The sequence below is a fragment of the Astatotilapia calliptera genome, chromosome 2 (assembly GCF_964374335.1).
Source record: "Astatotilapia calliptera chromosome 2, fAstCal68.1, whole genome shotgun sequence".
Lineage (NCBI taxonomy): Eukaryota > Metazoa > Chordata > Actinopteri > Cichliformes > Cichlidae > Astatotilapia > Astatotilapia calliptera.
The window spans coordinates 29,934,849-30,079,027 of record NC_137423.1 but is presented as its reverse complement, the minus strand read 5'-3'; the positions used below and the strand labels follow the sequence as shown (position 1 = coordinate 30,079,027).

At 38.9% G+C, this 144,179-nt stretch overlaps 1 protein-coding gene across 2 annotated transcripts; it reads left to right on the top strand.

Moving 5' to 3' along the window:
* Positions 1-27,937: 27,937 nt before the first annotated feature.
* On the top strand, positions 27,938-140,463 carry spock1 (SPARC (osteonectin), cwcv and kazal like domains proteoglycan 1). Of its 2 annotated transcripts, none has more exons than XM_080288424.1 (12): positions 27,938-28,097; positions 28,601-28,732; positions 89,298-89,343; positions 98,833-98,913; positions 107,751-107,865; positions 113,438-113,570; positions 117,345-117,465; positions 133,931-134,050; positions 135,709-135,930; positions 136,364-136,426; positions 137,010-137,147; positions 139,024-140,463. In XM_080288424.1, the coding sequence occupies exons 2-12, from the start codon at positions 28,601-28,603 to the stop codon at positions 139,218-139,220; spliced, it is 1,368 nt and encodes a 455-aa protein (XP_080144550.1). In that variant the 5' UTR covers positions 27,938-28,097; the 3' UTR covers positions 139,221-140,463. The 2 variants fall into 2 exon arrangements, with proteins under 2 accessions (XP_080144550.1, XP_080144549.1); XM_080288423.1 differs by having other exon boundaries at positions 28,598-28,732.
* Positions 140,464-144,179: the final 3,716 nt, after the last annotated feature.

The following is a 144,179-nucleotide window of genomic DNA, read 5'->3' as shown; positions in this document are numbered from 1 at the left end:
GTTGTTTGGCTAAGAACCACATTGTTTGGTATCCAGATTAACTGTGATTTATTCTTCTGTTTAGCTTGATTTGTACCTGCCCAGAAATGTGATTACTTTCACACCTCGACACCCATAATATGTCCACTTGATAGCAATATGCCCTGTTTGCACATAGATAATGGTTCTGTAATTGCATCTGGCTTAATGCAAACACAGTAGTAAATATTCTTTCAATGTAATCCTGTGCCATTTTCTCATTTTTATGGCTCCAGCTGTGTATTGGCGCCATTGGTTCCGGCATTCCTCAAGTCTATGTTGCAGTCATTTCAATAAAAGTACCTACTGTTAAATATTTATTAGCTTCAACTGTAATGTGCTCAGTTTTGGTCCCCACTGTTTAAAGTACACGAAGATGCACATGTACTCTCCCAGCACAGTGGAGTGAAACCCACTATTTGTGTAATTACCAGTATAAATATAGTATAAATGTAGTAGCACTGTATGCAGTACTGAAGTTTTGTTAGGAAAAAACTGGCCAGGTGTCGTTTACAGTTGGTGTTACAGATGGGACTGGTCTTACTTTCACATTCAGGATCTCTTTGTGTTACATGTAAACACATTGTGTTCATCAACTGTCATTTGTGCAAGGTAAAATGATATACTTCTAAAGTAGCACAAAGAGTTTTTGTGTCTAAAACCTGAAGGGAAACTTAAGGAAACCATGAGTAAATGCAATATTAAAAGCATGTTAATGTCATTTATGCAAAAGCTACCCCTCCTGACTCCTAATGCAGTGTTGTTCTTTCTTCCAGCACCTTTACCTCGCAGCATACAATATTGCTTCTCTCGGTTGTATAATCTTTAGCAGAATCAGAAGTGAAAGGCCACAAATAGGCAAGGACTCAGATATTAAAAGATTTAGACTTTAAGGATTTATTTACTTTAGATCTTTGTAGGTGGCAATTTTCTTAATTTATTTAAATTTAGCAGTCAGCACAGAACAGTCACATAAATATTGGGTTATGCTGTGACACATATCGGCTTTGGTAATTCTGTTAGAGCATGTGTACTGGTTTGCAAAGGCAGTAGCTGAGGTTTATCACTTCCTTTTAATGTAACATCCAAGGTCTAACCCTTGGACATTTTTAGAGTTCTGTTTTGAAATTGCATCCTTTCCAGGTTTCTGCACCTGTCACCAACCAAAACTATAAAGGGTTTGTTGAGTTTTGGTTTTTTGAATCATATGATTTAATTATAACAAAGATTTTTTTTAAAAATGGATATTGGAAGAGGTATGAACAAATTCTGTACTCAACTTGCGTCCTTATTTTGTCTTTTTTTTCTTCATTTTTACTTGACCTTCTACATTTGAAACACAATACACAGTAGAATCATACTTTCTGTGTTGACTTTTACTATTCCTTTTAATTTTTATCCTGATTCTCTATCACTCCATTACCTTTAATTATTTTGCTTTTAATGCTCTGATCTTTTATCAACCACTCAGTTATCATGTATTTTATTTCCTCCACTGAAACTTTTAATATTTTAACAAAGATTGGAGGAAAAGTGTTAAAAAATAAGAAAAGTCACATGATGCAGTGGCTAAGATTATCTTATTGAGCATATATTATCCTGCATCATTTAACTAGTTTGAGAGGGCTTACAATAAAATTATACAGTGCTGAATTCACTTCAATTCAATGCAGTGATATTTATATAGAACCAAATTGCAAGAACAGTCGTCTCAAGGTGCTTTACATTGTAAGGTTGGCTCTATAATAATACAACAGAGAAAACCCCAACAATCACATGACTTCCTTTGAGCAAGTGCTTGGTAACAGTGTCAAAGAAAAACTCCCTTTTAATGGAAGAAACCTCGGGAAGAACCAGGCTCAGGGCGGCTGCTATGACGGGTTGGGGTGCTTAACAAAGGTATTAGACCAAAATGTCATTAAAAAAGAAAAAGAAAAAAGATATTTTAAAAATCTACCAAGAGCTTGTTTAAAACTGACACACTGGACTTCTCTGACAAATTAAACATTAATCAAAATTCATTAGCCACTGAAATGATTTTTTCTGTTCAGTAATGCAAGTAAATAACTGTAATCTGGCATCTTAATGAAAAGGTAATAATGTGCTTCACTATTTTTCTGCTTTTTTGTAAAAGAGCAAATTTAAAAATTCATTTAAAACTCAAATTATATTTTAACATTAAAAATCTAACTTTGACTAAAGAGCATAAAAAACATTAGAGAAGCATTACAGAAGTTTAAAAAGGTTGGAAGGCATCAGAGTTAGTACTGAGAATCAGTGGTAATAGAAAGAACAACAAATTTCTGGTATTTAGGCACAACCTGCTCTAGCCAGCCCCTCCAAGTAACTGCTTTTCATTTCTCTCTTTTTAAAAAAAGAAATTAAAAAAATAAGTTGTATGTTGTCCCCAGTTCGTGCCATTACTGTCTGCTACTGCCATTGTGTTAAGGTGAGAAATGAATATCAGTTTGGCTATTAAAAATAAATCCTTTATACACAGATCCAAACACATGACCTCATTCATTCTGTAAAGTGAAAGGAAAGGCAAACCATGGAAGTATTAAGGACCATTATGGTTTTAAAAAAAGCAAGGCGCAGGACTGAATCATGGTGATATTAAACTTCCTCCATAGAGGGATTAGGAAAGAAAAAGGAGAATAAATATCAAGGCAAGGTCAGAAAGTCTTCCAGTGGAATCAGTGATGACAGTCCACATCAATGATTGGCCAAACGAGTCCCCCTGGTCCTAGATAAAATCACTAGTGGGCTCACTAGCGAGCTGTTCTTCATGAAGAAGACACAGACAGATTTAGATTTATTTTGTCAGTTTGATTATGTAGACCTGCAAGCTTGACCCTTCATACCCAGATCCTGTTAATAAGAAAATGCTTTAATCTCAAGAGTGTTCACACACCCAGTCCAATGAATTCCTTCTCCTCGTTACACATCATTCTTCTCCTCTTCTCATGCCTTTTCCCCCCCAATAGTTCTTTTTTATTTCAAGTCATGGCTCTTTTTCCAAACCATTTACCCCCAAGTCTTTCCCTGGCACTTTCCCCTAAACTTCATGCCTCGCTCTCCCCTTTTTGTGGTTGCTATCACTCACATCCTCCCCTCATATTTCATTCTGATTCTGCCACTCATTAGCTCCTATATCTCTCTTATCCCTCCAACTGTCTTTGTTTTCCTTTAGCCTACCTTTCTTACTCTTCCCTGCTCCTCATCCTCTGCTTTTTTCCATTCTTCATCTACCGCTTATCCACAGTGCAATTCTTTTCCTTAATCTTCCCCCACATTCTTTCTCTTCCTTCTCTTTTTTTCCACTCCTATTTTTATGCTACATTAAGTCAGTGAGGAGTGTATTGAAGCCATTTAACCTGATGGTGGGGGAGGCAGGGGATTCTCCTGCATTCTCTGTGTGCTAACAGTGACTGGGGGGATCATCTATCTCCTGGGTTTTTTCTCTCAGCTCCTCTGACTCAAGACAGCGGCGCTGAATGCAGGACAGAGCGTAGTTCCTTTGTCAACATATTTCATTAGGCAACATTAGCAGCACTATCAAAGAACTGACACGGAGGAAATGATGGATTCAAATGAAAATATGGAAAGTGTTGGAAAAGCAAAATGGCTAATGTATGTGTGGGTGAGTGCACAATCTCTTGCTTGCCACACTTGTCCCCTGCTACTTAACAGTCAAAATTTACATAACCCATTTGAATTTTCATTATTTCTCTAGGAAGGATTGTGTAATTGGATTTTTTTCCCCGCAAAATTTCTTGGACCACATTTATCAGAAAATAAAAGGAATCTTTCTGTCTTTTAAAGTAAAGCTGGGTGTGGTTTGCAAATTTTCTGTCCTGATAATGTTATTACTAAAAAAGGGAGACATTTTGGTATTACTTTCCATTCTCACATATTTGTGTGTGTAATTTGCTGTAACATTTGCCAAATTATCACTTGGTGAGATTACAGAGCAATGCTAAAATATAGTTCTTATTCCATTAAACAGACTGTGGCTGAAGGAAAACAGTGGGACAGATAGCATGTTGAACAGTGCTGAAGTCCATTACTATAAACTAACCTGTATTTTATTTTATAAAATGCACCCTAAAATGCATCCACCTCAAGTCACTTTGTAGGCGATTGAAGCTTTTAACCAGAAGATGTCATCAGGTGGTGTCCAACTATCATTGGGCATTTTCAGCGCTGAATCACAACACCCTCATGTTGGCGGGTTGGAAATGATGGCCAGTCACTGCCCATCTTCTCCTCATCCCCAGCTACTCTGCTCCCTCCTACTCCAAAGCTAGATGCATAGCATTGGTCTTCCTCAAACTTGATGTCTTCTCTGCCTCTTCTGCTTCAAAATGTCGGTCAGTACCCTAAGGACCTTATCTTGGCACCTGTAATTTCCCTGGCTGAGAGTAGTCTTGCATCCTGCTAGAATGTGCGCCATTGTCCCTGTCTCCCCACATAACCTGTATATCCTCACTCATTCCCCACCTATACAAGTTTGTTTGTGATGGAAGTGTGTCATAATCTGAGCAGAGCAAGAATGAGATGCAGAAAGGCTCCGATCTCCAAAGTAAGGCAAAGTAATCGTTTGCTCCCGCAGGTCCCATTTTGTCCAAGTTCTTTGTGAACCCAGTTCCGTGGCTCTGAACACTCTACCTTCCTCCTCAAACTCCTGGACTTCAGCTTGGACCATTTCTCTCCTCTGTCTTGGATAAGCTTTTACCAATTGTCAAAAGTGGGTGGATCCATATCCCTGACGCTCCATGCAAGGATTGCCAATAATGTCTCGCAACTTGAGCATGCTTTCTGCTTGCGTCACTGATGCGTCTGCAGCCCATTTGCTTCCAGCTCTTGTGGTGACTCCTGCATCTCTCACCTTTTTGTCATTGGAGCCTCTAAAGAGCATTACAATCCTGCACGTTGAATTTGCCTGGTAGGCCTGAGCCATCGATCTTGGTAAACCTGTATGGGTCGTTGATCAACTGAGTTCGCTGAGCCTCCTCCTTTTTTAGCCTTTGAGACCTCTGAGCCCTCAGTCTGCACAGTTGTCCCCATAGTTTAGTCGTCGGGTCTTTTATCCCCTCCTTCTTATTGGTGCCACCCTGTTTGCACTTCTTGTTGAGGGTCCTGATTTCCATTCTTAGCTGCAAGATCTGTTTTACTCTCCTGTTGGGCAGTTGACAGTTTCTTAACACCCAAGTGGTATGGTTCCACTATAATTGTGTGTGTGTGTGTGTGTCTGTCCCTCTCTTTCTTGTAGGTTGGGTGTCTGGGGTAGTGCTGTGGGTACCGCATAGCTGAGGGGTGGAGCAATTGCTAGGGGTCTCCGATACTGAGGGGTGCTTCCTGACAAGAATCTTCGAGCATTTTACTGCATGTTTCCACCATGCGCGCCAACTGTTTCTCGCTTCTTTTACAGGTGATCTTGGATTGATGTATCTTATCTTTCCGCAGTGGTGCTTAACATCCAGCAGTCCCCTGGTTAGTGTGGTTTGGGTCAGTGTACTTCCTGTAGCTGTTACTGTTATAATGTTACCATTGTAGTTTTCCCATTGAGTCTCTCACCTCCCCCCAGTCAGGAGACTCGGGGGGCATTGCTCATTGTTCTGTTATGCAACAATGGTCGGTACTGTGAGTGAAGCCTTACCCACCTTTATTTAACAGTGGCTTGGGTTTCAGTCATGGTTCAGTTGTGGGATTTGCATTTTATTTTCCTTTTGTTTTTTTTGTTTTTTTAGTCAATTGGCAAATATAATCAGAAGAGGGAGGAGAAAAGATAACTTTAGAAAACTTAGCTTTTTGCACACTCTCTTCAACACTGATATCATGCTGCAAATTTTTCTGAAAGTGAAAAGAGATAAATAATAAACTTTGTTATGTCTGAAAGAGAAAGAGCCCAGACTAAAGTCCCTTTCCATTCCAAAATGTGATTTGGTAACAGTTTACTTATTCACATCCTTGGTCCTTTTATATTTTGCTAGGACAATAGACATAGAAGAAGTAAGTGCAGCAATTTATTGAAACATGCAAACTTCAGTGGAAACACTGTGTAATACAAAAAGTGTCAAGGACAGCTGTCTAGCAGGCAGGGTTGGACTCAAATACAGGACTTAGAAAACCAAACATAAAACTCAAAAGTGGCGTTATTGCTGACAGAATTTAAAATATTTTAAAGATGTTCAGACATGCCAAGTTTTAGGCTAATAGCTCTTTGAGAATCATCTTGTTGGTGCAAACATATTGTTTTATGGCCTTCCTAGATTTAACTAAAGAGATGGAAACAAATGATGTGTTTGCGACAACCTGCCAGTAATAAAATGCCTAAAGACAGAATTATATATTGATTCTTTGCTAAGTAGACATAACACTATTCACCCTTTGAGTGAGCGGCCTTTTTATGCTTGAATGAGTCTTAGATTGGTGCCAAGCAGATTATTAAAAAGAAAAAAAAACGACTTCCTCTGAAAATGGTTAGGTACAAGGCTTGGACTGAAAATAGGGAAAAAAGCAGCCAATGTCCAAAGATCAGCTTTGAAAAACCTCCAAAAAGCCTTAAGAACTAGTTTCCAAGGCCAAACATGGCTCCTTGCAAGCAAAATATGAAGAAATTAGGAGTGACTCAAGACTTTTGCACAGCACTGTACATATAACACCAAATAACACACAAAGCCAAACTTTTCGCTGCGTAATAATTTGACTGAATGCATTATCTTGTCTTGTATTGCGTAATAATCACTACAACAAAGTGGGAGTTTACAAAATAGACTGTATAAACACATTACACTACACATTCACGCAACATCTGATACACTAATAATGATTGGAAGCCCCCAGCTGTTTTTAACACTTCACATCTGTCCACTTGAAGCTCAATGTGTCATTTACAGATACAGGCATAAAAAGACAGAGAGAGTTGATATTGCATGCGAGGACATTCTGGTAACTGTGCCTCATTATTCCTATTGTTCTATCTATGGATAAGCAAAAATAGTGACAACAGTTCCTTTCACATTATTATCAATATTCATCTTTAATGTTTTCATTTGGCCATTTGTAAGTGTAAAGCTATGGACCTGCAAAGATATTGTAACTAGCTAGTTTCCTTCCCAAGTACAAGCTGCCATCTTCATTATGCAGTGGATGATCTGTGATCAGGTTTTATTTCTGACTGTTGCAGTTTACTGAAGTGGTTTAGATTCTCTTCATGCAGATGTAATGGGAGTTGGCTGCATAATAGTTAAATGTATCGCCAGGCTTGTTTTTAAAAATAAAAAATCTGAATAGGCCTGGATGAAGGAATTATTAGCACCTTACCTTCTGTACTCTTTTTTAATTGCACCATCAATATCACCCTTTTTCATGACTGTCATTCACTGAACGCTGAGTGGCATGTTCAACACCTATATATTTCATGCCTAAAGACTGGAAAGCAGGATACACAATACCAAACATAATTGCAGATTCTGGTAACCGTTCAAATTCTAATGGTTTCCATCCTTTTTGTCACATCCCCCACCCTGTGCCTTTCTCTTCCTCCCCTCTCCTCCTCCTCCATCTGGCTCTCTGGCACTAGTGATGGAGTGAGTCTGCGTGTCTTATTGTTTGTCATGAAAATCAGGTTTCGGCAGATTAATGGAGAGATTCTGGAAAAGAAATACAATCTCAAAGAAAGTATACACAGAAAGAAAGAATGATTATGGTTATGGTTTCTCAAACATGGTGGGGGGTTAACAGACTTGAATGTTCTTTTGTCAGTCTTTGTCTGCGTGTGTGTATACATGAGTGTATGACCCAGCACTTGTGTGGTATCTGTGATATGTGCTGGCATGTATCCTAATATTATTTGAATTCTTGTGTGTGTTTGACATTTGGCTCATGTGGGAGGAAAATGGCGAAAGCAGATATTTTCTACAAAAGAAAGGAACACCCTGTAGATATAGATAGAAAAGGAAATGAGCCTCAACATGATATTTGCAATCACAAGTAAATATTGCTACCTACACACTGACAGGGATAGATTATCTTATTTGGTGGATGCATAACTGATTACTTTTGATAAAGTGGAAAGCAGAGGATGAAAGGATACATATTTCCCAGCGCTGCTCTCCTTTGCCTCCCTCTGAGATGCTGGGTGAGGCAGAGATGATGAGCAAATTTTCCCAAGGGGTTTATAAACTATTCATGTTGTTTGATCCATATTAATATCATTTCATCTTTTTAGATTTTCATCGTATTAGTCCATGAACAGGGATTCTCTTTAGATAGGATGTTCTCTACATTTTAAGAATGACAAAAATGATTTTCCACAAATGTATCAATGTTCACTGGTCCATCTATGTATTGTTTTGTGGTGGTTTTGGTGAGACTTCACTAATTCAAGGAATGGACGTATTTTATTCTATGTATTAAATGATTTGTCATTTGGTCATTTCATTTCAAAAAGTCAATTACAATCTGCTAATGCATCTATCCTCCTTTTTTGTATGGAATAGTCTAGATTTAGTTTTAATTTGATTAATTTTACAATGCAAATATAAAAACAACTCATAGCTTTAATTAGTTATGTCTGCTGTTTTGCTCTCTCAGACCTTCGCTGTTGCTTTTAATCTGGTATAATGCAGGTTAACTGGGACTGGACTAAGATCAGGTCATTGACTCAAGCCACTAATGGTTATATTACATTTTGTTGCAGTAAAGCTCATTGGTAGCTGTTATCTTGCTAAATGATGAAATCTTGCCCAGTGAGTTGTGATGCATTTTGAACACACTGTCTCCTCCTGTGCATTCTCCTGTTTCTGCTTTCAGCACTGCAGCGCTCACTGAATGCCAGGGTGACTATTCTACTGAGAGTCCAGGTCATAACAGCAGCTCCACCATTGTTGGCAGATGAGAAGGTTTCCTTTGGGTCATAAGCTGTTCTGTATTTCTCCACACTGTCCACTTGTCATCATTTTTGATGGATTTTGAGTGGTTTTTCATTACTCTGTTCTTCCCCAACTCAGTTTCTTTTTTTTGGATATGTCTCATGAACCGCATACTCAAGAGAGTTCTTGACTTCCTGTGCAGTTACAAAGGGACTTCTCTTGACCACATAGTCATCCACGAGTCCTGTGCTTCTCAAACACGTGGGGCCAGATGTGTTCATGGTATATATGACTTTTGCCAGACATTAACTAGTACTGGGATCATTTGTTCTGACTATATTTTCACACTTTTTAAACCAAGCCTGTGAGAGAATTTAGCATAAAGCATGCCAGTTTCAAGGTTCTTTATCATTCAAACCTATATTAATAGTTTACAAACTTGTGTATGACGATTTACTAAATTTTCTTGAGTGTCTGGAAATTAATTTGATTGATTCATTAATTCTTTGTTGTCAGTGTGCATTTTTTACAATAAAAACAGCAAAACTCTTTAACAGCAGCCTTTTTCACAAAGGCAAGTATAATAAATAAAAAAGAGAGCACAAAAGCTACTAAATTGGCTATTGCTGAATTACTGAAAACTATTACTTTTATAGAAAACTAGAACTTACTGATTACATGAGCAAACTGGGCGCCCATGCTTGCAAAATGGGTACAGCAATGACAAGACAAAGAATCAGGGGAAACGACACAGCTGGGGAACATAAGGCACAGGTGAACAGAATCAATTAACAAGCAAGAGGGAAGCAAAACTGAACACAACACACACAGGATGAGAGACTGTCAAAATAAAACTGGAAACTAACACTGAGACTGCTGCTAAAACACATTAACTTGAAAATCCAAAGTAAACAAAAACAAAACTGACTAAACACGGAAGATATAACAGAAACACAGACTAGGTATGGGTAACATAGAACAAAGAAAACAATGAATACAAAATCAGAATGAAAACCTAACGTAAGCAACGGGAATATTTAAACTGAAAACTAAAACAAAGTCAAATAGAAAAGTCTCAAACAGAAAACGCTGGGTACGAAACCCAGGATCATGACATACTGAGCCGTAACATTTTTTTTCTAGTCATTCTCTAATAAGAAAGAATTAATACACACACTTATTACAAAAAAAAAAATAATCTGCCAATTAATGATGGCTTTCTCTTTATGCAATCCTCTCGTTCATTAGTTTAGGGCTAAATGATGCACAGAAGTATTTTGGAAACTTGACTGCTGCCTAATTAATTCCACCCCTTATTTGTGCAGTAGAAAAGATAATTATGTGTTTGTTTTGCTGAAACCTTGGCTATGGGAGTTAAGGGAGTGGAAGAGTCTGAATGTAGAGTAACAAAATCTATTGTCATATATTGGACTGCATTTGCGGCATTACACTGATTTACAGTGTTAGCCTTTGTTTCTCTCTTTATTTTTCAGATTCTATTGTATGTAAATCGATTTTTCTTAGCTGAACTGAGTCTGATGAATAAGTCATTGTTTTCCATTCATCCTCCCACTTTTAAAAACTTTTTTTTGCATAAATTATTGGTGCTGCTGATTAGAAGAAGATAAAAATGTTTGTAACATTCTGTGCTACTTTTCAGAGTTGAAGCAGTGCCTACAAAACCTTATCGCTCTTCCTTATTCAGAGAGCTATCTTCTTTTCATCTCTCATCTCATTCACTGCAGGGGAATAATGATATGTTGATAATGAAAAGATGGACAGTGTACAGATGATGATTTATGCTACGGAAATAATTTTGGGATCATGACTTCTTCAGAATTTGACTTTTGAAATGAAACACTGATAGAAAGATGGCAAGTATACAGAAGATGAGGGACAGATTAGGGCGACTGAAAAAAAAAGAATCTCAAAAGACAAAAGATTTTTAAAAAATAGAAGCACTGTTTGGTATGGAAGCCCGTTTCCGCCACTAAAAAAAAAAAAGCTAGTATCCATAACTCGAAATTTCGAGTTACTTTTCTCAAAATTTCGAGTTAGCTCTGCCAATCAAAAATATACGTGAATGAGGTCGCTTTCTTGTTACCCGGAAGCATATGGCGCAGGACCGCGCACTCAAAAACGGATCCCAACAAATTAAAGTATGTTTGCTGATAGTAACACCATGTGATTCAGCTAATAACACAGGGATTTCATCATTTGTGAAGCCAGGCTGAAAACATTCACGACTGGATGTAATACCGGTAGCTTAGCTGTAGCATTTGTAGCTGAGGGCTTCAGCTTCCGGGTAACATGGAAATGACGTCATTCACGTAGATTACTGATTGGCAGCGCTAACTCGAAATTTCGAGTTGCTTTTCTCAAAATTTTGAGTTAATATGTCGAAATTTCGAGATAATAACTCGAAATTTTGAGAAAATAACTCGAAATTTCGAGAAAATAACTCGAAATTTTGAGTTATGGATCCTTTTTTTTTTTTTAGTGGCGGAAACGGGCTTCCATAGTTTGGTATCCAAAAAATGTACTTTTGTTTTGTATATTTGTTTGGTTGGATGTTTTTATTTGGGGGTTGTTGTTGTTTTTTGGTTGGTTGATTTGTTTGTCACTTGCTTGCTTTCGAATTCTGAGAAAATGTTCAGAATCAGAAAATTTTGAACTCAGTAAAAAAAGATTTTTAAAAAGTTAGAACTCTGAGGTTTTTTTCCTCAGAATTCTGAATTTAATCTCATAATTTTGCCTTTTTCCCCTTAGAAGTCTAAATTCTGACTCCTTTTTCTTTTATCAAGACTGAATTGAAATAAACAATCAGTGGGGGGAAAAGCCAAATTCCAGAATTTTGAATTCTGTCACTTTTTTTTTTTTTTTTTGCTGAACCATAAAAAAGATTCTCAGCTTAAAATCATAATCCTGAGTTTTTTGTCTTAGAATTCAGAATTTATTCTCAAAATTCTGACTTTGTCCCAAAATTCAGAATTTTGACCTTTTTCCTCAGAATTATGGAAAACTTCAGAATTCTGTGATTACTGTCAAAATTCTTCCAGTTTTCTCAGAATTCTAACTTTAAATTACATAGTTCAGACATGTTTTTTCCCCTCTGACTTTTGACTTCTTTTTTTTTAAAGCATATAATTTCTGGCAGACGTCTGGGGACAAATATCACATTTGGGGGGAAACTCAGCTGTAATCCTCTTTTATTGAGTCCAGATTGAAAATGTTATATTTAGGTGACCACAGGATGAAGGATACATACAAGCCAATATGTCTTGCTGGAATGTTATAACCTTGTTTTAATTTCACTTAGAAAATGTATTTTTTTAATGCTCTTGATGTTGTGGCTATTTATACTTTTATTGAAAATATATATTAAACTTCAGGTTAAAAATCAAAATATTTCGACCAGGCTAATGTCTACAGAACAAGCTTTGCATGCTGCATGAGGTTCTCTCAGGGGAGAGTTGACGCTGTCAAATTGCATGCATATTCTTGCCTCATGCTTGCTGGAAACACCCACTGTGTGTGGACGTGTTAGTCAGTCAAATTTCCCAGACTTGTGTTTCAGATTCCTCTCTCTATCTCATCCTTTCATTTGCTGTCAGCAGCTTCTGCCATTTTTTCTGCTACCTTTTAATGACCGATCAGGGGAATGTTCCAAAGAAAATACACCAAATGTATGATTTTACATACTTGTAGCACAGTTCTGGTTACATTTCAGCTAGCTTTGTAGTGCAGCAAAGTTTGTTTGTTAACTTGATCCCTGAAGAACCCATCCCTAGCCCCAACTCTAACTCTAAGATTTTTTTTCTCCAGTTATGAGGACTAAGTAAATCCAAAATTGTGAATTTCGTACTGTAAGTTTTAGTTAAGACACATGATACCATGCTAACATTAGACTGTGATATGAGTGCTTTATTTTGAATGAATTATATGCTGCGATGTTTAAGAAATAAAAACAGAAAGGCAAGCACTGCTACTATAGTTTTTAATACTTTTAGTCTTTAGGCAAAACATTAAAGAAATCAAGATAGTAAAATATCTCTGCTCCCTTTATAACAGCAAAAACCACTGGAAAGAAAAAAGGTTACCAGGTCAACAACTCAGTGCTCATAAGCCCTGCTGCTACTTTTTTCTCTACAAACAAGACATTTTGGCTGATTTCCAGTGAAACACTTGTTTAAAATTTTAAATGTAGCATTAAGTAACAGGTAAAACTATAAACATAGATGATTGAATTTGGAACAAATTAAATTCATGTAAGGCAGTATTGACTGTGGTGTCCAAAACATATAAATCCAAATACTGGGAGCCAGAGACTACAGAAGGGGCTCGATAGCACATCCAGGGCACTCTAACAGGCTAATCTAGCATTGGCTGTTGGAACTCCCAGGCACACCAACTCCAGTCCAGAGTGTCTGAGAAAAAAAATGGATTGCTTGTTTGTTTGTATTTCACATTTGATCTGAGTTTAATTTAATCCAGTATTTGAGATTTGACCTTTGGCTCAGATCAATAGATTCTCGTGACCCACTCCTTCTTGCTACACTTGACAAAAGAGAGCAAATACATCAACTCTTAAGATTCAACATTGCCTTTTCATGTGTAGACTACCAGGGGCCGCATTAAGGGAGAGAAAAGTGATGACGATTCTAAGGGAACATGACTGACAGCGGCCCCAGAAAGCAGTAGAACAGTCGTTTTTGTTTTTTTGTTTTTTTATGAAAATTATTAACCTATCACCTTAAAATAATGTTTGCTTTCACATGGTTCTCATAAACGTGTTTGTTTGTTTTTGGCAACAAAGAATTAAATCCACCCAGCCTCTACTCTGCCCCCCTTCCTCCCCCTCCTTATATCGCGATTTGGTTTGGCCCAGTGCGTGCACTCCTAGCTGATGCTGAACGCTAGTGCGGTAAGACAGTTGGATAGCCCCATTAAAAGTCCATGTTTCAAAAGACAGATGAGCAACAGCTGTAAATTAAAGTCATAGCAAAGTCCACATGAAAAAAAGAAACTCCTTGTCTTTCCTAGACTTACCTGTCCCATAACCATCTCCTCATACTGAAACACCTAACACTGGACCAGCCTGGCTGATATCTGAAGAAGTATGGGGGGTGTTTTTGTGTCAAAAATTGGGTCTAAATGAAGGAGAAGGTTATAATGATAATACATTATCATTATAGCTCACATAAACAGAGCATTTGTGAGGAAGTGTGTATTGCTCTGGATACATTTTTCACAATGCCTTTGACTGTTCAGGTGGTGAAAGCTAAAACAGATTAAAGCCTATCTGAGTTCCACTGGGTCTAAGGACAGAGACATATTTTAGTTAGCTATACTTTGTTTTAAAAATGTATATCCAAAGGATTATTTAAGTTATATTTGCCAATGCCAATACTTAATATTAAAAAAATTAAGCAGTAGAAAACACTTTTACACCATTTTATAGATGTGAATTTAATTATTATTATTATTATTTGATGTGTGTGTCTTCTGCACTGCTGCTGTTCCTGTGTTCCATGCTTGTGTATTGGCAGATATGTGTGGGTGTGTGCGTGTGTGGATGCAGGTGTATCTGGGAGCACCTGTTTACAGGCATCTTCAGGCCTGGTGGGTGTGCCCTGCCAGGTGGCTGGCCACACCTAAGGAAATGATCACACACCTGCAGCTGATCAAGCATCGTTGGGGAGCTACAAAACAGTGTGGCTAAGAGCTCCTCAACTCTGGATTGTTGAGTGACTTTCTATCAGTTCTCAGTATAAATGTGCGAAGTAAGTGCCAGTCTGCCGTTATGTAAAGGTACTCACGGCTGACTTTGTATGTGTGTTTCCCCAGGAGGATTTGTGGAAACAAGGAAGCAGCAGACAGACTGTACACAAGGAACGGAGACAGAGCACAGAGCACGGGAGAAAGGAGAAGACACGGAACAGGAGTCGGGATCGCATTGGGGATTTATTGTTGTTTGGATTGTTACATCACTGTAAATAAACGCACTGCCTTCATCAGTGAGTCCTGCGTTTTGGGTCCTCCATATTCCTCCACATCCCCGCAGTCTGCCACGCGGACCGTGACAGAAAATAAAATCTAATAATGTTATCATTAAAAACATCACTCAGGGGGGGTTTGTTTTTTTTGGGGGGGGGGTCACGTGGCCCCAAATCCCTGGTGGCACCCCTGCAGACTACCACACGATGGAAGCATGAATTCAGGATTTAATCTCCAAATCTAATTATACAGACTTTTTGTATACCAAACAACAGATTTGTTAAGAGTTTTGCAAAGAACACATTGGTCAGAGATAATTTTTCAAGCTTTAATCCACATCAACGGCCCTGAGTTTCCCACCAGCTCTTATAGACAAACCTGTCAAAAAGTTTCGAGGTTTCTGCAGCACCTTCCCCTGATATTACGGTGGACAGATATAACTTGACCCTCCTCCCCTTACATCCTCATAAGAGTAGCAGCAACCTCCGAGTCTGAAGCTTGGGGGATTTTTTTCTTTGCCCTTCATGCAACTTGCTGTTTATTACTTGCTGTTACAGCCAGTCCCTTTATAGACAGAGTCATTATTTCATTTGAGTCACAGAAGCAATCTTTTCTTCTTTTTTTTTTCAAAAGCAAGAGAGAGGCTGGTAACTGAAGCTGGATTACTGCTTTAGCCTTTATAATTTTCGATGCTTTATTGTAGCTTCATTTGCTTCAGTTAAAGTGTAAATCTCTTAAGAGGTGTGCTGTGGTCTGATTTATACCATCTTGACCTTTATTAAAATCCTTCACTTGAATAAAAGCACCAGTACAGCAATGTGAAAATACTTTGGTTCAACTTAATTCCCCACATTGAAATACCACTTTAGTAAAATAACTTTCAACACATTTAATTGCTATTTTAGTGTTTTAGCTGTTTGTGGAACTTGTTTTAGTTCATTTATACACTTAACGCTTTTGGTTAGTGTAGTATAGAGGTCCTCAGCTTTAGGGTCAGCCTCTATCAAAGGTTCACAAAATAATCTGCCAGATTATTAAATGTTGCAGAGAAGTAGTGTGAAAATAACACAAAAAGGATGTAAAGAACAGTGTGTATAGTATTTGAGTTTCACGTTCTGCTGTGGCCTTATGTGAACTACTGCTACACTGTTAAAAAGTCAGTTGTTTATTGTTGTTTTAACAGTTGCTTTACTGTCCTAGGTATTATCTTGTGTCTTTTTCAGGCCTCGTGCGTTGTTTTGAAGTTACTACATGCTGATAAGCTGCCAACCTGGCACCCCTGGCTGTGTTTCATTTGTTTTCCGTGTTTTTCTCCTTTTCGCTCTTCTACCCTCACCTGGGATTCATTTGTTTTTCTGTAGAAAGCAATGAGGGCAAGAGGAAGCCATCACAGGTGGCTGCTGTGGTAACAGAAGGCTGGGATTAGACTTCACACCCCATGTGTATGTTTGTGCGTGTACAGAAAGTTATTTCTTAGTGTGATAAGAGAATAGAGAACATCCAAGTGAGTGCCTCGGGTAGAGTTTATTGCTTCCCCTAAATCTGAATAAAACATAGGTTATTCATAGTGTATAGTGGAGTCCACTTCTCATCTGGTCATGTCTTTTTTTCCTTCTCTCTCTCCATGGAGCAATGGGCATTGTGTTGTTTAAGAGGAGATGTCATGTTTAACGTTCTCGTGAGACTAGTCTGTTGCAAATTTCCAAATAATCTTCTAAAGAGTTCAACTTTTTGTCAACAGTGATGCTGTCTCTGCTGAGCAGCTGTAATTTCTGCTGTGACTGTATAATCGCTCCTCTAGCTTGGAAAGGATTTGATGATGCTCACAAGGCCAACAATTGACTCACCCTGCTATGGAGCACAAAAAAGGCTGTGTTGTCTCTCTGACTATTTGTGTGTGTTTCAGTGCATGAATGTTTACAGCTTTCTGAATCATTGCCCAACAAAAGGACCTCTGGCACCAGTAGCCATGTCGTGCCTCTCCAAAACAATTTGGGTCACACCCAGAGAAACAGATACGAGGGAGTTCTGAGAATTATTGGGAGCCATTATCCTCTATTTGATGTCTACAGAGAATTAGGTGGAAGAGATTGAAATGTGGGGATGTAATGTAAAGTTAGAGGGTGGAAAGTACATGAAATAAACTTGAGATATTGTTATGTGTTTACACGGGTGAAAGGCGGACAGGAAAAGGAAAAAAATTAAATACTCTGACAGAGACAAAGAATGGGCCAAAGAGGGTAATTAAAGCAAAAGATGAGTAAGAGGGAAGATGACATGGTTGTGTGATCGCCCACTTGAAAGAAGTGCAGGAATATAACTGAAGTGGGAGAAAAGCTCAAGTGAATCCAAGGCTATCGACAAAAAGTGAGAATATACTGTAAAGTAAAATCACTGCAGTCAAAGGAGGAAGGAAACATAAAAAAGAGAGAGGAAAAAGAAAAAATAAGTTTATTATAACATGATTCATAAAGTGAGAAAGGTAGCTGACTTATTTTAGATACAGTGTTGTCACGGGGCAGCAGCATCACCAAGGGTGTGCTCTAATATACAGTAAGACATGAAGTCATTTAAAATACCCAAAGGGCTGTGTATTTCATTCATTCATTTTTCATTTTCCACAAATGAGATGAGACTGCGCAAAAACAAGACTATAAGCTGATTTTATGTGCCCTGTGGGCCCATTTTCTGATAACACAGATTTACAAGTCAAACCATTATAGAAACGTAAACCAAACGTTAACATGGCTCCACATAAATGCTCCACTTGCACTGGAGTAAAATCTGATTCCTCTTCCATAGTGATTACTGCAAGTTTTAATGCAAGATCCACAGGTTTTTTTTTCTGGATTTCCCATGTAGTTCAGCTGCAAAAAAGCAAAAGACAAACAAAAGATCCACGCCCCTGTGCAACAAGCATCGTCACACAACTAAGGTAGGAGTTACAAGTGCAGCTACTTTAGAAATACTGCAAATATAGCATTAGGATGAGATAAGAGACATGGTTTCTCTACTTACTTTTTCTGTTAAATAGTTTTATTTCAAAAATCGAATGATCTTTTTTTATGCATATCTACAATTTTATCACTTGTCTCGCATAAGTGATCAGTGTGTCAGGCTGCACTTGAACTTTGCCGGTCGGTTCTCAGATGCCTCCTTTTGGAATATTAATACGTTTTCCATCAGGCGTGACAAAATGTTGTCTTTTAGATTGACTGCAAAATGCTAAGAGTGCTCTGCTGGAATTATTTTGACCTGAACAAAAGGAAAATGAAGGGAAATACATGTAGAGATGGACTGAAAGACAGAGAAAGAGAAAAGTCTTTTTAATTGGTAGTCAATCATTGTCAATGTCAAACGTTTGAAGGAATGACTGATTTATTCAGTGGTGAAAGAGACAGCTTAGAGCAAGTTCACACATATTAGACAGATTTGAACGTGTCAGGAGAACTGTTTCTGAAAATTAATTGGATGATAATTAACTAGTTCTCTGCAGGGATGGTGTGTGGACAAAAGACTAAAGATCACGTGGGTCTGAAAAGTAAATCCAGTGTGCAAGTACCTCTAAGCTGCATTGCTTCTACTGGCTGGAAGAGTCCCCTGGATCCCTACCCACCTCCTGATGGATACAAAAAACAAAAAAAGATGGTTAAAATCTTCAACTTTCATTACTATTATACTGGAACCTTGGTAAACCATTTTCCAATAAGTTTATAATCTCAATTTCTAATTTCACATCATGTGTAGAAAAAAAATTACATTCATTTTCAAATTTATGGTCAATTGGGGTTAAATAGATGAAAAAGCGAGCTACACTGTAACTAACAGTTCGCTACCGCGTACGACTTCAGCATCCACATCATGAACGCAAGGTTTCAAAACATTAGTCAGCAATGTATAGATGGCTGCATCCAGATTTTATATACAGTCTCTGGTTCAGATAAACTTTTTGCTCATGTCTTCCTTGTGGACCATCCTTCTTCCCTACAATCTCTATTTCCTTTCTTTTCTTCTTTGTTTTGTTTATCTCTTTTAAATATTGGCAGCAGCCCAGTAGATCCATAATAAGGACGCCAAATCCTGTGCCTGCAGTGAAGATTTGCAGTGAAAGCACACTGCACATGCTATCACACATAAAGTAATGTAACTACATATGAAATATGACCATGAGTAGCACTTTGTGCACATAATCCTGTCAGCAAAGCTTAGAGATAATAAAATGTAGGAAATCAGTAGATCCTGTAGTTGTTCCCTGTGGAGCCACAGTGTAATTAGCTTTCATGGCTGCAACTTTCCTTTGAGAAAACTTTGATAAGGGTAATCTATTTCCTCCCACTCTGAGGCAGCTCTGAGCCCACCACTATAGCCAGCTGCAGAATTTCCTCTATCACTGTAGGTAGAGGAAGCAGTGGCCACTTTCATGAGTAAATCATATAAGCCTTATATGATTCACTATATGAAGTAGGCCACATCTTATGCAAGTCTTTTATAAGTTTTTACTATTTCTTTTCCATATGGGATCCCCCATAACAGAAACTTACAAATTTCCCACGTGTGGGACTAATAAAGATTATCTTATCTTACGCATCTCATGTTGTCTTGTTATAAAAGTTTTAATGCAATAAGCCTGAACACATTAATAACTGAAGTCTGTCATCCTTCATCAGAAGTAGCACCAATTTTATTTTATTTTATTTTTTGAAAGAGTATTTTTGTGAAATGTACTCAAGAACATTTACACATCTAACTTTTTAAGCACAGTTGGAAGAAAGAAAACGAGACATTAAAAGTATCTTGTTAACAGTAAGGATGAATCTTTACCAACATTACCTGGCAAGTCTGACACATAGTTTAGTTTATCTCTTAAGTCTATATCACACCATATTTTATACTTTTGCGAGCGCTCGCAATACTTTTGCGAGATCTCGCAATACTTTTGCGAGATCTCGCAAAAGTCCGTCTTAATTTTTTTTTTCCTCCCTAATTTTTTTTTTTCCCATGTCCCCTGGGGGGCTCCGTAGCATAGCAATAAACTAAAAGTATAACTTTTCTATTACCTGAACTCAAACTCGTGATGAGAGGAAACTTCTCTAAAAGTTGTGTGAAGAGGGATAGAAAATGCACTGCTTTCATCCAGTGCAGTGAATGGTGTCAAAGATGCCTCTCTAGGGTGCTGCTGTTTCTCTGGAGAGTAACCCCTCCTGAGAAAGACTCTTCTAACTGCCCGAGTCAAGAAACCTTGGTCACCTTGTGTGTTGCCTCTTCACAGCTACCCTGGAGGGAGGCCCAGTAGTTTTCGATGCTGTGCTGCATTGCAGTGCATCTCTCTTTTTGTTGTGTCCGAACAGAGGGCTGCAGTGGGAAGATAACTTCTCTCTTCCATGACTTATTGGTAACACTATACTGTTTTCTCCTTTGTTGTGTCCTCCTCGTGGAATATCAGCTCAACCATTTGGGGATCTTTGAACCCTGAATAGCAGACAGACTGCAGTGCTATTAAAGCTTGTTAAGTATTTTCTGTATTTTTACTGAATGCCATTAAGGTGGCTCTTTACCTATTCACTACTAGCCTTCTTGTCCTTGACCAGCCATGCTGTCTGCCTTACTGTCTGTGGCTCGTCTTGCTTGCTAGTGTTCTATATTATGCCGTACTTAGGTTAAAATTGAGCAAAAGTGTATTTCTGTTTACTTATCAGAATCAGAATCAGAATCAGAATCAGAATCAGAATACTTTATTGATCCCTGGGGGAAATTATTTTTTGTTACAGTGCTCCATTTTAAACCTCCATTTTATCCTTTTTGTTTTGCTTTTCTCTCATACCTGATTTGTTTTCTTATCATCTACATTTGTCACTGCCAGACTTAGTATAATATGTCAAGCTAGAAATGTAAGACAGTAATGATGATGACATGCCTTTTTCAGGAATCCAAGTTTCTTTTTAATAGTAAGCCATCAGTAATCTGGTGTCACGTTGTGAGCTCCTTTGCTGGGCTCCCACACAGGTCTACAATATCTTTTCAGATAGTGTCGCTGGATAAATAGTACCGACAAATTTTGAAATGTAGTTCAATATTTCAGGTCATCATTGTTCTTCCACTGAATGTCAATCAATAGTCCTCTGATTCACTGGCCTGCAGCACCATGGAAAGCAGTCCTCTGCCTGCAGTTCCCTGCTCACTGAGAAAGTTAAACATGCAGCTACCTCTAGCAGCAAATGAACTTAAATTAGCACAAAGTGTGGAAGATCAGAGAGCCAACTTAGCTCTGTGCAAAGGTAAATAAAATCCACCTCCCAGCATCTCTAAAACTGAATGATCAATGTGTAATCCTTGTTTAATTGTTTAGTTTAAGTAGATGATTGGGGAGCTGCCTTACATGCAGCGTTTACCTGTCACACAGTTCTTCTGTGAGGTTGTGATTTAAATATTGTGAAAGTAACATAACAGATGTCTTCATCTAGAAATGTAAAACCAGTTCAATCAAAACCGGTTGGTTAAAATCCAATAACTTGGTTTCTAAAATCCAATAACTTGGTTTTTTTTTTCCACAGTTGCCTTGACAATCCAACATCTGTATTGTTTGCTGGGACCAAACAAAGTTCACAACTCTTTTCCCTTAATTTCTTAAATTTTCCCTTATTATTTCTGAGGCCAAAACTACTTTTCATCTCCACAAAGAAATGTGCTTTTCTAATGTTTGTTTGTCAAGGCGTTTTCAAGCCTTGACAAACCTACTTTTCCACTCAGATTCTGAGGGAAGTGACAACAAGAGACATCCATAATTTTGCTTTGAAAAAGATAACATGCAATTGCAATAGTGCCTGCATGACAGAGAAAAATATGAGAGCTGACTGGAGGTTGTTTCTAAAAGAGTCTATGGTAATTTCATGTACTTACATGCTGAACATTATCTCATTATTATTTGGATGCTAAATTACTTGTGTTCTCATTGGGCATGTCAACAGCATGCACATTGTACTGGCGCTGAAGTCTTGATGAGGAACTGATTAGGATATCTATATAGCATATAAAAATATCTATTGGGATGCTGAGACATTTATACTCTCATCCAATTTGCTGGTATGTTTCATGCTCTGAGTTTTCTCTTTTCATCCTATGTGGAACGTCAGAGGTGTAATTGGATTTATAAATGCCCCCAAGAGCCCCGAGCAGAGATGTGAATTGTTGTGTGATGGAAATGCCATATTTGCTAACATTTTTCACCTCGCACAGTGGGACAACCCAGGCAGGTAGGATCTCAGAAGCTGATAGGGTTTATGATTACGGTCTGTGCTCAGGCAGACTGACAGAGCCTTTCTCTGGAGTCATTCGAGTGAAACTGAGTTTCCCTGCCAATGTTACAGACACGAAGCTCATTAAGAAACACACCACACTGCCTACTTTTAAACATCTTCTGCACGCCTCCCCTTCTCATCTCTTTCCCACTTGCCTCTAACATACCTATGCGCACACACGCACGTACACACAGAAGCTTAATTTTGTTTCATCATTCTTGTTTTCCTTTTCTACACCATCTTTCTTTTTCTTTCACCATCTGCAACTACTGTGTGGGAGCTGCGTGACTATAAACTTACTGCTGGGACACCCTGCTTCCCTTTGCTTTGTTTCATATTTTTTGATCTTTATTATTCAAAATTGGCTCTCCTACTGCCACACTTGTACTTTATCTCCCAGCTGCTCCTGCCTCTCGCACAATGGGGTTTGGGTCAGAATATCTGACTCAAGTGAGCCTGGACTGTATCTTTTAAAAACAGAGAGGGGTGACATGACTAATCTGGTATAACAACTCAATAACAATGAACAACTGTCAAAACAGTGAATATGTCACCATGGCTTTTATTTCCAAGCATGTGTTTGAGCAAAGGGTTGGTAAAAGCCTTTTCACATCTCTTGCCCATTCATCCATTCAACCATGTTTCTTTTGCATCATTCAGATATTCTTTTAGTATTTTTTAACATACCTACAATGTGCAATCATTGACATCAGTATTTTTAATGAAAAATGTTACAATGTATTGCAAAATCCAACCTTAATGTAAACAATTAACTTTGGTGAAAATGTATCTTTATTGGTGTTTATTGTTGTGTACCTTGTAGAGTCTCTCTCAGTGTACGTTACAAGGCTAAAGAAATGGCATTTGGCAGCTGAAGGACAAATGCTTAATCTAATTTCCAAGTCTTGCTCCAACTTTACCCGGTATTACTATAAATGTCAGAGTACCATTTAACACAAGCTACATAACTATTAATTTATATTGCATATAAATGTCTTGTATGAGCTCCTAAATGTCAAACTCAAGTGTTTCATAATCATTTAGCTCATAAGCTGCTTATTGGACTTTTCAATTCAGCTTTCACAGTACACAATACAAGAGTAAGAAATATGTTTTGAAAGAAGATCCTATTATTAATAAAGTTAACTAAAACTTAAGACTTCAAGTTACACCAGAAAAATGAGCCATCGTTTTTTCCATTTTCTAATCTGGGTCTGGGTTGTAAAGCCACTAATCTAAGCAGAGACACCAAGAACCAAGCCAGCTGAGAGACTAAATCTCTCCTGCGTGTCCTGGATCTGTTTCAGGCCCTCCACGCAGTGGGACATCCCCAGAAAATCTCACCTAGAAGATTAGCAGGCATCCTTGTCAGATACCTGAACCGCCTTAATTTGCTCCTTTCAGTGTGGAGGAATAGCAGCTCCACAACGAGCCAATTCAAAACTCTAAGCCAGCCACTCTGTAGAGAAAGCTCATTTTCACCATTTGTATCCCTGGTCACATTCTTTTGGTCACTACTCAGAGTTTGTGACCAAGGTGAAGGCAAGAGATTAAATCAACCAGTAAACTGCCAGCTTTGCTTTGACCTCCTCTCTTCATCGGGGGTAGTAACTCATTCCCAATCTGAAGTGGGCACTAAACCCTTTTGCAACTGAGGACCATGGTGTCAAACTTTGAGGTGCTACTTTCCTCCCAGCCCTTTCACACTTGGCTGAAAGCTGCCCCAGTGTATTGGAGATTATTCTTTAATGAAGCCAGAAAACCACATCATTCTTTAAAAGCAGAGACGAGATCTTAAGACCAATTAACCAGATACCATCTGCCCATCACTGTCACGGTTCTGGGTCATTTTGACCCAGAATTTTCAGTTTCTTGTATTTTGGTATTTTTCTGTATTATGGTTTATTTTCTGATTCTTTAGTTTTCCTGTTTTGAATATTTTAATCCTAAATTTCAGCGTTATTCTGGTTAAAAGTTTGTTCTTAGGTTAGTTCAGTGTCTAGTCTGTGCCTGTCATGTTTCCTGTTTTACTTTGATGGTCCCTGTCTCATGTTAGTGTGTCGAGTGTTACTCGCCCCTGTGTTTCATTATGTTCATTCAACTCAGCTGTGTCCTCATGTGTCGCCAGTTCTCCTGATCACCTCATGTGTGTATTTAAGTCCTCGGTCTTCCTGTGTTCATAGTTCCTCGGTATCGTCTCTGTTGGCGCAGTTATCTTAGTTTTCCCAGTGTAGGTTTTCAGTTAGCTCTCACCCATGTTTGTCTTCGTTTGAGTTGTATTGATGTTTTCAGCCACAATAAAGGCTCGCTTTTGGTTTGCAACTCAAGTTCCGCCTCCTCACTTCTGTCTGCTCCACTTGGTCCACCCCATGCACCGTGGCAATCACTGTGCCTAGAAATCCTGTCTATGAAAATTATGAACAGAATTAGTGACCAATAGCTGCACTGGCAGAGTCCAACACCCACCAAAGAATGAATATCACTTGTGGAGTAATGCAGACCAAGCTCTTTATGTTATTGTACAGGGTTCAGATAGCCATATTGTACAACAGAACAGGACATGGATACAGACATGGCTGTGCCTTCACCAAGTCAACAAAACTGGGTGGGCAAGCTCCCAGACACCTTTGAGTATCCTTGAACAGATAAAGAATTGGTCCAGCTTTCCACAACTGCATTGTTCCTCCAGAATCTGAGGTTGGACCAACAGATATACTCTATTCTCCAGTAAAGAGCAAAGATATTTCCAACAAAGGCTGAAGAGCATGATTCACGTTTTCTGGAAACTACTTAAAGAAATTACCAGCATACCTGTCAAGGAGAGTTCAGGATGTGTTGAAAAATAAAATCGCATAACAAATACTGCTTGTTAGAATTTACAAATTCATTTTTTACTTTAAATATAGTATTTCCATTTTTGTATGTGTTTAAATAAATTGCTGCACCGTATTTCCTTTTTCTTTTCTTTTCTTTTTTTAGCAAACTATAAAGAAATGTGGAGTGGCTTGAGACTTTTGAAAATGCACTATATATAAAAAATGTGAATCCACAAGAGAATGTACTGATGACTATGTTTTTTTTTTCACAAAGTTCTTGTATTGTTTGAACAAGTCTAAAGTTTTATATATCACATCTGACAAAACTAAAATAATATAATAAAGAACCAGTGTTACATATATCTTCACCTTTGTCCTGTCATACACAGAGACAATTTTGAATATTTATAACGTTCCCAAACAAAAAGATCTTAGACACAAGTATTCAAAATGTATGTCTCTTGAACCTCCATAAGAGGTCATATGATGCAGAATGGCATGCTTGGATTTTCGAGAGGGGCTTGCTTTTCATAATAAAGAACAGAAAAACTCAAACTTAAATGTCAGCAGCTTTACATATAAAAAAGCAATATTTTTTGGATTCTAATATGATTCTTCTGCTCCTACTTTTTGCATTCTTTGTTTTGATTGTTTATGCTTTACAATGACTTCATTTTGGAAAATATTTGCAATGATCCCCAAAACATAGCTGGGTCTTCTAAGAAAATATATTTCCTTAGTTTAGTTTAATTATGACTGGATAATAGAGGTGGGCAGTTCAGTCCGAGTACCAGTAGTATCAGTATCAACGCTGATATTGATATTGGATCGATACTAGCATAATAAGATTGATGCTTTGGTTTGTTTGCCTCTTCTAAGTTTAGTCATTCATTACACAGGAGATATGTCTGTGCAAATAAAGCTCCTCTCATGCAAGCACACTTTGCTCCACCCCCTGCTCCCTTCACTACTGTTTAGATGTCCTGCAGTCATGTAACTCAGTAGCACTGAGCAGCAACATGTTGGTTACAGTGACTGAGAAAGTGGAGCATCGTGTAGAGGCACTTTACAACAGTAAATGAAAATCCTTTAAAAAAGTGGTGCGTGTTGGAAGAAAATTCTTTACTGTGGCAACAACCCTGACTTATATAAATAAATGAAAGACCAAAACGAGGGCTTTGTCCTGGAATAAGCAGCAAAAGAAATGAAGAGAGGAGGAAGGAAATCCTTCAGACAGACCCAGACACCCAGCACAGAGACAGAGGTCACTGTCACTGTCCTTTCAGAGAGGCAAAGACTATCCAGGTAGCTCAGACAGTGGTGAAAGTCATGTTTCACTCAGGAGTGTTAAAGTGTCACTGGTCTTCGTAATTGTTACTTTAGCAGACTGATTGCCTATAGACTATATTCAGGTATTCAAATAAAATATTCAGTCTATGAAACTGTGTGAAATAAATGTTTTTATTCATATTTTACTAATTAACACAAATGTGAAAAATGCCTTAATCTAATAAACATGTGTTTTTATCAAGTCTGTTTTATTCATGTAACACACTTAAACAACAGAGCTTGCCCCAAAGTGCTTTCAAGACGGGCACATTTACATTCCAGGTCTAAAAAAAAAGGTTTCAAAATACATGAAAAGCTGAGAGATGTTTTTTTCTGTGTTACTTAATTATTGTACTGTCAGTTATTAAATGGTCCTGAAAATGGATTCAGAATGTGACACAGAATATGATTCTTCCCTACATGATCTGCCTTTAGAGCTTAAAAGTTTCAGTGTTGGTATTGGTATCAGAACTACTGGTTCTGTATTTACTTTACTTATCAGATTGATACCGATATTTACAGTATTAAACACCACTGAGATGGTGAACTAATTTTGGGGTGGGGTGTGCTATAGTAAACCAATGATATCTCCCCTATATAAGCTGCCTTTATTAGTTAAAAGTATCGGTATTGGTATCGTCAATCCTGTCTCTGTATTTACTTGGTAACAGATCATAACAAAATTTACAGCATGGCACATTGCTACTGGATAACTGCCTTTAAAAATATAGCATATGTAACATATGTAATGATATAACATTTCTTCTAAATTCCACATTTTTAACACTAGTAAGTGAAATACAGGAATCTCCGACTTTATTAGCTTTGGGGGGGGGGAGGGAGCACCTGAAACACCTAACCCAAACAGACTGTTCGAGAAAGAACTGCAAAATAAAGGAACAGTTTCTCTACTGACTACTGCTTGACAACCTTATTAATCCTCGTAGCAGCCTATTTCGTGAAAACGACTGCAGCATCAGCAAGAGTACACGAATTTGCGGAGATAAAAGATATGTTCTAAACCTTTCATTGGTTTTATCTGCGCCAAAACAGAACAGAACACACAGAGAGGAGTGTATTTCTGTTACTCACATCAGCATAGGTACAGAACCCGACAGTAACTTTTCACTGAACCAAACACATTCACACAGACACCAGAGGCCTACAAAGAGAGGCACAACAGAGTAGTCGATTAATAATTTACAGATACACTGTCACATACCCGGGAAAATAAAGCCCTGGTTATGCGCCCTATTTATGAAGTGTACTTTCATTTAAAAAGAGGGCCCTGCGTCTGTCCGTCTGTGCGCATCCTCCATAGGAAATGAAGCCGTTAAACGCTCAGACACACATAGCACTGCTCAGTTGTGGCTTATGTAATATAATTGTATTAACTACGGGGACACGAGTTCGAATTCCACAACAAATGCGCGCGACTGACAAGAAATTTGTGTTTGTAATGTACACCCAAACAGCGCTTTGACGTGCCTCCCAAATCCTGCCTGCGCTCTACTGTGAACACAGAAAAAAATCCCCTGATGAAAATCAATGACACTGTTAGTGGGAGAGAGGGAGAGGGAGAGAGAGAGAGAGGAGGCGGTGTCTCCTGACAGAGGAGGAGGAGAAAGCGCCCGGTCCTCTAGTCCTCGCTGCTCGCTTTTGCCGTCAATCCCACAAGCAGTCGGGTTCTACCGGAGTGTGCCCGGGGCTGTGGACTTATTTTACCCCGGGAATCAGAAGTGGACACCAACGAACTATTCCAGGTGGGCAGTTCACTGCGTCGCGTCGCTGGTGTGAATTTGAAAAGAAATCTAAATTTGAAGTGATATTGAGAGAAAGCAGCTGAAAGCCAAGACAAAGGTCCGTGAGGGCAGCAATTGTGTTGACGCCGATAATTGCTTTTTTTTTTTCCTTTTCTGTTTTTTAATTAGCGGATGGGAAGCTCGCGAGCTAATGTTACGCTGTGCCCAATCTGCCGCGGTAACAACTCTCCAGTGTTTATAATCCGATTAGATGGAGCCTCAGCAGTTTGATGAAATGATCACTCTGCACCCCGTGCAGTCTTTTAGTGGGGGTCCGTTTGTTGCTTCATTGTGACATTCTGACCCATGATGCGTCACAGCGTGAGAGTTGTGTGTTCTCTAAAGTGCTCCATCTCACTTCATCTACACTTTGCAGCATCCTCCGCTCCCCATGTGTTTTCTCACTCTTTTCTTACCCCCGCCTCTCTCCTCTCTCTCTTCTCTTCTGTGTTTCCTTTCAGAAGATGTTCTTCTTTCTGCTACCTGTCGTGGCTCTCTTGCTGAGCAGAGAAACGGTGGTCTCCGCTAACAATAATGAGAAATGGCTGGGAACCGTGGCTCAGTATAAGGACAGATCCTGGAACAGATTCAGAGATGTGAGTTGCTCTGAGAAACACAACATCTAGCCAAAAGCGGCGTTTTAATTAGCTTCAATGCGAATCTTTTCATGTGTTTGTGTTTATCTGTTTGGATTTGTGTGTGTGTGAGAGAGAGAGAGCACACTGCACCCTTGATACACCCTGTGAGTACTTGAGCACTTGCCAGCAGGCATAATCCACCTTGTAGAAACTCAGCAGGTTCAAACCCCGGCTGAAAGCCAATCAGACTTATCGACAGACATTGCACTTCTGTACATGACGGGGAAGAATTCTTGCCAGCTTTTGCTTTGATTGATTGAACGATATTGCTACTGAACTGCCTTTTTTCTTCTTCTGGTAATGCTGTCACAAACTCATAGGGTGTCATTCTGTTATATAGGGCTTTCATTAACAATAATTAATCTCAGTTTTCATTGGGATCAGAAGACATGGGCGTGTGCTATGTGATTTTAACATACAAAACACCTTTGCAGTTAATGTTTATTTATTTATTTTTTATCCATAAGCCTTTTCTGTTTAACCTAAAACAATATTAATGTTTAATGCAAACTTTATGTAGCAGCTATTATATGCAGAGGTATGTGTGTTCTTAAGCTGTGCACATAAACGGTGAACCGAAGGGGCATGTTTCCTGAAGGGTAAGGTGAAAATCCTGGATAGTATTCTCATTTCATGGAAGACAAAGCCATAAAAATGTGCAGTCTTTGGTTCGAATCACATCTTCAACACAGACCTGAAAATAAATGTTTGCAGTGTTTTCTGACAGCATGAATTTACCAGCTTTAAAGCTGCTAAAACAGATATTAAAGTGTATCCAATGCACCTTAACTATAACCTGCCGTGTTCCTACTGTATTGGGACTCTGTCTTGATCTTCTATCAACTCTGCATGATCAAACAGTTCTAAAGCGTCCTATTATTGGAAAATGCTTGGCCTCCATCTCTATGTGTGTAACACAGCTGTCTGCTGGGGGAGCCCTAAATGGGTTAAGATACCTCTCAAGCAATCTTTAATAATTTAAGTGAGAATAAATCTGGATACCCAGACGTCTTGATGCATGACACGTGTTCTTCAAATAATTAGGAAAAGCCTGTGCTCTTCTTTAAGTATTTTGAGATGCAAACTCTTCCACCAATGTTTTAGGTTTGGCCTAATGTGAACTAACACACATCACCAGACCAATAGTAACAGCAGTGTTGCCATACTCTTAACATCATGATGCGCTTTTCTGCAATCCCCAGAGATTTCAGCAGACAGAGGGGTAACTTTGGCCTTATTAGAGCTGGCCTTCCCCACATAGTACTGTTACCGTGATGTGAGAGGTGGTCATTGCAGTATACATTCAGTTTGAGCTCTACTACCTGCAGTGTGTGTGTGTGTGTCCACTTTATTCCACTCTCTGGTCTCCTGTGCAAATGAGAGTCATTAACAGGAAACTGTCAGTGGAGAGCTGAGGACAGGAGACGAAAAGGAGGAAAAGGAGGGGAAATGAGGAGCAAATATATAGGGGGGAAAGGCTGCGACATTTACTGTACGTTTAATATTTCAAGCAGTGCAACTAACCAAATGAGGGAGCTGCTGTAGTGTTTACATGTGTCTTTGTGTCCCTGTGTGTGAGTGTACTGTCACACCTATCATGTTGGGAAACCTGCTGGTTGCGATTTGTCCAACTGTGTCTTCTTTCCTTCACAATTTATTCCTAGTGATTTCTCTCCTCCTGTGTCTGGCACCAAACTCTTTAATATCACCGCCAGTAAGAAGACTGCTCTGTATGAATCAGTTTCAAACTATAAAACAACTGTCTAAATTTGATGACTGCGGAAATTGTGATCTTCAGGGACAGTACTAGGGTTGGGCAATAAATCAGATTTTATTTTCAGCTATATGTTTGAGCTTCAATAGGTCCTAGCAACTATGAAAACAAAATAACATAGATGACATTGTGCCACAATCCATTTTGCTATGATGCTCTAGTTTTGTCTTGTGTTATAAATGAGCACATCACTCTTTTTACAGCAGTGGCTTTTACAGCGCCTTTACAGCATAACGTTCCCAGTCAGGCTCAAATGTTTTATCTAGCTTTTATTTTTCTAGTTATTTTATACTGTTACCAGCAACTTTATTAGGTACACGTGTTTAGCTAATATTTCAAATATCTAATCACCCAATTATATTGCAGCAACTCAGTTCATTTAGGGATGTAAGCATTGTTAAGATAACTTTTTGAAGCTCAAACCAAGCATCAAAATGGGGAAGAAAAGTGATTTAAGTGGCTTTGAATGTGACATGGTTGTTGAAGCCAGATGGGTTGGTCTGAGTATTTCAAAAACTGCTAATCTGCTGGGATTTTCCCATGCAAACATTATTAGGGTTCACAGAGAAAGGTCCAAAAAAGAGAAAATATTGAGTGAGAGGTAGTTCTCTGAGCAAAAATGCCTTGTTGATGTTAGAGGCCAGAAGAGCATGGCCAGATGCTTTTAGGCTCATGGGAAGGCAAGAGTACCTCAAATAACCACTCATTACAACCGAGGCATATGCAGAAGACTATGCAGAGTAGTCTGTAGTATTACTGAGCTACAGCAGCAGTCAGCTAAGAACTGGAAACCCAGGCTGCAATTCTTCCGGCCGTACCACCTGGAGTAGGGCTGCTCAATTAATCGAATTTTAATCACGATTACGATCTGGGCTTTCAACGATCATTAAAAATGACTGAGCCGATTATTAGCCCCTCCCTCATTTATCTGCGACACCTTAAAGGCCGGTCCGTGAAAATATTGTCGGGCATAAACCGGTCCGTGGCGCAAAAAAGGTTGGAGACCGCTGATTAAGAGGACCTGAGGGAAGCTCGGAAAGCTAAGCAGAAGTTATTTGGAGAGGAGAGTGACTGCTGTTGGTTGAAAAGAGAGGTAAAAAAAAACTTCAGTGGTGTTGCACACTATTTTATATTATTTTTTAAAGTCATTATTCAATACATTGTTATTGTTAACCCTTTAAAGCCGGTGTTGTGCCAAAAAGTGATTGTCTGCCAAAAACTGATTTCCAGTGTTTCTGTGTATTTTTTATGTGTAATATCTTTACGTATGTTCGTAAATAGACTTCGGTGAACAGGGGATACAAAGGGGTTACATAAAGAATTAAAAAATTATCTGTTTTTTAAGTATCTTTACAACTTGTACTTACATTATAACCAATCCGGTCCTTTATCCCCACTTAAAATATTTTTACAGAACTATTGTAATATTTGCTGCCATTTCTGCTGTGCTCTTGGCCAACTTACTCTTACAAAATACATTTTTAATGTTAATGAGATTTTTTTTACTGCATAAATAAAGGTTATATAAAAGTCGCTGCCAAAAACTGATTGCGGCTTGTATCTTGCTACACGAATGTTGTTTGTGGCTCAAGATGACTTTATGTCATCCATAAGGGATGCATTTGACATATGTTTCACATATTATAGCCCAACAAGTTACTTATAGCACTTTAAATATGAGCAATCGCTTTTTGGCAAATACCGGAAATCAGTTTTTGGCAGACAATCACTTTTTGGCACAACACCGGTCAGAGCAGCACGCTCCGTTTTGTGTAACTATTTTTAAATCCCTGTAGAACCTGAACCGTGTAAGCTAGCGCAATAATTTATTTTGCATATGAAACCGGAGGAGTTGTACTTACATCTGATGCCATCAGCTTGTCCTCGGTCACGGTTTTCTTCCACATATAGCTTTGCAAAAATTGCATAAAAAGCGCTTGCAGGAACAAAAACATAATATTCCAGAAACACGCTTTGCCGATCCGATCAGCTGTTCGTAACACTTCCCACAGTGAAACAGACGTCAGCGCGAACTATCGCATGTCTGCCATTTCCTGCCCGAAACCGGAAGTGACATCATTTTCGCGGAAAATGTAGTTTTTTACTTGTAGGCCTTAAAAGCCTATACTGGTCATGTTTGACTTTTCTGAATAGTTTCTGGGATGCTTAGAACTCGAATTGCACAGCTGGAAATAGTTTATTTTGATGCACCAGCTGTTTTCTTTGCAAATTTGCATCATAGGATTGTTTTTTCGTTTTTCCTGCAGTACATAAAAATTGGTGTATCTCCAAAATAAAACTATGAAGACACTCAAAATAAATTTCCTGTTGTTGTAAACTATTTTTTGCAACTTTTTTGTATTTAAAGTTTTGAGGGATAAACCTCTTAAATTTCTCCAAGTAGAAATATATGTAAAAAACAAAACAAAAACGATTTTCAATTTTTTTGTAGTTTATTGCACTTTTTTGCAATTAATGTAGTTACTATGGACTTAATGCATACATATTATTAAAATATGGGCTATAACAGTTGTATAGCAACTTGAAATGCTCCCACAAATGGCACTACAAGATGTAAAAAAATAATATAAGCTCTGGTGGACTTGGTTCTATAGTAGGTCTTAAAGGGTTAAATAAATATCGTCAAATAATCGAGATCTCAATTTCAGTGAAAATAATCGTGATTATCATTTTTGCCATAATCGAGCAGTCCTAACCTGGAGTATGCCTGATCTCATCTGATCTCGGAAGTTTAATAGGGTCAGTCCTAGTTAGTGCTTGAATGAGAGACTGCCTGGGAATACCAGGTGTTCTAAGCTTGTGGTGGCTCAGGAGGCAGAGCAGTTCAAATACTAATCAGAAGGTTGGTAGTTTAACTGAGTATTGTTGCCGACCATGGTCACCCCTTCATGACCACAGTGCACCACCATCTTCTGATGGCTGCTCAAAGCTCAAATCATCTCAAACTTTACCCAAAATGGCCCCGACAGTCACTAGAACTTTGGGATGTGGTGGAGTGGGAGATTCACATCATGGGCGGACATCTGACAAATCTGCAGCAACTGTGTAATGCCAGAAAGTCAATATGGACCAGAATCTCTGATGAATGCTTCCAGCATCTTGTTGAATCAATTCAAAGACATTTTTTTAAAGTTTGAAAAATTCACATTTTTCCCAAATCAATGAACAATCACGTTGCACAATCTTAATTTCATCAGAGTAATTGTGATTGTGATTAATTTTACCATAACTACTTGGTCCTAGACAACAATTAAGTGATCTAAGGAGACTTAACACTGTGAAAAAATGTTTGGCATAATCATCAGTCTTAAATGATAGTCTTAAATTAAACTGTGTGTCATGTATGTAATTATTTTATTTAAGTCTTTAGTAAGAACAAGGACCCCAGCCATAGCACTGCAATCCCACAGTGTGACTGCTGCTATGAATCATGTTTACAACCCAGGTAATTAAAACACAGATTGATATGATTCCAGTTCACTCCCCCCCCCCTCCTTTTCTTCTCAACCATGACTCCATGGTTTCTCCATTTTCCCCTCATGGTTTTTTTAATTTGGGGTGGGGTGGACGCAGTATGTCAACAACATGTTGAATGTTAAGCTGATGATCTGGCGCTGTCTTAATCATCTGACATTCCTCAGAGCTGATATAGTGTGGAAGGAAGATGATGTGCAGATTGTAACATGAAAAAAAACCCCTGCCTGTCCTTGTAGTGAGTAATATAACAAATATTTTACATTATTTAAAAACATAATTATTAAAAACAAAAGATGATTATTCTCTACAGGATGGCACTTGGAAAATTATCATATCACAGTGAAAGCAGATGGTAAGCGAAGTATATAAAGAATAATTACTTTATTGTGAACAGTAGAACCCAACAGTACTGGATTTTGGGGAGTTGATGCTCATACTGAAAATATATTGCTATAATGACCAATATTCTTCTACTGTTCGTCTGACATACACTCTGGTACATTTGCTGCAGTCATTAATGACAGTATTGGAGTCGCTCTGCAGGGAAAACTATGATGATGGTGATGGTGACACCGTTTATAATTTAACCCAAGCACCTTTTCTGTAAAACATCTCTACCAGACAGCATAGCTGCCAATACCAATATATCTCTAATAGGCTGATATCAGCTAACAGATGTATTAGCTGCACTCTGAAAATATATCTCAAGGTTTAATAGCCTTGCTGGAAAAAGTTTAGTGTATAACAATGAGTATCAGCTATAAATTATCCCGATCCTTATATTTTCCAATTTAATTTTATCACCACTTATTAATCTTGTGAACAATTTCTTTTTATAGCAGTACGTCAGTCTCTCTATCAGTTCTTTGCTCTTTCATCAATTCTTATTGAGTGATGAAGTCAACATTTTTCTTCCAAGCTTCTCCATTTCTGTCATTTTCTCCCTCTGTCTGCAGAGCAGCGAATGACCCTGTGCTTCCTCAACCATAGCCCTTCCTATCTCCCCCTTTCTCTTCCCCTGGCCTTACCCATGACTCCTCCTCTCTTCTGTTCTCCTCTGCCTGCCATGTTTCACTCTGCATCCCTGTTGATGAGCCACTTGCTCCTTCTGCATAATGCATGAGTGTCCATTTCTTGGCAGAGCTGGTGCAATAGTTAAATAGTCAATGTCCAGGTGGCTTATCTTAAAAAAAAAAAAAAGGAACACGGGATTTGATTTATTCAATTGCTTAGTCACATTACTAACTGAGGTCTAACGTGTAGGGAGATAAGTGTGCTGCAGATTAATCTAGTCCTCCTTTTGTTAAATGACATGCGGTAGAAAAATAATTGTGTTTCTTACCAGCACAGTTTGACATTTTAATAGCATTTTTCTCAATCAATAGTAGCTCCAGTGTCTTTGTTCCTTAGTTGCATTCATGATGCAAACGTTAATTTATGCTGTTTATGCAGACAACAGAACATGTTTGTGGAATAAATGGCATGCAATGTTCAGAATGAAGTCTGTAGAAAGACTTGCTGCCAGAGCTAGTTCAAATACTCACAATATTGTGATTAGCTGTCTTGTGAAAAATTGCTTTAATTTGTTGAAGATGTGGTTCAGCTTGCTAGAGGACACCTAAATGTTCTCGACCAATTAAATTGTTTATTAATCCTTAAATTTGCTAAACCTCCTTTGTTGCACTTTTGCCAAACGACTTGTTGTTGTTGTTTATGCCAACAGTAGCCTTTTTGAGTTGTCCTGAGGTTGCAATCACCATTTTAATTTTCATAAGCTCTTATGCAAATAAACTATAGCTGCAGAGAATATACACACATTTGTATGCAGCACAGGGTTCAACTGTGTTTCTGTTTCAGACAGGGTCAACTTTGTTGTAAGCCTGCAGCTGCCTTCTGTTGTTGGCTACATCAAAGTATTCTGGTCAGGACAAAAGTGAATATGAGAGGTCCAGCTGGAGCAGTGGTAGAATTAGTAGCAGCAAAAACTGCAAACCTTACTAACCAATCCAAACCTAGTGACAGAGATGATGCCACAGAGCATCAAAGAGCAACCCCGCTGATTTCCTGGAGCGGAGGCACCAATATTCACACTTCCATCACACTGGTGGCACATATTCATCCACTCTATCTCTCCTCAGACGCTTATCTCAAGTGTTGTCAATAGACACATTTTTAGCAGATAATTATGGTCCTTCATTTTTTTCTAAATCATTTGGCTAATTACAGCAGCGTTCACCTTGTTGACCACAATCTTAGATGCCCTCTGCAGGGAATAGAGGTAATAATGTAGGATAATCTATTTATAACATTTCATAAAATAGTGCAATTGGAGATATACAATGCAACTGAAAAGATCCGTTTATAATCAAATTTTATAGAATATTGAAAGCTATCAACAAACAGTGTGTACATTGTTGGGCTGGCTGGTTTGGGTCAGTTCTGCTATTCTGGATTAAGACAGTCTATCACAGGTGGATTTTATTGGTTATTGGTTAGTTTATATTGAAATAAATGTACTCTAAGCATTACAGCTGAAGAGCCTTTTTATATTGTGAGCATGAGCTTAGTTGATCTGAAATGAAACATCAGTGCATGAGCGTAGAGATCCCCAGATGGCAGAATGAGAGATTGTTGAAAGAACTGGAAAAAATAAGGCATTCTGCAGCAAAAACTCAACAGCTGCTTAGTTTACTCATATGTCATCTTCTGCTGATGGGTGACTTGCAAGACCTTATGGCTTATTAGCAGAAAGCATTAAGTTGAGTGCAACAAAAAAATGGTTAGATGGCTGTGTTGACGTCACAGTTTACGTGAGCAAAGACTATCATGGCAAGCATACCTGTGGCATTAGTCATCTCTGACAGCACACCACAGACTTTTCTGCACTGTCACTAGGAAACAAAGACACCAACTGCAACTGTGTCCTCCAAGCAGACTAGAAAATAACATCTGAAAGAACACATGTTCAGAGTGCCTATAGTTGCCTGCATTCATGGCCACAAGTCACTATAGACACTTATAGTGGAAAGTAAAAAAGCCCCTTAGCTTTCAATACAACCCCTGCTAGCATGCTATAGGTAATGTACAACAACTTTTTGACTGACAAAAAGTTCTGGTTATAGATTTAAAAATGCCATCTTGTACAGGAAGTATGTTGACATAGACTTCTTAACTTTTAGACTTGTGGGACAAACCTGGGGAATGCATACTGATCTGAAAATTTGGTTCATGCATGAATATACTTGGAGTTACATCTTAACCGTGTCATCTTCTCTCACCATTTCTTCTGGCTTTTTTTCCTGACAGAATAAAAGCTGTCATTTCTATTCTGGAATCTTTTATACTAAAGAGGTAAAAAGAAAAAAGTTTTCAATTTTCTGAGCCTGTTGTTTCTTTCTTTTCTAAAGGAGGCTTTTTTACTAGCTGTCCACTTCCACTATTTTCATTCCTTTCAGAGTGAGATCCTGTCTACCACCCTGCAGGGTGTGCTGTCAGGTTTACAGAAATCCAATAAGTCGAATTTATGAGGGACATTGGATGTCTGCTGTGTATTACCTCATGTATTTGTGTAAATGCATTCCGTCTTCAGACTGTCTATTCATTAGTCGGTGTATGGAGAGACATGATGAACACCTGTGTATGTGCTTGTGTAGGTGCCCTGTAATTTAAACATGAGAGCCACCTGTCTCAGCTCATTCTCACAATGAGAATTAAATGCCATCCGTATTCTGTTTTCCAAGATGCCAGCATTTTCGGGACTGTCAGTCAAAGATCCCGCCTGTGGCGTAGTTTTGTCTGCAACAGAAGCACCTGAAGAGTTATTATCATTTATTAAATTCACAAATGGTTTGTTTGGTAGCTTGTTTTACATGTTTTGTCCTTTGGCATTTATGGAGGAAAGGATTTTGCTGAGCATGCATTTTTTTTTTGTTCCACACACTGCTTCACAGTCAACACATTTATACCTGGATGCACCCCTCTGAATCCAAATTAAATGGTATTGGTCGGTGTGTCTGGGTTTGTGCAGGCCTGTATATGCATGTGCTCTGATTGGTCGGTTGCACAGCCAAGGGGGAGGGGTAGGGAGGTTTAGAGAGGTAGCTTAGAAAAGACGAACCCCTGGAGTCACCTTCACCTTCCCCCCCTCTCTCTCTCTCTGACACACACACACACACACACACACACACACACACACACACACACACACACACACACACACACACACACACACACACACACACACACAGACAGACATACATAAATCCTGAGTGTATTCTCCCCAGCAGACATACAGTATTTCTGTCAATTAAGCAAAGACTTGCCTGAACACCTGTCATTCTTTCTTATCTCCCCCTCTGCTCTGCCCTCCATTTCTCTTTCTCCTACTCAGCTGCTTCTATACCTTCTCTTCATGCATTTCATTATCCTCTCTTCTCTCTCTCTCTCCTGGCTCATCCCATTTTCTTTTTTACATTCCACTAATTCCCGATGAAACAGTGCCCTTCAAAATAAACCCCCGCTGTCTCTCATGCTTTCTGCTCCTTTCAACCCATGATTTTTTTTCCATGCTCTACTTCTGTGTGAATATTTTTCACTTTGAGCCATTGATGTCAAATGAGAACATTCTGATTCTAATCTCTGTTCTAAAGGACTGTGGTTGTGTGCATTTCTTTATGTGTTCTAGTACCTCTTCAAACTAAAGTTTCCATGTGTCTGTCTTTCTGATGTTTCTGCCTGTGTGTACTGACACACAAACACATGATCCCATCCACCCCGAGGCTTTTGGTGAGATCAATTATTCAATTCACAGGGCAGGGTAACCTGGATTGGAGCCTTGATCTAATCAATAAGAGTGAAAAATACAGGAACACACAAACACACACACACACACACCATGCATACATAGTCAGCTGAGGGCAGTTCGGTCACAGGAAAGACAAAGGTCACTGTCCCTTATGACCAGGACACACTGATTGTGAAGTGTGGGTGTGTGCACACATGTGTGTACACTCAATACTGGAGTGTACAACAGAGAGATAGACAAAGCAGGGGAGATAAAGGACTGGCCGTAATTTTGGCTACAGACCAGAGAGGGGAAATAGAAAAAAGAGAGAGAGATGCTAGGAGAAGAGAGGAAGAGGAGGAGCTTTAATGTGAAGCCTATGAGCACCGGCAGAACAGATGGACAAACATGGAAGGATAGGAGAAATGTGGAATCGATCATCTATGTGTGTGTGTGTGTGTGTGTGTGCACGTGTGCGTGTGTTTCAGTCAGCTTTGTTACGGCAGCCCCTCCAAGCTCCATTCTTTCTCTGTGGGGATTGTCTTTCTGTTGGTCTATTTGGTGCAGATATGAAGGTCTCCTGCTAAGCTGTTGATTCTTTTGAAGAGATGCTGTCTGGTTAGTCTGCGTCTCTCTAAAGATTTACCTAGACAGACTACTGCTAGACCATGGAAAAAACACAACAAAAAACTGTAATGCCACCAGATCTACATTTAGATCTATTCCTTTAAGCAATATATTAGAAAACTTGCATTTAGAACCCTTGTCCTTGGTACCATTGTAATAGATGAGGTAATAATGAGTTATTACATTGCCACAACCGTTAAATGTGTCTAGTTATATATGCAAAGAGATTGTAGAACTTTTCCACTAAGTGCCAAAAATGTAATGAAATTTCCTTCACAAGCATTAGCTAGCAATATAATCATTTAAAAAAAATCTCACAGGCTGGAGACTGAAATGTGAATTTACCATTCTCTGAATGTTAGGTAAAAGCATTAGCAGTAATTATATCGCTGCATAAACAAACTAATTGAATGCCATCAAACCCTCCCTTAATGCAACAACGTGATGGAATTTGGGTGGATTCCCTCTTCAGTCCTTTTTTTTTCTGAACATTATTTTGAGTGTTACATCTGAAAAATAAAATTCGGGATCATTATCATTAAAAATGGGTCACAATAGTAATTTTAGCAACCACACAAGCATTATTGCCTATTAAAAGAGATTCTTGTATCAGCAGTGGAGCTTTCTCTGCTTTCATTTGCCGCTTCTTCACATATAGTTTTGATTGGCTATTTGATTCACAGTCTTACCAATTCAATAATGCTTTGGGCTATGGGTATTGAGCAGGATTCCATCTAATTAATAATTCAACTAATCATTTGAGCACTACAACAGATTCAATCTACGTTCTAAATCTCTAGTGTTAACATGTGATTACAATGCATGCAGGACGTATGCATACACCTTTGAGCTGTTCCCTCCCCTCCCTTCATTTTCTTTTACCATATTTCATTTTCATTGATTTATGCCATTGTTGTTTGTTTGTTTGTTTTTATATATTAATGGTCAAGTATAAATGTCACAGTTGTTCTTGCTGAATCTGTTGCCACTGCCATTGATGAAGCTGTCATCCTCACTGTGCACCTGTTTTTAGAGTGTGATCAGATGTCTTTTCCTCTGGGGTTTTTTTTCTCTCTCTGCATCTCTCCATACGGCAGTGTGTAAAGTGTAAAGTAAAAGTAAAGTAAAGTGTGCGTGTTAGTCCCCATAGGGAAAAAGTTCCTCTGCATTTAACCCGTTCACCTAGTGAAGCAGTGGGCAGCCACCAGTGCAGCGCCCGGGGAGCAGTGTGTAGGGACGGCACCTTGCTCAGGGGTACCTCAGGGTAGCCGTTCAGTGGAGTCGAACCCCCGACCTTCCGATCATGGGGCCACCACTCTACCTACTGAGCTATCCCTGTTAATCTGCTTTATATATCTCTGTATTACTGTAGGGTCCTTACCATACAATTTAAAGCACATTGAGGTGACTGTTGTTGTGATTTGGTGCTATATAAATAAAATTGAATTGAATTTTGGTTATTTAATTGGTTATTTAATAGCCTTGGAATAACACACCTTTTCACCTATTAATTTGGTGTCTCTTACTTTGAGTCTAATGCAATAGTATTGTAAGAATGTATAGCTGTGCGAGGGGTGGTGCTAGACTGTATTGTTCTATTAAATACTTAGCATCTCAACATGTTGACAGTGACTGAGCTGAGCAGGTATAATGTTCATCCTCAGGGGTAGTTCAAATCTGCCCACCATAGTTAATACCCTCACTCAGTAGCTGTTGAGCTTTTTCATTCTTAAACCAAAAGTTGACAGTGTAGAACATTCAGGTAACACATAGTTTGCATGATTCATTCCTCTGGAATATTGAAAACTTCAGAACTTTTTCTGGCAGTCAAGTTGTCAAGATTTGTCTGCCTGGCTCTTGACAGACAGAAAAACTTTGAGCAGTTCTGTAGAAGGCGTCAAAAGAAAACATAATATTATAATAATTATGCAGCATGAAATCTATGTGACTGAAAAAAAGCTGCTGGACATCTGAAGAAGTAAGGGTTAATTAGAAGAAATGTGAGCATGAGGCAGAGAAAGATAATACTCACTGTTCAACTGTTTCTCCGTTATAATAATCACTTTTTGTATTGTGCAATTTTTTGCTGCCACACAATGGACCAACATTTTCTTCTCTCCACCGTCATGTAGTGAGGTATATCTTGTGATTTATAAGCCAGCTTCTTGCCATGACTGATTATAAGTGTCTTCCTTTGCTTGTTCCCCGTAATCACAGGGGTTGTTACTAAGATGATGAACGCATCGCTTTTCTCATCGTGATAACTGATGCAGATTATCATACAAACAGCACTCAAATTACACATCAGCCTCTGGAATGAATTGTTTGGCTACATATTGTGTTTTGGTAGCAGTATAATCACTTATTGTAATTCATTAGATTTTATATGCAAGTTGGCTTACCACATTTGAAAAACAAAAATAAGCCTTTCCAAACCTGAGAATCAAAATGTGGAATAAATTGTGAGAAGTCTGTTTCCGTTTTTTTTTCCTCACACCTTCGCAGTTTAGTTTTAGATCAGTGTCAGCATCTCTTCCCCACCTCTTTCACTCTTTCTCTTCTTCTCTCACTCTGATGTTTACAGTCTCTAAAACCATGTCAGATTGAATTGGTCATTATCTCGTTTTTCCCCTGAGGAAAGGGATACAGTTACTGTTTGTGTGTTAGAGCGCGTGTGTGAGTTTGAAAGATGTCTTGTCTCCTTCAATAATTCATCAGGTTTCTGCTATTGCGGCTCATGTGATGCTCGAGGGGGAGGGAGTAAAGGGGAGATACCAAGAGAGGCAGAGAGAGGAAGACGCACCGAGATCTGACAGATTTTATTTTGTGTAGCTGTAATTGATTTTCCATATCCCTTACTGTATCACTTTCTACAGCATGTTTTAAAAACTCATCATTTCCACTCAAGGTTTAGAAAACAGTATCAATTTGGTTTTCCTCCAGAAAGCAAATGTTTATTAAATTAACAGACAATATACTAAATAGAGACTTGAGATAGACTGGTGACCTATCCAGATTGTCCATTTGACAGCTTAGATAGACTTGCATCATTTCATGCTGCTTTTCTATTGATTGGCTTGTATTTGTATCAGAATTGTGGTCTCAGGGCGTGTCTGGTCACAAGAAAACAGATAAGTTTTTACTTTTGATTTATGACTGCTCATTTGGAGCCATGATTTAAGATATCACATTTCTTACACAATGGTAATCCTTTGTCTTGGTTAGCCAAAAATTGCTCGATGTGTGGTTTAAAACCAAGACTGCTTATAAACTTATCAAGTAGAAAAAGTTGAGAAATAAAGAATTCCCCCAAAATGGGCCGTAACAGAAATCATAATAAATTTGCAGTAAAACTATTATGTTATCCCAATTTTTAGATTTGGTTTACTGTAAATAGGTTGCATTTTGTGCACGTTTTTACATGTATTTTTTCCTCAAACGTGTTTCCTTGTTGAACATGTGGTTTTACTACTATCCTTGTTATCTAGCCTAAGCTTAGGCTAGACGTGCTTAATTATGTGACAATGTTGGATTCTATTTTATATTCATATACTGATGAAGTTTAAAAAAATAAAATAAGTCCCTGCAACACTTTCATTTATGATATGCAAACTCTGGGTAAATCAAAGCAATAGCGACAATTCTCTGAATTTTGAGAGGGTTATTATAGCAGATTGCTAAGTGTCTGAGAATGTTTTGATGTTACAGTTTGTTTTATTCTTACAATGTTATGCATGCAGTGATGCAGCTGAGTTTGACCCTTTTGACTCGTAGTGGTCATCTTTCATAAAACTGACACTGCATGCACTGATATGCAAGGACCAGCATACAGAGTAGAGTGTTTTAATCCAATACAGGAAAATTAGGCACATTTTCAGCATGTCCCTATCTCTAAAGGTAGTCTATTAAACATTTACAAACTATTGCATAGTTTGTGGTCACAATTTGGAACCAGAAACCATGTACCTTTATGAGTTTATTAACCTTTACCTCAGTAAGTTAAACTTTCTATTTTGTTTTCTGTATTTGTACTTTAATTACACTCTTCCATGAATATGTTTCCTTAACTGTCACTCAAATAGCACAATACCATCAACAGCACACTTTCCCTCAAGATTAGTGATGGCTGTGGTTCAGGACGTAGAGTTGGAAAGTTAGTGGTTCAAACCCTTGCTTTTGTGAAACTTCCTTGGGCAAGAAATTGAAATGCCAGGTCCCCTTGATCATCTGGATGTTAAGCTATAAGCATTTAGGTGTAGAAAAAGGCACCCTGTATGTATTTGTTAATGAGGCTTATGGTGAAAAAGAGCTTTGAGCACTTAAATTGAGTACAAAAGCACATAATAGTTCAGGCTTTTTCTTCAATAAGACTTTGTTATGTTTCCAAACATTTTTGTATTTAGTGAAACCCAGAAGATAAGATCAAGGTTTAGAAAGACTGCAATTTTGCTTTCCGGAGTCACCAAAGTTATTACAACAGACAAAAAACATCCCATTTTGAAGCTGTGGTCATGCTGTTTTATCCAACAGTTGTAGAGATATTTCACACAAAACCACAAGAGTGGACCTCCTGGTGGCATATGGAGAAAAGTCAGCGGGATTTGTCCTCTGGGGACCGCAGGAGTCCGAAACAATTTCCCACAGCTTGTTGAGATATTGCCTGTCTTGACCAAAGCATAGGGCAAACCAATCTAGAGACGGACATGGCCATTGCCATTTCATACTATAAAGGCATATAGTAGGAAAACTGCTCCTGTACAGGATTCATTCAACTGGAATTCAGGTATTACATTTCAGCAACACAGTCTGCACCATACTCCTACTGCGAAGTCCTAATAGAGAAGAATCCAGTTTATTGTAAGCCCTGTGTGTTGGTGGGAATCTGTGGTGGTGAGTATTTTCTGCTCTGTGTTGAGGGTCAGAAATGGCAGTTGAAATGGATAAAAACCATATTGAGCACAATAATCAAGATCTGTAACAACTCTTAAAGTTATTCCAGACATTGGAGATACTTCTAGTATGTCACTGCCAACTTTAGACCCATTTTCTGAGGCGTTACACAACCACTCTCCAATCAGATGTCACAGTGTTGTCAGAGTAACAGCTGGGCGGATGTCCTGTTTCAGGCTGACTTTCAAACCCAGAGAGACATGAGTAACCAGATTTAAGCCAGATGGTGTTTTTATGCTGTATGTTATTTAAACTTTTAATGTTGAAGATATTGACATGTGTTTGAAGGAGAAACCGCTCATTTAAAAGTCATTTGGTGAAGTTCAGTTTTTATTATTTTAAACAGTGGAGTCCTTTCATTGTTAGTTGTAGAGTTTGTGCTATTTTTTAATCTAAACCATTATTACATTAGACACTATCAGTAAAGCTACTTATGCATCAAACAGTTAATACTAAGTCTATATTTTCACCTTCTTTTGGCTTTTGATGTGTTTATTGCAAAATCTGCAAAGCAAATTTATGCACATGTTTTGTGATGTGGAATCTGATAAGGTTTGTTTTATTCATAGTTATAATCCATATAAATTACATTACACACTAGAGGATAGCATGTGCTCATACAGGGATTTGTATCACTGATTACACATTAAGCACCATTCAAAACGAAGTGTAAAATTGCTTTACAAGAACAAATGGAACACTACAGTTAATCTGACCAAAATAGATAGTGCATTAGTGCAGTTTTTATTTTGATCAGCTCAGATTGTATACATTTATGTTCTCATTTCTGTATAACGGCATTGGATGAGTAGCATTTTGCCCATCTTTAACCATGCTTTTGGATTTTTTTTCCCGGGATCTGGATGTTCCCACTTAATAAACAGTTGTGTGATGGACTTACCTTTTACATTTCCTTCACTTTGTCACCTTTGTGACACCCCTAATTCTGTATGATAGACTGACTCTGTCATGTTGCATGTGCTAACAACGGCAGTCCCAATGATCGAGCAGTTAGCTGGGGAAAGACATAGGAAGAATAGTGAAGCAAAATGGTCATATGCATTGGCTAAATAAAGGGAGATTGATTATGCGTATGTCACACTTTTGATGAGAGAGAGACAGAGTGAGATGGATGTGGGAGTAAAAATGAATACGTTTATGTATATGCGTGTTGGAGGCTGACACAAGAATTGTTTGACAGCTTTAATTAAACTCAGCTGAGTCAGGCGGCTGAGCTGCGACTTCAGTCACAATTTAATGAGCCACACACGCAGCAGCCCACACGGAATAAGGTGCATTTCTTTAAACCTCCCTCTTTTCTTCTGCCTGTCTTGTGTGTGTTTGTTTACAAAGGGAGTCCCCATTATGTGAAACATTAATTTTTAAGATGAAAACAGGGTTTAGGTTTTGGCAGGTAGTAGTTACGACTAAGGTAAGTCTTAAGAACATGATTGTAAGTCAATAAAGTTCTCTAAAGTCATGAAAAAATGGGAACAGAACTAAGCATGTGTGTGAGTGTGTACATGTATGTGAGCGCACTCCTGTGAAAGCACAAGCCTTTGGCTTATTTCCAGTGACTTCCTCGTGGATTTTCAGTTGGATAGTACGGTGTGCTCAGATGCTGCTGATCAATACGAGGAGCTTCCTTTTTTTCAAACTGACAGAAAAAAAAAATGTTCCTTTCCAGCCAGTTTTGGCAGGCATGGCTTCGCTTTGGATGGGACTTTTTTAATTGCTGCAATTAAGAGATTTGCTTTGCCAAAACCTTTTATTTGCACAGCATTAGAGCCTCACTGACATATTGGTGGTCCAATATTATCAGCTTATGTTGGCTTATCACAGATATGTTGTAACCAGCATGTATGTTAGACCAGCGGTCCCCAACCTTTTTTGCGGCACGGACCGGTTTATGACCGACAACATTTTCACGGACCGGCCTTTAAGGTGTCGCGGATAAATACAACAAAATAAAACTAGTACCGGTACTGAAAAAAAGAAGATTTATTCATAACACACGTGAAAAGACCCAGGAAAACCGAGTTAACGATAAAAACGATAACAAAATAACGCTGAAAACCGATAAAAACCCTGAAAACCATACATTTCACACCTGAGCCTCAACTCTCGCGGCCCGGTACCAAACGACTCACGGACCGATACCGGTCCGAGGCCCGGGGGTTGGGGACCGCTGTGTTAGACGATTAGAGATGGATCTTATATAGCACTTTTCTACTTTCCCAGTGCCCTCAAACTACTTTATACAACACTATTTCTATGCACAAGTGCTTTCTATTTAACATTCAGAGAGAAACTTGGGGTTAGTAGCTTTCCTAAGGACATTTGGCATGCAGAGTGGACAAGGGATCGAACCGCCAAACTTCTAGCAGATGACCTGCTTTACCACCTGAGCTACAGCCACCCCTTATTGCTGGCATTGCTAAAAAAAAAAAAAAAAAAAAGCATCAGAGTTTGTCCCTTTTCACGCTGAGATCTGATATCACTAAATGATTCGGCGTAATATTTAAAATGCTGCTCATACTAGATACTACCAGAGCATTCTAGGAGCAATAGTATAGAACAACGTAACTGTAACTGGCACTGTATCAGTTGGTATACTAGGAATTGTTTAAGTTGTTAGCTTGATGTTGTTGTGTATAGCAGCTTCTTGCATGGGATCTTGTTCGCCTATTAATGTATTCTTTTAATTGATATGTTAGAGCCAAGGCAATGTTGCATAGAGCTAATAAAGCCTGTTGCAGCTGCCTATTGAAAGGCGCGTTTTTGTTTTTTTTTTGTTTTGTTTTTTTTGCCTCTCCCGTTTGGCTCTTTTGCCATCAGAATTGTTGTCTAAAGGCAAAGTAAGATGCCCAACGGATTTACTTTACCAAATTGATCATCCCAGCCTTGCCATAATGGCAAGTATAGAAAGGCGTGTTAATCAAGTGTCACTTAGTGTTACTGGTTAATGCAGGTAGTTGGAAAGAAATTGTTGGACTGTACATAAGTAATTAAGTGCACATACAGACGAACAACCACACACAGAGATATTTGGAACCTAATAGAAGATCCAATCAGGCTGACATGTGGTTTAAGTGCTCTGTTTAATGATCTTAAGTAGATTGTTTTTGAAGTATTCAACAACAGTGTACAATACTTTGATTTGCACTAGTATTAATCTACTCTTGTGTATACATGCAGATACATACACTCAGATGAAAAAGTTTATGACCCTTGCTTTTATGTGTTCTCGCTTTTATTACAGCAACTTTTCATGGTGAGAGCTTTGACATTTAAATGGAAATGGCCAGTATCAACCCACTCTGACTTTCTCTAACTGGCTGCTCAGAAAGAGAGAGTGGGTGAGAATTTCTGTGGCTCACTTCCAGTGAAAGCACTATTTATCATAATGTTTTTACCTGTATTTGTGTGTACTTGTATGTGTGTGGTATGTGTGTGCCATGTGTAGCCAAAGGGCAAGAAGGACACTGCCTGCTTTAGTTGAAATTCTGTCAATCCAACCTCTGTTGTTTCACTTTCTGGATTTCAGAAACTGTATTACTGTTAACTGTTGGATCTCTAGGGAAAACACTTTAAAGAGTTTTAATACTGATCAAAGCTGATACCCTGATTTAATTCAACCAATTAACTGATTCTATTGCTGATTCCCACTAGACTAGGTGATAACTGATTGTCATAATAATAATATTAACAACGAGTCCAAGAATGTGTCATCTGTTCCAGCCTAAACTGTAACTGTTTCTTTGTAATTGGAAAATAATTACACTGTAATACATGTATGCAGTATTACTATAAATGACACAGGATTGTTGGAAAATATTATTTCTACTGTAAATCCTTTTACATGAATAAATAACCAGTCAGTGGCTGATTCATTGTTGACTCAAATTCAAATGTAGATTCTGCCTCAGTTAACCTGAATCAATATGTATTAAGCATTAGTTAATAAGCATTAGTTAATGCACTGTTAATATGTTTGTGTAAAAATCTTTTTGAACATTATCTGCATTAGTATTTTATTTTATAATTTTTATGTAAAATGTGAATAAATACAGTGAGGGCCCATTATGTGTATGGCTACAGTAAATTATATTTTCACTCACTGTAGTTTTTTGTGTGTGTGTGTGTGTGTGTGTACATATTTACTTTTTTCAAACTTTTTGTTTAGGTTTAGGCAAAGACATGTATAACATAGTAAATAAATGTATAAAAAATATGTTACATCACTATAATATTATGCTTATTGTCTCTAACCAGCAGTGATACAGTGCATATAATTACATTGACATTTCTTCAAAACTGCACCAGGAGGCAGAAGAAAAAAGATCTGGTTTTAAAGGGCAGAGCTTGTTTATACAAATAAAAACCAATCTGAAAAAAAGAGCTATGGTATATAACACTACCTGACATATCCCTGCATTGCTCTGTATTTAAACCTTTAAAATAACATGTAGAGGTGGGACTTCCCTGCCACTGTGCTGAACTTTACTTCAGACAATACTCACTGAGCTGTGCAGATCATAATGTACTTGGAGCGTTAACTGAAATTACCGCAGTGCAAAAAAAAGAAAGAAAGAAAAGAAAAACAAGATTTCAGAACAACTGAGCCTACACATCTTGGTAGAGCAGCGCAAGTGAGAATACAGCAGATGTTACATGGTGAGATTACTAGCTATTGCTTTATGGGAGAGCATTGTGGTGTTAGGAAATGATTTCATATTTAAGGTCCAATGTTTTCGAACCACCTGAACCTCGTCATATAGACAGATTTCATCAGAACATCTGGTGAAATCCATTTTTTTTCTTTTTGTTAGAATTATTAACTACTGAACTCCTTATGTTATTGTATCGTTATTCTAAGTCATAGACAGATTTACTTTTTTCATTTAGTTTGTGGTAGAAGTGATGGTGGTAAGGTCTGCCTAGTTTTATTGCCATATATAAAACTATTTGTTGTGGTTGCAATGTTTGCCCTTCTCTCCTAACTTTATTCACTGTGACAGAGAACCGTGGTTGCAGGGAACAGAAGTTTGAAGTGGACGTAACTTAGATTTGTTTTCATTAAAGAGCTTTGTTTTTCAAAAAGTGTGAAAAATGTTCACAGTTATAGAAAAGTAGAAATAAAGTAAAAGTTATAGATAGCTTGACACAATATCGGGATTTCTTTTTTTTTTTGCCCGTTTTAGGCAACATCTTTTAGGGGACACAAACACACCGTGATCTCAGCTCACATTAAACTGGAGAGTTTGTGTCGATTTGGATATGAAATTAAAATAAATGTAGCATAATTTCTTTAATCGCAGGGTAATTTTGTTGTTTTTCTGTCATGTCTTACCTGACGGAACAACAGGTAAGTCTGTATTTCTCTTTCTTTATTGTAACACAGAGGCAAATGTTTGCTGAGCTCTAATCTTGGGATCATCAAAACAAATATACGATAGCTGTCAAAGAATAAACATAAGAGGTACAGCATAAAACTTAATGACTATTTATCAGCATGTGCTATTATGTTTATTTTCTGGTTGGCAAGTAATTGGGACTCGAGGGATTGTGGCATTTGTTTTCAGCTGGGTTATATAAACACGTACCTACAGAGATTTGCGCCGCTGGCAAGACGGTTTGTGGCTCTCAGCGTGTCAGTGTGTTTGTGGGTTATGTGTCTTAGTAGGTAGAGCTTTGGTGACTGCATTGTAGACCTTGAGGCTCGAGTGTGACAACTGAGATATGTAACCCTGCTCATCTCCACAGACACGGTACAGTTTGATTTCACCACAGTTTGATGGGGCTCCAATGCACTACAAAAAAGCAGGGAAAAATCTAATGCCTTTAGTCTCTGACCGTGGTTCACTGATAACACTACTGATGTATGTGGAAATGTAGCCCTCTTGTACAATTTTATACCACTGTTGTGGGAATGATTATCCTGATATAGTTTTCACAGCATTTTTTTTCCACTTCTGACTAGAGGGTAAAAACCTGCCAACTGGCAAACAGATGTCTGCACCATTATTTAAGGTACATCTGGACAGGACACAGACTACAATTTAGCATGTTGCACAGTAATAATAAATCAAAGATTCAGTAGGATATTGTACTGATATGCTTAGAGTGATTTAAAAAAAATCAGTTAAACTTACTGGCTGCAGTGTAAAGTATGGTACTTAGAAATTTATAACAAAATCCAGTATAGTATTCAGTATAGTTATTTCAGTTAGGTCAGCTCTTACACAGTTTTAAACAAGTTGGGGAGGTAGTGTTGTAAGTAAAGACATTAAAAAAGAAATATACTGTGTATCAGTTCTGTTATAACAATTCCTTATGAGTGCAGCATTTACCTCTAAAACACTGAGCCAGCAGGCTGTAAAGTTTATTTATCAAGTGGAACGTCTTTAGTTTGCCTTAGTAAGAACGTCTTCCTATCCTAGTCGATGTATGCAATCCAAGTAATAGAAAGTCGCTATCAAATGCTGTGGTTGCTGATGGTGCATAAAATTACACTTTTCATGCAGTCTTACTGTATTATGGCAACACTAGCTGCTTCATTTGCAATAGAAATATGTTTCCCTGTAACAAGTTTCACAATGCCAGAATAAGTGATATTGGTTAGTCTGACCTCGTCAGAAGAAAACCCAGAAATTCTAATATTGAACCATGACCCCTAAGACAATTAACAGCCAGTATTATTGTTGGGGTTTAAGATATAAGGATAAGGAATCAAACTAAATGGTAAATAGAACTATATATAGCAAAATGCATCAACATCGTCTTGAGGTAGATTATATTTTTTTACCTTAACGTCAGGTATCCACTTCACATGGCAATGTCTAATTGTAACTGTCACTTACTGACCTAAACGCACATGGTAATTATGTGTGTGTGTATACAAATTCAAATTCAAAGACGCTTTATTGTAATGACAATATTGTTTATTAATTGTCATTTTTTTAACAAGTCAAAGCATCAAAATCCAATTTATCATAAAATAAAAGATACACACAGATCAATACATATTAATTATCCAGTTCATTTCAACTTAATTTATTCTGTAAGCAACTATAAATCATGCACGCATGTGTGTGAGTCCAGGTCCTCCAGCATAGTAACCCTACTATTACTACACTACTTAGTTCTTCATTGCGGCGTTTTAGATAGATTTCTTTGCATTTTGTTATCATTTGGTTTATTAAAATTTGTGTTTGGAAAGCTGTGGCTAAGGTGTGTTTGAGTGAGGGCAGTTAGTGTCAGCACCATCTGATGCATATACGCTTTTAGAATTGTAGCTTTTTCCTGTTGTTGAAATTACCTCGTATTATTATTAATTTACTACTTTTTAAAAGCTACTTGTTTATCTTCAAAATAACTGAACCTCGAGCCGCAACCTTTGGTAATTGTTTTTTTTTATATAAGAAATGGAGTAGTTTTCATTTTACTGTCAAGGAAAGTCGTCAGTAACACTGTAAGGTAAACAAATAAAACAGTTTTTAAAAGTTCACTTTCTTTTTATTTTGGATTTTATTTTTTTGAACCCCTGAAGTCAAGTTTGCAGAGGTTCAGCAGTCCCTTACCTTTTCCTGAGTGGAATAAGAAATGCTCATATACCCTGCTATTATTTGTAAATCAATTTCAGACCCGACTCGCCCTGTTAATATTAAACCTAAACCTGTACAATGATTAAGGCTCAGAAGTGCTGTTGGGCAGGATGGCGAATATTGTGAAGGTAAACACACCCTTGGAGTTTATAGTGCATTGAGTTCACTTAAGTTCTGCTGCTTCTTTATTTGTGCGTTCTGCTCAGAAATAGTAGATGGAGGATGACAATCATCCCTTATACAAATTCTTGTATACTTAAAACTTTTCTAGTATAGTGTAGACTCAATAATTACATAGCTCAGCTTGGGTACATTTGTCTTTAATGATGGCCTACTTTGTGCACTTTTCTGAAAAATAACTTATCTTCAAAGGATAAAACTACTGTTTATTTTTTTCTTCTAGACAAATGGTGACATTTTACATTAAGATTCTTTTTTTTATTTAATACATATCAATGTATTTCTGTTAATATGCAGGAGAAGGTAAGAAGCTTTGAGTTTTAATAGATTAACCAGTAGAAGTGTGAGAATTGTTTGCAGCAGCTTTTTCTGCAGTGAAGCACAAGCATAGGAGCCTGTTTATTCTACTTCTGGCAGTATATAGGACGAAGGATATAAATATTTGGGGTGCTCTATATTTTTGCTCTTTTTAGGTTTTTGTTCTCTCTCACCTAAGCTCTTTCCTTCAGTTTTTTTTCTTTTTTTTGCTGTTGCTGCTGCTTTTAAATGGAGATAGAAAGACCTATTGTTTATTACTAAAGCTAACTTTGCCTTCAAATTCAGATTCAGTCTTAGTGTGATTCAGTCTTCTTCTTGGCAGTAAAATTGGTATAGTTTGTCACCATAACTTCTTTGGTGTGCACTAAACATCGAACTGCCTTGAACTTTTGTGGGTGGAAAACCATGTAAAATAATTAACATTGAACACAAGTACCAGATATGTAAATGGTTTTTAAATGACAAAAATTGTTTGGTTTTAATGTTAAAGACTATACTGCCTTCTAGGCTAGAGGGATGACCCTCAAAAGTGCCTTGCTTAGTTTTCAAGATCACACAGATTCAGAACACAAAATTTATTACGGTGACTCGAATGAGCAGGAGGAAATTAAGCATCATTTGCATTTAGCTGAAGTCAAAGAAGTGGAGTCAGCAAGCCATACTCCTAAAAAACAGCTTGCAGCTAGCCGCTAATGGGAACGGGTCAAATTAGAACTTGAACATGGTTTTAAATAGCTTAAAATTAATTAAATTGACCTCTGCCAATCACACTCAGCAAGTCATGATATCATTTTTAACCTACTTAGTGATTATATCTAGCTTTGTTGAAGACGCTCTGCCAATATGAGTGAAATCTATTCTACAAAACTAATTATAAGTTAAATAAACTTGACATTTTCACCCTATTTACATCTTTTTTATTGTACTTTGACTACACCGTACACTTTTTAAATTAGGACAGCGACTATACCTGATGTAGAGAAAGGAGAAATAAAGCGAGAGTGGAGAATTATTGAGAAGCAGAGAGAGAAAGAATGTGGATGTTTAGGTATTATGACTTTGGAGGGGGGCTGAAGCTATAAGAATGTGAGAAAAGCTCCCCTCCGGATGGTTTATGCTGAAAAGTGTTGTATGGAATAATGAGAATTGTATGGAATAAAATGATTGTTGATTGAGCATTTATACACCGAGTGTTGTCCTTCCTTCAGCCCAAAGATCAAAGACCACATGCATATATATCGCTGGATTCACCACATTTTAGGTTTTTTTGCAATCCCTTTTTTGTGCTCTTGTACAATCTCAGCAAAAACTGCCTAAAATTTATATTAATACATTAATCTAATTGGCTCATAATTGAAATTTCCACCTGTGATGGCTGCACTTACAGCCACACAGTGGTAATATCACCATGTTAGTGTAGAGGCTTATAAGTAACATTGCATTCACATGTCTTTCTTTAAATATAGGAATTAATTTACAGGACAATAAATAACTGGTTTTGGTTTAGAATTCACTCACATATCCACATAACACTGCATTCTAAAATAAGTGCGCACATTTTAGTTTACACTGTTATGTATGATTAATCTTTTGTTTTCTGAGTTGCCTTCGTTGCAGCTGTTGATTAAGGAGCCAAGAGGTGGGAAAGGGGCGGAGCGAGCTTTAAAGGAAGGCTACAAATTGGTTCATGCCATAACTCAGGACCATGGGGGGGAATTGGAGTTCATTATGTTTGGCTTAGTTAGGTTTTGTGTGTTTTACCCCTTCTCCTGTTTTTGTGGGCTGATCAGCCACTATTTAAGTTTCCCCTTTGTCTCATTAAGTTAGGTCAGTTTGTGTGAGTAATCAGTTGAGTTGTCAACTTTGAGTAGAGTTTTGTTATTTTGACCTCTTTTATGGGCCCAAGATTTTGATTCTTTTTGCATGAGTTAACCAATTATGTTTTTTGGGTTAAATAAAAAATCATTTTTTTGGATTTTAACCTGTGCCTAAGTTTCCTTCACTGCTCGGTCCATCACACCACCTTTGAAGCTTTTTGTAATTGAAACAAAAATGGATGATTGTAATAGTGAAGCAGTACATCTGGATCCATTCCTCTTTTAACTTCAAAAGGTCATGCTGAGTGTATTGTGCTCATATTCTGTTACAACAGCACATATCCCAGTATGTATACCTGGGAATGTACAACTCTCAAATGTAAATGAAGAATAGTGAAATATTTATGTCGCCATATGTACACTAAACAGTGGGAGAGACTGGAGTGTAGAAAATAGTAGAGCGTAGTAGCAGAGTAAGAAGGGAAAGCAACCAAACGGAGGAGTATGAGTTTCGAAAGTGACAGGTCCATTATTTCTTTCATCCATTAATAACCAGCCTGGTCATTAGTTTGAGAAATGAATCCAGGCGCTCACAGAGACAAACAAACACATTGCTAATCTCTGTTCTCAAACAGAGTGTCAATAGCCCGACATAAATGAGAGGAATGGAAAGCAAGCAGAGAGGTCACAGTGGTGAGAAAGAGGAAAGTATACCGAAAAGAAAATATGGTAAGAGATTGTGACAGACAGTTAAAAAGCTGACGGGCATTGTTGGGGTTTTGTAGATGTAATTCACATAAATTGATGCTAAAGATATCAAATGGAGCAATGTAAATGAGGCAAAAGAGAGGAGAGGAAAGGAAAGGAAAGGAAAATGAAATGAAGTGGCTGTGATTTCTGCTTGAGTTTGGGCAGTGATGGCTCTGTTATTTCCATCATCTGTGAGGAGCCAGCTAAGTCATTAGTGCTAGAAATGACTCTTTGTGGCACCGAGACAAACAAACATAGCACCGATGTCGACTCTCAAACAGAATGCCAATCAGCAGCTATATGTGTTTGTGATGAACGGTAATTAAACTGTGAGAAGGACAGAAAGGGATAGAAGCGGTCTGTGGTCTGTCCTGCATGCCTTCTTGCAGCATCGATTCCACAGTGAAATCAGCAAATCACATTTCAGAAAGGAATGCCCGTTTGCTCTCTCACCACGTCTTCACACTTCCTAGCCCATCTTTCAGTTGTACCTTTTTTTTTTTCTGTTTTCATCTTGTTCTCAGACTCATACTAAACACACTTCCCACAGGTGTCTATTTGTCTTTTTCTTTGTCTTTGAAAAGGAGATCATACAGTAGTAGTTGATGGAGTACAATAACAGAAATCCTGCAGATGGACAAGGTCAGAACCTTCAAATATACCTTCCGTGCCTGCAGGCAAGCTGCTTGGGTGTGTCTGTGCGAATGCCAATCGATGGCAGTAAATTCAACAAGAGCTCCAAACTAAGGCTGCAGATGTCGCTTTCTTTATAAGATGATAAATGGAAAATATAAAATTTTATCGATCTTCATGTGGACACTGGGTTTTGCAGTATAAACAGTAATATGCTTAGACCTAGAAGTAAAATTTAAAGCAATAAATTCAACAATATAATGCAAAAGGAAAATGGAGGATAAAATTTTATGAAGGCATATAATCATAAAAGGAAATGCAACCAACAGTTTTAAGTCAACTAATCCTAGTTCCTGTTTGAAACCTTAGTTTGACTATAGGCCAAGTCTTCGATTCAGTTCAGTTCAATTTTATTTATAAAGCACCAAATCACAACAGCAGTAGCTGTTACGTTTTATATTGTAAGGTAAAGACCCTACAATAATACAGAGAAAAACCAATTACACAGCAATTAGACTCCCCTATGGGCAATTACTTGGTGACAGTGGGAAGGAAAAACTTCCTTTTAACAGAAAGAAATGTCCGATAGAACCATGTGCAGGGAGGGGCAACCATCTGGTGTTGCTCACGGGAGGTCTTCAGCCTAAAATGTAATCACTGACCTTATTATGGTGATTGGCTTGAATCCACGCAATGTGAGGGTGTAAACAGATTAATATACCCCTTCTTCTGACTTTTCACTCACTGATGATGTCCTGAGACCCAAAGTTAGGATGCTTCTAATTGAGTAAACATTCATGTACAGTTCACACATGCTTAAACGCAACAAAAACACACCCAAATGCACAGCTGCTGTCTTGGCTTCTTCGATTGCACTGCCAAGTCTGTATTGAATTTCTGTTTGGAGGCAGCCACCCGCCCTATTACGGTGTGTTCATCATATAAACTCACACTTAGACGCACATATAAAAAGTCTGATGTGACCAAATAGCTTTTAAAAAATGGGTAACCAGATACAGAAGTGCAGCCTTAGCACTAAGTGCGATGAGCACTTTATGAGTAGGAGGAATGCGGTGTCAGAAGGTGGAGTTGGAGGGAGCTATATAATGGACAATCACGTTGGTTCCTCTTAGCCACTTTAATTGCAGCAGACAGTTTTCTAATGAGCCGGGAGGAGAGGCCAGGCCATGTTCTCATCAGAAAAAAAAATTCTGTGTGGTGGTGAAAGTACAATTATAGTAACTTGTGCCTTATTAAGCCAGTCTGTTTTTTCTTGTTTAATGAAGTATTTCCAACATATAGTAGCAGTGCAGTTGTTTGTAACCGCTATATTTGTCATGTGCCCACTCCTGTAGAAACTCTGAGATTAGCAAGAGTTTTACCTTTTTGAAGACATGTTTATAATAATTCAGTGTGCATCACAGACAAAATATGAGTACTTTAGAGGATGCGTACCACTGTAAGAGGTTTTGTTAATAGTATAAATATTCTGTCTGATGAGGGGACGAGATGCATACCAATACAAATGATCTTTTTCTACAGCTAATTTCAAACTTCAATCTTAAATCTCCTCAAAGTGTTTTACAAAAACAAAAATCTTTTTAGATCTTGATCCTGTATAACTAATTAAAGTACACAGAAGACAGAGAATCACGTTATTACTGCATAATTGCTAAAGTGATCAGTGAGCTGAGAGGAATGTCATGTAGAGGAGATATAAAGATTTCTTGATTACTTAGTTGGTATGAATTTGCCAGTTGTCTCTACTTAATCACATTGAAAAATGCTAATTGATACAGACTTGTTGGAAGATTTGAATATGTATATTTAAGCATTAAAGCAAATAAAAGTTAAAGCGACAAAGGCTTGTGTAACATCCATATTTTTTTTGTCCATTTCTTTGTGTGTGCTCTTGCCAATTACAGCTGCAAAAATGCTATGTGCTTGCATTTGCATTAAGAGGTGATCTGTGCGAGCTGTAACACAAGTGCAATTTCATGGTAAATGGAGAACTGAAAATACACTTTTATGCTGGATTTGCATAAACTTTGTGTCTGTCTGCCTCAGTTTCGTTTAAGGCCACAGTTTGAGAAAACACGCTGAAGCACAAAAAAAATTCCATCCAGTGAAAGCGATCTTTCAGCCGTGTTTGTGTAACTGTAATTTTTGTTCCGGCAGGATCTAGACGTCAAAGCAACTAAGATTTTTTTTCCTCACCCCCCCCCCCAAAAAAAATCCATGAATGCAGCACAGTGCTTTCTCTTTCTGCATTTTATATTGTACAATATATTTTTTAGACAGGTATCCAAAATTATCTTCATGTAGACCCTCTCTATCATCTATATGTCTGCCTGCTTGCTGTGATGATCCCACATCAGCCTCTGTGTCACTGGGGAGCCTGGGGCCTTGATAAAAAATGATTTAATCGTGGTCTTTCACCGGAGCTTGTGTGCACGTGTGTGTATGTGTGCATGTATACAGTGGGGCAAAAAAGTATTTAGTCAGCCACCGATTGTGCAAGTTCCCCCACTTAAAATGATGACAGAGGTCAGTAATTTGCACCAGAGGTACACTTCAACTGTGAGAGACAGAATGTGAAAAAAAAATCCATGAATCCACATGGTAGGATTTGTAAAGAATTTATTTGTAAATCAGGGTGGAAAATAAGTATTTGGTCACCTCAAACAAGGAAAATCTCTGGCTCTCACAGACCTGTAACGTCTTCTGTAAGAAGCTTTTCTGTCCCCCACTCGTTACCTGTATGAATGGCACCTGTTTGAACTCATCATCTGTATAAAAGACACCTGTCCACAGCCTCAAACAGTCAGACTCCAAACTCCGCCATGGCCAAGACCAAAGAGCTTTCGAAGGACACCAGGAAAAGTATTGTAGACCTGCACCAGACTGGGAAGAGTGAATCTACAATAGGCAAGCAGCTTGGTGTGAAAAAATCAACTGTGGGAGCAATCATCAGAAAATGGAAGACATACAAGACCACTGATAATCTCCCTCGATCTGGGGCTCCACGCAAGATCTCATCCCGTGGGGTCAAAATGATCATGAGAACGGTGAGCAAAGATCCCAGAACCACACGGGGGGACCTGGTGAATGACCTGCAGAGAGCTGGGACCAAAGTAACAAAGGTCACCATCAGTAACACACTACAACGGCAGGGAATCAAATCCCGCAGTGCCAGACGTGTTCCGCTGCTGAAGCCAGTGCATGTCCAGGCCCGTCTGAAGTTTGCCAGAGAGCACATGGATGATACAGCCGAGGATTGGGAGAATGTCATGTGGTCAGATGAAACCAAAGTAGAACTTTTTGGTATAAACTCAACTCGTCGTGTTTGGAGGAAGAAGAATACTGAGTTGCATCCCAAGAACACCATACCTACTGTGAAGCATGGGGGTGGAAACATCATGCTATGGGGCTGTTTTTCTGCCAAGGGGACAGGACGACTGATCCGTGTTAAGGACAGGATGAATGGGGCCATGTATCGTGAGATTTTGAGCCAAAACCTCCTTCCATCAGTGAGAACTTTGAAGATGAAATGAGGCTGGGTCTTCCAACATGACAATGATCCAAACCACACCGCCCGGGCAACAAAGGAGTGGCTCCGTAAGAAGCATTTGAAAGTCCTGGAGTGGCCTAGCCAGTCTCCAGACCTCAACCCCATAGAAAATCTGTGGCGGGAGTTGAAAGTCCGTGTTGCTCGGCGACAGCCCCAAAACATCACTGCTCTCGAGAAGATCTGCATGGAGGAATGGGCCAAAATACCAGCTACTGTGTGTGCAAACCTGGTAAAGACCTATAGTAAACGTTTGACCTCTGTTATTGCCAACAAAGGTTATGTTACAAAGTATTGAGTTGTATTTTTGTTATTGACCAAATACTTATTTTCCACCCTGATTTACGAATAAATTCTTTACAAATCCTACCATGTGGATTCATGGATTTTTTTTTCACATTCTGTCTCTCACAGTTGAAGTGTACCTCTGGTGCAAATTACTGACCTCTGTCATCATTTTAAGTGGGGGAACTTGCACAATCGGTGGCTGACTAAATACTTTTTTTCCCCACTGTATGTGTGTGTGTACACTCGTGTCCTTTGCTGCCCTTCATTTTCAAATGACTTGGGTATTGCTTGAATCATAAATTCTAAAATAAATGAAAATGGATGAATACAGAATGAAACAAAAAATCCCTACTGTGAATAAAGAAACCTTGAAATTACAGTGTTACACAGCAGATTCCTTATTCACCCGCTACATTTATAGTTCCCAGGCTATTTAGTGGCACTTTTATCTAACTGTGCCTTGATCTCTGACCTCATGTGGAATTTGCTGGAAGCCTCACTTTGATTTGCTTATTGCTCATCTGTTGCTGTCTGCAATACATTGCCATAGATCTGAGAATGGAAAAACATGGAGTTAGTGCAACTGCACAGAATTATTTTGATGGGAGGAGAAATAGATCTCTTTGTTGGTAGGTATGGGGGGGGGGGGGGGGGGTTAACTACCATTGAGCTTTAAGTCATAGCAGCTACTAACAGTCAAGAACATTTAATAAGCTGTTGCTCTTTAGGCAGCTCAAATCAGCAACTGGTGACCAATCAAAATGACAAATGATATCATGTGATTTCGACCTTGCAGTGAGTAGCATTGGTTCTCTCTGCGCCTATAGAAACGAGAATCTTTAGCCAAATATATTTTACGCAACCAGTTACATTTTATTGGTGACCAGTTTCACCAATAAACTCTAATACATAAGCCACATGACTCAATTATATTTGAAAATGTTGGCCAAAAATCCAAGCATCCAAAAGACATTGTGTTAGGGTTATTTGTTGAAATAGCACAGCAAGTGCAGCTGTGTTTTTTTCCTGATAAAATCTCCTTGTAATTGCAGTCATTCTTAATCGTCAAGATATTTTTAGTTGGCTGATGTCTGGAACATTTTGTGGCATTGTGAGAGTGAATACAGGAAGTGTAAATAAGAGGAATTTATGTGAGCTTGTGATGCACTGCAACACAAAAGTGCAAAGTTCCTCTTATCATCACATCCGCACTTAATCCAACTGTATAAAGCCAGTGTTCGTATATTATTTCAGATATCTTAAGATGTACATTTCTGTCTGCTTCATCTTCTTTTGAAGTCCGGTTATTCCACTGTCTGTCATGGTACTTAGACACAATATGAGGGAAGTAAAGACACATGCTTTAAAAGCTTATGTGCCTCACTGATGTCCTCCTGCAGTCCTAAAGGCATGAACTGAAAGATTAATTGGTGATTCTGATTTAGTTGTAAGTGTAGATGTGTGTGTTTTTTATGGACTGGCAAACTATCAGTGTATAACATGTTGTATCACTTGTTTGTTGGGTGAATATCTGGATTTGAATCTGTATTTAGAATATGCATCCATAATGCAAAACATGACTGCATGATGTCATCAGCCCGTGGCCATATGGAGCTTAATGTGTTGTCTTCCAAAGAGATAAAAGTGAGCTCAATGACTTATCTACACTTTCAACAAGTGTACTCCAGAGAAATGGCAAACTCTTTCATCTCTTAACAAATCCCTGTCTTGCACAATACATGCTTGGATTTTGGCCAACATTTTCAAATGGTTCTTGACATTTTTTTTGTCTGTGGTGTTGAATTATTCAGTATTTTCAATTTGTACAGCAAACTTAGAGTCACTGTGTGGACTTTAACCTCTGTTGTCAAGTCTTGTTTTCTAAATTGTTGAGGATCTGTTGAGTTATTGTTTTCATCTTAGAAGTGGATTGTGCTTTACACTGGCACACTGGGTTCCACATTTATTGAGACTAAAGCACAGGCATGCTGAACCTTTGACTTATGAATGTGGTTGAAGTGACAGTTTTGGCAGCCCAGCTAGTGGAGGGTTACAGTAGTCAAGATCCAAGATGATAAGAGCTTGGATATGTCAGCTGTGGGTTGGGTAACATCACACTTGGCAGTCTGGCCAGGACTCACTGTCATGTTGTCAGTGCTGATGGAAAGGTCTTCAAGGAGATAAGACTCACATGGGAAAATAGCAGCTCAGTTTTGGCAGCGCAGGCTGAGATTCAGGTGTTGGGAAGCATCCAGCTCAGCTCAAAATGTCACGCAGACGGGCTGACAATCCACCTCATAGGACAGAGAGTTGTCAGCACAAATGGAAAAAATTTATTGGCCCACACTCAGCTGCTCATTGGAAAAATGTGGTGGTAATGTAATCTCATACACATGGTAATCGGCACATTAAAAAACTATGAAGCAGAAGTGTCAGACTCATTTTAGCTCCTGAAATGAAGCCCAATTTAATCTCAACAGGCCTGACCAGAAAAACCTGTGCATAATATGCTTAAACTTTATTTATTTAAAAAAAAAAATCAATAAACTAAAGAAACTTTTCCCCCCCTTTCATTTAAGGTCAATGAGCACAAGAAAACATTCTCATTTAATGAACTATCCATTTGGCCAAATCGATGATCAAAGTACTGATATGACTGTAAAAATGAGTGCAATTCCAACAATAGGTTTCCAGTTTTCTGTCCTCAATGTCTTGTCATTACAAAGGAAACTTAGAGCAAACTAAATCCAAGCAAAAAAATGGTCACAGCAACAAAAGGAAATGGGAAAGTAATGGAAGGAAGTGCTCTGTTCTGGTCTAGTTTATTTTACAGCTAGTTGCTACAGTTTGTGTGCTTTGCACAGCTGTGGTATTATCTGTCCTTAGGGAAGCATTTATCCCAAACTCTAGCATACAGTATACCTGTATAGGCTGAGGAGTGGGCATTGATATCCTCAGATAAGTAGATATTGTAGGTGAAGCATCTGGAGATATTGACTCATATTGGCTCATTTTCTCCAGAGGCAGAATGATTAACTTGACAGCTGGTGAAATCTTTGAGAAACACTGTAAAGATGGCAGAGAGACTGAAGTTAGTTGTCACTGGAATAAACAGGATTTAAACAGCGTTAGGTTAGGCCAAGTTACCATTGTAGCGGACACAGTAATGTGGTGAAGAACTGCGGCCACAGCCACTCTTTAAATACCCGATGACAAGACAGAAGTTCACATGACATGATACATTTGGAACAACTTGCAAGACTATGTTTAACAGTTTAAAATACAGAAAATAGTCTCAAAGCTTCGTGTTATTATTATGTTTACATGTTATTATGTAACTGTTCTCTGCAATTTTTACACATTTTGACACTCTAGCTATAGAGCCTTACAGAAATGTTGACTTGCATGTAGATCTATATGCAATTAATTAAATGGGTCATTGTGCTAATCTGAGTTGGTCGGGCTCACTAATAAGAATTCCGTAGAGCTCATGACTTTTCTTTTTTTTTTTTTTTTGAAAAGTTTTATCAGTGTCAGGTTGTCTTGACTTTCTCTACATTCTCTACAATACTTTTTATGACATGTTGTCCTCAAGATTTCATGCAGTGGCGATACTGAGTGCAAAGTTTGTCCAATGGCACACAATTTATGCTCAATTGTTTTTTTCAATTGTTAACTTCCTGCAGCATCTACATAAAACCATGAGTCAAAATTCCTTTAGTTAGTAAGTAAGTAAGAAAAGTTTATGTACTAAGTAGAGCTGTCAGCGTTGATCTCGTAAAAATGACGTTAACGCCATAACCGCGTTAATGCTGCAAATCTCCGTTAATGAGTTAACGCGGATCGCCCCGTGCGTTGGGCTCCATGGCATCAACGCATCAGCGCGGTTAGCTCGTTAACGCATTGGCGCCTTGCAGCGCCATGGCGTTAACGTCATTTTAACGAGAATAACGCTGACAGGACTAGTATTAAGCACTTTTCACAGACAGCCACAAAGCACTATACACAAAAAGAGCAAAATATATAGAAGAATTAACTGCAATGATAACCAATAAAAAGATAATATGACAGTAAAATAAGCAGGTAGATTAAATAAAGTTTTTAACTGCCTTTTAAAAGAGTCTACAGAGTCAGTGTTTACCTTACCATTTTCTACCCTTCAGCTATACTATATCTCGTTCTAGAATCATTACATATACATATTACACACCCACACGCACGCACACGCACACACACACACACACACACACACACACACACACACACACACACACACATATATATATATATATATATATATATATATATATATATATATATATATATATATATATATATATATATATATATATATATAAACACCCAGCACGCCCCTGCGGGCGGTTTATCCTTCAAGCTCGGGTCCTCTACCAGAGGCCTGGGAGCTTGAGGGTCCTGCGCAGTATCTTAGCTGTTCCCAGGACTGCGCTCTTCTGGACAGAGATCTCCGATGTTGTTCCCGGGATCTGCTGGAGCCACTCGCCTATCTTGGGAGTCACCGCACCTAGTGCTCCGATTACCACGGGGACCACCGTTACCTTCACCCTCCACATCCTCTCGAGCTCTTCTCTGAGCCCTTGGTATTTCTCCAGCTTCTCGTGTTCCTTCTTCCTGATATTGCTGTCATTCGGAACCGCTACATCGATCACTACGGCCGTCTTCTTCTGTTTGTCTACCACCACTATGTCCGGTTGGTTAGCCACCACCATTTTGTCCGTCTGTATCTGGAAGTCCCACAGGATCTTAGCTCGGTCATTCTCCACCACCCTTGGGGGCATCTCCCATTTTGACCTCGGGACTTCCAGGTTATACTCGGCACAGATGTTCCTGTACACTATGCCGGCCACTTGGTTATGGCGTTCCATGTATGCCTTGCCTGCTAGCATCTTGCACCCTGCTGTTATGTGCTGGATTGTCTCTGGGGCATCTTTACACAGCCTGCACCTGGGGTCTTGCCTGGTGTGATAGACCCCAGCCTCTATGGATCTTGTGCTCAGAGCTTGTTCTTGTGCTGCCATGATTAGTGCCTCTGTGCTGTCTTTCAGTCCAGCTTTGTCCAGCCACTGGTAGGATTTCTGGATATCAGCCACCTCCTCTATCTGCCGGTGGTACATACCGTGCAGGGCTCTGTCCTTCCATGATGGTTCCTCGTCTCCCTCCTCTTTCTTGGGTTTCTGCTGCCTGAGGTATTCACTGAGCACTCGGTCAGTTGGGGCCATCTTCCCAATGTATTCTTGGATGTTCGTTGTCTCATCCTGGACTGTGGTGCTGACACTCACCAGTCCCCGGCCCCCTTCCTTCCGCTTAGCGTACAGCCTCAGGGTGCTGGACTTGGGGTGAAACCCTCCATGCATGGTAAGGAGCTTTCTTGTCTTTATGTCAGTGGCTTCTATCTCCTCCTTTGGCCAGCCTATTACCCCAGCAGGGTACCTGATCACGGGCAGGGCGTACGTGTTGATGGCCCGGATCTTGTTCTTACCATTCAGCTGACTCCTCAGGACTTGCCTGACCCTCTGCAGGTACTTGGTGGTTGCAGCTTTTCTAGCGGCCTCTTCATGGTTCCCATTCGCCTGCGGGATCCCCAAGTACTTGTAACTGTCCTCTATGTCTGCAATGTTGCCTTCTGGTAGTTCAATCCCCTCAGTTCTGACTACCTTCCCTCTCTTTGTTACCATCCGACTACACTTCTCCAGTCCGAACGACATTCCAATGTCATTGCTGTATAGCCTGGTAGTGTGGATCAGTGAATCGATGTCTCGTTCACTCTTGGCATACAGCTTGATGTCATCCATGTACAGGAGGTGGCTGACAACTGCTCCGTTCCGTAGTCGGTATCCGTAGCCAGTCTTGTTAATGATCTCATTGAGGGGGTTCAGGCCTATGCAGAACAGCAGTGGGGACAGAGCATCTCCTTGGTAGATCCCGCACTTGATGGTGACTTGTGCTATGGGCTTGGAGTTGGCCTCTAGTGTTGTACGCCACATCCCCATTGAGTTCCTGATGAAGGCTCTTAGGGTCCCATTGATCTTGTACAATTCTAGGCATTCCAGTATCCAGCTGTGGGGCATTGAGTCATAGGCCTTCTTGTAATCAATCCAGGCAGTGCACAGGTTGGTCAGTCTGGTCTTGCAGTCTCGGCTGATTGTTCTGTCTACCAGTAGCTGGTGTTTTGCGCCTCTGGTATTCTTGCCAATTCCTTTCTGTGTCCCGCTCATGTATTGACCCATGTGCCTGTTCATCTTAGCCGATATGATGCCTGACAGGAGCTTCCATGTAGTACTGAGGCAGGTTATTGGTCGGTAGTTGGAGGGGACCGGTCCCTTCTTGGGGTCCTTGGGGATCAGGACCGTCCGGCCTTCAGTTAATACCCTCACCTTTAACCTCCAACTCTCTACCTGGCTTTCTCTTAGCAATAATTTATTCACCATTCTTTTCAGTATTATATTTCTCCTTTATTCTCTCCCCTCTGCAACCTTTTAATTTCCACAATTTTCTTTCACTGCTGCACAAGCATGCATATTTTTGTCCTTTTTATATTCACAGTATTCACACATGTGGAACACAGGCTCCAGTGATACCGTCACATTTGAAAGTCTTGAAAGTCAAGGGAAAAAAAATCTATCCAGCTTTAAATTGGAGATAAATACCGTCACATTCATTCCAATTACTTTTCCACTCTACTATCAGCTTTTTGATTAGCATCCCTGTCAGCTTTATGATTATGATGCTGACTTTGTTGATCACTACTGTTGTGATGATGATGATTGTGTTTGTGATTACACTCCTTATTGACAGTGGCTGTGTCTCTGGTACATTCATTTATCGCCCGTAGCTCGTTCTGATTGGAATTTGCTGTCTGCAGGAGAAAACCGGGAGTTTTAACTACTACGGGCATGTGGGAGATGTAAATCTGTGTAGGGTTTCAATTTAGTCAGTGATTAGGTGCGGAAAAAAATAACAATAATCATCCTCAACAGCTCACCTGCTTTATTATTAGGTAGAAGAAAAAACATTAACTTGAATTATTGTTGTTTTGCCTTTATTTTTTAATATATGTTTAAAGTGAGACCGCTGTAGCATCTGAAGCCACAAGAGACAATTGCAGGTAAATCATAACAGTAAAAACCGTCATCCGTGTTCAAGCAATGAAACAAGCAGAACTGTTAAATTAATTAAGGGTGCATTTCATTGCTTGCGAATTTAACGTTTGATTTATAGTCTGAAGAATGTCCTATTTCCTTATTCCAAAGTGGCATGGTCTTGCTTATTGTCCTGTGCAGAGGGAGAGATTCAGAAATAGAAAAAGCCAAAGACGGGGCACCTGGGGATGGGTGTTGAGAGAAAAGAGAGAGAGAAATAATCAGAAAACAGCAGCTCCCTTACGGAAAATATTCCTCTTGTTTCACACATGATGCTTTGTGAATTGGGTGTGAATAACTGCAAGCGCACTCCTCTTAGATAGGATTTATATGCTCACGCCAACAAACACATAGGCAGAGGTTAAGGCATGTAATCAGAACAGTAATTTGTGGAGGAAATGAAAGCACAGTCGAGGAAAACAAAGGAGAAATAACAGCAAATGCTGCCTCTGCATGCAGAAGCTCAAATCTCATTTAACAGCAATTAAGAAGGAATTTGAGGAAGAATAGATGAAATGATAAATAGACGCATTTTTTGGTGGGGGGTGGATTTCTCAGTTGGCTTTCCAGAAGGGAAGGGAAAGGAGAATAACTAAATGACAGCAGTGATGAGTAGCTGTGGAAATGTGCCTGTCAGTGTTTTCTTTTTTCTTTAGTGTCAAAAATCATAAAATTGTCCCAATAAAACAGACAAAACAAAGACTAGCTCATCACACATTCTTTGTGGATTTTATTTGACTGAGTATCTGCTGATAGCACACCTGACAGGTCTACACAGCACGTTTCAGTCCTCGTTTTGAATGGCAGAAGGGCCGCCTGTCTAGGTGAATGATGTAGATCTCGTTCATTATTCACAGCGGCTCTCTAAACACATAGGACCTCACAGAACGGCTCCTGCCTCAGAGTGCTTCAACCAAAACAAATCTGCATTTACAGCAGGGCTTCTAGAAATGTTATTAAGCTCCTCCATCACCCTTACTAAATCTGTTTCAACAGCATGGCAGGAAGAGTGTGTGAGGTATGTCGGTGTTCTTTCCACCATTCTCAGCCAGAGCAATTGCAAAGAGCATTAAGCATATGAATGTAAAGATCCGCTCAGGTTTCCTCTGAGGAGTCACTGCTTTAAGCGAGGGGATTTCTTCAAGCCTCGCTATCATCTCAGTATCTTAAGCATGACTCTCATGTTTTCACTCTAATTATACTGATCTTGTAATTACACAGTGAGAAAGAAGGATTTTAATAGAAGCATTAAGGCTGCCTTGGCCGATCTAAGTGGATATAAAATGGAGAATAAGCCACTGAACTTCTTTGCTGCCACATGTTGAAATATGAGGTTTTCCAGGGAGCAGCTGGTAAGATTCAAGTTGATAGCGCGTGTAAAAGCACCTCCTCTGGAGCCCGGCTCAAAGACGAGCGACTACACTCATATTGTGGTTCAGAACTGAGAAGAGAGAGAGTGAAATAAGATGTTTGAGTCATGCTAGTAAGTTTGCCATTTTAAAGGGCATGTAAAATTCGGTATAATTAACATTGCAAATGGCTGAAGAATTGCGACATGAATTTTCAGATTAGAGTACTGGGCAGTTATTAACCTGCCAGCTGGAGAGAGCATAGCTACTTCCTTTGGAATACATCAATGACAACACAGTTATTAATTTCTGAAATACAACAGTGCAGTTGCAAACCTTTAGAGCACGACTGTGTTCATTAAAGAGTAAACACAGACACCACATTTCTGTTACTTAAATCTTTCATATGCCATCCGGAAGGAACCAGTCACATGAGAAGGTGCCCTTCAAAGAACCAATCACCAAACTGGTCACTAAGCTTCGATTTGCATAACACAGATTTTAAAAAGAAAAGCCAACATTCAGGGATTTCTGTATCCTCAGTATTTAGCATGGCAAGTGAACAAATCTTGATTTAGCTGGTAGCAAAAGGCTGATTTCCTGTAGTGGTGTTAACAGCAGGTCCAGTGGATTCAGATGACGGCTCAAGGTAAAACTGGGTTTGTAGACTTGTGTTCTAACAACAGTGAGCATCTCTTAAGATTGTGATTAGTTTGCACTAATTAGGCTCCACATAGACTGCAAATGGAGCCTTTAACAATTGTTTCCTTCCGATAGTTGCAAATTGACAAATTCCAAAATCCTCTCCCATGGTCATGCGTGAGTCACATGTGATTTTTCTTTTAATGGCTTAAAAGTACCAAATTAACAGGAGAGAAAAAGATCTCTTTTTGCATGTTGCAACTTGCATGAAACAGGTCCCAGTTGCCCCAAAAGGAAACAACAGCAATAGGACACTGGTGTAAATTTAGCATGTGCCTCAGAGATGGAGTGACATAAACAGCCTGGTGCACAGGAGAAAGGTGATTGATCTCCAAACCTTGGTGAGTGCTTGCAAGCTAGCACTGTTTTCTGCTGACATATGCATCAGCGTCAAGAACGAGATGGTTAATGTGACACATTTTGTAGTGAGTTTAGCAGTATGAGTGCTTTTAAGTTATTTAAGTTAAGTATTTAGAGGGAAATAAAAAGTGTTTTAGGATTTGGTAGGAGCTGATCCTCCTGAACAATTGCAGCTATTAAGGGGACTGGATACACTGAATGTGTCATGTTTGTTTTGCACATGAATTTACAGCTGAAAACCCTTGTCTTACCTATAAAATGAAAATTAGTCTTCCATCAAATGGTGAAAGCTGAAAGAGAACACTTCTCCCAGGAGGGCTCATTAAATCTGATTTTACTTTTGTTACGTCAGAATAAAGACTTTCCTATATGTCGTCTCAGATGTTCGTCTGATTGGAGTTACAGTAATATGTCCCTACCCAATACAGTTGTGCATCATTTGGGGTCTGACAGAATATCATAATTTTAGGAGGATTATTATATCACTCCTGCAGAGGTGTGAGAACGTCAGTCAGTGCACAGATCGTCCAGGTGGAAGGACCAATCCCCATGTGGTCTTGTTAGGGACGTGTTGTTTGTTCGCAGAGAGAATTCACATAATAGCGTCCTCCTTTCTAAGAAGACAATGGTTAGTCCTGTACACACTGTTCCAATATGCAAAATAACTGTCACAGTAAATCTAGAGAAAGACCAGTCATCTCGTTTTTCTCCAACTAATGGTAGGAACCTGTATTTTTTTAATTAAATAAAAACAAGGGGTAGCATTGTGTTCTGTACAGTGGGTTGGTGCACTTGGCAAAATGTTTTCGCAAGCTTGCTGCTGTTTAAATATAAGAATGTCTGCTAATAATTTTAAAAACATCAAAACTAAATACCGGAATATGGGCGGCACAGTGCCGTAATTGTTAGCACTGTTACAGCAAGTTTGTCTGAACCTCCTGCTCAAATGTGTGGAAGATCACAGTGGCTTCTTCCCAGTGTCCAGAGACATGGCTGTTAGCTGAATCACTCTGTGAAGGACTTGCAGACAGAAGAACTTCACTGATGTAGCTGTACTTCAGTTGGATTAATAATTGTTTATCTTTGATTTCTTTTTTTTTTTTAGTCAAATTAGGAATTTTTGAACAAAAACATTTTTAAATTGCTGAATGTCATTATGTGGTATAGTGTGCCACCATAGTGTGCCCACAGCTGCTGTAGGTACTGCCGTGATCCTGGGTTTTTGACTTTGAGTTTTTTGGGATTTGTTCAGATTTCGCATGTTGGTTCCAAGGTTCAATTTCATTTTTATTTGTGTCTTTGCGCAGTTATAATATTTGTGGTTTAATTTTGAATTAATTGACCTGGTGATGTTGTGGTTCCTTTTGATGTCATTATTATTCCACTCTGCCTCCTTTTCTTTGGTTTTGGTGTTCTTACCCTGTTTCCTTGGCTTCATTTTTTGACCTCAGATGCCCTTCCTCTCCATGCATCCATGTTTTTAAAATCACATCTGACAGTTTACACTGTCTCTTGGATTTTCATTCAGCATTTTGGTCAACACTACAGGTTTGATATCAAAAGTAATCGGTGTGCTGTTCTTGGTGCATCACTAATACATGATATGTATGTGATGTTCAGCCCACACATCATACCTTCCTGTTTGCAAATATGATTTTAGTTGTCCTTCCTGCTTCTATTAAATATGATGTTGGTAAAATTTGAGCCTATCACTGCAGAGGAGTCTTGACTATCCCATTGTTAGCTCCCGTCTTTTCCTGTCTCCATGGGTACTCGTCAGTATAGCAAAAATACAGTGTCACTAGCAGCACCAGGAGCAAATTGGAAGGTATGAAGTGATCATGGGCTGAACATTCATTTAAAGAAAAAACATTAATGTCAAGTAACCGCAGTGGTTAAATATCTCTCTATTGTTAAATGTTTACTCCAGTTGAAATGAAACGAATGACTCCAGAATTGAAATATTCTTCTGCTGCTTTTATGAAAGTGCATCTCACGCCTTTGTTCAGTGTAAAACTGCTGCAGTTTCTAGTATCACTCGCCTAATCGTATGTTATGTTCATTTCAGAGGTAGAATTAACATATACAATGCATAACAAATTTATTACATTACCATATTGGACTACTTAAAAACACATAAAAACAAGAAGATGCAAGACTCTCAAAAACTAAAACTTTCTGACCTCCTTAAACTGAATTCCCATTTTTATACCCACAATTGAGCCGTCACACTAGACTAAGTCAGAAATGGAACCTTAATTAAAAAACTAATGATTTGCTTTTTATTTATTTATTCAGCTTTTTTGTAAAATAAATAAATAAATACAATTCAAGGAAAACAACAATGATAATATATCAGCATTCAAAAAATGATTCTGATTAAAAAGTTTGTACATATTGGTGGCGTAATCATTACAGGAATATAAAAAGTGCTTTTAGTAATTAAAAATACAGTTAATTTAGGGGAGCTGTGACATAAACCTTACAGTGGGTGATGGTCTGATATGTTTTTCAAACAAAGTAACTTTAATTAATTAATCAGTTGTTAGTCCATAAACGTGGCGTAATCATGAAAAATAGTTACTACTATTTATTAGACTCCATCATGATGTATTTGGAAACACTTGTTTTGTCTTACCTGCAGTCACAGGGATAGGGACATTATTGATTATTTGATTATACCAATCAACTAATCAATAATAAATGCTTAAGTTTAATAACAGTTACATTCACTGGTATTTTGTTAGCTTTGGCAGTAAGCTGTAGATTGTGTGTCATTATTTTTGAGGTGCTCTTACTGTATACCAGATTTTAAGCAATGCCCAACACACCGGTATAATCTAAAGAACTAAACTCTGTTTTCACAAACTAAGCAGTACTCTAACAAAAAACATGATGGAAAGGAGCCTTCGAAAGTGTTGACAGAACAATAAGTGATGTATTTATCCTCAAATATGAAAGGATCGAGTGCATTGTTTGTGCAAGCTTTCGTTTTGAAGGAACGCGCTTATTGAGATAAAGACGTCTGTCAGCTCGAGCAAACCTCAAGTTGCCGTTATCTGCAACAACATCTTAAATCTGCTACTGTGTTTGCTTCATCTCTCCCCGCGCCGCTCTTCTCCGCTCAACCTTTTCCGTGGTTTTTATCCTGCATTCCCCTTTCCAATCCGTTCTCCTTCTCATTTTCCTACATCAGCACCTTTTCCTCTTCTCTCTTTGTTTCCCTCACTGATTCTGTTCCTGAGTAAGCCTTTTCAGTTCCCGTGAGACTGTGTGAAATTAGCTCCTGGCTGCTGGGAGTCGTAGAGCTGTGTTGTGTGAGATGGTGGGGGTGTCAGTGAGTAGTCCTGGTATTCTTTACTGCTAACTTTGATCAGACATAAGGCACACTGCTGTTTTTTTCTGTTGTGTTTTAATATAAAAGCAAAGGAGTGCAATAGTTTTCCAAAGTGCTGTCCTGCTTGAACCCCATCTTCCTTACCTCGAGCAGCAGCAGTGCTGTTTTAAAAACATTCTGCACAGATAAGAAATCTATTGGTAAAGAGGAGTGTCCCGTGTTTTGGCTCAGTGCAGTGTTGTTTCCTGTACAGGACGCACTCAGCTGTGATAAATATGATGAATGTGGTATTTAGTAAAAATGTCAGTGGGAACTTTAGTGGGAATGGTATTTACTTGAACAGAACAAACTGTCTGGCAATATTTTAAAATTTAAATGCACAAATGAAGCTTGTTTTATGTTTTGTTTTTATTGTGACCATAGTGATAAAAGGCTTAGTTATAGTAAATTGGTCTTTGAAATTTGAAGAATTAAACAAAATGCATTGTGGCATAGTTTAGGGCTCTGTGAAATGTGTTTTGCAGACCAAAGAGCTCAGTTATATACTGAGAAAAATACTATGTGCCCTTCCACTACTACTTTGTGTACAAAAATCTGCCTTGCATATTTATATTCAGCATTAACAACAAGATTTTTGTTCATGCTGCAAAAGTATCAGACTTTGTGTTCATGAAATCCACATAAGCCCTAAAAAAACCCACAACCCTTGTGCTTTGACTGTTAAAGTGGGGGATGTATAGCATTAATAATTCTTATTTAAAAGTGCCTATGCAGTGTTTACTGTAAAAATAATTTGGCTGGCCCTTAGGAAAACCCAAAGGGTAAATATTGCAGTTTTTATTATTTTAACAAAGTGCTGAACCAACAGATATTTTCTGTTCCCATGCAGCAAACTTCAAAACATTGTGGGAATTTGTCTGGGGCCGTGCGTGGAGGCTTTGTCTGCATGTAGGCTATTTGACTTGCGTTTAGTTTGGCAAAGCCTCAGAGACAGGTGAGTATCTGCACAAAGACGTACACATAAACAGTCGCACGCAGTGAGATGTAAGTGCTCCTTCCCATGAGCTTCCTTTGAACATTCTCCTGCCGTTTACTCTGTGAACACACAGTATAAAACAGTAAAAAAGACAGCAAGTGTCAGAATGAAGGCAAATGAGAAAAAGATGGGGAACGAATGAAAGTAGAAGATGAGCACAGCGATCCTCTGACTGGTTCGGTACTGCTCGAACATCTTAAGGGAGGAGGAAACTCTGCAAACTTACAGAGTAGAACTGAGGAAGAAGAGAAAAGGATTAAACAGAGCAGAGTAATGTACTTGGAGTAAAGAAAGGGCATTTATCTCTCCCTCCTCCTGAACTCTTCCCTTGTTTCCTCAGTGGAGCAGACAGATAAGAGGGTTTGTGTATGATTGGCTTAACACTTGGCCCTATGCCACTGCTGCGCTATCACTGTGGGATACCATCAGGAGCTGAGGGATTCTGTCAGATGGGATGGTGTTTAAAAAAGATTGGATAATTTTGTACATGAAGTTAGCTGACTGAATTTGAATCAGCGTATTTGAATGCTGCGTGTGAACCTGAGCTCGAACATGAAATGCCCAAGACACACAGATGTAAGCCTCCTATCATGGTCATTTTTTCTTTGCATAATTTCCTCGATTTTTTTTTACACATTTTCGCTGTGAGACTGAATAGATCTCCCTTTATGGCACTAGCTCTCTTTGAGAGTGAAAAACAGAGTTGCCATATCACTTCATTATGACAGCTGTAACCTTTTGAATCTTTTACTTTGGAACCTTTTCGAAGCCCATCAGTGCAAATGTATGGCTTCAGTTACTGCCACTATGGCTTTTTATTACAACAGTCTCACGCTAATGTTACAAATTGAAGCTTTCTAGTAGAAACCAAATAAGAGCGAGCATTGCTCTGCTGTCTTCCCTATCAGTCTGTAAAACACTGAGAGATTAAACCGAAACGATCACAGCAAAGTGTTAAGAGAATTTCATCCAGCAGCTGAAGAAAAATACAGCTACTGCTTTGTTTTTTCACACCAAGAAGAGGTTATGGAAGCATGGCAGACCGCGGCAGAGGAAGTAATTCATCATCATCATCTAGCTTATGGCTGTACGCTCACTAGTGGAGCTCACTTCATAGATAAGAAAAATCAAAGAACCACACAAGTTAGGGACCGATTGCAATTCAGTTTTTCAAAAGCCTGACTTGCCAATTGTGTTTTCCTTTCTTTGTAAGCACTAAAGTTAAGAGCTTACACGATCTATGAGGGAAAAATTAAAGATTTTGGTCACCAGCCTATCGATCTGTGCACCTCTGACCTTCACTGAAAACAATCTGTTCTGACATACTCGCTGGCTTGTTGAAACAACAAGTCCCTTAATGCTTCTGTGTTGCCTGCTTCCTCTGAAAATGAAGGACGGCAGATCTGTGGTAGTGTCAGGCTAATTTACTAACATGCTGTCTTATTTATTATTTATTGAACTGTGTCCACTAGCTTGTATCTCCCCTCCACTTAGACCAACCTAGATCTATGTCGACCTCGATGCCTGTGGTTTACATGCTGGCTGCTGTGACATGGAAACAGTTCATGGCATGACACTTAGCTAGGCATGTGGAGAAAATCTCTGAGTCACAGCAAATTCATTTAGACTCCTCTGTCATTGTGTTTAACACAAAACTCATGCTCAGCCTTTTTCCTTTTATCTTTGTCACTTACTGACTGCCAATTTTACAATTTTTTGGGCAGTCACTTGTTTGTCCTCTTACAAACTTAGTGATGGGGACGCACGAATACCCGTTTTTTCTTCACAAAGCTTTCAAAGTTGGCACATGCTGTACCAGACATAAGTAGACACGACTGAAAAAATATAATATCAAACAGCACTGAAATGAAATTAAACGATTATTGCTAAAGAGATTTAGTGGTGAAAAATGTCTTGCTCATTCCTCTTTGTCAAATCTCAGAACAGCTCCTTTATTCCATTTTATATTCTAAACATTGTATACAAACAAATACATCACCACAAGGAAATTATGGCAGTTTTTAAAACTTTTAGATTTTGAAGAGAAACAATACAAAATTGTGGATTCTATCCATCTAACCATTAATTTTTCTGCCACTTATCCAGTTCAGGGTCGTAAAGAGGCTGGAGCCTATCCTAGCTACGAGTATCACAAAATAATCAATAAGGAAAATGAATTGCTGAATTTAACTCATCTTCTCTACAAGATGGGACATTTTTTTGTGTGAAAGACACAAAAATGACAAGAAGGTGGCGTTTGAGCCAAACGAAGCTTATGTTTAAATTAATAAGGATCTGTGCTGCCTGCTGTCTGGGTGCTCGCCTGTTAGCCCGTTCTTTCATCCCTTCCACTTTCCCACGCTGTCAAACTCAATACTGACATCCAATCATCTTCTTGCCTCCCTTCTTTGAGCCAATCAGCCTCTGCCCCATGTGGTTTAAATCTATGCTCTCCACCATTCTCCCTTTCAGACTCTCATTCATGCAACCCACCTCCTCCCCACCCCTGATTCACCCAAGTCATTCGAAGCTCCATCCAAGCCTCAGTATCCATCTTCACTAGCACCAGCGTCTAGACTCCAGGGGGTCCTGTCCTAAATCGTATTACTGCTGGGATTCTGTTCTGCCATGACGGGTCATCAGAGTCTAATCGCCAAATATATTGATTAATTTCGCTATCTGAACAAATCATGTTCAATTCTTCAAAATGATCTCTCCTTATTGAATTGATCTAATTTTGCATGACAATGCTAAATAGCAAGAGATAAAGGCGCTCCAGCTCCAGCTGGACTTATGTTACATTCCTCCCATTATCTTTTTACAGTCATAGCAGGAAAATAGCTCAGTTCTACTATTTAACGCAAGCCTAAATATTCAAAATACTGAGTCTACCAGAACTACAGTGAGAATATCACATAAATAGAATCTGATACTAGGTGTAAACAGCAATAATAATCACTGCGAGGAAAGACTGTTAGAAAATGTGCAGCTCTATTCCCCATTTATGAACAGCTACTCTCAGATTTTTTTCTCCCTGCCTTCGAGTGAGGCCTTCGGGTGCAGCTAAAACTGTTTCTGCTCTCTGATTAGTTTCAACAACATTTTGTACAAACTCGTTCTGACAGAGAATGCAGTTACAGCCTTTAGCATATCCTCAGATCAAATTTGTTTCAACTTTTTTGGCATCAAATAGGATACATTTTGGATTTATGAATGTGCACGTTTTTAAAGTGAGTGCGAGCGTACATACAGAAGAACATTTTTCAAAGATTTTTTTGTTTTTATGTGTGGTCGTTTTTTGTTTCCTAATAGACAGTTATTTTCCTACATCCAAAGCAACCCTTTTTCTCTCAACAATCATCCTTCCTGCCACTGTGTTCTGTGCTTGTCACTCTGGTCTGGTTGCTGTCAGCAGGTATATGCAAAGAGTGCTCTTCCACAGGGCTCCATCATCCGTCTTTTGCCTTTTTTTTTTTGTTGTTACTTCAAACTAGTTGTCCTCTTATTCTTCTCACTCTACTCAGTGCTCAATGCTTTTTTTGTTAAATTGACTCCTCTCTTTCCATTTTCCACTTCTTCTATCATAATTGAATCCTTTTCATGTTCAATATCCTGAAACTGAAAGAAAATATGGGGAGAAAATGGAATGAAGCTTTTTCTTTGGGGGGGGAACTGTTGGAGGAGGAGATAAATCTGCAGAGAAGATGGCAAGATATTTTGAATAACACACTCCTCAGTGAGGTTTTCCTCTCATTAACGTGAAAAGAAAGGACAGAATGAAGAGGAAGCAGATTTTTGATGTCGGCTTCCAGCCATATTGTTCAGTTTCTGGATCTGAAGGGGATAGTGCTCAGCAGTATAAAAAAATAGCACAAGAGCAGAGAGGAAGAGAGTTGATGAATGAGGGAAGCTGTAAAAATAGAAAGCCAAAGGGAGAAGGGAAGGGAAGCATGCAGAGAGAAAAGAAGTTGTTTGTCTCAGTTTAGAGGAGCTGGACTGGCTGTGAATGCACATGTTATCACTGGTAGGTCAGGTCTTACATAATTTTACAGGCTGGACAGAAATCATTGTTCTAATGATGAAGCCATGTTTATTTTAGATGAGTTGTGTGTGCGCACGTGGGTGCAAAACAGGGAGTGAGAGAGAAAGAGAGGCAGTAAAGGCTGACTACCTTCCAATAAGGTGTGTGTGTGCGTCTATGTGTGTGCGTCTATGTGTGTGCGTGTGTGTGCATGTGGGGTATCCTCCTCCATCATCTTCTGAGCAGCACATGTAATATTCAGTGTTATCCATGTGTTCATATGAATGAGATGCTGCCTGTCAATCTTAAGGCTAGAGACTCAAATAGTGGATCGACTCCGGTGGACCTTTGCTTCAGGAAAGCAAACCCTCCTCTCTGTTCTTCTTCTGTTCTCCTCTTTCTTTTTTGCCTCTCACTGCGTTGCCTTCTCACTCTGTGCTCCAAACCTTTTCCCTCTTCCCTGTCTGTCCATTTCTCGTCTCGTCGTCTTTCTTCTTTAGTCCTCGTCGACTATTCTGCTTCCTCTCCTGCTCTCCTCCTGCAAAGCATCTCATAATTGCCTTCATATTTTCTCTTCCTGCATGTGCTTTAAATCCTCAATTTTCCCAGTACAGCTTTTTGTTCCTCTTCTCCTGATTATATCTTCATTTTCTCACATCGTCCATTTCATAGCTCCATTACGAAGAAATAAGGGTTGAATGGATATGCAAACAAGGGCTCTCACTTGTGGAGGCTACTATTGCCTGTTAAGAAAAAAACCTATTTAACAAGCTTTGTCAGAAATTTTGAGAAGGTATATAATGTGCTTCATAACGTGCTAAAATCTATTTATCCTTTGATTTTCCTTTGCTCATCCAGTTCGTCATTGCTATAGGGGTCAGGTGGGGGATAGAACCCAACCGAGCTGAAACAGACTATCTGTTGCAGACCTAACACATAGAGACAGACAACATTCACGGTTATGGTCAATTTCATGCAAACACCACACAGAAGGGCCCCAGGCTGGATTTAAAAACCCACGACCTTCTCACTTTGCTGCCCTGCTGAAAATATCGATATGGAGTCTAAAAAAGGTTAAACTGTAGTCAAACTTGTATGATCAAGACAGTCTCTTTTTGATTAATCTCTTTGAATTCTCAAATTTATATTTTGAACAGAGCACTAACAGTGCTCCAGCCAGCACACAGTCTCTTGCTAGCTGTCCCAGCTACAAATAAGTTGCAAAACGTACCTAAATGTGTTCATAATAACCCATCCTGCGGCATAAGTAGTGGTGCATTCAGTTTAGAATTTGCTCATGTCACTAAAATGCTTGTATTGGTTGGGCTCCATTTTAAAACTTTTAATCCAAGTAGTTTGTTAAGTGTGTTACAGCTAATTAGTTTTCATATTAATTCATCACTGTTGTGATAATGACCCAGAAGGCTTCATAAGCCCTTATAATCATTTTATTTTCAGTTGTATGGCTTTAAATCCACTTGAGGTGATATAAATTGTTAATGGAAGGTCATTTAACATTTTAAATGCAGAGATTAGGGTTTTTTTTAATTTGTTAATATCTTTTGTTGATACATTTGTATAGTTTGGAGAATTGTAAAATGGTTTGACTTGATTGAAATGTTAAATACAGGGAGTGCAGAATTATTAGGCAAGTTGTATTTTTGAGGAATAATTTTATTATTGAACAACCATGTTCTCATTGAACCCAAAAAACTCATTAATATCAAAGCTGAATGTTTTTGGAAGTAGTTTTTAGTTTGTTTTTAGTTTTAGCTATTTTAGGGGGATATCTGTGTGTGCAGGTGACTATTACTGTGCATAATTATTAGGCAACTTGACAAAAAACAAATATATACCCATTTCAATTATTTATTTTTACCAGTGAAACCAATATAAGGCAAGGCAAGGCAAATTTATTTGTATAGCACAATTCAACAACAAGGTGATTCAAAGTGCTTTACAGAGACATTAGAAACAAAAACAAATAAAAAGCATGATTTAAAATTGATTAAAACAAGCAAACAAACAAACTAACTAAACACACACATTTCACACCTGTTCGCGCGATCTGAACCCTTATCGTAAGGGGAGCTACCAGTCCTTCTGTGGACGAGCTACTTTCTATTTTAAATTCCCTGAATTTAAAATACTCTCTAGACCTAGTCTAGACCCAGCTGGGGAGCTACCCAGAGCTCTAATCCCACTTAACAAACAAACAAACAAACAAACAAACAAACAAACCTGGATTTAAATAAACTGAGTGTTTCAGCTTATCTGAGGCTTTCTGGGAGTTTGTTCTAGATATAAGGAGCATAAAAGCTGAATGCAGCTTCTCCGTGTCTGGTTCTGACTCTGGGAACTGATAAAAGACCGGATCCAGATGACCTGAGGGATCTGGATGGTTCATACTGGGTCAGGAGGTCACTGATGTATTTTGGTCCTAAACCATTCAGAGCTTTATAGGCCAGCATCAGAACTTTAAAAGTCTATCCTCTGACGGACAGGCAGCCAGTGTAAAGACCTCAGAGCTGGACTGATGTGGTCCACTTTTTTGGTCTTAGTGAGGACTCGAGCAGCAGAGTTCTGAATGAGCTGTAGTTGTCTGACTGATTTCTTAGGTAGACCTGTAAAGATGCTGTTACAGTAATCAAGCCTACTAAAAATGAATGCATGGACTAGTTTTTCCAGGTCCTGTTGAGACATCAGATCTTTTATCCTAGAAATATTCTTGAGGTGATAGTAAGCTGATTTTGTTATTGTCTTAATGTGTTTTTCTAAGTTTAGGTCTGCATCCATCACTACACCCAAATTTCTCGCCTGGTTTGTGGTTTTTAGATGTATAGATTGAAGTTCTCTGGTGACCTGTAATCGTTTTTCTTTGGCGCCAAAGACTATTACCTCAGTTTTGTTTTTGTTTAGTTGGAGAAAATTGTGGCACAACCAGTCATTAATTTCCTCAATGCATTTACCAAGAGCCTGTACAGGGCCTCGGTCTCCTGGTGACATTGTGATATATATTTGTGTGTCATCTGCATAGCTGTGATAGTTTATTTTGTTGTTCTTTATAATCTGTGCCAGTGGGAGCATGTAGATGTTAAACAGAGGGGGTCCCAAGATGGAACCTTGGGACATCTCCACATTCACAAATATACATTTCTGACATTCAAAAACAAAACAAAAACAAATCAGCGACCAATATAGCCACCTTTCTTTGCAAGGACACTCAAAAGCCTGCCATCCATGGATTCTGTCAGTGTTTTGATCTGTTCACCATCAACATTGCGTGCAGCAGCAACCACAGCCTCCCAGACACTGTTCAGAGAGGTGTACTGTTTTCCCTCCTTGTAAATCTCACATTTGATGATGGACCACAGGTTCTCAATGGGGTTCAGATCAGGTGAACAAGGTGGCCATGTCATTAGTTTTTCTTCTTTTATACCCTTTCTTGCCAGCCGCGCTGTGGAGTACTTGGACGCGTGTGATGGAGCATTGTCCTGCATGAAAATCATGTTTTTCTTGAAGGATGCAGACTTCTTCCTGTACCACTGCTTGAAGAAGGTGTCTTCCAGAAACTGGCAGTAGGACTGGGAGTTGATCTTGACTCCATCCTCAACCCGAAAAGGCCCCACAAGCTCATCTTTGATGATACCAGCCCAAACCAGTACTCCACCTCCACCTTGCTGGCGTCTGAGCCGGACTGGAGCTCTCTGCCCTTTACCAATCCAGCCACAGGCCCATCCATCTGGCCCATCAAGACTCACTCTCATTTCATCAGTCCATAAAACCTTAGAAAAATCAGTCTTGAGATATTTCTTGGCCCAGTCTTGACGTTTCAGCTTGTGTGTCTTGTTCAGTGGTGGTCGTCTTTCAGCCTTTCTTACCTTGGCCATGTCTCTGAGTATTGCACACCTTGTGCTTTTGGGCACTCCAGTGATGTTGCAGCTCTGAAATATGGCCAAACTGGTGGCAAGTGGCATCTTGGCAGCTGCATGCTTGACTTTTCTCAGTTCATGGGCAGTTATTTTGCGCCTTGGTTTTTCCACACGCTTCTTGCGACCCTGTTGACTATTTTGAATGAAACGCTTGATTGTTCGATGATCACGCTTCAGAAGCTTTGCAATTTTGAGACTGCTGCATCCCTCTGCAAGATATGTCACTATTTTTGACTTTTCTGAGCCTGTCAAGTCCTTCTTTTGACCCATTTTGCCAAAGGAAAGGACGTTGCCTAATAATTATGCACACCTGATATAGGGTGTTGATGTCATTAGACCACACCCCTTCTCATTACAGAGATGCACATCACCTTATATGCTTAATTGGTAGTAGGCTTTTGAGCCTATACAGCTTGGAGTGAGACAACATGCATGAAGAGGATGATGTGGACAAAATTCTCATTTGCCTAATAATTCTGCACTCCCTGTACTTTTGTTCTAATAACTGCAAGATTTCACTGTGTGAACAGGCTTATCGGTTGCTCAGCTTCTCACTCTAAATCAATGTGTTGCTTTTCCAAATGTGAGCATGTAGTATCTAAAATTTATGTAAAGCAAATCTGCTGCCTCTATTGAGCATTCTTCATTCCTGCAGTACAGTAATCTGACGCAGTGTATCCCTGAAATCCACTCGCTGCTCTGTGCTATCTGTTCACAAAGCTCATATATCAGCTTCACAAGGCACTGATCAGATCCCAGATCAGTCCTTGTCTCTAAGTATAATGTTGCCTAAGGAAAAGAGCAGAGACTTGGTGGAGACGGAAAGGAAGATGAGGAGGGGGAGAATTAGAGACTATGGGGAAAAAGATGAGGGTGGGAGGATGGGAATTCGGCAAGGTTCCAGAGCCATGAATAAAATGCATAAAGTACACAGTAAAATTTTAATGCTGTTTAGTTTCCACTGAGAGGCCAGATTTGCATCCTCATCCCCTGATTATGACATCTTCAGTCAGCACTCCAGGCTTGGCATTGCCCATTTTAATGTTAATGTGAGTGTTTGCACAAATTCACTATTACTCACTTGTGAGAATAGGCATATACACACACATACACACTCACACAAAACACACACTTTTCAGAGAAGGTTACTTCTGCTGAGAGAAGCTAATCGGGCTGAAACCATTCCCGCTTTGGTTCCTTCTGTCCCTTTTCTTGTCACAGATTTCCTAAGGAACCTCCTATCAGATAATATCAGGCACATCACATTAAACTGAGAAAAAGAAAATGAGCTGACCTGGTGAAGTCCTACTAGACTGACTGTGAGGTCATCGTAACAGTGAAAGATTATTTCAGATCTTTCTTAGAAGCAGACCAAAAGCACTGTTTTTGTAGCTTTAATAGTTCCCCCCACACTGATAGCCTACAGGGCGCTTTACAACTGGCTCACCAAAGGATTCAGTCTGGCTCACTGGATAATCTGTCAGAGCCTAACAAACGAAAAGACAGCTTTTATTTATTTAGTCAGTTTTTGCACTTTGTGTCTTTGTGTTTTAAGTTGCATCTTCATATACAGTGTTGTGAAAAAGTATTTGCCTCCGACCAGATTTCATCAGTTTTTTCCATATTTGTTGCTCTTACATGTTTCAGGTGATCAGACTAATTTTATTATTACAAAAATATAACCCAAGTAAATACAAAATTGAGTTTTTAAACCGTGATTTTAATTTATTAAGAGGAAAAAAACCCAAACCTAGCAGGCCATCTGTGAAAAAGTAATTGCCCAACGTAAAAAGGTGAAAAAGTAATAAGGAAGGGGGTATATACTTTTTCACAGCACTGTACATATATCGATTCTGTAGACGAAGAGCAAGATTTTTGGTGCTTGAGGCATTCTGTTTTATATCTACTGTCTGCTCGTAGTCCAAGTTCAATTGATTGATAATGTCAGACTGTCTAAAAGTAGTTAAACAGTATATGTCGAGCGTAAAAGACGGATTGCTTTTGCAGCAATGTGGTTTTATTGAATATGAAGACTTTCATAAAGTATACTTAAATAAAAAAAAAGGTTTTCTAGGTTGCTATGCAATGGCTATACTTAGTCAGATTGTATGGATCAAATTGGGGTGCATACAGCCCAATTTGATTGTAAATGAATGTGACATCCTCGTGTAGAATAAACATTGAGGTACCATGGCAATACAAAAGAAGTCAGCAGCCCACAATTACTTCATGATTGTACAATAACTAATAAAATAGAAATGACATTGAGAAAGAATGAGAATAAAAATCTGGTGTCACACTGGTGAAACAATTCTCAGCCTTTAACTTTTATATGAGCATGTTCACAATCCCATTTCTTATTGTTGTTATTATTGTCTTATTGTCTTTGCTTCACTGTGTTTCTCCTGTTGCACCATGTATCATACTGAGCTTGAATATTTTATAGCAGAGTCAGCAGAGCTCAGTACATTTTAGCTGTGACCCCTTCATAATATTATGTTTTTCATTTGAATACCTAACAGTCTCCTCTAAGTCAAGGGTCAGATGGGGTGAACTGCCAGGGGAATTTCTTTTGCCTCCACAATCCTGTTGAGAGACCTGTTAAACTGCAGTTCTGCAGCAATTTACACTGTGGCTAACTGACAAATATCCCACTTTTCATGCATTAAAGTGTTTATATGCCACTTTGATTTCTCAAAGTACTCCTGTTAGTACTGTATATTCAAAATGAGGAACTGGAAACTATGTTTTTTCAGTACGTAATATATGCAAAAAAAAACATATTCCTGACTGAAATCTGACTTAGAGATGAGACCCAGAATAAACAGCACAGTCATACATATAAATGTATTACCTACAATATCCTAATTTGTTGTTTTCACTATATTCATTGCATTTCCTCATTGGCATGGTGCCCCTTGTCCTTCCCTGGGAAGACAGTTAAAACACTGCTGCTACGTTTTAATGTATCCTCTAGCTCCTAAGCTTAATGAAACTACTCACTGCAATTTGAAGGTGTTTGCACAAAAACATGTAGTCAGTTAACCATAATTAAAATAGAGGTTGTAAATAAACTGTAATATGAACAGGTGTATAATAAAAGAATCCAATTTTCAGTGACAGCTGTTATGCTACATTTTTAAATTGATTTTTAATTGAACACCTCAAAAAAGACTTAATTACACAGATATTTTGTGTGAGCGTGTGCGTATATGTGTGTGTCAGAGCTTCTGCAGTGTTCACAAGTTTGGACACAACATGGTTAACAGGTTTTTTCCTGAGACTCGCTCCTGAAAGTTCCACCATCACCTCCAACAAAGACGATATGATAATAACGACACAGTTTTATGTCCTTGTAATCACTTTAAAGGGTTTGAATGACATTGGGGCAGTGTCGCAGAGAGCTAAACAGCCAGTTAATGCTTTTGAGATGAGCACAATAAAATATTAATGGGGGTCTTGGGCAAGGAAAGGTCATCACTGTGACTGAAGCTGAATAATAAGAGAGCTAGTAGCAACACTGTGAACCTTAAGTGACACCAGCTAGAAAACAGTGGAGGCTCTTCTCAGGCAACAGCAGCTCAGCTGCTGTCCTCTGTTGGATACAGTTAACGCTCTTATCTGTTGTGAACTTTTGCTTGTTTTTTGGGTTTTTTTTAGTCACAGGTAAAATTTGTCTCACTAGAAAATACAGAGGAGTTCCAAATTGTAGATGGTACAGAAAACAAATATAGTGATTCTACCAAAGCTGAAGAAAAACAAATGAAAACCGTTAGTGTTACTGACTGCAAATAACCCATTGCAAAGAGGCGCTATAATCCATCATGATGTTTGTGTGATTTTTTTGTACACAGGTGTAAGAAAAGCGAAAATACTGTGACTTTAACAAAAATAAGAAAATGTCTTGAAGTTTAATCAGGTTTTAAATGTTATTTATTACAGATGACAAGTTAGCTTCTGGATTATTTGAAGAAAATTCAAAATAACTACATTTTTTATGTTTTCAGACCACTTTAAGTGATCTTAGGGCAGGGATGTCAAACTCATTTTACATCATGGTCGAGATGCAGCCCACTTCGACCTTAAATGGGCCAGACCAGTGTAAAGATGTTTAACTTATGTTTAACTACACATTTAATCCCTGAGATGTGTAAAAAAAAAAAAGTGCATGATACATGATAAAGAAATGCTCCTATAGTAAATCAAAGAATTATACTGTAACTCTTAAATTGTAAGAAATAAATGTGTGAAGTTACATGTTAAAATTAAGTTTATTAATTAAAAAAAAGTTAAGATGTAAATGATGCAAAGTCCAAAATCTATGCCCTCCCTCCTGGTCCTTATTTTTGGACATCCCTGTCTTAGGAGAAAGAAGGGATTTAAAAATAAACTTTTTCAATCTCTTTTAAAATTTTTGTTCATCTGAACTAAATGTCTATAAGGATTTAATCTAGCTGACCATCTGTTTCAGTGCATTAAGATATGTCCAGCAAGAATGGGCTCTGCTTGTGATAAAACTAGCCCCTCAACAGCATTGTTAACACAGGCAGCCAACAAAACATGAAAGCAATCTTCATTTGATCATAATACATTATTATGCTGCTCAACAACTGCTGTTAGTCAGAGAGCAGCTTGCGTACCGACCCTTAAGTCTACTGACTACCTCTTATGTTTTTCCCCGACCAGAAGTCTCAGTCCACTCAAAAATGTTGTTAGAAGAATCAAAAGTAAAGCAAGCAGCTCGTCGTCTGCTTCTGTGCGTTCGGTTCCCGCCACAGCAGGCCAAATTGAGTTTAGTGAAAGAAAGAAAATACAGGACTACCCATCTAGCCTTTGGCTTAGTTTGTTGACCAGACCACTTACCCCTCTTGTTTCTGTCTTAACGTTGTCATATTCACCAAGAATCATATGTCTATTTTTAAATCCCAGAAGATTGCACCCATTTACCCAAAGGATAGCATCCATAGAGATTACATAAAGCCTATTAAAAGTCAGTGTCCCATGAATATAATTATGAAGCTATTATTGTTATACTGAGATGGTTACATGTTATTTCTTGGACCATCCCTGATTTTTACAGATTTCACTGCATTTCAACGCTGCTGCTGCTGCTGCTGCTGCTGCTGATGATGATGATGTTGTTTTTGCATGTCACTTTAGCTGTTTTTCCTCTCAGTTGGGACTGGATTTAGCTACAGCATCAATTAGTTAATGGACATTTTTCATCTACAGATTAGATCCAGATTAAAACAGTAAACCTTTTGTTTAGTCTCTGTCCCTGAAAATTTTACATGCCCTCCTTTTCTCTTTTTTTTCATATGGCATTTTGGCATTTGTAAAAAGGACCCCCAGTTAAATAATTCTATGCTTTCTTCTGCGCAACTTCCGTGCCTCTCCCTCTCTGTTTCTTCTCTCCTTTCCCTTATGCTGCCCTGTTACGCTGCGTGTACAATTTGGCCTCAATGTGTTTCAAATTACATGCCACATCAAATAAGGCTATCTCATAATGCTGCGAGCGCCGGTGCAAGTGTGCGGGTCCTTGGGTATTCCACCACCTTCAGATTCGTATTAAATGAAACTCTAGAGTTCAACTCAGTATTCAGAATGAGTAATACAGGGTTGTAATACATCTGATAGACATAGCATACTGTGCCATTATCACTGACCTTTCTTTTCTTCTCTCTCCCCTCTATTCCTTTCTGTCCTCTGCAATCATCTAAAGGAAGCAGAGGTAAGTAGAGTCATTGTTTTTGTAACTGTCATTATTTTGAAACACATTGTAATTCTTTAGTAAAGTTTTAGTGCACTTACAAACTGCTGGATAGGTGTTGCTGATTTAATTGCACAGCAGGTTAGGTGGCTAGTCATGCATAGTATGTTATAGTCCAGCATATTAAAATTCTGCTGTTGTGCTTGTAGGTTTCACACTCTCAAGCAAGCTTACTATGCTTCAATGAAGTAAACTGAATTAACCGGACTTCTCTGGCAGTTTGCTTCAGAGCATTACTGAGGCTGGGTTATGTGGGCTGTCTGTGTTCATCCCAAAAATGTTGGCAAAGGTCATAGTTACGTGTTCCATAAATAAAGAAAAACTACTAGTTATTTTGAAAAAAAATAATCATAAAAGTAGCATCCAAAAAGAAAGTTAAATCCAAGTATGCATGTGCATGGTTGTGTACCTATATTTATTTATTGTGTGCAGTGTTTTTTTTTTTATTTAGAACCTGGACATATCTGTGCATGTCTGACTGAATGACTGGTCTGGTTTAGAGAGGAAAGACAGCATCTGGCAGTGTGGTTGAGGTTGTATCACTATCCAAGGAACGGGAAAGCTGCTCAACGGTGAAGACACTAATAATGCTGAACCAGAGCAGGAGATGTGGACATAAAATAAATGAAAGAAAATGATGTGAGGACATGATTTAAGTAAGCGCCTAAGGGACAGGCTAATTAGGTTTCATCTCCTGATTTCAAACTTCTGCGTTGGCTCAAATTTTGACGGTTGTCATTTATAGAACAAGGACTGTATGAGTGGGTCAACTGTCCATTTTCACTGGACTGTTCCATATCACTGATACTAATTTAGTCTCTCTCACTTTTATACTCTTATATTCTCGCTCTCCCTCGCTCTCCCTATAACTCAATAGCACAGGAGATAGAGTTTTCAGACCCAGCAGGTTCACAAATGTCACTGACTCAGGCTCACTTCCTGCTGACACACATATGGTTCACCCAGGGAAATCATTTAGAAGACACCACCACTACACACCTCTGCGTGCATATATGTGTGTGTATTAGTACGTTATGTAATATTATTATCTTTATTATTAAATATAAACTGAATCTGACAGGAGGGGTCAACTACAGCTCTTCCTTTAGGTACCCACACATGGTGTCTTGGTAATAAAACTGTTATAATAAACTAAAATGTTGGTAAATCTAAATAATTGAAAAATACCTTCAATTATAAAAACAACCCAAAATTTCCTTAAAACCCTAATAACACAATCGTTTTAGTGTGTTGTAAGCCGTTATCGTGTATGTTAAAGCATAAAGTGTTCACGAAAGTTCAATCAAGTACAAATATCAGTTTATGCTTAACAGATCAGATGTTTTAAATGCAAATCTGCTGCTTTTTCTATAAGTAGCTACTCCAAAATGACACCACTTATACCACTTTTTCCTTTCATCTGTATGTCAGACCATTCTTTGTTTATTCTTTACTTACGTAAAACACATTACATGACACTAACAAAGTCATCACTCTACACAGTGGGCTTATTACTTTAATTGCTCTACACAGCAGAAGATGTCTCTAACAAGGCAGGAAGTCTGCTCTTAATTGAACCAATGTATCAAATAGTATTAAAACAGCCAGTTATTTTTTTATTTGAATATGTTCAGTTCATGAAGCTTTCCCTTTAACTCTAAACAAAACTGTGGTGAACAAAGACTTGTTCAAATAGAGTCATGAAAATCATATTTGACCAGTGTTAATTCATAATGGCTGTTAAATGTTATGCTGCTTTGTTTGTTCTTTGGAGCATATAACCTTCTTTACGCTCGAGTGTTTCTGCTGCAAGTTTCTATTTACATTTGTCCCTATTTTATTATCCGAACAAGCTCATACCATACATATTTTCTATTGAAATCAACAAAGAGACGAACAAAAAGAGAGAAGAATGGAAACAGGATTTCTCAGTAGTGACATTTAGTATTTGGTTTGTTTACTTTCTGTTCAATAAAATAATCTGTCCACTCTTCACATGTTTAGTTCTTTCATAACCCAATCGCTTCTGTTGTGTTTCCACTCAGGATGACTACTTCAAAAGCTGGGCACCTGCAAAGTCTCTCGATCAAGGTGAGTTTTGCTTTTTTGTGTTACTATAAATTTTTGTATTACTGTAAGCTGTATGTGAAACTACGGGTAAAAATGGAAAATTCCACTGCTGCTTTGAGTTCTAAGTTGATTTTAAACTAGTAAGTGATGCCTGATGCTATACCTTTTACCGTATACCGTATTATGTGTCTAATAATCTAAGCAAGCCAATCAGAAAGTCTAAGAAACATTAAATACTGGGAGTACTGGGAGAGATTTGTCAGATTTTGTCAAATTCAACAGATATAAAAAGTGCATAGTCCTCAAATTGAAGCTATTGCAAGGAGTATATTTGTGCTAAAATGCAGTATAGTATATTTAACCTTCTTTTAGCACACATACAGTCATGTCCAAAAGGAGTTTATTGTTCTGCTTGGGATCATGGTCCTGCTGCATGACCCAATTTGGACCTGCGTAGGTTTAGCTCCCAGACAGACAGCATCACATCTGACTCTAGAATACTTTGGGATACAGAGTAGTTCATGGTCCACTTAATGGCTGGAAGGTGTCCAGGTCCTTTAGCAGCCAAACAAGCCCAAATCATTACCTCTCCACCACCGTGCTTTGCAGCTGGTATGAGGTGTTTGTGCTGATTTTTTGTGTTTGTTTTTTTTTTATCAAATGTGGCGCTGTGGTCAGACAGCTCCACTTTGCTGTCATCTGATGAGCTTTAAAAGAAACTAAATTAAACACTGTGTTTTGTCAATAGCACCCCAATAAAAGGACCCAAAATCGGGATACTCAGAGGCTGCGTAAAAGACCTAAATCATAATCTTTAATTGAAAGTTAGACATTGATTATGCACAGAAAATGAAACAATGAAGAAAACCAGAGGCAACTATTAAAAATAAAACCATAACACAGTATGTAGACAGTGTAATAAATATATAAATTGTTTGATAAATTAGAAATTAATACTGAAGGTCATCGACAAGTACAACTAGTTCAAAACCAGTAAATGTCAAGTGTTATAAAGAGATAATTTACGTCACTGAAACTTTATTGTGTGACTTGTGTTTGATGTTCACATTGCATTTACATGTTACCTTTGTATTTTAGCATTTTTCAGTAAAGATGCTAGAAGGACTCTGAGTTGCACTGTTGAGTGATTTGCTGCCAACAACCCAATAATCTCCCTTATGTAATACTCTTATTGTGCAGACAAAAATCCCTTTAGTTTATGTGTACTCATCTTTCTTTTGTCTTCTAAAAGCAAGTCTCCATAATGTGATTTGCAGCATTTTAGCAAGAATGCATCGCAAGTGGTGTCTAATTCTTAAAGTTAGGGTAGTTCTGCTGTTTTTTGACTGTGTGCATGTGTCTGGCCAAATGTTCTTTCTTTTGAACTGTACGTGCTGCTTATGGACTAGTATGGCAATAATGCCAAGTCCACTTTATCAGTCACAGTCAAGTGTGTAATGCTCTTAGACCCCCAGTAACTCTTGACTAACCTCAGTTATTACAAACACTAACTCACTTTCATTCACACTCACAGTCTTGCTTTACTTACGTATGCAGACGCACACACGCACTCTCACACCGAGGTAGTTTGTGGGGTTAATTGGACGGCAGCTTTTTGAACAGCGCACCAGAAATCTTGCTACCACTGAGCTTGTTCTGTTCTTTGCTGGCTTGGTTTTGCATATGTAGCACAGTAACTGCAACTCTTCAGGGAAAGACTTGCTGAGCAGGTTTATCTGGGCCAGCTCCTCATGGATACTGAGCCTAATGAGAACAGCCTTGCCTCAGTGCATCAAATTTTGGTGATACTCTATTTTCTCAGAGATAAGTAAAAACAAAAGGTAAACAGAGCTTCATTCTCTTAACTAGGGACTCAGTGCTTGCTGCATTATGAATATTATTCTTTGTGCCAAAATCCAGGAGGAGTGAGGCCAGATTTAGGTGCTAAAAGAATTATATACTTGGCCAAAAAAAGGTACTGTAGTGCCACAACATCTGTATCACATTTCTTTCTATACCTGGAGGCACTGGTTTGATTTAACCTCTCATAGGATTCAATATTGATGTTGTCAGCTGTATATTATTTGCAACATCTTTCACCAAATTAGGCCGGAGACCAAACACAATAAACACAAGAGTGCTTCATTTCTCATTTCATTGGTGCTGACAGAGTAAACCCGAAGAGAAAGAACACTTACTGCACTGGCAAACTAAAGACATTCAGCATCTGTGTGGTTACTCATGTACACTCAAGCGAGGTGTTACTCTTTACTTGCTAGCATTTAGCTCCTGGTAATTATACCAGGGGTTTTAATTTTTATATGTCCAGCCATTTGTTTAAATTTAACCAACAGGGACATACTAGAACCAAAAGACAGACTGAAAAAAACAAAACAAAAAAACCCCAAGGTGTAGTTTTCCTTTAATTGCAACAAGAGTCAGTAAAGTTCACTGATTACATCATTTGTCTTTTACCATTTGTTACATTTTGTTTCGAAAGTGCTCCTTGATGAGACCACTAACATCAAACTGTCCACTCCATGCATGTGAGTCATTCTGGTTCAACACAGCAATGTGACATCTGTGCATTTATCTGGAGACTCATTGGGTGCAGCTGAAGCACAGGTCATATTCATGCCAATTAAATACTGCACATACTTTTTTGTGCCGTATAATTTCTCCTGCAGCGCTGCACATCAGCTGCAACATGACTGCTCCCCTGCTGCAGAGCTCGAAACAGCCTGCCCTTTCTGCACTCCTTCAAACTGCACTCTGCAGTTACTCCCACACAAACAGCTCAGCTGGGAGTAATGGATGGCTAAATGATTAGGCACCAAATAAGTATGAGGAATCAATCTAACAATCTGGTCCTCTTTTGGGAATATTTGCTGTTATCACGTGCTTCTTCAGTCGGTCCAGTTTTCACCCAGCTGATACTGCAGGCATTTCATTCCTTACTGTAAACTTCACCTTTGAACCAAATCAGAGTATTGGATGTGAATGACTCATGATCTAAGCAAAACTGACTCCTCAACTATCTACAATTTTTAGTATTCAGAGGATTTTAGTTTTCCTTTAAGTTTTAAAATGAGGAATTAAAGTTGCCTAAACTGAAAGGTAGACAATAAAGATTCTAGGTAACACGGAGTGAATGTGAGGAACCACTGCAAAAAAAAAAAACGTACAAAATGATTAAATCTTATATAATCTAATGTGTGTGGTCAGATCGCTAATGATACTGAAATGACATGTGCGACCACAGCACTTGATTTGAGGTCAGTACAGAAAAAACAATACCGTGCACCTGCAGGTTTCACTTTGACTAATGAATCCCAGGTCGTCCTTGGAGACTAATCAGCAGCAGAAAGGTTGATTGGGGGAAAATCCAGTCCCTGATGAATCACTCTGCAATTAATGTTCACCTTTGTAGCATGGGTAGCATGGATGAAATTAGTGTTATCACAAATGGCTTGTTTGTAATGCTGAGTCATCAAATCCACTGGTGCTAAATCTGTTTTCCATACATGTCGTGCCTACTGAGTTCCCACAGATGAGTAGTTTTAAGGCTAAATGTTGTTAACTTGTTTCCATGGTGACAGTTCATTGATCTGCCTGATTTCTAGTCATGGATTAACTGTTTTGGCTTCTTTACATATCCCCCCAAAAAACTGTGTCCAATTAAGGATACAGTGACACAAGCCTAGAGACCAGTGAGTGACTCATTGACAACCAAAGGCAACAAGAGAAAAATGTGTATTCTCCAACTAACTGCAAAGTGGTTGCTGGCAGTTGATTTGCAGTGAAATTCACTGAAAAGAAATATACAGGGCTGCACTAAAAACCTTTTGAGATTGCTTTGGTCCCTAGCAGGTTGCCGTGGTCACCTATAATTTTCTATAAAAGATGTACGATTGGCTTAAAACACTTCCCCACACATAGAGCAGTACTGGAATAGTTTACAGTTGCACTTTTTCAAGTTTATCTATTATTTAAGCAGTTACAAGGAGATTTTATGCACTTCTTTGCACTGAATTTCAGCAAACAATTTCTTAAATCAAACTCGTTTCAAGCTCCAAATCTGTTGTTTGCATGTGTTTAGTTCCTCACTGGAGGTTCTAACGCTGCAAAATTGGAAATATTTTTTGATTTTTTTTAACCTGTTATGTATTGTATAAACCCATTTGTAAATTGGCTAGATCATATAGATGTTGGTATCCTATAGCTAAAAGTAAACATTCACCTCCTCAGATCTCACAAGTCATTTTTCTAAAAGACTAAAGTAGTCACAAACTTAACTATTTAACTTTAGGTTAAGTTTTAGGCAATTTACTAAAGCAGCTGAATTCTAATTCACTGCCTTTTCTTTAAACATTACCCTCATTTTGTTTTGTCCCTTCAATTTTATTTGTTCTCTTTCATATTTTCAAGATAATTTCCTTTTTCTTCCATCCTTTTCACTTCACAGCCCTGTGTATCTGCTCATTGTTTCTACACAGTTTTCTATTATTTCTGACGTATTGAGTTCATCACATGGAAATTACATAATATTGAACAATGGGTTACTGTTAATCAACATGCCACAGTGCCGTAAATACACGCACACATGCAGTTAAAGCCTGTGAGAGTTCATTGGTTGCTTTATTCATGCACCTTTAATTAATTTTTTAAAGAATTTGGTTGCTATTCTTATATTTTTGTGCATGTGCTCTTGTAGTCATGACTATTCGTGCTCGTTTTGTCAGTTTCTTTTATTCTTTAAATTAAATTGTTAAAAAAAAGAATAACTCACCAACAGAACACCCCTCCTGCTTGTTAGTAGTTCATTAATTTTTAATTATTTTTTTAACAGATAACGTTGAGTTGCTAACAAGTAAAATAAATAATTATGATAAAAATTTTTATTAAAATAGTGCTTAGAAAAGTAAATGAGAAATGCAAATTTGAATTTGCAAAACAAATAATGTTCTTGATCAAAATGCACGTAGCGTGATACACAAAGAGAGGAATTAAGTTTGCAATTAAATGTGTCTTTAAAAAGCAAAATTTGGAAAAATCCCACACAGCAATTAAATGCTACAACCCTTCAGTCTCCCTTGTCCATGTGCCCAGATATTTTGCTGTGCATGAACTTGTTTCCATGGTGACAGTTCGTTGACCTGCCTGTTTTCTAGTCATGGATGGTTAAAAACTGTTAAAAACTGCCTCTTTACGTGTTGCACTTAATACAAAATTCTACAGCCCTCTGAGGAGGTAGGGTTGTGTGGGTTACACTGGCCTGAGTCCCAGACAGCTCAGCTCATCCTGTAGGTGGATTACATAGACATCTGCTGTACTCACATCAGGGCTTATGTTTCATAGTGTGCCAGAACGACTCCAAAATGGCCCAGGAACAATCAGGAAGAGGTTACTGAATATGAAACAAGATAAATGTTTTACCACAGAAGCCAAACCTCATGTTATTAAAACTACAAAAATAACTAGTCAAAATATTCTCAACTAAAGTTTCTCTTTCCAGAGTTTTAACAAAGATTATTTAACAAATAATATTTTTATTGTTATTATTTTTGGTTAATTTGCTTCTTTTGTTAAGAAAAATTGTTTGAATTGATGTTTTATTTTGACAGGTACGAACCCGAAGCATGGGTTTGTAATTACTAGCACAGTTAATCGGTTATCAGAAAGGTAAATAGACTCACGCTTCTATAATGCTTTCATACTGTGTTTGAGCCACTCAGTGTTTTGTCACTACAGGCCTCGTTCACTTATTTACACAAGTGCTTTTTTCTATGCCTCAGTGCTTTTAACTGAATATTTGCACGCACTCATACTGATAAATGCATTTGGGTCAACATGCATACTATAGGTTGAACCACCAGCCTTCAAAGTGATAGGCAACCTGCTCTATCTCCTCAGCCATAGCTGCAGAATATTTGTAGCATTGCATTCAGAAACATTAATTTACAGCTGAGAAAATTCCATCTCAAAAAGAACGTGAGTTTGGTTTAAAAAAAACAAACTACTTTTTATTTTTTTTGCACCAACGGTGACAGTACAGAGGCATATGAAGTCAGAGACAAGCTGGAAGACATGCATACACTTTAATTATTGTTTTTACTTTTCAAGCATGACTGCAGTGACCTGGAAAAAGAGTGACAGCCTACTACAGTGATTAAAATATCAGCCATGTCCTGACATTTACATTTAATTTTGTAGTATAAATTAATAAATTTTGTAGAAAAAATACATTCTGTTAGAGAGTCTCAAATATGGATCACACGTTTTTGTATTTACATTAATTTAGGCATGTGTTTTATTTCTTTTACTGAAACATTGTACTAACCAGTGTCTCAACATTCTCTCGCCTTGTTGTAACACACTGTGTACCATGTTTCAACTTATTACATATTACTGCCTGGTCTTCAGAATCCATCCAGTTAAACCTGAATCCTATATGTCCTCCAGGGCAGCTTAGACTTCTTCCAAAGTCAGACTGAATTATTATTTATAACTTTCTACATGTGCATTAATTTCAGTCCCATCAGTAATGGTTGGAGAGTTGTGCTTAACAGGCTTTTCAGCCCAAGTAGACAGACAGAGAGATGAGAGGAGAGGAGGAAGAGTCCTTGGCAGAAGATAACGGATGTGCTGTCAGCGAGACCAATGGTAGAAACAGTATTCTGGTTATTTGAATCTGGCTTCCTCCGTATGGGCTTGCCCAACAGATTTGTGAGCTTGTTATTGCAATGCATTATCCAGAGAGGGGAGTCAAAGGGAAGATTACAAATGCCAGACAGGGCCTCATTATCACAGCCAGTCCAGAGGAGCACAGGAGAGTCAAACTGGCACCAAGATACAACTAGAGGATGCAATACAAGCGCAGAAAAAAACAATACAATTCAAGTTGTCAATTTTCAGGTGTTTGCTACTTGTCTATTCTTATTAGTTTACATAATGAATTAGTGGTTGCTATGGGGACCGTTTTGGCAGCAGAACCCAAAGTCGTTTGCGAAGCACTCGGGTTTGGCAGTACCAGCGGCAAACAAAGCCTTGAAAATCTGGAGCTTCCAAATTGCCAATCGGCCTGATTAGACATGACACTGCGTTTTCCCAGCAGAGTGTTCGTCGTTGTTATATATTTCATCAGCTCTTTCTCCAATTCACTAAGTCGCAGTCTCTCTGAAGATATTCTGTCTGTCAGTTCCCATTTCTCATTGGTCCATCTTTAATCTTCTGTAACTCTGTCACTGCCTCTTAATACGTTCTCATAAACCCGCCTTTGATCTGCGCCTGGAGGAGCTAAAAGAATTAGAAAGAGGGAAACTGATAAGAGACATATAGGACAACAAACAGTCAGCACCTCAGCTCTGTGTATGAAACAGAGTGTGTGCTGGAGCAAGAACAAATATCTCATTTCGGTGTAATGTGCTAAGGGTTTGTTGCTCGCTCACCAGGCGTTCTTTAAACATTGTTTACCACTCTGATTTTAATGGCTTGTTGGCCACATCATAAAAAATGACTCAATATCCACGACCCTCAGCTCAGCCCTTATCTCGCTCTTTCAGAGGAGTGAGCTCTCGCCGTGTTGAGCCTCGGCACATAAAAGGGATTATCAACAAAAAAGCACAGATACATGCTACACTGATTTGAGGCATACACAGCAAATTAACCAGTCAAATACGCACACAGTGGAGGTAATCAATGATACCTGGAGCCTGCTGAGATGCAGAGGAAGTAAATACACACAGTCACACCGTGGGTATTGTTAATTCAATGAAGAGACAAAGCCAATCATAACAACAAAGCAATTAAATATCTGTGCAGCTGAGATGGAAAGACGTAAAGGTATGGAAGGCGCTAAAGCAGTGATTAAGAAAGGACAAATGTCAGCAGACCACACAGAGTGGAGTGAATTATTACTGCCCCCCGCCACCAAAATCAACAACAAAATAAAGTGAACTGCAGTTATTTGAACGGTGCTGAACAAGCTGTTTTCAAGGAGAGATGCGCTCAGTAGTAGATCACGCAGACAGAGAGTCAAGTGAATGGGTGTGTTGTTGTTTTGATTCTGCCCTTCTTGCCCCGTGGCCACTAGAGACTCTGATGATAATTGTAAATTATAGGATAAATAAACTTCAGAGGATATGAGCAGGCAGTTGTTGCAAGCGATCATAGCAGGAACCCTCGAGCTAAACGGCAGCACACAAAAGTGACAGTGGCATCGGGGAGTATCGGGAGGGAAGAAGGCAGGGGAGGATACAAAAGATATATAGACATGAGGCCTACAGAGAACACTTGAGAGAGAGTGCCTGCAGAGAGGATAACTCAGAGATAAGAAAGTTTTCCCATAATGAGGAGGAGAGAAAGTCTGGCAAAAGGGAGAGAAGGGAGGAATAATGAACAGAGGGCATATTGACAAAAGTTGGACTAAGTTTTGCACACACACACAAACACCCACACCCTCTTTCCTGATCATTAAATACACTTCGTGGTCAGTCCCCACTCAAAAGTCTTGCTCGCTAATAAATACTGGAGATGGATGAGTTCGGAGAGTTAATCATTTCTGGGTGTTAATGTCACAGCCTACAGACAGACATGACAAACTCCCTGTAACTCAGTGTTTGGCTGCTCTGCTTCCTCCCTGAGGTAGTGCTGCCACTGGCTTCCTTCCATATGGGATGTTGTAGTGCTGTGAGTGTGTAAGAGCGAGAATAGTGTAGCAATTACTCTTTTATAATGAGGAGAATTCTGTCACTTTGCCTCCCTGCCAAATTTGCCAATGGAGTCTATAATGTATTTCTGGTGATTAAGAGGCATTATGTGAGGAAATACTTCTGGTCAGGTTGTAAATTGATTAAGCTAAAACACAAAGTAGGAGTGTAAAATATTGGCACACAGTCGCATTTGCCTTCTTTCTGAGAGTTTGACATGTTTGTCTATTAAGTACAGAACTGGAGATGAAGGGAATTACATTATAGTGGGGAAAATAATTATTTGATCTCCTTCTGAATAATTACGTTTTCTCACTTAAAAAGAAACGAAGTGTCTCTGATTTTATGGTAGTTTAATTTAAATGAAGAGAGACAGAATATCAACCAGTTTGCCAGTAAACATGGGAGAAGGTGCTGTTGAAACCAAAACTGAGATATCTGGCATCAACTCCACAAGGCATCTTTGGGGGAAGAGATAATTTCTCTTCCTGTGTGTGACCTCGAGAACACCATTGTGGGGATGCGGTTCTTTAGGTCATATCACGGAGATGGAAACATTGTGCGTTGAGGCTTTTTTGGTTCAAGGATGAGGCTGTGTACTGTAATATTATGGACGAGAACCTCTTTCCCTTAGCCAGAACACTGAAGATTGGTCATGGATGGATTTTCCAGCACAACAGTGACCCAAAACATACCACCAAGGCAACAAAGAAGTGGCTAAAGAATATGGTAAACTATTACTTTAACCATGAAAAAGCATTCTCTAATGAATTTGTCTTGTGTTTATGATTTTTTCATTCAGAGCGAGTGGCTGAACCTGGCCGATATGGAGACCCAAGAACTAAAGCCCACTCCAGCTCGGCCAAAAAGACAGTACAGGATGGTGAGTTCTTATTTTAGTTTGTTTAGTTTCTATTTAAATCCATGGTAATATATGTTTTTCTATTGCTCCAGGTACTCTGAGCTACTTTTAGCTCATACTTGGTTGATACCATAACGATCCTGTCCTTGTAGATAGAGTTCATTTACCTATTCGGATTTAGCTGACTTGCTGTGTATGTATTATTAGGTTAGAATGATGTTGCTTCTCATATAGCTATACAGACTGATCACAGATTATAAGGTGCTTTGTGGACAGGCACTGATTTAGACAATAGACTGTGGCATTACTTTACATTGAGCTTAAACTGGTCTGATGTGTCTGCTGAAGTTTATGAATAACATCGGATATAATGCAAAAGTGTTTAATTAATTTAGTTCCCCAGCCCTGTTCAGCTTGATTACAAAGATGCCATGGTGGTAAATAAAAGATAAATAAAGCTAATTGCTTCATCAACTAGATGGATCACTGCATATTCACACAGAATGATCAAGCCTAGCCTCTTTCCTAACGAATAGTAATTTCAAGGTTTGTCTTCAGTACTAACATGCAGTTAGATCTTTAATACGTTGGATACAATTTTTGCAGTTTTTCCTCTGTGCACCACCACAGTAGATTGTGAATAAAATAATTGCGCAAAACACAAGGTCAGTTTGTTAAATAACATAAGAAGTGCTCCTATGTCCACTCGCCAGAAGGTATTGACAAGGCATAACCATGAAACTCACAGAATCATTTCAAGAGCATGCACCAGGGGAGCAAGTTGTAATGACCATCCCCTGAGAGTGCTTGTTATGCTGTGTGGAGGATTTGTTGTGCTACCAAAGATGCACAGTGCACCTTAAATGACAGAGTTGTTATCCAGTTACACATATTTTTATCTGTAATTCAGTACAAGATAAATAACACGGGAACACATAGTAATCCGCACTTTCTACGAAAAAGACCTGTGATGTTGCGAAACCCTGGATACATTTTCAGTACATTTTCACAGATGCATCTGGACGTCTGGTTATTTTTAGTTATTTACAGGTTCTTTTGTGTTTGATGTCATCTTGATGATGAAAGCAGTGTCAGTGTATAACAATGCAGTGCTGCGTATCCTAAAACATGCTTTTGATTGGCTATACATTAGCTACAAAACAGAGTGATCATGGCTGTGAGTTGTAGGACCCAAAAAACTCAGTAACAGAGTAAAGTAAAGTGATTCACTGGTGCTGACCCTGTGTGGACTATTGGGAAATAAACTTCACGGATTTCCCATTTAAATGGAGCACAATATTTATTTGATTTACGCACTTTATGCAAAGTTGATATAAAGGACACGTTATTTGGCCATGTTAACTGCTGTTTGTGTAATTTTTTCTAGGAACAATAATAAGATGGTGAGATTAGTTACTGATAACAGGAGAGGAGACGAGATAAAAGCAGGGGGAAAACTGGGCTATATCTGTGTGAGATTATCCATGCTTGTACACACACGTGCACACAAACACACACTTCAGCTTCAGATTAATGAATGCCACAGTCTAGGACAGTGCAGAAACATTTAATTATCTCTGACACTGAAGGGTGGGGCAAGAGGTCAGATCTGTCCTCTGTGCATGTGTGCATGTTTGTGTATTCACGTGTGTGTGTGTGTGTGTGTGTGTGTGTGTGTGTGTGTGTGTGTGTGTGTGTGTGTGTGTGTGTGTGTGTGTGTGTGTGTGTGTACAGAAAAAAAAAAGGACGAGATCACAGTGTGTCAATGAGCCAAAAATCACACTGTAAGTCAAGCTTGTGGTCTTTCATTGTGACCTCTCCTGAAATTGACTAAAGGTCAAGCTGACACAAGCTACTTGTCTGGCAGCAACACATGGCCAGTTAAGTGCCTTGGGGATCTTCTTAAAGAAGAAGAAAGGAGACCACTTGACATTGTACAAGCATTAAAAAAAAGGTTTTTCCTTTTTTTAAAAAGAATTCTAGAGTGAATAAAATGGAAAAACTTCCCCTCCTGAATAGCTCCTTGCCATTCAAGCATCTGGTGCCCACAGGTGTAATGTCTATAATATTTCTTTCTTTCTTCCTTGCATTGCTTTGAAGAAAAGGAGCAAGGAAATTACAGACTGCATTTTACAAAACTGTGTAATGATGCAGGGCTTCAAAATAAATGCAAATGCTTGCTCATCACAGGTTTCATACTAAAATATTTAAAAAACAAAATACATTAAAATAAATTTTGACGCTAGATTGGAAAAAGATTGTGACAAACATGATGGTCCTCAGAGGATGAATCCCTTACTATTGTGCCGGAGAAGTTTGTACTTCCTTGAGGTTCACATTTGTGATTTTGAGGGAAATGACTTATCTTTGGAGTCAATGGACATAATTTGCAATTCACAGGTCCCTCAGATTATAATAAGCTATAAATTATAATCCACCAACCTGTCAAAATTCTACTCTGTGTGTTACATTGTTTTTTTTTTAAATACTTGATAAGCTGTACAATAGCCTGCTGTACCTAGATATTACAGGCCTGAACTGCTGAAGTTATCACTGCATAGCTATGTTGCCTAATAACTTGGTTTAACAGCTGTTATCAGCAGCTTGCTTCAGCTGACGTCCTGTTTTTATTTTCTCAGCGAGGATGCAACATGACCCCCCAGCTTCTACATCTAGCATTGTTTGAACACTTTAAAAGTGTGTCTCCATCCCAAACTAGACAATTTCATGCATATTCTATGTTATTTTTGCTCTGTTCTTCACACCAACAGTAAAAACTATAAACATGCTTCAAGCAAGACAGGCTAGGTAGCTTTGGCATTAACTTTGTTTCATCCGTGACTATTAACAACTTCCACCAGAAATTAATGTCCTCTAGTAGGCATGTTGTCCTTAAAAGCATCTTTGTGCCTTTTCTTTGAAGCTGTCTTCAAAGACTCTTTGATTATTTTCTTTCATAGTGTCCTTTTAGAATTGTTTTTCTGCCAGCCACAGCTTCACAAAGCATCCTCTTTTAGGGATTTTCACAATAAAGTGTGTATATGTGTGTGTGCATATAATGGTTGTTTGGCAGTGATGAATATTCAGCTTGTAAGTGATAGTCAATAGCCTCTCTCTCTAGATATTTTTCTTCCGTAAGCCAATGTGCTCTCTGACATTCAAACTGTAGCAGCCTGTTTATCTTCTCCATTCCTCAGTTACATCCACAATAATATGATTTGCCCATGTTTTCAATAATTAATTTTCTGGATGGTGATTCTGCTCTTTCCCTGTGCTGTCCCCAAGGCTCTCTGTGCTTGCTTTCATCCCTCTATCACTCCTCTCTGACATCTTTTGCTCTAGAACCTCTTTGAGGCCAAATAGTAAGATCCCGAGGAATGTTCACAAAGCATAGAGGGAAGATTTTAATCTCCTATTGATATGTTTGTCTATCTCCCTCTCTTTTTCCCCGTCTTGTTTTTATTTCTAACCCTCTAAGGCAAAAGAGAAGAAACACCTTTTTAATTAGTGTATCAAAGCCTAAAAGTGGTGCTCATATTTCTAATAAGAGTTGTGAATTTGTCCTTTGGGAATGTTTTTTGGAGCTCTTGTTTATTTAATTTCAAGCTTATGTGTTATTAGAAAAAAAAAGTGGTTAACACGTTTACCTAACAAGTCAAAGATCCCTGGTTCAACCCCAGGTGGAAACACATCACTCGGGGGTTGCGTGAGGATACATCTCATGTAAATATCTGCCATGTCAAATATGCAGAGCTACCTGCTGTGACCTCTAGTGAATAAGGGAGCAGCCGAAAGTAGCTGTTTATCTGAGGAGCACAAACAATGGAGAGCAATTGAGAACAGAATGAATAAAGGAATATACACATCCATACACAAAGGTTACTAAAAATATCTGGCTGACCCATGTAAAGCTCAACAACAATTAAATTGAGGTTACGGTCTGTTCTCTGGCAGGGCTTGCTGGGATTGTGGCCTCTACTATTGGACTCTATCTTTATTACCCAATCACTGCACTTCACCCTGGCATTCATCCAGTATTAGAGGACACAAGAGGAGTGTTTTATCTTCCACCGCTTCTTTTCTAGGAAGTTTTACCTGCCTCTTAAGGAACATTAAAGTTTTAAAAAGAGGGACAAAAAGTCTTGCGAAGACAAAAACGTAAGCAAGTAGGGTCATTTACTGTCAGCTCTAATTGTGATAACATTTTACAGCCACAAGTACAATGTGCTTTTCTGCCAGGAAGGGTTGCAGCAATTAAATAGCTACAATTTATGTATGGGATTGAATCTCCTGGAAAATGAGGAGACTGAGGACATTAAACCTCCATATCTGCAAGTTTCATTTTTAAATAATGACTACAACAATGTCATCACTTTACTACAGTTGCCAGATTTTATCTCTTGAAAAAAAGCAGGGAGTTTAAAATCACTGAAATCCTCTTCCCGTATCCCTCTGGGCATATTCCTCTAAACCAGGGATTTCAAACTTTTGATCTGTGGACCACAAGAACGCTTTGCAAAGTGTGAAAATTGCAGAAAACGAGGGAATAATTTAGAGCAATTATGGCTCGAAAGGTAGAGCAGGTTGTCCACTAATCAGAGGATTGGTCAAAGTGTCTTTGGGAAAGGTACAGGTTCCTAAAATATGTTCATCAAAAGGGTTTGTGCTGAGAAAAGCACTGTATGCATAGTAATAACTGTTTGGTGGATAAAAGTAAAAGAGAACTCTAAAAAAGCAGTCTGTTTACCTTTTTTTTTTCTTTTTTCTTTTTTACTTCTCCCTGTGTTTTAAAAATGCATAAAGTCATGAGTTTGGTTTTCCAAACTATTGCATCTGAGACAGAGAGGTCTGAATTATTAGCAGCATGCAGGTAGCATTACAATCTTCTTACCAAAAGAGACATCACCCATGGCTTGCCATACAACACCGAAATAATGTGGTTGAGCCAAGAAACAATTCCAAGCATTTGAGTTACATCAGCAGAGAGTAGTATCACAGTGGACTGAACGCTGAAAAACTGAGACGTTTTGTTATAATTGGACACCTTTCTTGAGACATCAGGAAAAGTTAATTATCGCCTGTTTTTTATAAGCAAATAAATCATTACGCATCTAATCTATAGTTATTTGAAATAATAATCATATAATAATAATCTTATAGCACTAGAACTTACTAAAATATGACAGATGAGTATGAGACCCACTGTTATCAGAATCAGAATCAGCATACTTTATTAGTCCCTAAGGATTTGGATATACATAGAACACACACGTATGAAAAAAAAATATACTGCATCTTTAAAAGCTTGCCATATAAGCACAAAGTGAATCACTGCAGTCATAATTCAATTCTTTTGTCAGTTATATGAGAGCTGAAAGATGGTATTTGAGATATACTGTAACAGTATGTAACATAGTGAACAGAGTGATGGAAGTATTGGGTTTTATTATTATGGCTTCTGAAAATTAATGCGTGAGGCATTTATTAAAACTAGAGTGCATAAAAGACGTGCCGCTTAGACAAAACATTAACACAATGATTTATGTGTATGCTGAGAGCTGATTAATCTCTCACCGATAGACATATATGGATATTATTTATACATGATCTTAAAGAGGGTGACTTTGATCCTAATGTTCACTCAGTTGAGCTTATCTTTCCTACTAAGATGCAGCACAACATTTGATTTCAGCAGGTAATGTGTTCTCTTTTATGTGTTTGCTGTGCTCTCTGAGCGTGAGCTACCAACCAGGGAGTATATTGATCCTCACTACACTATATAAAAGCAGATCTGACCAGATGGGAGTGGGGCTGATGTTGGGTTTGCAGTGTTCAAAGCACTACAACAGCCATGCATTGTTTATGTATGTGTAGGCCAAGAGATTCTCAAAGGCAGATTCTTAAAAGTCGTAGAGTTTGTCCATTGAGGAAGCTCAACTTTGCCATTATTGTACACTTTAAAACGCTGAATTCCATGCCACAAGCCCCACAAACTAGTGTTTATATACAAACAATGTTTGTTAATGACAGGAAAAAAATAAATATGCCAATCTTGAATTCAAACGGAGGGCATTTGTTAATGCTCTGCAGGCATCTTGTGCGTTCTTCACCCTCAGCTACAGCTCTGCCAGCTCTTCCATCTGTCTCATCCCAACAGACTGGTAACCCTTCACCCGAGGGGAATCAGTCATCCCTACATATGGCCAAGGACAATGGCTAAACAAATTAGTAGTGGTGTCTGTGAGTAAGACTGTTGCTCTTCTGCAGAAATGGTTAGCGTCACACAAAGAACACACACATGATTTGCTCCATATTTTTCTCCTTTATGAGTTCTCAGTTGTAAAGCAAAGCATGGTTTATCCACTGCGCGTGTCATACAATGAATCATATTTACTTCATGCTCACAGACGAGGACCAGATTTTTTGCACTTTCTGTTTCTTTATGGAAAAAATCATATCCGCAGCAGAGAGTGGGTTTATTTATAGAAATGTGGTAAAAATTGAACATTTTAAAGTAAAATCACTTTTACTAAGTGCAATTTGATTGTTACTTGTGCATTTCGACTTATACTTGAGAAATACTTGAGAAAAGCAGAGGAGAGACTGAAAGAGAGGTGGCAAATGTGCTGCAGTGCTCCTGCATTACAATTGATTGGCCGGTTTAACCACCAGTGCTGCTCACTCAAGCTTTAAATAGATGGATAAAACTCTCTGTCACCCAGCACTCTTTTAGTCGCTTCTTCTCTTCTCTGCCTTCTCTCCATCCTCTTTATCCTGTCATCTTCTCTTCTCTTTTCAATATCTTTTTTCTTTCCTTTCCTTAAACTTTCATCCTTATCTTGGCTCCTCTTTCTTCCACCTTCTCCTGCTTTATTCACCCTTTTTCTCTCTTCCCTTGTTTTTTCTTGTCCTGGTTTCACTTAATTTTTATCTACTGTAATTCTTCACCTATCCAAAATACTCTCAACACCAGCTGAACACAATATTTCATTTGGACTATCATTGTCTCTATAAAGTGACTTCTTACTGTTTACTACATAAAACTTACATATGATAGGATCCTCTGTGATTGGGAGTATTTAGGTGTCCCTTATTTGTATGTGTGTGTGTGTGTGTGTGTGTGTGTGTGTGTGTGTGTGTGTGTGTGTGTGTGTGTGTGTGTGTGTGTGTGTGTGTGTGTGTTTTCCAATTTATCTAAGAGTGGAGGTCGCCCAATGATCCCAAATTGTCCTCCAATCCTCTGTTAACCAGGTACCTATCCACCCCCTCTTTCCTCCATCCTTCCTCTGTCACTTTCTCCTCGTTTCCTTCATCTCTCATTTCCTTGCAGTGGTAATGCCATCTTTCAGCTAAGTGAAATAAGATGGGTTTCTTCCAGTGCTGATAGATGGAGGTGAGGACAGGCCCCCAAATCAGCAGGCAAAAGAAGCACATTGCACAACAGACAGCTATCAGGAGGGAGGTTGACCTTCCATCTCTCTCTGCATTCTGGAGATTACAAGAGGCCATGCAGGCTTATAAATGTATTTTTGCATCTGTGCATGCGTTTCACGCATTGTAAGGAGGAAGAAAAGTGTGCTGCTCATTTATGACAGATGTCTACAGGGGACTATGAATCTCTTTCCTTGAGACTATCTAAGCTTCACCATCTTTAGTGTTTGGTTTGTACATTTTCCTCAGAGATAAAGAAAGCTCTTCCATAATATCTGACAGCTCCAGATATTCACAGTAGCACATGTTTACAATTTATATACATAGCTGTTTTATATATTTTCCCCAAAGATTGTTGAGATTGCAGCACCGTGTTCGGACTTCTGGACAATTTAATGATGATAAAGTATAATGCAAACCGTAGCGCGGTGTGTGATCAGGTCAGAAACTACTTGATGTTGGCATCAGACACCAGCTGTGGCTCAAACACAACCCATTAGTTTCCTAATGGAGACAAGGCCGCTCTTGTTTTATGATGTTAGCAGCCTCATGGTAATGACTTGTACATAATGCTGGGCTTTGATCTATACACTTTGTACTCACTCTTAATTAACTTAGGATTTGAAATCATTTTTTGTCCACTCACTGCGGGGACAGCATGCAGTCTCCGTATGCGGTTTAAAAACCCGCTCCGTCTTTGATCTCATTTTATTAGCTTTGTCTTGTCACTCGGGTTTGTCCATTTTAAGGGCTTTCATCTTTCTTTTATACATATCTGGTACAGACTGTGTAATTGACAGAATTACTATGACCACTAGTCCAGAGTGCACTGGCTGGTGTTGGCTGGCCTCTCTCACTCCATTTGTGCTAAAAGCTCTTGTCTTTTTCTTTTACTCCCACTGTCGCTTTCACCTCACACGCCTCCTATGGGGTTTTTTGTTTTTTTCCCTTTTCCTCAGTCTGTCAAATGAAAGCGGGTTTGTGCTGTTAGCCTAGTGTGAAATGACACAATGCTCAGAGTCAATGAGCTGCTTTGATCTTTTGTCATCTTGGACACCAGCCAGCTGTGCCTGGCTGCCACGGCAATAATGTCACTCTGGAGATTGATTTGGAGGAAGATGGGGTTGACGCTCGGAGAGAATAGTACTCATTAAGCAGCTCACAACGCGGAAAACTCAACGTTTACTTCATACCTTTTACCATTCTTCTCCTCTGTCGTTTTCTCCAACTCATTATTTTTCTGCCTGCTTCAGTTAGTAGAACATAAGAGCCCGCCAACTGTAAAACCAAAAGAGGAGCTGGATGTTTTGCTGCATCAGTTTTCAACCCCAGCGCTTCATTGTGCTGATCCTCCTGTTCTATGTGTTTCTGATAACTTATTCTTTGCAGCTCAGAGATGAAGTTTGTTTCTGCTTTCTCATTTTTAGGACCAGATGCCACCAAGGATCCATGCCTGAAGGTTCGCTGTCCTCCTCACAAGATCTGTGTCAGTCATGACTACCAGACGGCGATCTGCACCAATCACAAGCAGCCAGGCCACAGGTAAGAGTCAGTTACAGTGCTTTGAAAAGTCTTCAGCCACCCCCCATTTCTTCATGTTTTGCAAAGGAAATAACTTGAAAGTTGTATTTGGTACAGCCACCTTTATTCTTCAGCACAGCCTGAACTTTCTCGAGCAAGATTTCTTGTACTTTGAGTAATTGTTGGAAATAGTTCTTCAGGCTTCTTGAAGGACATTCAAAGCTCTTCTTTGGATATTGTCCACCTTCTGTTCTGTTGTCTGTCAAGATGATCCCACATCCCACACTGGCTCTGGGGAGGCCAATCTATGATTCCACTTTGTGTGGAACAGTATGAGGTATGCTTTTTGCTACATTACGAGTGTTTCAGGTCACTGTAGAAAAATCATGCAGTTCCCAATTACTTTTCCAGATGGTATTACATGGTGGATCAAAATTTTGTTTTTTTTTGCTAAGTTGCCTGTTATGTATAGACACAACAGTGGTTTGTTCCTTGACTTAGGTGCCTTTTTAATGTGTGAACACTTTGTTGTTAAGTGTTTTAACAAACCCAGAAACAGATACAAGGACTGGACTGAAAATGAGTGAAAAAGCAGCCAATGTCTAAGAAACGCTTTGAAAGACCTTCAGAAAGGTGAAGACCACTTTAAAAATGATAAGAAAGTCTGGCTCCTAAGGAACAAAGCATGAAAAATGAGAGATTTGTTATAATTTAAGTTTGTCTTTAACAATGGCCAGCATCTAAATTGCACCTAAGAATAATGTAAAGCTAAAAGAAATCTTAAGATCGAGAAAAATACTGGAGTGAGCTTGTACTTTTTGATGAAAGGGACACACTATTATAATGTGAATCTCCAACATACTCTGTTGCAGTCTTTACAACACATCAGAAACAGGTTTGTGAATGTGATTATGATAATGCAACGTTAATTGTGTTTTTGAGCAGTTTTGAAACAGTTTCGAAACACATATTATCTTTGTCATATACCGAAGAGCAGCGGGAGTTTTTTTTCTCACTCTTTAAATCAAATTTGTGCTATTAAGCGAGCTCGAAAAGCTACAACTTATTATATCTTTTAAAGTGCTATGCCAAGTTTAACTTCAATATCCTAACTACCTGCAAGGCAGTTTCAACAAATTACATCAAGCAAAAGCAAACAAGTATCGTTTTGTGTTTTGTGTGTTAGCACTGTGTAATAACTCAGCGTGCTTCATTGACAGACATTGGCTTACGTATTCCCAACACCAATTAATTTTAATCACACTATCTGTTTGCTCTGTCACCACCCAATTTGTTTGTGTTTTCAACCATTGCCAATTTTAAGGGTTTTCAATTTTTCAGTTCAAGAAGCATTTCTTCAAGAAGACATCAGAATATTTCTCTGTCTCTGTCTTGGGTTTAATTGATTTCCTCAAGTCATTAGCTCCTAAGAATCTTGACTATAATCCTTTCTTTCCCTCCATTTGTATTAAATTAATTACAAGTGCTATTTTCGCTCTAATGTGACAAATTATTCACCTGGACTGTGAAATTTCCAAGTATTATCATTCACCCGAGCTTTTGACAATGATATGTATATTATTTTGAATCAATTTAAGATAAACTAGTTGCACCAATTGGCATAAAACCGATTCAGTGTCCTCCTAGAGGCCAAATCCAAACTTTGTTGTTCTCCAGACATTGGCAAACACATATTGTGTAATAATTTACACAGTGATGAAGTATGTCCTGTTTATCTAGATTTTACTCACTGCTTCCCTGTAAACAGCACAAGCAAAAATCCTTATGCAAATTAGTTTCCTTTTCTAAACAGCTGTCGACACAAAAATCCCAAGCACTCTTTGGTCTTCCTCTTCAAACTGAAAGATTTGAGTATAAAACTGACTTTTCTTATTGGGGTGATAATATTTAGCTGCAGGCTTGAACGTCTACATTAGCAACCAAGCTGTAATTCAAAAACCATTATGGAGGCTCGTTTATAATTTTTCGCCCCCTCTGTCCCGCTGTGACGGGGTTGTACTTATGTCAAATCAGAAACTTTACAGACTACAGCATCTTGGAAACTCTCAGCGGGTAGCTGAAATATATTGTTAGATGAGGGAGATAATGATCACTTTCTTTTGTCTGTTTGAGATGGAAATATCGCTACTGTCTTGTCTTCTAATAAAATGATTGGGAGATGGATGAGGGGAAGCGTTGGCCTTTGTGATGAACTTTTGTCTACATTTAGCTGATTGTATGGGTTATTTTTCAGTGATGTGTGCATGCCTGCTGTGCTTTAGCAGCATTAACTAGTTTAGTTAGTTTGTTGCGCTCTTAACATGATTTTATAATGGAATAGACTTAAATGTACATTACTGGGACAAAGTCTTGAACGACCCCTCATTTTGTATATATAATTTGCTTTGTAGGAGCAAGACTGATTTTTTTTTTCAATTAATCAGGAGCAATAGTTCAGTTATTCAGGCTTTCTGTAGGTCTGTCTAAGTTTTTCTTTGGACATTGGCTGCTTGTTCACTCGTTTTCAATCCAGTCCTTCTACCTGACAATTTTTTAAAAGATTTTCAGGATTTCTTAAGCCCCTGAACACTGACCTATGAATCATTCAAACATCAAGAATGCACCCGTGTTGTGTTCACACAGATAGTTTAGCAGAGAACCAGTTTTAAATGCTGCAGTTTGATAGGCATGAAATAGTACTTTTTTTAGATTAGGAAACTGGATGTGTAGACAACAAAAGAAGAAGTTACAAGCCTGGAAAAAAAAACTATCTACAAAAGATGAACAATACAGGTTAAGAAACAGTAAAAAATCCAGCAAAGACCTGACACAGGACCTGAGAGATAAATATGGCCTTCAGTCGATTCATCTACTGTTCGCTGAAGCCTCATCAGAACTGATCTCAGTGGAAGGATAGCTGTCAAGAAGCTATTCTTAAGGAAGGAAAATGGGGAGTTTAGGCTGAGGTATTCCAGATTACACAAGAAGTGGACTGAAAATCAGTGGTAACAGGTCTTATACGGTGATGAATCCAAATGTGACATTTTTAGCTCAGATTCCTGTCAGTATGTACGGAGGAGGTCAGGAGAGAGATACCACAGTGAGTGTCTACAGCCATCTGAGAAACACGATGGAGGCTCTGTGGAGGTGAAGACTATTTAAAAAACTCAGAAATTTGAAAAAAAGCTTCTCTCAGAGAGGTCAGGCTTTGTTCAAGAATAAATTTGGTCATAACAAATATTGATTTTCAGGCTTGTTAGAATTGTACAAACTCTGTTTTTTGTTTTATATACTGTATTTACATGTAGGTTTGCACATGTTTAAATAAATGTGGGGTGACTGAAGATTGTAATACCTTAATCCTGTGCTTTTATTATCTTGATCTTATTTGGTGATTTGTTGCATTTTTTGTTTTGTGTTTTATGTATTCTTTTATTTGGTTCATAAATGGTTTCCATGTTTAATCCTTTGACCTTTGGATTATTCACTTCATTTGAAAGCTGCGAGCTGTGTTTATTTAAATTTTAAAATATGGGATAAATAGTTGCAATTTTAAATGGTAAATGGTAAATGGCCTGTATTTATATAGCGCTTTACCAGTCCCTAAGGACCCCAAAGCGCTTTACATATCCAGTCATCCACCCATTCACACACACATTCACACACTGGTGATGGCAAGCTACATTGTAGCCACAGCCACCCTGGGGCGCACTGACAGAGGCGAGGCTGCCGAACACTGGCACCACCGGGCCCTCATTTTAAGGATATTTGCCAACCATTTTTTTATATTTAGTATCTTTTTTGTAATGCTTTGCTGTATATTTGATTAAGGTATTTAATTCACTTAATGAACGAGTCTCAGGACTGGATAATTTAGCCAACAATGATTTATTTGCTGTGTATGCTGTAAAACTTACCAGTTTACATAACTGTACATGAAACTGTTGATCAGAACAAAATATTTGTGAAAACGTTTGTAAGTTACCGTATTTCCCGGACTACAAAGCGCACCTGAATATTAGCCGCACAAGCTAAAATCAGGGGAAAATCCTGTTTTGTACATACATTAGCCGCACCTGACTAAAAGCCGCAGGTGTTTCAATGTTGACTTATCATATGTAAGAGAATATGCACAAAGCGAATTGTCAGGAAAGAGATGGCTGTTTGGAGACACACCCCTTTTATTAATATTTTGAAAAACAAGTTATGGGTACATATTTACATAACTTTTTAGGTATATGTACAAGTAGCGGTAATTACAAGTACAAAACATGTACTGTGCTTCATGAATGAGTAACAAATGTAGTACATAACAATAACCTACAGCACACCAGAAAAATAGATTGGACTACCTTTTAGGCTCAGGTGTAGTGACACGGCTTTAACAAGAAGAAAAGTCAGTCATTCACCACCATCTTCCTGCGCACTAAAACCACCAAAGTCCTCTTCTCCAGTGTCGCATAGCGGTACTTTGAAGTTTGTTTTTCGCGCTACTTGTACGGCACTATGTTGCCTGGCGGATGGACATGTGACCAACATACCACTCTTGAACCCGATACTGTGTGTCTGATCACATGCCCTTCCGCCAGGCAACGTAGTGCCGCACAACACCGGAACAAACAAAACAAATCGTCTTACGATATGACAAAAATCATGGAAAATCCATAGAAAAGCCGCACCTGACTAAAAGCCGCAGGGTTCAAAGCTTGTGCAAAAAGTAGCGGCTTATAGCCCGACACTTACGGTAATATTCCAGTGGGAAAGTTTTTTTTGTTTGGTTTGGTTTGGTTTGGGAGGGGGGGGTTTCTGGAATGGATTTTTTTACTATTTTTTGTTCTTGAATATTTTATACATGTCAGACATTCACTTGGTCAGAGGTGTTCTCCAAATTGAGAAATATTACAGAAATTTACAGAATTTTCAAGAGTCTCTTCAGCTTTATTATCTGCTTGATAGATCAGGAGGCAGCCGGGTGTTCAATGAGAGCACTTAGACAGAAATTGCTGCAAGATTTGGATCAAACATAATTACACTGCTTATTGAAAGGGACTTCTCAGAAAATCTGCTTCTTCTGACTCTGACAAAAAAAAAGAATTATGATCATTACAACAATTTCCCTCTGCACACAAATGTTATTATGCCTATACTATATGTACTACTAAAAGTTTGGCTTCTGGCTCTGTGTAATCTTTTACTTTGTATGTCAAAAGTCAAACATATAACTGTCTAAAACAGCAGTCCCCAACCCCCGGGCCTCGGACCGGTACCGGTCCGTGAGTCATTTGGTGCCGGGCCGCGAGAGTTGAGGCTCAGGTGTGGAATGTATGGTTTTCAGGGTTTTTAATCGGTTTTCAGCATTATTTTGTTATCGTTTTGATCGTTAACTCGGTTTTCCTGGGTCTTTTCACGTGTGTTATGAATAAATCTTCTTTTTTTCAGTACCGGTACTAGTTTTATTTTGTTGTATTTATCCGCGACACCTTAAAGGCCGGTCCGTGAAAATATTGTCGGGCATAAAACGGTCCGTGGCTCAAAAAAGGTTGGAGACCGCTGGTCTAAAACATTGTTTGTAATGTTTTTTTCTCTCCACCAGTGTGAAACCCAGGAAAGGCAGTGCAGGCCACAAGCATAGGCTTGAAGCTGGTGCTCATGGGAAATGCAGGCTCTGCTCAGCCCTCCAGTCAACTCCTGTTTGTGGTTCTGATGGGCACACTTACTCCTCCGAGGTGAGACATAACTCTGTTAGCATCATTGGAATATGAGCATCTATAGTTTTGATGCTCTTACTCAATGTGCTCATTCTTCTTCAAATTCATCAGTCGTCACCTTTTCTTCCTACCCAGATGCCTCCACTGCATTGATTCATTTTGAGCTGCAGGTTCCCAATAGTCTGCTGAGCAAATTTCTCAAAACATCACATTGCCTGTGATGTCACTGGGCATTTTGGAAAAACTGTTCACCCATTGTCCCGTGCAATTCTTTCTAGCCACTAACTCCTACCTGTAAGTGCCTCCTGAGCTACATAAAATCGCACATAGACACAAACTCACCATGTAATTAGAAAAGACATTTCACGGTTTAACCTTTGTGATAAGTCAAGAAGAAAGTAAATAGAAGAAGTTAGGGCTGGGGGAGGCGAAGATCGATATCCAGGGGCAGAAAATGCCATAAAGAAGTGAGGCTCCGTCCTTGGTATAACACACTGTAGATTCTTATTGACGTCCATGTTCATCTTAACTTCTTGTCCTTGTATTCAACCCTTTGGTTGTCAGCAGTGAAACACAGTCCAATACACAGAAACCGTAAAACATAATGGACAGCACTTTAGTGTCTTACACAGCTAATTCAAAGTCTTAATGACAGTTATTGGCAAAATGCAGCAATCTGGGAACTGAAGACTTTTTGTCACTTTCGCTGTAATGTATTCCAACATTTCAGTCAGGAACTTACCTTAACAGCGCAATTTTGTCTGATGAGACACAATCAATAAAAGTAGAGCAGTATATGTTTTTGTGTGTTGGAAATTTTTGGGGGGACATCCCAACATTAAGCATGTTAATCTCCTCAGCTCCTTTGGAAGATAACTGCTCAATTGAACTGTCAAATGTACAAATATATATGATTGTGAGATTTAGATAGAATTTTTGTATAAGCTATATAGATGTTGGCACTCACGGTGCCCTAGGCAATTTCAATGCAAAGTTTGTTCAAGATTGGTCCACTCGTCTAGAAGGAGAAGGGAACATACATGCGTACATACACACATACACACATACATTGATCTTTATAGCACGGTGACACTGTGGTTGAAGTGTGCTGTAGATTCAAATAGCCTCCATAAGCTTCCATTTATGTTATAGTTAGAGAACATCCATCCATCTATACATTTTCTTAACCACACTGTTCCAGTTCAGGACTGAGGGAAGAATTCAAATGAACTCAATTTTATTTATATAGCACAAAATCACAACAACAGTCACCTCAAGGTGCTTTATATTGTAAGGTAAAGACCCTATAATAATACAGAGAAAATCACAACAACCACTTGACCCCTATGAGCAAGCACTTGGCAACCTTGGCAAGGAAAAACGTTTAAGAAGAGGAAATCTCTGGCAGCGGTCTGCCACGACCTGCTGGGGGTTAGGGTCATAGGGTAGGAGGTGGAGTACAAAAATAATAGTAAATAGATAATGCTAACTGGCTAATAAACATTTTCATGCGCATCCTTATGTTTTGTTGACCCACGCACCTACCCAGACCTCCATCCTTACTGCACCAGCGAAATCCACAACTGCAACTCCAACCAATCAGTATGACACAAACTGCGATTATCAAGGTCTGTGCCCTGACCCGCAGAAGTCGGGACGTAGGCCTCGCTAATGACCAACACTGCCTGTGAGCTGGGACTGAGCTGAGGAGGAGTCGTGTTAAAGGCGAAAAAAGAGGAAGAACAAAAAGCCGGGGGAGGGCTAGGAAATCCCTCTGCTCTCTGTGGTAAATTAGTTGGAGGGGTTCAGTTAGCTGCTGGAGTGATGGGTCCCTGTGGCCCAACTTAAACTCTGCTCACCAGTGAGCTGCTGGTCTCAAGCTTATTCATGTTTTATTATTACATTACATGCCTCCCTCATCATAACCACACACACACTCTCACACACACTCAATATCCTATTAAGAGGACAGTGCTCTTATCTCCTGAGAGGCTTCGGCCCACTAAGTTAAATCCATTACTTACTTCCTCTTAAATCATCCTTTCTCCTCTCCTCTCCCCTCGGCTTCTCTCCTCACCTCACCTCTATTTTTACTTGACCAAGTCAGGTGTTAAAATACTGTTTCATCAAAACCACATTAACCCCAGGAGAGAGACAAACATAAAGATTCATGGTGCCTCTCTCTCTCTGACAGTGACTGGGGGAGGACATCCATTTCCCCCACCCTCTATCCCCACCCGTCTCTCTCTCTTTCTCTTTCTCCCTCTCCCATCCGCAGACAGCTAATTCAATATGTTGAAAACAGGACAGAGCACTGTTCCTTTGTCAACAGATTTCATTAAGCAACATTAGCGGCGCTATCAAAGAGGTGACAGGGAGGAAATGATGGATTTGAATTAGAACGTGGGAAATTAAAGTGCTGGAAGGATAAGGCTAAGCCTGTGTAAGGCGTGATATGCGTATAGATGTTTATGCACCGTCATGGTCCCACTCTGACAAATCCTGTCGTCATCATCTCGCAAACAGAATTTACATATCTCATTTCAGTTTTCATTATTCCTCTTGGAAGGGTCTGGTAATTGGATTTTTTTTCCTCCAACTAGTCCAAACAATTTCTTATCCCTCACTTACCTGAAATGAGATTTATGCTGTTAAATTACATTCAGAAGTAGTCCGTCTTGCTTTTTGGGTTGCATTAGGTTTGTACTGCAGTGAATAATAGAATGTCAACGGGAATCTCGGTTTCTAATGGCATGTCTACATGACTGCCTAACGGACATATTTGTTCATCCAAGATAAATGACCAATCCTGTATCAGCAAATGTTTCCCATAATCAGCTCAAATAAGAAATATTCACGTTTTTGTTTTGTTGTAATTTCATATATACAATAATAAACCACCATGGTTTAGACATACCAGCTAAGGAGCGCCATTATTTGTTTTCACCTCAGGTAACATCCAGTTCCCACATAACGCAGCTCAGTACAAATTCTATAGTAAACACTCACTTCCTGATGCTTGCCAAATCTTCCAAAGTTCACGCTTGTTTGCATGGTTTGCAGAAAAATGTTTTTGCTCATAGTTACCATCTTTCAGTTCAGTCAGGTCAAAGTTGTAGATTCAGGGCAATATTTTGGACTGAAAGTGCTCGTGAAGTGTTGCCTCCTTAGACTGCAGTATATAATAGGGATCTTTAATACACCCATGCACTCTGGTTTTTATTTTTATTTCTTTCCCGCAAACTTTGTCAATGATTTCGTCAATGACAGCTTGTTGTCTTACACTCATAGCGCTTGCAAGGCCACAGGTGACATTATACAACATGCAGATGAATTTATTTTTATTTATTTAGCTGTGTAGTATCTCAAGTGTAAGGAAAAAATGTTTGAAGGATTTTGTATTGCTCATGTTAGGAATAAAGTGGAAATTTCAAGAATAAGTTGAGAATAAAGTGGAAATGTTGAGCATAAGATCAAGTCCATTGCCAGCTATTTCACTTACAAAATTAACTATTTCATGTTTAGTTTTATTCTGCACCATCTCTTCAAAGCCCTTATACGTATCACCACACTGTATAACAAATTTATCCTCACAATCCCAATTGTTTTCTTTGAAATACTATTTCAGCATTTTTTTAATCAAAATAATGAGTTTATTTTCAAAGTTTTAACATCATTCTCAAAACGCAAAACAACAACAAAAAAACTTGTCAAATTAGTGTTTCCTTTTTGCTCTTGTCATCAGTGATTGTGGGAATTAGACCCTGAAAAGGTCTTTGTGGTTTTTTACAGTGTAAATTGGAGTTCCAGAGCTGCCTGTCTGGGAAGAAAATCTCAGTGAAATGTGATGGGCTATGTCCCTGCTTGCCCAGTCAGGAGCTCAGCAAACCACTGCACAATGGCGAGAAGGCTGGTGAGTACTTAACCTGATAGTCATCTTTTTTCTTTAACCATCAGGTTTAAAGTTGCTTCCTTTTTATTTAGGCGGTTACGTAGTTAGTCGTGTTTGCCTTTATTTGAGCTGAAAAAGATTATCTGCATTTTAGCAATTTTCAGCTTCAGAAGCACTCTACTATGTCTCACCAGACACACACACACAAAAACATCCTTTCACTGGTAATCCCTCAAACTCTCTGGTGATTCAAAGTGTTTCCATCCTTTTCCTGTCACCCCTCTCCTTACTTATGTTATTTTCTTTCCTTACCGTCCCATCACCCCCACCCATTCTCTGACAGCTGCAGGGATCAGTGATGGAGTGAGTGTGTGTGTGTCTTATTGTTTGTCATGGAAATAGGATTTCAGCAGATGGATGGAGAGATTCTGGTAGAGAAATGCAATCTAAAGGAAAGCAGCAAAGGAATAGGATGGATTGTTATCGTTACAGACTTCCTCTCTCACAAATAGGGGATTGGTGGAATGGTTTTACTTTGTGTAGTGTTGATCGATCGATCTATCTATCTATCTATCTATCTATCTATCTATCTATCTATCTATCTATCTATCTATCTATCTATCTATCTATCTATCTCTCTCTATCTCTCTCTCTATCTCTCTCTCTCTCTCTCTCTCTCTCTCTCTCTCTATCTATCTATACTTCATACAGAAATCAAACTGTACTCTCAGAGGTCTTATCTAATTACTATTTGATTGTGAAGCATTTATAAAGCTCCCGAGGTTCAGTGTCTGCTAATTAATGACAACTCTTTCTTTATCTTACAGTCTCGTCCATTAGCTTAAGTCTGAATGAATGGCGGGAACAGAAAGTGATGCGGTTACAGAGAAGTGTTTTAACAACTTGACTGCTGTCTAATTAATTCCCTTCTGTCTTTGCTCAATAAAAACTATAATTATGTGTTTGGTTTGCTAAGAGTCTGGCTCTGAGAGGGAACAGAGTGGATGAGTTTGTGGGAAAAAAGGAAATCTATTTCCAGATCTTGGACACTGTCAGCATGCAGCATTGGGGGGTTTTTTCTGTCTGGCTTCCTGCTTTGACTCTTTTCACTAAGGTCTATTTTTTCTGTCCCTATTTCTCATTTAAATAAGTTCATCTATGGTTTTGTCTTCCTCTTTTTATGACTCTCACTGACCTTTTCAGCACAGTGTCCTAAAAACCATCGATCAGATAGCAGGTCCAAATGTTTGTGCATTCAGAGGTGGCAGGGATGAGTGAAATGTTTGTCGTCTCCCAACCTGATAGAATCTCTCATTAGATCAGGAACATAAAATGGTAAACAGATGGGGGTGGCAGTAGGTGAGGAAAACACTCTGCGTATGTGTGAGATTGTGTTCCTGTGGTAACAGTCAATAGATTGCATCAGGTTGATATGTGCAGTCATTCGACTGTGTTTACGGAGTTTGAACATTGGTACCAGACTAGTAAATATCTCACTTCGCACTACACCTGCGTCTGTAACTGCAGGACCATAAGCATCACTTTATCAGTAAACAGTGCTGTTGTGTTACTGCCCCTCTGTGTTTGCTTGTTTCGGGTTTTTTCTCTGCTTAGATTCAGACACAGGAAGAACGACAGATGGTGTGCACTCTAATGTGTACCTGTACAAGTGTTCATGCAGGCTATTGTTTTAATATTCACTTTAATTAGATTTAATAAAAAGGAATAGATGATAGTGGGTTTTTTTCTTTTTTAAATTTTGTTTGTTTTGTCATATGCACAGTTGTAAATATGGGAAAATGCACATTTATTATTAGATATATGATGTATTATAGATAATGGCGCGTGCACACGCAGCGACCAGCAGTGAGAGTTTGGCGTCCTTGTATAAATGTTCTGTGTGTTTTAAGTGTTTTGCTTTTATGGGTACTTTTATGGATTTTTCAGGTTTTTACTTAAAGAATAAAATGGCTGCAAATAAACCTGATTAAGACTGGTCCAGTATGAAAAAAGACCCAAATCATGCAGTCAGGTCACTCTGGATGGCTTCTGTTCAGACTTTAGGTTAGCTAATATACTTTATCATCTTTAAAATCATTTTCATACTTTTTTTCCGCCATAATGATTCAGGAACTGCTTCAAAGCTTGGAAATAATCAGTATTTTAACATTGCCCTAAGGAGTGATGAAAAGGCTTTCTGCTCCATATGACTAAATATATGTCATGGACCTGACAATTTCTATGGTTGTTTATTTAAATCTTGTGCTTAACAGCTGAGACCTGTATTTCACTGCATTTTTAAAAAGTCTTCACAGGCACAGTGTTGCATGGAAAGAAGCTGTTTTAGTTCCTGCTCCTAAATCCATTTGTCAATTATCTTTACATCAGTTGATAGGAAAATAATTGAAAATCTCAACGAACTAAGTATATCCTTGATCCTATGCAGTTAGCTTATAAACCACACAAAGGAGTAGATGATGCCACAATAACCTTGATGAACATAACTGTTAAACACTTAGAAGGAAATACTTCTCATGGTCTCATGGTCAGCTACTGTTTGTTGAGTTTTCTTTGACCTTCAACACAATTCAGTCTCACATTTTAATCAGAAGGCGACTGGCATCCCACAGGATGTGTGCTTTTACCCTTATTTATTATCTGTTATCTATTATTTATTCCATACACAAATATGTGTGTACAGAGTTGGGTATGAAAGCAGGCTCATTTTAAAGTATCAAGATGACTCTGTTATTGTTAGTCAGCTCCAGGATAATGAGCCCAACCGTGGCACAGTCCTTGATGATTTTGTTAAAAAGTAATATGTGATCACTGGCTTTAGAACATGTACTCATACACAAGAGATCGCATCCATTAAGGGTCAGACGGTGGAATGTGTTCGGTCTTATGAATGTCTTGGAGCAATTATTGATTCAAACTTTGAAACAAACTGTGAAGCTGTGTGGGGACAAAAGGGCATCGGCGGCTGTCATGTTCAAGGAAAATTTCTCATTTCCACTGTGATAAATCCATGCTGATGTTATCTGATTGTGCTTTTAGTGAGACGTTTGTCTTTTTTCTGAGTGTCATGGATTGGTTATTTATCTATAGAGAGCAGAAGTCATATCATAAGTCATAGTTATATCAGAAGTCATAGTTTGCCCCTTGGGGATAAATAAAGTCTGATTCTGATATCGTTGGATGGTTTAATTGACCGTTTGGTGAGCTTCAGCTTGACACGGGCCTGTAGCTGGTTTGATTTTACTTTTTTACTTTCTTGATTGTTACAATCAGTTGCATTTAAAAAGTTTCAAGTGTCTATTTTGAGGGGGTTAAAATTGCTTAAAAGTTTTGTTATTGACTCCATAGTATTCATATGTTATAAGTGTGACTTCAGGATCCGCTTGCATCAGGAAGGGCATCCATACGGTGGCTCCGAGAGGCCAAACGGACTGCAACTTAAGAAAACACCAGCAATGAGAAAAAAGCTGTAAAAGCATACAAAACACGTTGGAAATAGGAAAAAACATCAAGGGAAATGTTTCTGGGGAGACAATAACCCGACGAACCAGTTGCAGGAACCCAAAACATGCTAGGTGTCTTTTATCATGTTATTGTCTCCTGAGAAACACTTCCCTTGTGCTTTTGGAAATCTGTTTTTTCCTATTTCCGTTGTGTTTTGTGTGCTTTTGCAGTGTTTTTCTTTTTGCTGGTGTTTTCTTAAGTTGCTGTCCATTTGGCCTCTCAGGGCCACCATACATAGTATAAAAAAAATGCCGCATCAAACACAAACTACCTGCTGTGGTGTGGAATAAGGGAGCAGCAAGAAGTAGCTTGCCAAACTTCCTTTAGTTGGCTCCAGTCTTAGGAAATCTACTATTTTTAGCATTAACATGTCAGTAATTAATCCAATGGGATTGCTTATTACTTTTGACTGATATAAAATTAGCATGCAGTGCCTTTCTTGACAGACAGCAAAGTTTTACTTCAAAGCTTTTTACTGCAGCAATGACTAAGGAATCACTTTGACCACATCTGTCTGTGCTAAAACTCATGAAACAACAACAACATTTTCCTTACGTGGCTTCACTAATTCCCATTCATGCAACTCATGTATGAATGGGAATTAGTGGTGTTTCCAACATATAAGCACAAACAGCAGAAGAACAGCTTGTTTTTTAAAGAAAGAGCAAACTATTATATTAGAAAAATGCACAGTGGTTAAGTGCCCAAATCCAACCGGGTGCTAAGCAGTACGTAAGTAACAGAAAAAAACCCACTAAGCATGTGTGCCCTAAGGACTTTAAGTCGTTCGTAACAAGGTAAAAGCACTGGATCAAGTCCATTTAAAGCCAGGAGGCATATCTGCAAAAAAGAAGCACACCATTTCAATTACACGACTTATCAGTATGTGGCACCATCATTAAGGCTCTGGTATATCCAGCTATAATGACAATAGCATATTCCATTAAACCGATGTTATGCTTGCATGTATTCTTATAGCGTTGTAGTGTGTGCCTGATTGTTTCAGCTGCAACCCCGGAGGTATTAGATGCTCTGAGATCAAGTTTTAAAAACATATAACACATCATTTAAAATCATAAATAGACTTGCTTTTACTTTTATATGATATCAAGTTCAACTGTGTATGATTACATCACTATTTAAAGCTTATAAATTACACAAATTTATTGTAATTGTTAATATCACTGATTTGACCTTGTTATATTTACAAGAAGTGCTTAAATGAGCCAAACATAATATTCTCTTTTTAAATATAATGTGCATGTTTTCATATCTTCCTGTAAACACTGTGGGGCTACACTGAGGCTGGAAAACACATTATGCTCTAATACTTGGGGCTCAAGAGTTGGGAGTTCGCCTTGTAATCGGAAGGTTGCCGGTTCGAGCCCCAGCTCGGACAGTCTCGGTCGTTGTGTCCTTGGGCAAGACACTTCACCTACCGCCTACTGGTGTTGGCCAGAAGGGCCGATGGCGCGATATGGCAGCCTCGCTTCTGTCAGTCTGCCCCAGGGCAGCTGTGGCTACAACTGTAGCTTGCCTCCACCAGTGTGTGACTGGGTGGATGACTGGGTGTGTAAAGTGCTTTGGGGTCCCTAGGGGGGACTAGTAAAAGCGCTATACAAATACAGACCATTTACCATTTTACTTAAATTTACTCCTGTAGTCGTTTTATACCGTTTATTTATAATGAGCACATAGACTGTTAAGGTGAGTCTAATGATTAAAACATTTATATAACTGTCAGTAAACCCAGTAAACAAGACACTTTAAATTCCTTTCCATTACATTAAGTAAACACTGAATATAGATGCCTTAGAATTTGCTGCCAGGGCAACATTTAGCACTTTTTCTGCAACCTGAGATCTAATTAAAAATTTTCTGATTAACCCTGTGTTAAACAGTCACCCACTATTCCTTATGTAACAGAAGAGGTAAACTTATTAGTCATTGGATTTTTGTTTGTTTATTTATTGTTTGTTTGCTTTTTTTGTACGCTAATGTAGGATGTAGTGTAGTAAAGTATTCAAGCTTAAAAGTAACAGAATACAAAGCAGTAGATTTTGCTATATTGTTGGAGTTTTTCAAAGAATTTGAACTCTTAAATTAGGTGTCACTTCATTATTTGCACTGTGCTAGTATCAGGTTGGATCGCTTTTGCTTTCTAAGCTGCTTTTTTGTGGCACTGATTCAGCAAGGTGATGGAAACATTCCTCAGAGATTTTGGCCTATATTGTCATGATAGCATCACACAGTTGGTGCACATCCATGATGAGAATGTCCTGTTCCACCACATCCCAAAGGTGCTCTATTAGAGTGAGTTCTGGTGGCTGTGCAGGCTTTTTGAGTGCAGTGAACTCATTGTCATGTTCAAGAAACCAATTTGAGATCATTTGAGCTTTGTGAAATGATGCTTTATCCTGCTGGAAGCAGCCATCAGAAGATGGGTACGGTGTGGTCATAAAGGGATGGACGTGGTCAGCAACAATACTGAGTAGCCTGTGGGAGTTAAACAATGCTTAAGTGGTAGTAAGGGGAACCAAGTGTGCCGAGAAAATATCCGCCTCACCATTACACTACCAGCTGCAGCTCAGCCGTTGATACAAAGCTGGATGGATCCATGCTTTCATGTTTGCTAGTGCCAAGTTTTGACCGTGCCATCTGAATGTTGCAGCAGAAATCAAAACTTATCAGACTAGCCAACATTTTTTCCAATCTTCTGTTGCCCTATTTTAGTGAGCCCATGCAAATTGAACCTACAGTTTTCTGTTCTTTACTGACAGGTGTGGTCTCCTGCTTCAGGGTTTGACATGTTGTGCTTTCAAAGATACTCTTCTGCATACTATGGCTTTAATGAATGTTTACCTTCCTATCAGATTGAAGCACTCTGGCCATTGTCCTCTAACTTCCGGCTTCAACGAGTAATTTTCACCTAAAGACCTGCCTCTCACTGGATATTTCTCTTTTCCAGGCCATTTTGTGTAAACCCTGGAGATGGTTAAGTGGGAAAATCCTAGCAGCTCAGCAGTTTCTAAAATACTATCCGGCACAAACAATCAAGCCAGCTTTAAAGTCACTTTAATCAGTTTTCTTCTCCACTTGGACGCTCGGCTTGAATGGCAAAGTGAACACTGAATATATATTTATTATAGCTACATTTTTTTAGTTCATCTTGAACTCTGCACTTCCATAAAAAGGCTTTTACAAGACAGAAAATATATACACAGATGGAATAGGGCACGCAAGGGGCCACATAGTCTGAGGATTGGGAATAAATGAATTTGTTGCCTGTCATATGACTATGCAAAGGCATCGAACACTTTCTGTACATAGATTTCAGTCTTTGTATCTTATGTCTGCTGCACACTCCCTTGATTTTGAATGATAGCTGTAGAAGAGTCTACGCTGCAGCATGCAATTTATTTGGAGAGCAGGGTGAATATTGTTGTTTTTCTTTGACAAGGCAGAGTGGTAGTCTTCAGATTCCATGTTTGCGAGTATACTTTTCCCTAAACCACACTAATAACCTTTATTTATCACTGAGTGGTAGCGGGCCTATGGGGAACATGTGTGTTTGTCAGTCACATCACTCCCACTTTTCCCTTTGACTCCTCAGTCTCTTCCTCCCTCTCCCAACTCTATCAGTTTCTCATTTATTTTCTGTCTCAAGCCTCCACTCCATCATTTTGCAGAGTGTTAGGTTAAAGTTCCACCTCCGCTTTTTTGTCTTTCTCGTTGTTGCTGTTGTTTCTTGTTTTTTGGGGATTTTTTTGGATTGTTTAGAAGACTGTGAAACACATGCATCTCTGAACTGCATTTATATGGGGACAAATTAGTGTCTGCTTGGCATAAACGGATGATAGAAAGTCTCTGCAGAATTGTAACTTACAAAAGCTCTGGGAAAATAAATTGTCTACAACAGAGAATTTAGAAAAATCTTAAGAATTAGGCCATAATTGCAGGTTAATTACATGCGTTAACCAGTAATTTCTCTGAGTTTTCCTAATGAACATTTAATCCTGATGTGCTCAGAAATCCATTGCTGCTGTTTGCCTGTTTGTCAGAGAAGGTTAACACATCGACACGGGGGTGCTGAGGTTTCATTTGATCTGCCATCTCCCCTGAGGCAGCACTCTGTGACATTGCACATCATTACTTTCCCCTGTAAAACAATGACTCGACCTGACATGAAGCGATCCAGCAGATGATCTTCTATAACGGCGTAAGTCAGCGCTGGTTATGGTCAATGAGATTTTTAAAGTAATAATAGATCATTTTTATGTCAGCTGTCACTGGGAAAAAAGACACTGACAAAACAAAGAGCACTGTAAGATGCTGAACAGGCTAAATCCCCTCGCTAAATTAAATTTTCCCTGGCATTTCAGTCTCACAGTTCTACTGAGAGCACACAGGAGGACAGATTGTGCTCTCTTTTCTCCTGCCTCCACACTTCCTATGCTCTCCTGACGTGTGCCAATTGCTCAGGGATTTTTTCCAGAGTCTTGACCAGCGTGAAGAGTGTTTTCGAATTTCTTGTTGAGACTGTCTTCACCACTTTCAAACAGTCTTTGTTGGTCTTTCCTGACTATACACCTTGCTCTTACGTTGATACATAATTCCTAAATGATTTTGCATTAGCGTCATGTTGAGAGTCATCTGCAGGGCTTAGTGTACAACTTTGTGGTTACAACTTTAAGCATGTCGCATTTGCATTGTGTAATTGAGGCCTAAATTACAATTAATCTAATTAACTTGTGGCTGCTCCGATATCTCACATTTGGAGATAATAATTACAAGAATGATTAGTTATAATTGGGGAAAATAGTTGCATTTTCTAGAAGTTTAATAAGAATCTCCACTCTTTGTTTTTATTTGTTTTGTGGCACTGCTCTGAATATGTAACACAGCAAAGGGCTGTGCATGCATCACTCCAAACAGAGGAAATAACCTGTTTGGAGTGATGCATGGACAATCCAACATCAGGATAATAGGAACCTCTGCGTTCTGCTGTCTTTGTATAGCTATAGTATCAAACAAGTAGTTTCACATGCCTTATCATATCCAGGCCATGCCGTAAATTTAAATAACCAATAAAATGGTGACTGAAATGGTTACTTTTGGTTTGCTAGTTTATTAATTCCCTAATCCCTACACATTCTCCTCCAGCCTCTCTAGACTGTTTTATATCCAGTGATGTTGGATTACACAGAAAAGTTCCACTTTGAAAAATGAGCTTTAAAAAAGTAGAAGAGATACTGATTTTGCCAAAATAAAATTACTCTTAAGGCTAAACCTGAATTGGTTGTCTGCCTTCCGCTGTTTGTGTATCTGGCCAATTTCTATCTCTACCTGTCTCTCTGCCTGTGTAGACACTGTATTACTGATCATTATCTGGGCGAAACTTAGCTCAGTGCCAGTGAAATCACTCTGGAACGCTGATAGCTCGGGGCAAAGGAAATCAAACATACCTTTGTATCTTTTTAATGAATCTGACCTTCTATCTTCCTTGTATCTCCTTCCTTACTGTCGCACTTCCTTTCTTTCTCTTTCTGTTACCTTGTTAAGAAATGCCATCTCCTTCCACTGCCTCTCACCAATCCTCTCTCGCTTTCCATCTATCTTTAATTTTGATTCAATCAGACGCTACTCTCGATGTCTCAAGGTGATCACCACCTACCTTTTACTTTGTCTGGAGCCAGTGAGACGCTTAGTTAATTATTTACAGGTGATAAAGGGGACCCACAGAGGACCTCAAGGCCTAATTTCTCTTGATATTTGGAGTTGTATCTCAGAACGTCTGGCACACACATTTATCTCATGACCTAAACTGCCCTGGAGGGTTTGACATATGTAATTTGGGAAAGTTCTGCTCAATCTCCTCCTAATGAAAGTAACAACTCTAACATCTGGTGATAGTGCAAAAGTGCACAGATGAGTATGGGAGAATATTTCTAGAAGATTTAGGAGAACTATGCTCTCTTTGTCTTTTCTCTTCTCCTTTTGTGGATGTTTCTTCCCGTTAAAGGGAGTTGTTCCTTCCCACTGTCACAAAGTGCTCGCTCATAGGGGTTTGTTTGATCGTTACGGGTTGTTTTCAGAACCTTACAGTATAAAGCACCTTGAGGTGATTGTTGTGGTTTGTATAAATAAACCTGAATTGAATTAAATTCAATAGCTTTGCCTCGCCTTTGTCTTCACTGTTGTCATTGCATAAGAGACATTTAAGGGCTTGTTTAGCACAGAAAAACGCACACAGTATTTTGCATTTTCATGCATCAGTTTTGTAAGATTAAAGTCTGAAGGCAGTAGATGTTGAAATTTTAAGCACTCATGCAGGGATTTTTCCCCCCCCTTTTTTTTTTTAAATCTAGTTAATTAGTAGGGGTGTGAGAAAAAATCGATACTGTGTAGTATCGTGATATTTTGTTTGCTAATAATGTATCGATACAGGGACAGCAGAAATCGATATTTTATTACAAAAAAAAGTTTTTGTGGAATGGAACATGCTCTGACTTCAGAGCATGTTGATCCTTTTTCTGAGCAAAAGATTAACTTTTTTTTGGCAGCAATAAACATGACAGTTTACTTATTTTAATTTAAGACATTTTTTATTTTAATTAAGTTTAAAACTTTTTTATTTAATGTAAAATTATATTTTGTTTTAATTTACTTTCAAATTCTTCAGTTGCTGAAGGGGCTGCATAGTTTTCATAAATTGCATAGTTCAGAATAGCTATAATTGTACCAGATGGTTGCATTTAATTAAGTTGGACTAGACTGTAATACAAACCGTTCAGTTTGTCAACATTAAAACTGACTGAAATGAGAGAAAGACTGAGTGCGAGACTTTGATATTAGATAAAATGAATATTGATAAAGTTTACCTTTATGTACAGAATCTGAATATCGCAAAATATTTTAAAAAATTGCAATAATATCGTATCGTGCATTAAGTATTGTGATAATATCGTATCGTGGGATGTATGGTGATTCCCACCTCTATTAATTAGCACATTTGTCTTCAAGTGGCTAACATTCAATCATGGGCATTGTGACATTTACCGACTAATTACACAAACTATATATTATTCTTTTATACTGAGAGATCATTGTTTTTTAGTTGTAATGGTTCCTTGAAACTTGGCTACTACCATTTAGCTATGTGAGCTACCAGGACATTGCATTTTTTTGTCAGGCACATAATAAAGTTTTTCAGGGATAATTAGTACGACAAGTCAACAAAACACATCTGTAAACACAAATGAAAATGTTTAAAGTGGCATCACCGAGAATACCCACAAACCAGTCTTCTTTGGAGCTGCCCGTGTTCATCCAGTGTGCACATAAATATATATATATTTATATGTATGTGTGGTGGGAAAATAATAATTAAAGGACACAAACAGTGCTATCGTTGTTGTCATGGTGTTTAGTAGCAGTGTAGTACACTTCAATTTAAAAGATTACAGCTGAAATTTGAGCTTTTAAGGTGTAAAAAGAAAGAAAAGAAAACTGTAATTCCCAGTGAGACAACACATAAACCAAACTTTAACCATAATGAAGCAATTCAGCCTCTTTAAAATGTCCAGCTAGTGTTTGATTTCATTTTCATTTTTTATTTCACTGCCACTATCTAAGATAATGTTGTTCAACACACTTTTTCATTTGTCCATTTCTCTATCTTCTGTGATGGATTTCAGTTTTAACTTTGCTTTTCCACATTCAGCAGGTAGTTTTCCTCTGAATCAGTCTGTGAAGGACTCGTAGACTGTGATATTTTTTTTTAGTTAGGTGCCAGATTTTCATCCAGGTTCGCAGACATGAAAGACAGCAGATGTGAGGATGTGGTGGGTGAGAGGGAAAGCAGAAGGAAGGAAGAAGGATAGATGGTGATTCTAAGCCACGATTCAGTGGTTGATATTTGACCCACAGCTATGATCGATGGCGTCTCATGTGAGAACGCTGCCTCTATATATGTGCGTGTGTCTGTGTGTGTGAGTGTCTGGCTGGCTGACTTGTTGCCTCTGTCTGCTTCATCCGCTGTAAAGGTTCCTCGTCAAACTCTCTTTGATAGGTTAGAGTGGGGCTTTGACAAATCTGACACTGCAGTCTCCACACCACCTAAGAACAGATGGAAAGCAGTTGTCTGGTTTATTATTTAAAGTAGAGTGCACATTTTGCTCTTAGTTGTTGAGATTTGACAAAGTAGCTATTTACCCAAAGGTTTTTATTTATTCTGCCCACTTCTGCCTTTTTTTGTCACTCTGCACTGTGATAAGTAAGAGTTAAATTTGCTGCTAAAATATAAAAGCCACCAAAGAGATCTTCCAGTTTCTTGAAGCTGATAAGGTGCAAAACTTTTCAGCTTTGTTTTTCTCACACCTGTTGCATCAGTTATGATTTCACAAGGAAATCAAGGACTGCATTGCTGCTTAGTCATAGTTCTGCAGTATCACATACAAAACTCTTTGGAAACTACCTGAACTGATGGATGCTGTCAGCAAACTTTCTTTATGAAAATGCACAATGGAAAAATCCTGACAACTTAATGAAAAGAGGGGGGAAAACTGAGAACCTTAGACAGTTATAAAGTATCCAGGGATAGATTTGGCCTACATGGCTTTTGATTTTGTAAGTGAAAAGAAGTAAATACAACGACTACAGGAACAACCCATTAAAATTTAGCTTTTATACAAATGTTAATGTTAATATGATGTGCAGTGCTGTGCAAAAATTTGAGCCACACATCATTTCTTTATACTTTGCTTTCATAGACCCAGACTTTCTTGCCTTTCTTTCTGTTTCATTTTCAGTCCTTATAGCTGACATTTACAGAGGAATGGAAGCTTAAAAATAGACCTACCTCAAGGAATGAATGGGTGTTGTCTCTAAACATAACAGACAAATGTTAAATTGTATCTTTTGGCACAAAACCCTTAATTTGTCCCAATTTTTGTAGTCAAATCTATGAAAAATGTGCACAATCACATAGTTAGACATAAAATAGTATTTTACAGTAACAAGCTGATGTACCTCAGCATGGTGTGTCACGTGCCCTTAAAAAATGTAAGGAAAATCTACAAGTGGATAAAATAAGAGGTGGCAGATTTTGATCCATCATGCAATACCATCTAGAACAGCGTTCCCCAACCCCCGGGCCGAGTCATTTGGTACTGGGCCATGAGAGTTGAGACTTGGGTGTGAAATGTATAGTTTTCAAGGTTTTTATCGGTATTTGTCATTTTTTTAAAATAATTTTTATCATTAACTCGGTTTCCCTGGGTCTTTTCCCATGTGTTTTATGAATAAATGTTCCCTTTTTTGTACTGGTGCTGGTTTTATTTTGTTGTATTTACCTTATTTACCTTAAAGTATGTCCATGAAAATATTGTTGGAGTTAAACTGGTCTGTGGCGCAAAAAAGGTTGGAGACCGCTGATCTAGAAAATATGAGACTGGCAACAGTTTCTTTTTTCATCGTGATAATGACCTCAAACACACCAACAGTGCAGTAAAAACATACCTGGATAGAAAAACTACACAATGGAGTTATAAGTGTCATGGACTGGCCTCACCAGTCCCCGGACTGGTTACCAGTGTGGGATTGATTGAAAGAGTGGCTCAAGACTTTTGCACAGTAATGTATTCTGTTAACATAGAAAAGTGTAAGAACAGGCCTTTATAACTCTCTGCATTGGATGTATATGTGAATATTTTCAGCTTTCTAACTTAACGCCCTCTGAAAAGGCTCCTTATGCACTCAGCAGTGCTGGAATTATCAGACACTATTTCAACAATGCAGACAAAATAAAAAGATAAGAGTCCATCTAGACTCATTCTGAGCCATAGTGCCAAGTCTAGAAACTTTGAGAGGAAAAGATGAGTGTAGTGAAGTCAGAAAAAGTGTACAATAAGATGGAAAGCGATAGAGGGAGTGGATATCAAAGGTAAAAACTGTTAAAGAAACGCTTAAATCTTTAGAGTCTGTAGGGGGATGTACAAGGAGAGAAATGGGAAATGAAGCACTCAAAGCAATTTAGGTGAGAGAAAGAAATAAAGAGAGTCGGACATATCAAAGTGGCCTTCTTCTTCGTCATAAAAAGAAACTGGCTTAGCCACAGCCAGGTGTGATAAGTGGCTTATATTGAATCTTGAAAATCGACAGAGTTAGAGAATTGGAAATGAACGAGCAATCGAGAGAAATCAGCAAGTCTCAAAGGCAACAAAAGAATCAGAAAAGCAAAGAGTGATACAAAAAGCAATGAGAGGGAACAGAGAGCAAGACGATGAAGGGCAGAGACGATGTAGGAATGCAGTGCAGTCACATAAAGGATCAGGCAGGGACAAACCTTCCAGAGGTTTGAGCTTCGAACGGGCGACGTGCTACCGACTGAGAATCGCTGAGGAGAGATGATGTTTAGCTGTTGGTATTTTGTTCTCTCTTTCCAGACTGTGGAAATGAAGAGTGCTGTGAAATGTTATCTGTCTGGTCCTGAAGGCACACACTCACACATACGTAGTTACGCACATGTACACATGAATTCAGTCAGACAAGTATTTTTCATCCTCTTTTACTAAGAACATCTTTTATGGAGGAAGATGTGCACAATTCCAAACTATTACTGTAAAATGCAGTATGTACAGGTGTATCTCCATGTGTGCATGACCTGACAAGAATGCATGAATACAGGATGTTGAGTGTGGCTCAGCTAAAAGCAAGATGCCAGAAATATGTGCTTATAAACTACCACTGACGCTGAGGAGTGTTTACACTTTGCTTGTGTGTGTGATGTGCTCATATCCTTTTGATCCCATGTTTGCTGACATCTTAATCCACTGACAGCAAAGTGTGATTCAGGTCTTCTCTTTATTTAAGTGCAAGTCCTTGTGTGCGTGTGTGGATGAGTGATTTTGGTCCATTTAGGCGTTCACATTTCAAACATTCAGAAGATTTTCTCAGTTTTCTATCTTCAGATGTAAACACTAGAAAAAGAACGATTGTATCAAAGGAAAGCCACGTGCAACAGGATTGTCAACAACCTTCCTCTGTGGATCGTCTGTGCTACACGACAAAGCTGAAGGATTTTGATCGGTAATGATGGTTCGAGATGCCGAATGGCTGTTGTCCTCTAGGCACATTTATCAAACTCTCAGACGAAAGAAAATGAGAAACAAATGTGTCAATCAGGCGCAGAAGATTGACACACAAAGATGCAGAATGAGACAGGCAGAGGCAGAGGTCTGCTTGAATTGCAGTCCAACCATGTCTGTCCCACGGGGCTGAAGCAACGAGAGGTTTCTTTCTTGTTGTTTATGACTCAAATTAGGGAAATTCAGTTGATGCTCTCTGTCATTAAAGCATCAAAATGGGTGACAGTGCTGGGTGAACTTTCTTTGCATTTGCACAGATGCGAGCGATCATGCACAAAGATAGAAACTAGGGCTGCCACGATTAGTCAACTAGTCACGATTACGTCGACTATCAAAATCGTCGATGACTGATTTAATAGTCGATGCGTCGTTTGAAGCTTTGTAAGATCACAAAAGACGCAGGAATGAGTAGTAGGATTTAAGAGTGTAATAACGGACTGAAACAGAAGATGGCAGCACTGCATGTACAAGGATGCCAGCTGCCGTTAAACCCCGAAGAAGAAGAAGTAGCTTTGTCCCAGAATTCATAGCGCAGCCTAGCTCAGTTTCCAACAATGGCAGCAGCTAGTTAGTTTTAATATTACTCTTATTATTCTTTCTGGGTCACAAAATAAACGTTTAACATATTTTCAGACGAGAATGTAACTGTGTAAACCTCAAATATCTGCTCAGTTTATCAAGACACCACATATTTTGAAAAGCGTTACCCACTAGCTCGATAGCTAGCCAGGGGCAAAGCTCACTAGAGCCGGTGAGAATCCCGGACTCCGGGCAAATCGTTTTCAAACCCACCGCCGTCTTTCGCTAGTCAGGTTAAACATATATAAGTCACTTAGATAACTTAAAAATGTTATTGTTTGGCTTTTTTCAGTATTTTATTTGTTCCTGAGTAAATCGGTTTGGCTGAGATTAAAGTTATAGTTTTTACACAGCTGAATAAATGTCAAGCAGACAACTGATTATCAGAAGTGTGAGATGCTCAAGAATATACTCCGGTGTCCTGTTATATTTTAAGTAGCAAGGAGTTTATTAAACTTCACCGAAACAATCTGTAAATTTCATTAAAATTTAATAAACTATCATCTTGCCTTTATTTTGAGTTAGCACATAGCTTAAACACTTAAAGCTGTAAGCTAATGATAGTTATATAAGAGCAGATGCATGCTGGTGCAATAAGCTGTACGTTTTACGTCCAATGGATGCATTGTCGACTCTGATTAGTCGACTAATCGCAAAAATAATCGGTGACTAGTCGACTATCAAAATAATCGTTTGTGGCAGCCCTAATAGAAACACATGCATTTATCTTAAAATTGCAACAATAAAGTGGCATCTAATGCAGACACAACTATTCTTTTCTTTTTTCTTGTTTTACTATGAAGGCAAAGTGGCATGACAGACCTCCACTGGTATGGTGTATGTGTGTGAGATTGTGTCTTTTCCTGCAAAGATAAAGTCATTCATCTGAACTCTGAACGAATGCTAAATGAAACTGGACAGAAATGCTAAGAGCCATGGAAATAACAATATGTATACTGTACATGTGTGTATGTGCATATGTGCATGTCAGATTGTGTTCCTATGGTAACCAGTATTTGAGTATGCGTTATCACCCCACTGTGTTTGCTCAAGGAGAAAAGTTGGACGAGACAAAAGAAAGGAAAGAATACAAAGGAAAAGTACACAGCAGAAATGGAATGAAAGTTTGATGAGGAGCAAGAAAAAGAGCTGTTTTTTTTTACTCAGATGACAGCAGTAGATTGACAGCTTCCCTTTTCCTCATTATTTTGTGTGTCTGTGTGTGTGTGTTTCTGCAGCTTGCACTGATACAGAGCTTCACAGTCTCTCTGCCAGACTGAAGGACTGGTTCGGAGTTCTCCACCTCGATGCCAACAGAGACCTCAAATCCTCTGACAGCTTTGACTCCACCACTGGACGTGAGTACATCCCCATGCCGTGTGCCTGTGTGTGTGTGCGTGTGTGTACCCAGTAGCTGCTGAAAAGTCATGCTTTTTTTCAGTTCTCATGAGGGCTAGCACTGATGTTGACAGTGACCCTGCTCTGTTCTCTGTAATGTCAACATGTCTGAACTAGAGATGGACCGATCCGATATTACGTATCGGTATCGGTCCGATACTGACCTAAATTACTGTATCGGATATCGGAGAGAAATAAAAAATGTAATCCGATCCATTAAATATCAAAAAAGCACCTCACAAAACTTGCGACATGGCATAACTCGGCTCATAACCTTAGCACGTCAGAGCAGTATGCATCACGTGATAGAGCGGCTGTGGCGTGCCAGATCTGTCGGTGGTCTGGTTGAGCATTTCATCTCCGAGAAAGTTATCCCAGAGAGAAGTAAAGCAAGTGTGTAAGTTCATCTCTGAATGTTTGTAAAGCATTCCTGCGTTAAGCTTAACAACCAATATATGGAGCGACTGTCTCTCTCTCTCTCTCCTGCTGCTACTTCAATCGTGAAACTGATCAATGATCAGCTGATCGGCTTTTCTGTCGTCAGTCCGTCTCTCTTGTTTGTTTATCGCCCACTTCGCGCCAGAAAGAGGAAACCAGCGGCTGAACAACAGCAGCACGTTTAACCTTGATAAGCTGTTGTTACAATTTATTTAATATTACTTTCTACACCAGGATCTTTTTCTACGTAGCTGACGGCTGGTAACTGTGCAGGGGCGGATCTAGCAAAGTTTAGCCAGGGGGGCCGATAGGGCATGAACAGGGAAAAGGGGGCACAAAGACATACTATTCTTTCTTATTCTCATTTAAAATGTCTAGCTTTTAATAATTAATTATCTGAATCTTACACCCAAAGTTTTAATCTGATGTAAAAAAAGAAGTCCATTACTGTATATAGTAACTATTAAGTCTAATATACCCTAGTAAGCTATAGTACTTTTTCCTTTGGGAAGATACCATCTGTGCAGTCTGCAATTCTGTTGAAGAAAGATGTTGAATCTCTTTAATTATTCTTGAAAAATAATTGATTTCTGTGCATTTTTTTCACACTGCATCAAATTAAAGTTGATTACGTCGATTAAGCATCATGAGGTGGAGGGTGGTTCCCTATTTTTTATTTTTTTGCTGGGAGTTTGCAACCCTATTAGTTAGGTTGCTTACTCTTTAAAATACCAGAATAGGAAGGATAAAGTAGGTTTAAGTTTATTAGATTGATCAGTATTGCTGAACTATGAAATATTTTGGGTGCAGTGTATTTTTTGCATACAGGTATAACAGAATAGCTTTAGTGGGGGTTTTTTTGAGTTTGAACTTATACAAAATGCAGCAAGATATTTTTAAAAAAGTTTTATTTATTAAAAAACACACTATATCGGTATCGGACGATATCCAAATTTAAGATATCGGTATCGGACATAAAAAGTGGTATCGTGCCATCTCTAGTCTGAACCCATCTCAGCTCTCTGCCGCTGAAAACACTCTTGCGCACATACTCGAACTCGAAACTCAGTGTGTTACTTTAAAAAAAGGAAATGTCGGTGACTTGGACATGTTCTGCAGTATCAGATGTGATTTTTTTTTCCTTTTTTTCTTTTTTGCGTCTCTATTTTTTCTTCTCTAGACTTTGATACAAGCATCCTGCCCATTTGTAAGGACTCACTGGGCTGGATGTTCAACAAGCTAGACATGAACTTTGACCTACTCCTGGACCAGTCGGAACTGAGTGCCATCTACCTTGACAAGTATGAACTGTGCATGAAGCCTCTCTTCAACTCCTGTGATTCGTTCAAGGATGGCAAGCTTTCTAATAACGAGTGGTGCTACTGTTTCCAGAAGCCCGATGGTGAGGAAAGGGGGATGAAAGATAAAGGGATAAAAGAAGGAGGGAACATATGAATAAGTAAGGAAGGAAAGAAAGCTTAAGTGACACAGATACGAGTTGCCTGCATTACCTCATTTAAGACCAGTTACAGTAGTTCTGATATAATGTAATGAACTAAATGTTAGTAATGGAGTACTAATAAAAACATGTTTTTAATTAATAATGTATTAAGAAGGATAAATAGTCACGTCATTCAAGGACTGTAAATCAATAGTGAATGTAAGGATAATGGGTATTGAGCCTGATAGCAAAGGAGGATGTCTCCAGTATAATATGTCACTAAGCTGTTAGTGGAGGGAAACAGGTTTGAGTGATTATTAACTATAATCTAAGATACAACTAGAGCTGTTTCAGTTTTCAATTTAATGATACTGACTTTCTTCTGTTGTTGTAGGACTGCCTTGTCAAACTGAGAAGAGCAGGATCCAGAGTCAAAGTCGAAGAAAGAGCCTCATAGGTCAGTCTGAAGTGGCAGCTGTCAGTTGCTCGCTCCTTTAAATGCCCTTGGAGGAAAACTCACGACCACAGAGTGAAATGGCAGTTGGATTTCTTTTAATAAATATTTTCGAGTAGGGGAAAAAAGGAGATATTGCACCAGCACTATAAAGCACATCCAGGCACTTTGTACACATGTCATCTGTACCCATTGAGCAGATCGTGTAGTGTTTCAGCTCACTACAAAACAGCTTGAAAAACGAGCTGGGACAGGGTCAAATGAAGGTAAGAGAAAATAGGTGTGTGCGTTTGTGGATGTGTGTTATCAAGCGACTGCTTTTCCTTAAGCAGAATGTATGGTTCCTGTCTGCAACCTTCACAGCAGTAATTGATTGTTGATCTCCCTCCCTGTGTGAATACACAAGAACCTTTGCTGCAAGTTGAGGACGTGTACATGTAACCTCTGCTGAGCAGAGTTTGCATTATATGCTCAGATTTTATTTTTAATTTTTGTCTGTTTAACCGTTCCAGCAGCTTTCTATAACTTTCTGTGACTTTTCGTCATTCCTTCTCATTTCCTCCTGCTTTTCTTTGCTCGTCTCCAGGCACTTATATTCCCCGTTGTACTGACGAGGGCTACTTCAAACCAACTCAGTGTCACGGCAGCACTGGCCAGTGTTGGTGTGTGGACAAATATGGCAACGAGATAGCTGGCTCTAGAAAACAAGGCAATCCCAACTGTGGTAAGACCAAGCCACACATGTAGATATTCTTCAGTTTGCTCTGTTATTCCTCCATTTCTCTGACCTTCTTTCTGTGTTAGTGCTTTGATCCACGTTGTCTGCTTGAACATCTGTCTTTTTTGTTTCATTTGTAATCTTCTACAAATTAGAAAGCCTGCCGATCTCTTCTTTACAACACTGACACACAGAGAGCACTGCAGCTGCAACTTTGTTCTCTTTCTTTGCTCAGTAATTCTCCCCGTGTGTCTCTATCTGTACCGGTATCTATGGATCAGTTATCATTTAGGAAATAGATAACATTAGGCATGCCTCTGGAGCCAATTCAGCTGTTTCTAATATGCCTGATTCTATCTGCCTCTGATATCCTGCTCGTGTACCTCTGATAAAACACCAGCATCTTGCAAGTCAAGACAGAAAATTTGTCACACTTGTCAGCAGGGAGCAATGTCAAAAGATCTGTTATGAATATGAATTTGAAGCAGTGCTGAGGCGTACCTCACAGGGGAGAATAAACAAATAAACTACTGCCTATTGCATTATATTTTGACAAAGAATATACAAGATTAAGTTTTTTGACATGTTATAGTGATACCTAACAAGTCAGCCATGGAAATTCAAATGAAATGGTCAAAAAGCCAATAAAAGCACTTTGCTACAAATCAATTGCACTGTGGAAAAAAGAACAATAATTAGGAGGAAAGAATCCAGGCAGACATACTAATTACCAATCAAACAGCCAACTCACTGGCAGATTGCACCTCGCACGGATGCCAGTCTAGTCGAAAACCAGTAAATGCAGGTTCCAGTATTGATGTCCGTCCAGCCTCCATGCACACATGCACACATGCACACGCGTAGACAACACCAGTCCTAACAAGCTCATCTAACTCTGGCTGAGTGGCCTGAGGCGGGGGTTGCCTGGAGTTCTCCCATTCTGGCCTGCGTAGAACAAACAGGTAGCAATGCAGCAGCTCTCCACTCAATAGCCTGAACACAAGGACACCAAACTGATTTTAACAGCGTAAGTGCCACTCAACCACAGCGCAGTTGTACCCAGGTGTAAATAGGCTGTTTTGAACACAGACTAATTTGAAGTTCGAGCTTCAAAAAATGCTCGAGGCAGAAGCTGATAATGACTCCTGTTCACACTGTAGCTCCACTGGATTCAGCATTAGCCTCCCATTAACCAAACACCACTAAAACCATCCAGTATAATCAACTCCCTGTAGCCGCATGTTGTTTGTTGGGTAAATCAACAGAAAGCAAAAGTTGTTGTTTTTTCATTTATTTTTTCTAGTAGATTATTTGCTCCCCTGAAAAGAATGTATTGGTTAGGGAAAGAGTTAGCTCATGATGGCCTACTCTGATTCTGTGCCCTATTTCAAGAGTTTACACCCAGGCTAATTGCTAACATTAGCAATTAGTGCAAAACAAAATAAGGCTGGAGCTAATGAGAGTGGAATTAGTTCTGAAGGTCTTTGGGGGTGAAGTGTTACACTGAATGTTTTGTTTTGCATCATGACCTCCTGTGCCCTCTAATGAAAGTCTTGACACCTCTGTATATATCAATAAAGATGTGGTTTGATGACTATTAGCATAGTTTCCGGGTTTTTCCAAAGGTAGCTGCAGAAGCGTAGACCACCCTTGCTAACTGCCGAAGCAAACCCACTAATTTTGTTATGTAAGCAGGCCTTAAATATGACAGAAACCTGTCAGTTCAGAAAAGTGCTGGAAGGGTTACTTCCAGTAGGCTTTCAAGTTTCAGGGAGCCCACTGGCAAAGAATTTATAATCTGGGAAATCATTAATATATCATAATTAATGTTAATCTGGGGATATCTGTGTAATCTCTTTATTATGTTTTTCTCTCTCTACAGATGAGGATCAGGAGACATCGGGGGATTTTGGCAGCGGCGGTGCGGTCATACTCCTCGACGATCAAGAAGAGGAGCCATCACAGACCGGTCGGAGCCGGCAGAAGAAGAGACGGGGCCGCATCCATCCCCGAGGGACCATCGAGGACGACGAGGACGAGGAAGAGGACAAGGATGACGAAATCGGCTACGTTTGGTAGCTCCGCTCCATTTTCCTTTGCCATCAGCTGACCAGGAAACTCCGTTAACTCAGCACAGATCTAAAGCCATTCCAATGTCTCTTCCTCCAGTTACCTTGGCAGCAGTCCATCTCCTGGCCCCTCAACCTGCTACTGCAATCTCTGTCTCTCATCCAAATCTCTCTCTTCAGTGAACCTCATCTGACCTCTTCATTTTCAAGCGTTTCACTCTGTCCTCAGACAGAAAATAGAGAGACTATTAGGTTTCAACAACTGTCAAGCCCCTTTTAGAATTCTGCTCGAGCTGTCCACTTTCTGCCTCCACGTTCCCCCAAACCTGTGATCGTAAACACCTTCTAACAGGGACTCTATTATCTCTGTCACTCGTTCCATCTTCTTTCAGTCGTTCTCCCTTTCTCCTATCATTGTATGTCCATGTCAGAATCTCTGGTCAGTCTATGAGCCCAGATATGTTAGCTGATGTATTGGATGTAAATATGTTTCCTTAAGGGAGGCCAGGCTATGGACTACCTTCCCTGTTGCTCCATCAGCGGCTCATTTTCATATTGTGTGTTCCACCGTCGGGCTCCTTCTGGTGTTCAATGATGTTTCTGCAAATTGCTGCCACAGTTTAAGGCTCTGAGATGCTCCTTCTCCCTCTCTCTCTCACTCTCTCTCTGTTGTTTTAAGGAGGATTGTAAAATATTTGTTGATCTTGAATGTTCCAGGAAGCCCAGGAAACAATGAGATTAATGATGTATTGTCGTTGTTGTTGCATGTTTCTCATCGTGTTTCTATAAAAGAGAGATTTACCTGGCCAGGTCTAGCTCTATGCATCTCAAACAGAAAGTGATGCCTATTTGGCTGCTACAATACTTTGTTGCTATGTTGATGCTGTCTAGTGTCTTTTTGGTTCTTCTCCCAATCTCAGGAGGTAGGAAGTTGCATTGCAAAGTGTGATAGCAGTTAAGAAAAGCAAACTGCAAAACCTACAGTCCAAATCGGTTGGTTCTCAGCCAGCTATTCTTCTACTAATTGGTCAATAGGGCTGCTGAGGATTTTTGACTGCGCATGGACACTAAGCTGCTCCTGAGCTGGGAGGACACACGAAGTCATGCAGAAGAAGAGGCTCAGTTGTGCGTCAAAGCGTTGGATATGTTCAGTGATTTGAAATTGAAATCTTCACCATGTCAACTACGTGAACTTTTATTTGTAACTTTGAGAATTTAAGTAAAGTGGCACTTTGGGTGTCTTTTGAACCTTACAGGTCTGCGTCCATGTGTCTCTTGCTCCCCCGTGATGAAACCTTTTAGGCAGGACGTCATGTGTTTCATCTCATTTCACAAAATCGTGATAAAAAAAAGTGATGAATAAAAACACATCTCTTGCCTCTCTTTGAAACCACAAACACATTTGCATAAGATTTTTTTTTTTTTTCCAAAGCCCGGATTTCGCTGCAGTATTACAATCAAAGCCCTCCATCAATACTGACCTTTTCCAACCTTGAGAAAGTGTCGTCCCTGTTAGAAGCAGACATAAATGGTAGCTGCAGAAAATACTCTTATCACTTGCCTTTGAGAGAGGAGAATCACAAAGCTAGCGGTGCCCATAAGAACATAAAAGCTTAATGAGTGTTTTTGTAATATCAGTGGCTAATGGGACAGCTGACCCCACTGGCTTGAAACAGCCTGCGCAGCACTTTGAAAACACATTGTAGCAACAATCAGAAGCTAAAAGGACAACTGAATCTTCTGGCTTGAAAAAGCCTATTCAGCAGTTCACAGCACTCTCTGTCACACAGAATAGACAATGGGCTTAACTATGTGCATCAAATTATGCTGGAAGCTGTGGAGGGTGTATAATCACCCGATTCTGGGACCCTGGCTCGTGCGTCTTCTGCTGTCATCAGGCTACATGAGAAAAGTTGGAAAGAAAATGTCTGCTTCTTGTGTCTTTACTGTATCCGCCTATATTCCCAGTTGCAGTGCTATATGGCTCTCAGCTATTCCTTTCACTGGAGCCTTAATAATAATTAGTGGTAAATGGTCTGTATTTGTATAGCGCTTTTTACTAGATCCCCCTAGGGACCCCAAAGCACTTTACACACCCAGTCATCCACCCATTCACACACTGGTGGAGGCAAGCTACAGTTGTAGCAGGTGGCTGGACGAACCACCTGCTACAACAGGGCAGGGCAGACTGACAGAAGCGAGTCTGCCATATCGCGCCATCGGCTAGTAGGCGGTAGGTGAAGTGTCTTGCCCAAGGACATAACAACTGGGCTGTCCAAGCCGGGGCTCGAACCGGCAACCTTCTGATTACAAGGCGAACTCCCAACTCTTGAGCCACGATCGCCCTAGTGATAACACAGTCTATCAAATCATAAAGAAAACGAAAATACATTTTGCTCAAATTCCTATTACAAATAAATAGCATTATAATAGCTAATTTTTTTCACATAAAATGCAAAACAGCTTGCCTGTATGCAGGGATTCCTCTCCTTGGTAAGGTCTCCAAGAAAACCTTTAAATATAGTCATAAGTAGGAATGCATCTACTTAAGCATCTGTGGCACCAAGGCCATGCTTGTCTGTCTTCAGGAGAAAGACCTTGCAGTTTCAGAAAAACATCTCTTCCTCTTTAGAGCCGTTACATAAAGTGTTTAATTTCTGTTATTCAGAGTGATGTTTAAGGAGGAAATGGTTTGTTTATTCAGAATTAAGGTGAAATCGGCTTGTTTTCTTCATCTTTCCTCTCACTCTGTGCTTTTGCTTGAAGACATCTCGGTATCTTTGTTATGAAATTTTTGTCACAGCATGGGTTCGTCCAGCCACCTGCAACAGAACTCCAACTCGTGCAGATGCCATTTTACTAAAAGGAGTAATCAGACAAAGTATCACTGGGTTCAGGAGTATGATGGATATTTTGAACACACGGAAGGTTGTTTAGGAACTTCAGCTAACGTGGTGTACTGCACACCACGGCTCACAGTCAGCCACTCACATGCTGTCTCATTATTGTTTCTGTTTTCTTCTGCTTTCCCACTGAAACTCACTCCTCTTGTAGTGAGCTCTGTCTTCATCTCAGAAAAGGGAAAGCTTGGTTGCATTCTATCCTCAGGGCACTTCACTGCTCTGTTTCGTTTCTCTATTGGCTGCTTCTTTATTATCCCCAAATGACTTTTCCTGTTGGGTGGATCCTCGTATCCACCCAGCGTCTCCATAGAGACCGGTGATGGCCACAAGTGGGGCTTTATGCAGTTGGCTGCAGTTATCGTATGGAAATCAAGCTCCTGGGTGGAGTTAAAGAGTTAAAGCAAAAAAAGGAATTTCTTTTAGTCAGGATCTTGTCCAACACATAAAACCTTATGTTATACCTATACTTTGTTTCTTCATGTAGTTTTTCTGTTAGTGAATTTTTATTAAGATGCTTGCATGGAGATTCACATTGAAGTTGAAAGATTGTTATTTAACACTTGGCAAAAATGTAACAAAGCATATTTTCCAAAACTGCTTCCCGTATACATACATTCACACAAGATGTATTCAGTAAATGGCCATGTGACTGATCCACAGTGACAAGGGGTCATCATTTATGTAGGACTACACAGCATTTTTCTTCCCTCATCCCACATTTGGAGACAATGTCCTACATGTGGATTTGCTCCACTTTATGAAACTCACTAGTGCGGCACAGATGCATTCCTACATTCTGTCTTTATCTAATGGCTGTGAAGAAAACAGATAAAGCTGCCATCATGGCTCAAGCACAGGTTAATAAGTCACCATCTTTTGCCATGTATGTGTTGGTAACAATAAAGACTGGTAGTTTTAAAGGTCATTTGCACAGTTTTGGAGTTTCCCACTGGGGAAAATATGACAGGAAGCTGATTGTATGTAGCACCATGCATGTAGTTTCATTGATGAGATGCTTATGAAGATGTGGTGATGTTTGAATGCATTCATACTGAAATAATTAGATTGTTTGTTGGTATCAGGTTCCCTACATACACGTCAGTTAAATCCATGGGCTTCCATTTAAAAGCTGCAGGGTATACTACAAGTTATTAATATCGACAAGCTAAGTCCAGTACTAAACCAGACTTCTCTAAAGTGGGCAAGCTGCTATTGGAGTCACTCATACCTTCATTTTACATATTTAACTGGGCCATAAGTCAAGATTGCCACTTTACATGTTAAAAGTCAAAGTGGATCTCCAAAGTCCTCAGGAATGAGAGCACTGCTCATTTTTTTTCCAGGTTGTTTTCATTCTAGCTGTGTGATCAAGGACCAATTCACGCTCACAACCCCAGGGGACTGCAAATAACTACCTGACAGGACAGAAATTCAGCATCCCTCCAGAGCCCAAGGACCAGATTTGAGGATCACCAGTCTAAAGCCTGCCTATGTAATTGGCAGACACATTGTAATAAGTAGGGATCATCTCCCCCTAATCTGTCACAGCCCACCAATCGCACTCACGCTCTCTTTCATGCTTGGCTGCCACTGTACCAACCAGCTTGTCGAGCCTCGAGACAGATCAGACCCCTTCATGCCCTCCAGTGGAGCTATCTTGGCCCATTCAATTCCATGTGATAAGCAGCACTGCTATTCCAAATTTGCACATTTCTGTCAGCGCCCTCTCCCTGATGGCACGTATTTTGCTGCATGCAGCCTTCTGCAGATAATATTAACAGGTAGCAAAAAGTGGCTGCACTGGCTTCATTCCAGGGAGTAGCGATAAAACAAATTGAAACTCTTTGTCGAGAAGTCAGAAGATGCAAACCACTATAATAGGAGTTTCATATTACCCTCAAACAAATAAATGTATTTATGGTTTCTAAATCATTTGTCTTATCTGATACTAGGCCCTGTATAATTCAAAACCAAACCCCACCTTGTCCAGCAGGAGCTGTGATGCTGCTGTCACTTTGAAACAAATGACATTATTTTCCATGCAGCACAAATGTGACGTGAATTTG

Coding starts and splice junctions, on each gene's coding strand:
- spock1 (XM_080288424.1), top strand. CDS start 28,601: ATGTTCTTCTTTCTGCTACCTGTCGTGGCTCTCTTGCTGAGCAGAGAA. Junction 98,914..107,750: donor CAAAAAGACAGTACAGGATG/GTGAGTTCTTAT, acceptor TCTCATTTTTAG/GACCAGATGCCACCAAGGAT. Junction 135,931..136,363: donor CTGTTTCCAGAAGCCCGATG/GTGAGGAAAGGG, acceptor CTGTTGTTGTAG/GACTGCCTTGTCAAACTGAG.